The sequence below is a fragment of the Sarcophilus harrisii genome, chromosome 6, assembly GCF_902635505.1.
Source record: "Sarcophilus harrisii chromosome 6, mSarHar1.11, whole genome shotgun sequence".
Classification (NCBI taxonomy): Eukaryota; Metazoa; Chordata; class Mammalia; order Dasyuromorphia; family Dasyuridae; genus Sarcophilus; species Sarcophilus harrisii.
The window spans coordinates 130,553,123-130,669,632 of NC_045431.1; the positions used below are offsets into that span (position 1 = coordinate 130,553,123).

At 35.8% G+C, this 116,510-nt stretch overlaps 2 protein-coding genes and 1 pseudogene across 2 annotated transcripts; all 3 read right to left on the reverse strand.

Annotated features, from left to right (window-relative positions):
- Positions 1 to 1,173: 1,173 nt before the first annotated feature.
- On the reverse strand, positions 1,174 to 44,304 carry HADH (hydroxyacyl-CoA dehydrogenase). The gene is made up of 8 exons (XM_003772914.4): positions 43,972 to 44,304; positions 25,660 to 25,788; positions 24,850 to 25,007; positions 16,898 to 17,024; positions 11,905 to 11,994; positions 9,811 to 9,883; positions 3,735 to 3,851; positions 1,174 to 2,794 (listed from the first exon to the last, which is right to left on the reverse strand). Exons 1-8 carry the CDS (start codon positions 44,110 to 44,112, stop codon positions 2,676 to 2,678), a joined length of 954 nt encoding a protein of 317 aa, XP_003772962.1. The 5' UTR covers positions 44,113 to 44,304; the 3' UTR covers positions 1,174 to 2,675.
- An 11,037-nt stretch (positions 44,305 to 55,341) lies between these two features.
- Positions 55,342 to 97,652, reverse strand: LOC100934899 (cytochrome P450 2U1). The gene is made up of 5 exons (XM_023505738.2): positions 96,685 to 97,652; positions 67,643 to 68,278; positions 66,979 to 67,140; positions 58,776 to 58,943; positions 55,342 to 56,091 (listed from the first exon to the last, which is right to left on the reverse strand). The coding sequence occupies exons 1-5, from the start codon at positions 97,148 to 97,150 to the stop codon at positions 55,913 to 55,915; spliced, it is 1,611 nt and encodes a 536-aa protein (XP_023361506.1). The 5' UTR covers positions 97,151 to 97,652; the 3' UTR covers positions 55,342 to 55,912.
- Positions 61,691 to 63,927, reverse strand: LOC116419707 (annotated as a pseudogene).
- Positions 97,653 to 116,510: the final 18,858 nt, after the last annotated feature.

The following is a 116,510-nucleotide window of genomic DNA, read 5'->3' on the forward strand; positions in this document are numbered from 1 at the left end:
TTGATATTTGATCATGAAGATGACTCATGGGAATCAACTAGATAAATTGTCAGCTAAAAGTGCTCTAGTATCCCGGTGAGAAGAAATAAAGGCCTAAGCTAGGATTGTGGTAGTATGAGTACAAAGGACATATGTGAAAGATACTCTTAGAGTAGAAACAAAAAGATCTGGCGATGAATTGGATGTGGGCTAAGTGAGAGTGCCAGTCAAGGATGACACTGAAATTGTGAGCCTGAGGGACTAGATGGTAGAATTCTTGAAAACGTTAAGCTTGCAAAATTGAGAAAGTTTCAAAGATGATGGATTCTACTTTGGGACATATTGTGGTTGAAATGCCTAAGAGATACCTATTTTAAGAGGTCCAAGAGACAGACAGGGATATCTGACTAAAGTACAAGAGAGAGACAAAGGCTAGATAATACATAACTGGAAATTATCTGAATCACTGAAATCATGGTAGCTGATGAGATCACCAAGTGAGACCTGAGAGTGAAAAGGGTTAAAGACAGAGCCTCAGAGTAGCCCACAAGTATAGTGGGCATGACATGCAAGAGCAGCAAACAAAAATGAGAGGTGACTCAATGGGCAAGAGACCCAGGACACAGAGCAATGACAAAGAAACCTGGAGACAGGAAAGACGTGATTTGTCAAAGGTAGCTTTTTAAAGTCAAAGTTTCATCCTCATCATATATGGATAAGGGTATGAAGGCACATGGTATAAAGAAGTGTGCCATACTAGTAGTTCAAATCCTACCTTTGACATTCTGTTAAGCTTAAACTCTTAAGCCTGTTTCCTCCTCAAATGAGGGTATACTAGATGTCCTCTACATTTTTTATGAATAAAAATAATGCAGATAGGGATTCTGAATTTGATCCTTTCTTGAATCTAGGCCTTGCATTTTTTCTCAGTCAGATGAAAAAATCAGCACATTTCAGGCAGAGTCTGGGTCTACAGAGCTTGGCTCTTAGATTCTTAAGCTGCCCTTTCCTGCCCTTCTGGACTCATGAGGAGCCCTAGGGCAGGGCACCATATCCTTTGGTGACTAAGCTGAGATAGTCAGATCCAGAAGTCCTTCACTAATCACTTTGAAAGGGAGGAAAAAGAACATTCCTCTGCCCAAGGATTGAGCAAAAAGGTCAAGAACCAGCCTGAAATAAAATCAAGAGACCAGAGTTGTTAGACCACATGGTTAACCTTTATTAAATGGAAATAGGGCAGCTATACAGGTACGTAGTTTGTTTTCTTAGGAAACATTTTTTTAAATGTTCAGAAAAGCCGCAATTTCTTTAGACTACACATGTAGAGTACGTATTTGTCAAATGAGATACATATATACCCATACACACTGAAGATTGATATGTGTACATATTATATACATACATAACATTGGCACATATTTTATTTGAAAGAATTCCTTTTTCTACTAATGTGTGATTGGAGAAAAAGTTCCCATTTCCATTTCCCTAGCATTGAAATTTTAACACAATATATAATCCAACAATGACTTTTGGAGGAGGAAGGACTAGGCTTGTGGATTTCTCCTCCTCCCCCTGCCCCGAGTTTCTTCCCAGTATTTTATCTTGTCACCCACCACTGGAGGTATAATTCCCAGCTTGGCTTAATTCATTTAACTTAACTCACTTAACTTCTCTGGGCCCCATTTTCCCCATTAGTAAAATGGCTAAGATATTTTCTAATCCTAATACACCATGAAGATAACTTTTCCAACGATGATTTAAAAAAAAAAAACGGTCTAAATTCCTTTATTCAAAGAAATTGACATCATGATGACTACATCTTAAATAGTCAAAGAACTCTTTTTATACTGCGCCATTACCAGAAATAAAAGAAACCCATGAAAATGATAGCCCCATAAAGATTTAGACTAGAATTATTTCCTACATCAAAATCCCCCATCCTCATGCCATTTCTGGGGGAAGAAATTCAAACACAGGGTCATTACTTAGTAAATTTATTAATTTTTTAAAAGTGGACATTATAATTAAATCCAGTCTATACAGTGGTTTCTAAAAGGGCTGGGAGATAATGTGAATAATTATGAAATTCAGAAAAATGGTACCAATTCTCCACTAAGGGCAATATCACAAGACTGTTTTTCTTCTAAAAAAAAAGCTGAATAAAAATCTGAGTTTATGTTTTTCAGCATCTGGTTGGATTGTTTCAAATATGATGCTATGGACGGGGTGAAACCTCATAAGGCAAGTTAAAGCAAGCACATGGTCTTTTAAGAGGCCAGGTACACATTGCCATCTGCTGGAGGAACGGGAACACAGACACAGATACACACATACACACACCTCATTCCCCCATATTGCCGTTCCACAATAGGAGAGGACATGAAGACGGGTCACATTCTTTATACGCATATAATTTTGCAAGAAAATGAAGAGATTCAAAGGCATCACTTGCTTCAAGGCACAAAGCTTATAGAAAATTAGAAAGAGACAAACTAAAAACAATTAGTTCTCGAATGAAGAAATCTGTCGTTACATATTGAGTGCAAAATAATCCTGAGACGGATGACAATCAAACTGCACAAAGACCAGGGCAGGCCGAACAAGGGAACTTCTGACCAAACAGCATTCCCAACGGGTTCTTGAGACGGCCAACTGGTGCCTGCTGACAGACTTTCTCCCACTCAAGAGACGGAGGATCACTTGTATTTGTAAAATCCGCTTCCTGTCTTCCTGCCAAACTTCTTTTCTTCTACCAATTTATCTAGCACTTGGGAGGGTTGGAATAATGGGTTTTTGGAATCCATTTTATGCCATCCTAATGAGAAAAAGAGAGGAAATAAAAGGTCTACCATTAAAAACTGCTGTTGTCATGACTGTATTTATTCCTAGAGTGCTGGTGAATATCTGAGATTAGGAAGACATGACGCTACTCTTGTCTGACCAGTAAGGACACTTCTTTGAGTCAGAAATTCAAATACTAAGGAGGTGGTTACACAAACGCAATGCTGCATCTTAGATTTTTCATATGAAAATATTACCAGACAAAAAAATTCTACCTACAAATCATTTCTATTCACAAACAATAAAAACAAGTATTAAGCAAAAATTAAATAAACAAAAACAAATAAAACAAACAAAAAAGTCAAGCAGACCTTAACCTTCCCTCTAGAATTTTTCTATTCAGAAGATCTTATTTTCTAATCATTTATTGGATTTAAAATTTTGTTTATTGGGTGGGCTGCCTCATATATTTTTACCTCCAATCTATATATTACAAAGAGTATAGATACAAAACATATCTACACTCTTTGGGTTAAGAAGTCCAGCAAGGAAAGTTTAATTAAAGAGTCTCTTACTAAAGGATATAAATTTTTTTTCATCACATATATTCACACATATATTCAAAGAACTGAATACTGACATGTGCCAGGAAACTCCAAATTTAATATCTAGGCTGTCTCTTCTCCTTCGTTCTCTTTCAGCCCCACCTTGTGGAAGTCAGCAGCAGTAATCTATCTAAACAAGACTATGACAGACCATTTTGCTGGGGTCACTAGATTCACTCCATGGAAAGGAAAAATGATGGATAATCAAAGGAACATTTTCTTTTCTCTTGGCATTTACTAATTTCACTCTCAAGCTGAAACATGATTAAAAACAGGAAATGTACTTCAGTAGTACCGGTCACTCCGTTTTTGAAAGTCTGTTGTTATGGAATTTCCTAGGGAAGGGAAAAGGAAATTAGGACTTCTCACCATCCATGATGAATTTTGTGGTATCCAGACCAACATAGTCCAGAAGTTCAAATGGGCCCATGGGGTAACCAGCTCCCATCTTCATGGCTATATCAATATCTTCTTTTGATGCATCCCCTAGAGAAAAAGGTTCATTCTCAATTACTGTCATCTTTCAATGATTTCTACATTTTTCAACCTTAGTTGGGGGAGGAGAGAGGGAAGCATTTATATTGTCTCTTATGCTAGGCACTGTGCTAAACACTTTACTAAATATTATCTCATTTGATCTTCATAAGAACTCTGCAAGGTAGCATCTACTTCATTTTGTATCCTCATTTTGTATCTAAAGAAACTGAGATTAACTCAAGTTAAGTAACTTGGCCATGGTCAGATAGCTAGTATGCATTCATTTGAACTCAGGTTTTTCCAATCCCAAGTCCAGAACCTTGTGCACTCAGTTGCTGAAATTTTATGCCAGAAGTCAGGAGAGCAAACATCACCAAACACCTCCATTATAGAACCTTTTGATAATTATCAGGCAAAAGACACACTATGATACTAAAACTATTCCAAGATTTAATCCTAGATTTGGTGGTATTTGGTTGGTAACTCATCCATTCCACTTGGGGAAAGCAAAAAGTTGTCTCTTTTTTTGAATAAGAATCAGGAAATCATATTTAAGTATATTACAAAGAGGCAATGTGTGTGATATAGTTGATAGCAAGCCTGCTTCAGACTCCGAGTTCACATTTTGCCTTTGGCTATAGAATCTCTCAGGTATTTCCCTACAGTTCTAAGGCTAAAAATGGCATAAGAGGTAACACCTATAATGGTAAAGAAAGTTTCTTCTTCTGAAGAGTCTTTTTTAAATGAAAGTCCCTATAACCCTATCCTAGTAGCATCTGGCAACCTCTCCCAACTCCATGTCATAAATAATAACGAAAATTTTTTCAGAAAAAAACTAAGATATCTAAGATCTCCTATGTTCCAGACACTGATATCAAATGGGTACCCAAACTGCAAGAGACAAATGCTTACTTTGCAGGATCTGCACATATCAAATGGGTACCCAAACTGCAAGAGACAAATGCATACTTTGCAGGATCTGCACAAGTTTCAAATCAGGCAGTATAGTGCAGAGAAGCTAGCATCATGCTAGACCACAGTAAAATTCTGCTGTCATGGAGGGGTACTCTTTCCCTCTCTTCCACGGCTGGGAAATACGGGCCCACCACAAACATCAAAACTGGCACAATGGCACAATAACAACACCAATAGTAAACGTAAGAATGAGTTTCTGGAAGCACGCCAGTCCACCACTCCTGAGGTAAGTAAGGCAAACATGCTGCCTCCTTAATCTGTACACAGCATGCAGTCTGTCTATACCAGCATCATGGGGGTGGTAAAAACAGCAAGAGACGAGACCAAGTCAGCAGCAGTACAGTAAACTGGGAGGCCAAAGACATAAATTCCTAATATTGACTAGAATAATAACTGGCTGTGCAGGCCTTAGGGAAATGAGGGCTTGGTATTAATTCAGAGGTTTTTAACCTGAAGTCCTCAGATTTAAAAAAAATTTTTTGTAATCCTATGTATTTTATTTTATGCATTTAAAAACATTTTAGTAGAGGTCTATTATAAAAATGCCACAGGGATCCATGAAATATTTTTTAAAAGATTAAAAACCTCTCCACTAAAATGCATTCTATCTGAAAGAGAAAAAAGGACGGGAGGAAGAGGAAGAAGAGAAGATGAAGAAGGAACAAACAAATTCTTATGAAATATATTCAGATATAGCCTCTCTAAAAATGTTTTTAAGTGACAGAATATTGTTGTGAGAATAAAGCTATTAGGATCACCCACATGCTTTATTCAAAAATAGAGTATTTTATTAAAAGAAACTGTCTTTCAAGACAGGGCAAATTGCTTCTCACTCACTTTGAGGAGTAATTAGGTATATTTGTTGATGGATAAACAGAAATGTTAGTTTGATCTTAGAGGGAAAGTGAAGCAATTATTTCCAGAAAACAGGGGAAAAAGTTTTGATATTTAAAAAAAGATTTTCATAAAAGCAAACGTGCTTTAATCTCTCAGGAAATGCCAGTTAGAAATGTTTTGTTCCTAAAGTGACATTCTCAGAAGTAGGAAATTGTGAATGGAGTAATTGAAAACAATTATGCTGCTTTTTATCCAGTTGAATTAAAGCATGTTTGCCTTTGAAGCAGACATGATAGTTATCTTCCCAAAACTGGGGGAAGAGAGGACAAGTAGGAGGAAACATTTAAATTTCACTCTGGGTGATTTCCCCCCAAGCTGTCTATTTCTCAGGTAGGTAAACTAAGGATCTTTCCTAATTTTTTTTTTTGATCTACAAGGAGTATTTCAAAAAGCTTTTCAAGTTCCAATGGGCCTTTTCAAAAGATGATAACATAGCCATGATTTATCAGCAAGGGGCAGACAAAGAGTCCTTAAAATCTCACAGAATGTTGAAGTGGAAATACCCTTCAGTTCAACAAACATTTATTACCTACAATATATTGGGCACTATGATAGACACCATGGATACAAAGACAAATTTAGAAAGCAATTTTCCATGAGTTCAACTGGAAGGACACAGAAAAAACATTAGCAACAGGGGATGGAGGGAGATCAGGAAAAACCTCATGTGGAAGGTAAGATCTGAATGAAGTCTGAAAGGAAGCTAAGGATAATGAGAAGCAGCATTTCTGATATTAGAAACTATCTAATGCAAATGTTGAAAAGTGGGAAATGAAAATAATATCTGATATTTATATAAAACAAAATTGCTTAACTTTTTGTGTTATGGACACTTGGCAGTCTGTTGAAGCCCTTTTCAGAATATTTTTAAATATAAAAATAAATACATAAGATTAAAAGGAAATCAGTTTTATTGAAGTAAAGATGCTAGTTTTCTCCCCCATGTCTAAGTTCATGGATCCTTGAAATCTATCTATGGACTATTTGTTAAGAACCCCCAATAATAGAGCTTTTAAAGGAAGTAAAATGCTTTACATATATCATCTCATCTGATTCTCTAAACTTCGTGGGATATGCTGCATCATCATCATCACCACCATGATCACTGTCATCATTATCATAGCACCATTTTTCAGATGAGAAAACTGCAGCTCAGACAGATTAACTGACTAGTATAATTTAGCAAGTATGTGAGGTGAGATGCAGACTCAAGTCTTCCTAACTCCAACTCCTCTACACCACAAGTGATTACTGTATATGGGAAATAGTTTACTGAAATGAAGGGCTTAATAAGAAAAAAAACTGTATACAGTAGATACTAGCAAAAAGATTATAACATATATCCCAAATATTATCTACTATGTGAGAGGGCATTTAACTATACTAGGTGGGATTTATATCAGGAATATTGGGAAAACTACTAGCATAACTGACCATATCAATACAAATAATAATCATATATCAACAGATGCAGAAAAAATTGACCAAATACAGCACTGATTCCTATTTTAAAACACTAGAAAGAATAGGAAGGAATGGAACCTTTCTTAAAATAAACAGTATCTATCTAAAATGAAAAACAAGAATTTTCTGTATTGGGATAAATTTGAAGTTTTTTCAATAAGCTCAGGAGTGAAACAAGGGTGTCCATTATCACCACCGTTACTCAATACTGTAATAAAAATGCAGCAATGAGACAAGAAAAAGAAATTGAAGCAAAAAAATAAACAATTAAGAAGAAAAATCCTTAGAAAAAACTAGAAAATCAACTTTAAAAAAAAATCAACTTGTGGTTCAATCCACAACTTCAACTAAGTTGCAGGATGTATTAAAAATCTCATATAAATTTATAAATATTTCCAACAGGAAGAGACAGAAAGAGAAATTCCACTTTAAACATAGACAATATAAAATACTTGGGAGTTTACCCGCCAACTCAAACCTAGGGAATATAAGAACACAATTACAAAACAAGTTTTACACAAAAAAATCCAAATGATTGGAGAAATATAAATTATTCATGGATGGACCAAGCCAATATGATAAAAATGACAATTCTAAGTTAATTAATTTATTTATTGCCATGTCAATCAAATTACCAATGAGAAATTTTTCCAGAACTAGAAAGAATAGTAGCAAAATTCACCTGGAAGAATAAAATCAAGAATATCAAGGAAATACCAAGGAGAAAAAATATGAGAGAAGGTGATATATATATTTAAAGCAGTAATTACCAAAACCAATCTGGTACCGACTAAGAAATAGGGTGGTGGATCACTGGAACAGATTAGGTACATAATACACAGTATAAAATAACCATAATGTTTGATAAATCCAAAAACCCATGCTCTGGGGGTAAATGACAAACACTGCTGGGAAAATTGAAAAATAGTTTGGCAGAAACTAGGCATCAACTAACATCTCACATCATATTTCGAGGTAAAGTAAAAAAAAGGATGAAAGATTTGAATATAAAGGAAGCTATCATAAGTAAATTAGGGGAGCATGGAAAAATGTACCTGTCAAATCTATTGATAGGGGAAGAGTTTATGATCAAATAAGATCTTGATTGAGGAACTATAGGAAGTAAAATAGATAACTTTAATTCCATTAAATTAAAGAACTTTTGTACAAACAAAAGTAATGCAGGCCAAATAAGAAGGAAAACAGAAAACTAGGAAAAAATTTGCAATAAGTTTTTCTCATAAAGAATATATATTTTGTTCTCAAATATATATTTAAAAAAACTGAGCTAAATTTATAAAAAAATAAGAGCCATTGCCCATATGATAAATGTCAAATGATAGTTTCTGAAAATAAGTAGTTTCCAGAAGAAGTCAAAGGTATCAGTAGTCACATAAAAAATACTCCAAATCACTACTGATTAAGAGAAATGCAAATTAAAACAACTCTACATCACCTCACACCTATAATATTAATAGAAAAGGAAAAATTCTGGGGGGATTTTGGAAAAACTGGAACACTTAATGCACTGCTGATGAAGCTGTGAACTAGTCCTATTCTTCTGGAGAACAATTTGCAACTTATGTTTGAAGGACTATAAAACTGCATATATTCTTTGATCTAGCCCATTACTAGATCTGTATTCTGAAAACATAAAAGAAAAGGAAAAAGGACTTCCATATACAAAAATATTTAAAGCAGAACTTTTTGTGGTGACAAAGATTTGGAAATGTAGGGGACATAGTATAGAAGTATGTAAATAGTATAGTTGTAATGGAATACTCTAGTACTAAAAGATGAGCAGGATGGTTTCAGAAAACCCTGAGAAAACTTATATGAACTGAAGGAAAGAAGAACTGTAAGAACAGATATAAAAGGGAAAGAATAGAGTTTACAAATGAATAGAAAAAATAGATTTTAGCAGAGGGAAGCAGATTGGAGATGGTGTGGTCAACATGAGAAATCTTGGTATTAATCATTTCCAATGGAGCATTAATGAACTGAATCAGCTACGCCCAGAGAAAGAACTCTGGGAAATGACTAAAAACCATTACATTGAATTCCCAATCCCTATATTTATGCCCACCTGCATTTTTTATTTCCTTCACAAGCTAATTGTACAATATTTCAGAGTCTGATTCTTTTTGTACAGCAAAATAACGGTTTGGTCATGTATACTTATTGTGTATCTAATTTATATTTTAATATATTTAACATCTACTGGTCATCCTGCCATCTTGGGGAGGGGGTAGGGGGTAAGAGGTGAAAAATTGGAACAAGAGGTTTGGCAATTGTTAATGCTGTAAAGTTACCCATGCATATAACCTGTAAATAAAAGGCTATTAAATAAAAAAAAAGAGAAATCTTGGTGTTCTGGTTAATAAAGGTGGGATATTTATGAACACACCAAAACCCTATGTGTAGAAAGAAATGTGGAAAATATGGGAATTTAGAAAGTCATCTAATCCAAACCTCTAGTGTCACAGATGGGGAAATTATAGCTCACCAGCGACTCTTCAATGTATATTGTCTCTAGCCTTCCAAAATAATCACTAAGAATGACTCTGGGAATGCAGTCACGCCTATACTTTGGCAATATTAGTTTTTTGCAAAGTAAAGAGTAGAAAATTACCTCTTTCATGCATCCTGATTGCTTCCATAAGATATGGTACAAGGAGACGGTTTACAATAAATCCAGGGCTATCCTGTTTTATAAGGGGAAAGAAAGAAAAAGCATGTCAGATAATCACAATGCTTTGTTAATAAAAAATTTTTAAGTTCTGATAAAATAATATAAAATTTTGGTTAAAATAAAAGATAATCATATTGCCGTTCTGTTGGGGATGGAAGGGCAGATTATCTGGTTTTTCATCTCACTTCCTATAATATGCTGAAAATTTACTTCAAATTCCACATTATTTAAATGATCTACAGACCCTTTGATTAAATACTACATTGATTTTAAAAAAGCCCAAGACCAATTTACAGGTGATAAATCTTGGTCATAGATGATGTGTGGTTTCATGAAGCTAGAAAATAGACTTGGAATATTCTGATTTCTCAACTGGAAAAACTGCTCACAGGGCCAGTTTTCCCTCCCATCTAGGACTCTTTTCATACATCTTGATGCTTATGCCACAATCTACCCCCTCTCTATCATGGGCAAGGCAAGAAAGAGATACCGAATAAAGTGTTTATTAAAGTCTTTTGTTATGAACTGTTCCCACAAAGTGCAAGAAAACCCTTGTAAAATTCTTTCTCAGAATCTAGCCATGCTGACCACATGCAAGACAGTCTTAGAATTTTGGACCACCAAATATCTCTGAATCCATTCTCCAGAAAACTAGAGGTTAGTAAAGAATCCCTGTCTGCCTTTCTCTAGGGGTTGCAAGGGATAAAGAAGGGGAAGGGGAAAGAGAAGGGGGAGTTGGTCAATTTCTCTTAAACTTTCCATAAGGCTGATTTAAGATGTGGGCTTAACACTGATCCTCTGTGAGTTCAGGTTTCCTCAGCTATATCAAAATATTTCAGAGATACTGTTTCTCAGAGCTAAGGACCAACAAGCAGGCTATGCCTTGAGTTTGGTATAACAATAATCATTTATGTCCTGGAATAATTACTCCCTGGCAAAATATAGCTCCCCTTAGTCACAATCCCTGTTCCTTGCCATTGACAGGTATTACACTCTTGTTCTCATCACGTAAATCTGGTTCTGTGCCTTACAAGATGACCATGACCCCTAAGATTTGAGACAGTGATTTTCCACTGGACTCAAAAAAGATTTGTATTGTCTCAAAAAATGCTAACCATGAGTACTATCTCAAGATCTGAGAATGACTGTGTTGTGGGCTAAGGTACACAAGTACCTTATGTACACAAGTGGTCCCAGCCATAGCAGCATTAAGTCCTCCTTCTTTAGGGGAAAAGGGAGGAGAGACATTCACTTGCAAATGTTTCTTCACTCTTAAGTTAAACTTCTGTTTTTTTCCTAATGCTCCTGTTTCTAGCCTGCTGTGTTTCAGTTCCAGCTACCAATAGGTTAGAGGCTATTTCTGGTCCAGCTGACAACTACAAAATGAGGCTAATATTTACATTATCTACTTCACAAGGTTGCTATAAGGAAAACACACTCACATTTTAAAGTACTGTATAAACATAAAGGGTCTTTTTTTCTTTTCTTTGGAGGGGATTTTGATGGTTTTCTATGATTTGTTCTTTGACCCACTCATTCTTTAGGATTAGATTATTTAGCTTTTATTCTTTGCTTCCACATTAAAATTAAAATGTAATTTTAATTGCATTATGATCTGAAAAGAAAGCATTTAACATTTCCACTTTTTTGCATGTGGTTGTGAAATTTTTGTGCTCTGATCAGGAAAGGGAAGGGGAAAAAAAAGAATAAAAGGAAATATAAAAGAAAGAAAACGTAAAAGGAAGAGTGAAGGAAAGGAAAAAGAAAGAACAGAAAGGAAAAAAGGGAAGAAAATAGAAAAACTGAAGGGAAGGAGAGGAAAAATAAAAGGAAAAGAGGGAAAGAAAAGGGGAAAGAGAAAAAGGGAAGAGGAAAGTGTAGTGGAAGGAGAACGGGAGTATTTTTCTAATCATATTGGCAACTAATAGATCTCTTTTCCAATCCAGAAAATGGCAAATACTCCAAAGGAAGAGAGCTAAACCCCCAAAATTCCAGATTAAAGTCTATCCACTCTCCAAACTACCCCCAGCTTACCTTGCAAGATACTGGATTCTTTCCCAAAGCTTTGCTAAAGTCCATAAGAGATTCAAATGTTTTCTGGCTGGTCATTGGTGTCTTGACGACCTGATAATGCAAAGCATAAGATGGTAACTGCCTGAAAGCTGCCCAAATAGACATATTAATGAGGAAATGATCAATATTAGTGGTCCACAAAACCCTATAAAAACGAAGGCAAAACTAGTCTATATTGCTCATACCCTAAGTTCTCCAAGGAGAAGCATAATAGCATAAACCTAGCATAAAGTAATGAAGTGTAGAAAGAGCCACAGATTTTAGGATAAGAGAATTTGTGTTCAAATCCCACCTGCTAATTATCACCAGTAAGACCTTAACTCACCTAACCTCTTGGATTTGATTTCCCCATCTGTAAAATAAAGAATTCTTATTTGCAATTAAGACCCACTCCTCTTCAGTGTGACATTTTAGACCAGTTCCTCTTTTTTTCATACCCTTCCACCTTTCTTCTCCCTTGGCTTCCATGATATTTCACTCTAATGAGTTTCTACTTAGCTCTCTAATAAATCCTTCCTCATCTCCTTTTCTTCCTAATATCCCCCCTTCCTCCTTAAATAATAGTGCTCTCTCTTCCACCCACTAAAGATTCTATCTTTGGCCAATGTTCTCTTCTCTATATTTTCTCTTTCTTGGTGAGCTCTACTCCTAAAGTGTCAACAAACACCTTTAGGATCAAGACTTGTGAATCTCCATCCCTACCTTCAACTTTGTCCAAAGTTCCAACCCTGTATCTACAAATGCCTGCTCTGGCTGTAGGGAGCTTCAAAACTCAACAAGTACACAGAATTCACCTTTTTCCACAAAATACCCTCCCTTCCTCCTATATTCTTCCTCCACCTCCTATATTCTTTATGCTTAATGCAATCAGAAATTTAAGTGACTTGTCCAAAGTCACATATCTAATAAACAGCAAAGCTGAAAATTGGAATCCAGATTTGTATCTAAATAAGAACTCTTCACTTTAGTCCACAATATCTCTCACCAACTATCCTAATCACTCTTTTCCCACACAAATTCCAGCTGAATTTCCAAAAACTATTGATCCTAAATCCTGAGAGTATCTGCTATATTTTGTTACTTCCTTTTCAATCTTATTATCTAGTCCAGGTTTTTCTTTTTTCTCACTTAAACTGCAGTCTACAATCTTCTGGATTTCAGTTCATTATCACTACTCTAATCCCTATTATACCTTTATTAAAAACAATAATAACAATAACAAAACTTCACCTTCAATGGCTTCCTATGCTCTAGCTAACAAATGGACTAGCTAACAAAAATCTAAAGCCCTGAATCCTGGTTTTCAAATTTCTGTGCAATCTGGCTCTATTCCAACTTTCCATACTCTCTACTGTTTCATATAGTCTATTGGCAAGTCAAAGCAACTCTTCAAGCCTCAGTTTCTCTACCTATAAAATGGGTATAATAGTGCTTGGCACATCTTTTCCTCAGAGGGCTGTTGTATGATTTAATGAGTTAATGTTTGTAAAGGGCTTTGAGATCCCTGGATGAAAGGTGCTATATAAATGTAGAGTATTATTATAAATCATGTTGTAATGTGATCATGGATTAGTTAAAAGCATGGGGTGTGGTAATATGAGTAAAAAAAAAAAGAGTAAAGTACTACCTGGAGGAAGACTGAAAAGAGGGAAGGGGAATTCAGAATTAAAAGTCCATGTTAGAGACAGCAAATTTTGGAAAGAAATCTAAAAAGACTATATTCTAAAAAAACCCAAACAAACAAACAAAAAAACCCCGAAAAACAAATCCTTATCTCAGTCATATCTCATTAAAGAAATGGTTAGGACATTAGCTGGTAGGTGATAACAGATTTGGAATTTATGGAATAATCTTCTCACCCAATTTTTGTTCAAAGACTCAAGAGAGAAGAAATTGATCTGAGGGAGGAAGGTTAAGACTGGAACATAGTGTTTTGTAAATAATCATTCTAGTTTTAGTTGTAAAGGAAAGTTTGGCATAGAAGAAAGGTAAAGAACAGTTCCTCTCATAAAAGAAAAAGAAAATGGCTTTTGAAATGGTCTTCTTAATTTCTATGTTCAGTAGCTAAGGGGAGCTATGTAAAAATGATAACTAAAGTTTGAAACAAGTTTATGTAAATATTAATATGAAATTAATCACTGAAATAACTTGGAGGAAAGAGTTTCTAAACATTTTCAGGATGTCAACTTCAGCCACACAGCTAAACAGGCATTATCTTACTAATGAAAAAAAAAATGAACATTATCGTTGACATTGACATTAACTAAGTTTGGACTGATAATTTATCTATTATACACACGCACACAAACACCTAAATACATGTTTAACATTTTCTCCAATAAAAAATAGAATCAATGGTTCAACATATCAGGAAATGCTCAAGTGTATTTTCAGGAAGAATAATTGTTGAGGCAACTAGGTGTCATAGCAGATAGAGCATCAGACCCACAGTATAGAGGAGCTAAATTTAAATCCAGCCTCAACACCTGACACTTATTGCCTCTGTCCCTGGGAAATCACTTAAGCCTGACTGCCTCATAAAAAATAAAAAATGATTATTTCACAAAATCATAGAATGTGGAACCAGAAAAGGTGATAAAAGCTCAGGAGTTTTTAACCTTTCATATGTCATGGTCCCCTTTAGGCATCAGATAACCCTTTCTTGGAAAAAAAAAGTTTTAAAATAAATGAACTAAAATATATAAGATTTCCAATAAAACCAAATGCATTCAAAAAAATCAGAATGTGAAGGAGTATATGAAGATTTAGTAAAATTGTGAAATTAGAAACAGAGATTCAGGGCAGATTGAACATGAGAAAAGAACAGTGATAATTTAACAAAAACAAAAATCAAAATAAAACCCAACCCCACACACCAATGTTCTTTCTCAGGAAAAGCCTTGTCACAAGTCTCCAGGGCTTTTCTTGGCTTCCATCATTCTGAAAATGGGATGCCTTCCCCCACACTTCGCATGGCAATAACTCCTCATCCATGGAATAAATACTATTTTAATAGCTACTACTCTTTAGACACTGTTATTAGTCCTTGTAAAAGACAAGTTGCTACATTTTTTAGGTGCAAATGGTCTATTGTGAAAGCAACTCCCTTTAAAACAGAGTCTCTAAGCAAATGAACAGAAGCAACACAACAAATGATTAGACATCATTGTAGACATCCCTCCCCGGCCATTTGTTCTCAAACATCTCTGGCCTAGGGTGAGAAAGTTTAAAGCCACAACAGCTATTTTTAATAGTGCTGTTCACAATTATATGAGATCACAGAAAGGATCTTACAGGTCATGAAGTCCAAATCCATCATTGTACAAATGGGAAAACTTAGTTCCAGAGTTTATGTGATTTGTCACACAAATAGTGAGCAGGGCCAAGACTGGAACTTGGGTCCAGTTCACATCTTTTTTGGATTTTTTCATTGGATCATCCATTGGATAATTACATTAATGTGAATTTTTCACACTACAAAAAATCCAAATAAATTCACACAAAGAGTGGTGGGGATGGGGAGTACAAGTTGGTTAACTTCTAAACCAGCCTTGTTCAGTAAGATGTGTTGATCTGAAGGGAACTGATATGTTAAGTAACCCCCCTGGAATATCAGCAAACAAGGGGATTTTTTTTTGTTTACATTTAGTTTTTTTCCTCAATTACATATCAATTAACATTTTTAACATTTAAAAAAAAATTTTGAGTTCCATATTATCTCCCTCCTCTTCCTTTCCCCCTCCTTGAGAAGGCAAGCAATTTGATACAAAATATTTCCATGTTCGCTACAATGTAAAAGAAAACACAAACCAAAAAAAACTTTCTTTGGAGGTGATTTATACTTTCCATCATAAGTCCTTCAGAATCACTGATTTGATGAGAATAGCTAAATCACAATGGTCTCCTGGTTCTGCTTACTTCATTTTGCATCAGTTCACATAAATCTTTCCAGGATTTTCTGAAAGTTCTGCTCATCATTTCTTATAGTACAGTAGTATTTCATCACAATTATATTCAGCCATTTCAAGTGATAGGTAATCCTCAATTGTTGCTATGAAGAGCAGCTATAAATATTTTTGTACATATGAGTCCTTTTATTTTTTATCTGATATCTTTGGGATACAGAACTAAGTATGGTTGGCCAAAAAGCACACTGAGTTTTATATTCCTTTGGGCATAACCCCAAATTTCTCCCTAGAATAACTTGAAACAGTTCGTTAATGTCCCTATTTTTCCACATTCCTTCTAAGATTTGTCATTTTCCCTTTCTGCCATATCAACCATTCAAATAGATAGAAGGTGATATCTCAGAATTCTTTTAATTTGCATTTCTCTAATCAAGAATGATTTGGAGCATTTTTTTCTATCCTTTAACCACTTATTAACCAGGAAATGACTGCATTCATATCAGTTTGACTCAGTACTCTTTATAATTGAGAAATATTGGCCTTTATTAGAGAAACTTGCTATAAAAACTTTCTCCCAGATTCCTATTTATTGGATAAACTGGTTTTACTTACATAAAAACTTTTAAATGTGATATCTATTTTACATACCATAATGTTCTTTATATTGCTTGGTCATGAACTCTTCAAGAGGACTATTTTTCCTAACTGTCTTCTTCAAACTTTAGGTTAGACTATTCCTACACTACTCACAATCTTATAAACAAACATGGTAGCCAATAGTTGACCAGAAGCAAAATCTCCATTTCTGATGTAAGCATAGGATTCAAGAATTAAGGCCTATGGTTCTTTCCCTCCTTCATTCTCTGTCTTATCTATATCTTTCCTTATTCCTCTCTTCTTCCCACTTTTTCCTCTCCCTCTTTTGAAGATAGGTTTTTCAAGAAATGGAAACATCACATCTGAACACAAGCAATTAACCAACACGAGTCAAGAGTAACAACCAAGCAAACATATATACTTATATGTGTTTATATACAAATACAAACCTCTACCAGCTTCATCATGGGCACAGGATTGAAGAAATGGAGCCCCCCAAATCGGTCTTGCCTGGTGGTAGAATTAGCTAAGTCTGTAATTTGCAAAGAGGAAGTATTGCTGGTAAAGATCGTGTGTCTGCAGAGACAAAAAAGCACAGGATATCCAAGTTATTTTTACATCAACAGCAATGACTAAAACTTAGGTCTTAAGTATACCACACCAGGTAGCTACTGACTCTAGGTATCAGCTAATCTGTACCTTTTGGGAAAAGAGGAAGAAAAAAAACATCGTATCCCCCAGAAAAATCATATGATCTTAAATTTGGATTTAAATTAATTCAATCTATGATTTAAAGGAAAGTTTGTCCCCTTATCTCTTTTTCATTTCCTAATTCATATGGAATAAAAGGTAAAAATTTTCTTGTTCTGTGTAAAGTTTAACAAAATAAAATTATAAGGATAAATGAATAGTAATGAAAAAAAGAAAAAAACAGTAAAGCCTTTTAAAAATGCTACATATTAAAAAAAAGAAAAACCTAGAAATTATCAACTAGCATTTATTATTCTGTGTTCCAGAAACCATCCTAAGAGCTGAGAATACAAAGAAATATAAAAATAGTCTGTGATCTCAGCACAAAAACAATTATATACAAACAAGGTAAGCTGAAAATTAATCAACAGAAGTAATGTTCTAGAATTTAGGATTAGCAGGAGATGCAGAAGTAGAATTTAGGGTAAAACTTAAAAGGAAACTAGGAAGCAGAAAGAAAGAGAGGAGAATACTGGGCAGGGGAGACAAGCAGTGAAAATTCACAAGAACATTAAAGCACCAGATCATGAAAAACAGGTAAAAATAAAGGTATAAAACAACTAGAAAGATAGGAGGAACTTGAAAAGTTCATTTAACTAATTAAAACCACTTAGATTCAAAACATCAGAGTCAACATGATAAGGATGTTTGGATCTAACCCCATCTAAACCCCTTATTTTATAGACAAGAAACTGAAGCCTAGGGAGTTACACAACAGTGTAATAGTACCAATGACAGAGCTAAGATTCAGACATCCCCACTGCCAAATCCAGTATCCTTTGGGCTATACATTCAACCTAGAAATTTAATATTTTCATTTTACAAAAGGATTTCTCAGCTATAAAATGACAGTGAGCTTTCCCTAATGTCTTCATTGTTGCTAAGTGGTTTCAGTCCTGCCCAAATATTCATGATCCCACTTGAAGTTTTCTTAGCAAAAGTACTGCAGTAATCTGACATTTCCTTCTCCAGCTCATTTTATAGATGAGGAAATTGAGGTAAACAATATTAAGGGACTTTCCCATAGTCACACAGCTACTGTCTGAAGCCACAACTACCCTCAGCTACTCTCAGGTCTTCCTGACTGTAGGGCCAGTACTCTATCGGTGCCACCCAGCTGCCCCATATCTTCATAGGACTACTTAAAGAGTCTCACCATTAGAAATTAAGACTTTTGTGGCTACAGAAGTCTGATAAAGACAGTCTTATCCCTATATTTAAAACAAACTACTATCTAGGAAACTCTGAAGACAAACATTAAACCAAAGTCTTTTTGTGCCCTTTTTTTCTCCAAATAATTTTTGAATATAAATTATCTCACTTGTTGCAATATATTTCAGAAAAAAATTCCAATTAAATTTTGGGGGAAAGACAGAATAAGATTGTAGCTCAGGATGCACCATTCACATTAATTCTCCTCTTCCACCCAAGATTAATACAAAATGTAACAGTTGATGGCTAATTTTACTAATAGAAAAATGAAAAAAACTTCCTTAAAGAAATTCAAATATAATTGCTTATTCCTACTGTGCCACCTGGTGGAAAACTAGACAATGAGCAGCCTAAAAGAGACAAGTTTGAATACTTCATGAACCCAGGTCATAATTAGTACATGGTCACTGGAAGGAATATAAGAATGATAGGCTTGGCCTCTGCTTAAGGAAGCAACCATGATTTGTCTGAAATATAAGAGGAAAAACAACCCATTCTACTGGCATAAAATCATTCAGTCACTAAAAGAACAATGGGCTAAAAAAAAAATACAATGATGAAGCATATAACTTACTTATACCATAATTTCAAATAAGCTGAAGGTAGATTCTCTCGAACAAGCTCAAATAGCAGAGTTATTCTCAATTTAAAAGCAAGGAAATTTTATTTTGATTTTGGTGAATTGATTTATGTTAGATGATAAGTCATTTAGTTTAGTGACTTTCAATATAACTTCCAATGTCCCAGACAATTCCTATGGATCTACTTATTAAGTCCTAGGGAGGCAAGAGTCTGTACGGTGAAGGGAGGTACCATATAAAGAAAATTAACATTTTTATGCCAGGTTATATTTTAAAGATTTACAAAGTGTTTTCTTCACATCAACCCTGAGTGATAGAAGGGTGATAGTTGTTATATTATCTTTGTTTTAAAAATGAGAAAACCAAGATTCAGAAATAATAATTGTAATTAATATAAATAAGCATAATAAATAATATAAATAATAATATTCACTTTAAGGTTTGCAAAGTAATTTACAAATACCACTTCATTTTATTATTAAACCCATGAGGGTTAGATATTAGTATCCCCATTTTACAGATGAGGAAACTGAGGCTAAAATTAAGTGACTTCCAGGATCATACATCTAACTGTTTAAAGACAAATTTGAATTCAGGTCTTCCCAACTATAGGATCAAAGCTCTATTTACTGTACTACCTGGCTGATTAAATAATTTGCTCAGTATCCACAGATAAAGACTGACTAAGCTGGGTATCACAAAGATCTCTCTCCTGGTTTCATCAACTCTCTGGCCTTAGTCTATATCTTCTGGCCACCAGCTTCCTTACCCTGAAACTGCCTCTATGCTGAAGCTGTTCTCAGGACTGGCCAGTCTCGACCACTGTTTCAGGAAGGGTCCAAGCATGTATATTCCTTCTTTACTTTTGTCACATGGAGCCTTGCCTCTTTGAGGCTCTCCTCTTCTACCTGGTTCTGCCTCAAGTGCAAGCTCCTCCTTATGTGGTTGTCTTCCCCCATGTATGCTCTATAAAGGCTCTCTTATATCTTGCACTTGCAACCCCAAAGCTTATCACAGTTTCCTGCATAATCAGTGCTTATTCAGGCTTATAAGTCCAGCATATTCTTTCACCATGCTGTTGTTCAGTTTTATCCATTGAATTTTCTTGGCAAAGATGCTGGATTGGTGAGCCATTTCTTTCTCCAATGTGTTTTCATTTTACAAATGAGGAACTGAGGCAAATAGAGGTTAAATGACTTGCTCAAGATCACACAGCTAATAAATGTCTGGGGCCTGATGCTCTATCCATTGTGCCACCTAGCTGCCCACTATGCTCCATTTTTGTGCTAAGAATTTTTACTGTGCTAAACATTTTTATACAAATTATCTTATTTGATCCTTGCAACAATCCTCCAAGATAGGTGCTATCTCCATTTTATTTATAGCTGAGAAATCTAGGGACGACTTTTTAAAGGAAAAATGACTTAACTCTTCTCACACAATATTATATCTGAAGTCAGATTTAAACTCTACACCCTGCTAGCAGCTTAGTGCCGCCAAAATCTCTTCCAATGTTTTGCATGACTGCACATGTATAACCTATGTCAAATTGCTTACCAACCTAGGAATTGGGAAGGGAAAAAAGAAAGGGAAAGAATTTGGAAGTCAAAATTAAAAAAACAAAACAAAAATGTGTTTAATTTATTTTTACATGTGATTGGGAAAAAACAAAATTTTATTTGGAAGGAAATATAACTATGTTTCTTTGGATCATCTTAAAAAAATAAAATAAAAAGTTAAGTCTCCTTTAGCACTGATATCTCAAGTTACTGCCACCTTAGGAACTGATGATGTTTGTCAAAACTCACAAACTTTAATGTTAATGCTGAAAATGAGCTCAAGAATCAATCATAAAAAAGCCTAGATTTGGATAGTTTAATTTCTTCATTTTACTGATGAGTCAATAAGGCCCAGAAAATTTAAATGATTCGCCCTAGATCCCTTACTACATGTAGTAAATGATTCTAGGTCTGACTCTTGCTCCAGTGCCAGTCACCCCTATTGATAAGGAACCCATGTTTCAGCAACATGATTTAGTTCTATCATCAGATCATCTCATTGAAGCATAAGGATAGGGCTCTAAGAATAGTTTTACACTTCGTTCTGTTGAGAGTAGGGCTTCTCTAATCATCTTTTCCATCTGTCTTTCCATCTAAATTTGATTTCCTTAGTTTTTGCTTTCTGAAAGCTATTTGAGAGAAACTTTATTTTGTTCACAGTTTCATCCTGCCTCATTCCAGTAAGTGTTCCTAGCCAGGAAAAGTTTTGTTCCTATATATTCTCTGAACTACATAAGGCCAAATAGTAGGTTACTCAAAAACAAATCATATTTAGATATGGCCTCAAGGTCAAAGACCAAGATCTTGGTCTCAAGGCCCAGAAAGCCATCCATAAAGAAGGTAAAGAAAAAGAAAACATAATTGACTAGGATAAGTAACACAACAGTTATTTTTGTGAACTAGTAACATACCCAAATAGCACACTCGTGATTATCCATACCATCAACAACTATCTATGTACTGTAAATTTTATATGATCATAGTCTTCAATTGCCTTAAAGTCTGTGGCTTTCATAGCAAAGCTGCTACTCATAAAATAAAATAATTTTAGAATCACAGAGCTGCAAGGGAACACTTAGAGATCTTCTAGCCCAGTCCCTCTCATTTTGCAGATAAGAGAACTAAAACTGACACTCAGAAATGAAATGCGAGATTACTCAGAAGGATGAAGTAAGAAATATTTTCAATTTGTAAGGGTAATAAAACATTCTAACACTAACTCTACTGGAAGAGACATTACTGCTGATGATGACTTTCTGGCCCAATGTGCTAAAGACGTGTTGATTTTCCTCCTGCTAACATAGGCCTTATTTTCATCTGAAAGATGAACAGAGCTAAACTTTCCATCATGTTCATTATGTAGCTGATCCAAGACAATCAGGGGATAGATACTCATCACTGAATTCCTGTGTGAGGAATCCTCCTCAATCCTCCGCAATCAGTGAAGGATAGCACAATTCATAGGTCACACAAGGATAGTACATGTCAGAGATAGGACTGGAACTGAGGTCTGTCTGGTTTTGAGACCAGACCTCTATCCTCTACAGCCCAGATTCTTAAATTGTGATTCATGATCCCATATGAGGTCTTGTAACTAAATGTGGGGAATTGTAATATTCTTCTCTAAAACAATGTTCTCTGGGAGCAGGTTTCTTGGGAGGCTTCTGGGAGCAGCCTTCATTTCAGTTCAGTGTAATCACCCCAAATGCAGCCAGGAGTTAAAAGTCCAAATCCTTTATTGTCTCCTTCACTTGGGGTTCAGCTAGTTTTTCTGAAGGCCTTCTGTAGTCTTGGTTGTGAGAGCTTAAGCTGCCTTCTCTGGCTTGTGAATCTTCTCAACTGAATCCTGGCTGAGGCTCCGAGAGCTTCTAATGGGCTTGTCCTTTCTGGCACTGAGACCTTCTTCTTATATGTCCCACACTGAGTATATACAAATCATTATATCACTAGGAAACCATTATTTGTTGTAGGATTAAATCAATGCTAAACTAAATTTAACCACTGTCTCCTCAATTCCACTTAGTACCTTGTTTCAAGTTCTGGCCCATAACATCTCCTTGAGGGATAAGATCAATCATACTGAACCATGCTAAATTAGAAATTATTATCTCTATCAATGACTTAGTACCTTGTAAGAATCCTAACAGGGAATGACAGCATTATGATTTATTCTCAGTAAATGTTTAATGTGTATACCTATTTCATATACTTATATATCTGGGGTCACCTAAAAATTTCTTGAGTGAAAAGAGTCACAAGAAGAAAAGGTTTAATAAGCTCTTACTCTACACTATGTTGCTCCTCTAATAATAAAAAACCATACCTAATCCAAAATGATGTCCTTACTCCATGTTTTCTGACTCCTCATTTTGCTTCTTCTAAGAATAACTAACATTCCCATCTGTAAAATCCTATCCATTCTTTAAGGTCCTTTTCTTGCACAAAAACTTTTCAGAAGTAGTATTTCTTTTTCTGTCACCTCTTTCACTGAAGGCTTTCTGATGCCCCATGACTGATGAAGTGAGAGCCCTCTGAACAACTTTAATGGCATATAGTGATAATAATTTGATTTGGAATCAGAAATCCTATGTTTGAATCTGAGTTCTGTCACTTTCTAGGATTAAGACTAGCTCTTTTTGAGTCTCAGTTTTTTCATATTCAAAGTATTATAATATTTGTTTCATCTGTACAAATCACAGGACTAATGGAAAGAAAGTGTTTTATATAATTCTTTAAGGTTTACAGACATGACTATCATTATCAATACTTTGAGAGGAAAATTGTCTTATTCAACTTTGTATCCCCTATGGAAGGAGGAGAGAAGGGGCAGACACAGAATTCCTTGCACACAGAAGAGACTCAATAAATATTGAATATATTCAACAAGTAAGTTAAAGAAGCATTTATTAAACAATATTATGTGTTTATTAAACACCACACTGGACACTGGGGAAACGAAGACAAAAATTAGTCTCTGCCTTCAAGAACCTTCCAATATATTTTAAAACAAAGCAATTTTGTGAGCCAAGAATACTAATAACAGGAAAGTACAGGAAAGACTTCTTGTTGCAGATGGAACATGAGCTAAGTATTGAAGAAAACTCGAATACTAGCTAGCTAAAGAACAGCACTCTACTAAAGGCACAGAGAAGGGTGAGGAAATGCATATATCATAACCATACCAATTTGGCTGGGAAGTAGAATATCCAAGAGGGAATAATAAGCAATGTGCCCAAAAGAGGGGTTAGCATAAGATTTTGAAAGATTTTAGATGCCGGAAGAAGAAATTATATTTTATACTAACAGGGAGACACCCAGGCAAGAAAGTGACTTGTGGATGCCCATCAATTGGAAAATGGTTGGGTAAATTGTGGTATATGAATGTTATGGAATATTATTGTTCTGTAAGAAATGACTAGCAGGATGAATACAGAGAGGCTTGGAGAGACTTACATGAACTGATGCTAAGTAAAATGAGCAGAACCAAGAGATCATTATATATGTCAACAATGATACTGTATGAAGATGTATTCTGATGGAAGTGGATTTCTTTGACAAAGAGACCTAATTCAGTTTCAATTGATCAATGATGGACAGAAGCAGCTACACCCAAAGAAAAAACACTTGGAAATGAATGTAAATTGTTTGCATTTTTGTTTTTCTTCCCGGGTTATTTTTACCTTCTGAATCCAATTCTCCCTGCAACAAGAAAACTGTTTGGTTCTGCACACATATATTGTATCTAGGATATACTATGACATATTCAACATATATAGGACTGCTTGCCATCTAGGGGAGGGGGTAGAGGGAGGGAGGGGAAAAATCAGAACAGAAGTAGGTGCAAGGGATAATGCTGTAAAAAAATTTACCCTGGCATGTGTTCTGTCAATAAAAAGTTATTATAATAAAAAAAAGTGACTTGGTCAGACCTATACTTTAGGAATATCATGTTAGCAGATCTACAGAGTAGATTGGAGATGGGAGGGATTATATACAGATAATAAATTTGTAGGCTGCTCCCATAATCAAAGTGAGAGGTGCTGAGTACCTAAACCTCTAATGGTGACTGGGTTCGTATAGAAATAAAAACAGATAAGGAGAGATGTGAAGACAAACCTGGACTTCGTAACTGACTGGATATAGGGGACTGAGGATAAAGAAAACTGTGGTTGATTACAAAGCAGAGCATCTGATGCTTAGAAAGATAACAGAAAATAAGACAACTGACAGAAGGAAGTTAGGAAAGAGCATAGCTTTTGGAGAGCAAATGAGGACCATATTGGGTGCCTGCATACATACTCTGCTGCAAACTTGTCCAGCCTCTGGAACAGCTCATTTTTCAATTTCAGGTTTTCTACAATGGCCTCTATCACCAAGTCAGTGCTGTGAACCACAGAAGCTGCATCTGTGCTCAAAGATATGTTGCTCATAGTCTTCTTAATAAATTCATCACCAGCCTAATGAGTTTGGAGGAGAGAGGAGAAAAAAGTCACATATTTCATTTAAAAATATTCATAATGTTGCCAAAATAGAGTGAGAAAGATAAAGAAAACAATGTGCCCCAGGAAATAGCGCTTGTGCAGAAAATGAAATTTCAAAGACCTTATTCTATCAGTCTAGTTCTAAATAAAAATTTCCAATTGTTATAATAACAACTGTTTGTCCCAGGTTAAACTACTAAAAAAGCAATGTCAATTCTCAAAATATTCAGTAATACTACATTCTTTAGTATCATTCTTTCTAGCCAATAAGGATATGGGGCAGGATGAGAAAAATGGATAGTCTAGCATAAGTTTTGTCAAATTTAAATGCTTCTTTTATTTTCCATTAATAAAAGTATTGTCTGGTTCTTAACTTATGATAAGGCATTGTTAAGTAAGTATTTATTGCTCAAGAACAAATTAGAGATGTTGAGAGAGTCGAAGGCTATGTTCCCAATTCACTCTTTGGTCCCCTTGAATCATAAAAACATACCTAATGCCCCTCCTCACCATTATGTTTATTCAACAGAAAAATGTTATCTTCTTGCACCCCTTAATAAATGTATCCTATACAAAGAGCACAGTTTCCAAATGGCTTGATCTGAAGGTATCAAGACTAAGATGTTACCTGAGGATTCTCTGCAAATTTCTTTTTGGCCACTCTCTGGAGATTCTCTTGAATTCCTTTTTTGGACTTGGCTAGGATCTCATCTGACTGGTCCACCAACACAACCATGTGTCCAGTTGATGCAGCAACCTGAGACAAAAGAAATACCATTCACAAAAAGTTAACTAGCCAAACAAACACTGGGATTAAAAATTCACTTACAAACAAACCTGAGATGGCTTTTTTTAAAACCAGTATAAACAAGATTCTCTATTATAATTACTGAGGCTAACTCTGGGAATATAAATCACTTAACTCATAAAAATGACTGACATAAAAATGTCAGGAAAACCTAGGTTCAAATCATCTCAAATGTCATTATCACTGTGATCCTGGACAGGTAACATTTCTGTGCCTGAGTATGATATGATGGCTGCTATGGGGGAAAATGAGAGAGGAGAAGGGATAGAGCATTGGGCCTGGCTGGAGTCAGGAAATTAAAATGAGTTCAAATCCAGTCTCAGACACTTATTAGCTATGTAATCTTGGGCAAGTCACTTAACCTGTTTGCCTTAACCTACAGGAAAAGGAAATTGCAAACCACTCAGTAGCTTTGCCAAGAAAACTACATGAACAGTTTTGTATGCTATGGTTCATAGAGTCATAAAGAGTTGGGACAGTTGATTGAACAACAACTAAAAGGGAAAAACTATAAAAACTCAGGTAACATTATAAAAATAACCTCTTATACCTCAGTATCCTTCTAGGCAATTATAAATACATCTGATCTTATGGGAATATAAAGAAAATAAAAAGGAAATTATATATTGCTAAAGTGTGAAAGTTTGGATAAATGTTCAAGCAAGTGCAGCTCTTATTTTTAGTTAAAGGAGCCGCCTAAGCAGATGCTATCCAACAACAGGTGTTTACAATGGATACAAGGTAACAGGAAGTTAGGAAACACTTCATGTAGAAAGTGACAATTGAACTGAGTTTTAAAGGAAATTGTAACCCAACAGAGTGTATTCCAGTGCGACAACTGATAAAAAGCTAGCAACTAGAGATAGAGTACTATGTATGACAAAAAATAAAGAAGTCATTTTAGCAACAAGCATTTATTTATTAAGTACCTACTATGTATCAGGCACTGTGCTTGGAGGGCTACATGAACTGATGCTAAGTGAAATGAACAGAACCAGGAGATCATTATACACAGCAATAACAAGACTATATGATGATCAATTCTGATGGACGTGGCTCTCTTCACCAATGAGATGATTCAAATCAGTTCCATTTGTGCAGTGATGAAGAGAGCCATCTACAGCTAGAGAGAAGACTGTGGGAACAGAGTGTGGACCACAACATAGCATCCTCACTTTCTCTGTTGTTATTTGCTTGCATTGTGTTTTCTTTCTCAGTTTTTCTTTTTCTTCCTTCTTGATCTGATTTTTCTTGTGCAACAAGATAACTGTATAAATATGTATACATATATTGAATCTACCATATATTTGAACATTTGAACCAATACTAGAAAAATTACCCATGCATATGCTTTGTAAATAAAAAGCTTCAATTAAAAAAAAAAGATTCTGGATATCCTTTTGTTGACTTTCTTTTCATAATTTTCTTCTTTTTCTTGGATTGTTCTTATTTTTTTTAATGTCTCCTCAATCTCTCTCATTTGATTTTTTTCAAGTCTTTTTTTTAGTTCCATAAATTCTTTTTGGACAACTGACTACTTAACATTACTCTTTGGGATAGTTCCTTAAGATTCTGGATCTCCTTTTCCAGTTGGTTGACTTTCTTTTCATAAGCTAGTTTTTCTTGAATTGTTTTTACTTTATTTTTTTCCCATTAATTTTATCTCTTGTTTGACTTTTAAAGTCTTTTTCTGGAGTTTTAAGAATTCTTTCGGGACAGATGACCATTTGATGTTATTTTTTGGTGTGGAATCCAGAAGGCTTTTTTGGCATAAGTCTGATCTTCTTTATTTCTATAGTATTTTTTGATGATCCAGTTCTTTTTCTGGCCTGCCCATTTTTTTTTCTATTTAAAAAAAAAACAGGATAGAAAAAAAGACAGAAAAGGAAAATAAAAAAAAACCGAACAGATCATTGTCATGTGCCTAGCAGAACATAAAGGAGGATTGAAATTATATAACAATAAATTACCAGTTCAAGAAAGAATATATAATAAAAGAAGAAAGTCTATTCATGAGTGTCCATTATTATTTTGCTTCCTTATAGGTTGTTTTTTTTAAATTTTCTGCTGCACACTTTGTTTACTTTATTTCCCCCCCTTCATTTTCCTACCACACCTCCCTCAAGCAGACTATGTGCAGAGATATATTTATATTTATATATATACACACACAGACACATATACATTCATACACATACCCAGGCCCACACACATATACATATATCTATATACATACATAAAGCATGCACATATAGAGCAGCATGCATACATATCTACATATATACTATATGCATATATACATACACATATACACATGCATTTGACCATATGTAAACATGATTCTAAAACCACTATTAGTATAGTTGACATATAATGTAGATTTCTCTCTTGATTGAATCTTTTAAGTTTGACTTTGACTACAATCAATGATTACTTGCCATACTTTTTTTTTTCCTAGTAAATTCTACTCCTGATCTTAGTATTAGTATTTATGTATTATCTTTTCTTTCCTATCCCTGCTAACTCTTCTGCTTTAATTCTGCTCCTTAACTTGCCTTGCTATTACTTAACCTCCCCCCATATGTGGATCCCTCCCTTATCTTCTTCTCTGACCTTTTGCTTTCCCCTCCCTCCATCATCCTTCCCTTCTCTTATTTCTTTATAGATTTTGGAGGGTGCTATACCCTTCATGGCATATATGTAGTGCTGCCTATTTAACCTATTCCAGGCTATGAGCAAGTTTTCAGAACTATAAGCCCTCCTTCCTCTCTAATGCTTCTGTGTCTACTCTTCCTCTGCACCTCATTTACATAATATAATTACTATTTTTACCTTTTCTTAGGTGGTTTTTATAGAGTCAAATCATACTTTGAACTACCCAATTACTGATGTCGATCTAGGATACTTTCTATATAAAAAACATAAACAATTTGTCCATGTTAAGTTCCTTGAAAATGATCTTCGATATTGGCTCTTAAATGTTAAATTTTTTATTGAGTTTAGGTTTGGGTGAAAGCAAATCCTGAAAATCTGCAAGTTTGTTGAATATCTATTTTTTTCATTCAATATTATGGCTAATTTTGCTGGATAACACTTTCTAGCCACAAGCCAGGATTTTTTTGATTGCCAATGCATATAATTTCAGGACCTGCAGTCTTTTACTATGGCTGCTGAGGTCATGTACAATTCTAATGTAGCTCCCGCATAATTTGAATTGTTTTTTCCTTGTTTCTTACAAAATTTTCTCTTTGAGATCTGGGGATTTCTAAATTTAGCAACAATAATACTATATGTTTTTTCACAAAGGAGCTCTTTGAGGTGGTGATTGGATTTTTTTCTCTATTTTCCCCTCATGCTCTATCATTCCATGACAATTTTCTTGGATTATTTTTTGCATTATTGTGTCAAGATTTTTTTTTTTGGTCAGTTTTCAAATAGACCAATTATTCTTATATTTTCTCAGTTCTCCAGATATGTTGTTTTTCTTATGTTTTACATTCAGTTCTATATTTTCATTCTTTAAGTGCTGTTTTGTTATTTCTTGGTCTCTTATAGCTTCACTAGCTTCCCCTAGCCCAATTCTAATTTTCAAAGAGTTATTTTCATCTTTAAGACTCTGTATCTAGTTGGTTAACTTTTTTCTCATAATCATATTTTTCTTGAATTTTTTTTTTAGTTTTTCTTCAATGTGTCACTTGACTTTTAAATTCTTTTTTGAGTTCTATAAATTCTCTCAGGGGAAGAAGCCATTTAATGTTACTCTTTGAGGTAAAAGCACTTTCTTTACTTCAGTGTCCTACTCTGAAGATGAACCTCAGTCTTTCCTATTTCCATAGTAAGTTTCTATAGCTGGGTTATTTCTTCTTTGCTGGTTCATTTGTTTAATGAGAAATATTAGTGTAACCACCTCTAATCATGATGGGGGGAAGGGTAGAATGGTGCTTGTAGATTCACTTCAGCTCTCTCCACTGGAACCTCAAACCAAAAGCTTCACCCTCCTGCAAGTGCCAGCCCCACTCACAAAAATAGTGCACCACCAGATGTGCTGGTTCCTTCTCACCCAGGGTTGCATCTCTGTAGCACAGCTAAGCCTAGTGTTCGTAATCAGTCAAGATTCACTCACTCTTCCCCAACTCATTACTGCAACTTCAAATTGTTTCTGGGGAGCTGGCTTGGAGCTAGCACTTACATTGATTAATCCCTGGGGTCTGTTTTTGGATCTTTTTAGTTTGTACCAGCACCTCCTCTGTTCTGTGCAAGTCTTCTTGATTTTTCACCAGTCTATCTTCACCCTGAGGCACAAATTTATTCTTTTTATAGGGGAAATCTGGAGAGCTTGAAATTTATTGATCTATTCTACCATCTTCCCCTCAATTTTTTTTAAATTTATAGCAGCTTTTTATTATATTCACATCTAGTCTTGAGGTATGGGGAGTCATGGGCCTGGTTTCAAGTCCTTTTTACTGTTATTTATTAAGCTTTGTCCTGGGTTCAACCTCTGCATTCCTACCCCTCTCTAAGCCATAGTTAGGACTCCTCTGCACCCTATGCTAAAAATAAATATTCTTTGTTCCCAGAGAACCCTCTAGTGGTTATAATCTTTAGTTCTCCTCTTTGGCCTAAAATCAAAGGGAAGAACTCAGCTCTTCTCAAAGGGCCTCAGCCAGCAATATCCCCACCCTACTGCTTCTGCATTCAGTGATCATGTGCTGATTCTTGTCCAGTGACACATTTCAGGAGCATATTTGAGCTTAACATCTCTTGTCAGCAGAGGTGCCCTCAATCTCCCCCTCATAAGTCCAACTCTCCACTGTCCAAGAGGTGAAAATTCTTGTAGCTGAGCTTAGGATACCTCCCAACACTGCTATCCCCCAGGGCTCACTGCTTGCTATTTCAGCAGAACTAGCCTGAAGGTATTTATAATTAATTTGGGCCATACCTGGTCAGGGATCTTTAGATCTTTTCTGATTCTTCTAAGAAGACCACTGTTCTGCCCCAACTCTTGTTTATTTTGGTTGCTCTATAGGAGCGGTTTTGTCTTGTTTGTGGAGGAAATCTAGAAAGATTAGAATTTTCTGTCCTACTCCACCATTTTCCCAGAATCCTTACTCATTAGGAGTAAGTCCTTTATTTTATCAAATATCCATTTTCCCCAACAAATAATACCCAATTTCATTGAGTAGGTGATTCTTGATTGAAATCCTGGCTCCTTTGTCTTCTAGAATATCATACACCAAGCCCCCTAGTCCATTAATGTAGAAGCTGCTAAATCCTGTATAATTCACAATACTCGAATTGCTTCTTTCTGGCTGCTTGGATCTTTTTTTCCCCTAGGACTGGAAGCTCTGGAATTTTGGCTATAATATTCTTGAATTTCATCTTAAGATCTCCTTTGTGATGTAATCAATAGATTCTTTCAATATTCTGGTTTTAGAATGCAGGAAAAATTTCTTTCATAATTGCTTAATATGATATCCAATTTCTCTCTCTGTATATCTCTGCGTTTCTCTCACTCACTCATCATGGCTTTTAGGTAATTTAATAATTCTTAAATTAACTCTCTTGGATCATTTTTTTTCCTTCTGTATCTTCATTTTCTTCTATTTCTTCTTCTTTTTTTTTTGTTTGAATGATTCTTAATGTCTTATCTAGTTATTAGCTTACACTTGACCAACTAATTTTTAAGAAATTATTTCTATTTTCTTCAGCAAACTTTTTTATCTCCTTTCTGATTTGACCAGTTTTACTTTTTAAGGAGTTGTTTTCTTCAGTGAAGTTTTATATCACTTTTTCCATTATTTATGCTTTCTTTGTTGGCTCCTTTTTCACAATTCTCTTGCATTATTCTCATTTATTTTTACATCTTTTTTTCTATCTGATATTTGATTTTTAAATTCTTTTTAAGAGAGTTCTTTTAGGGCCTGAAATCAATTCACATTGTCTTTGAGGACTTGCATGTAGGGGGCATGTAGGTGGTGTAGTATGTAGAGCACCAGACCTGAAGTCGGGAGGACCTGAGTTCAAATCTGGCTTCAGACACTTAACACTGCCTAGCTGTGTGACTGTGGGCAACTCACTTAACCCCACTTGCCTCAGCAAAAAAACAACAACAAAAAAGATTTGCATGTAACTATTTTGACACTGTTGTTTTTTGAGGTTTTAACTTGAATGTCCCCTTTAACCATAGTAATTTTTTATGTTTAGATTTTTTTTTTTGCTCATATTTTCAGCCTATTTTATTATTTTTCATTTTATGTTAAAGTTGGGTTCTAGAGGGGAGAGGGCACCATCCCAAGCTTCTTATGCTGGGGCTCAGGGCCTTGCTGCTAGTTTGTGCCTCAAATGGGGCCTCATTTTTCTGGCTTGCTCAGAGAGCCAGACCTTTCCTGATGACCCTCCAAACTGTTCTGGGCTAGAAAAGTGCTTCACTGATCTGAAACTAATTTTGAAGAGTTCTTCTAAGGTTGTATGAAGGAGAATTTAGGAAAAGTGGGGCCTGCCTCACTCCACCATCTTGGTTCCATAAGTCTATGTCCTCTTTCTATGTAAACTCCTTTTAACTGCTCTAATAAAGATAAAGTTCTTAGGAATTACACATATCATCTTCCCATATAGGAGTGTAAACAGTTTAACTTTATTGAGTCCCTTATGATTACTCCTTAATGTTTACCTTTTTATGTGTCTTGTATTTGAAAGTCAAATTTTCTATTCAGCTCCGGTCTTTTTTTTTTTAAATCAGGAATACTTAGAAGTTATCTATTTCATTAAATATCCACCTTCTCTTCTGAAAGATTATATTTAATTTTGCTAGCTAAATTCCTTTTTTGCTATTTGCTCATTTTTCCAGACTATTCCTTTACTTAAGACTTTAACATAAAGTTGGGATCTACTTACCTTGGGATGGGCATAGTCCCAAGCTTCAATCTTTTTTGTTCTGAGCCCTGGACCTGGAAGTCTGCAAGTGTTTGTGCTTCCAAGGTGATGTGGAGAAAGGTATGTTTACTGCTCTCTTGGTCTGTGCTCTGGTCTTTACTCAGGAAGGGCCCCTAGTTCCCCTGTAGCTGCAAATGCTAGTGCTCCTCTTTGCCTTGGAATTGCCATCAAGTCTTCTGCTCCCTTATAACTGATCCTATAAGTACTCCTTTCCATCCTGGAACTTCAACCTAGAACTGCATATTGTTAATAAAGTTACCAATCAGCACCAGCTCCACCCAGTGCCTACAAATGTGCCCCATGTAATCTCTCTGATTAGTTGTCTGATCCCCTCTGGGGTGAGAGCTCCTGATGAAATTGCTTCTTACTGAATGCACACACCAGAGAAAATGCTACACCAACAAGAAAACAAAGTAATTAAAAGATTTGCTAGGCAACTGTTTCAAGAGGACAAAAGCATGTGTGTCAAATGACCTTGTGCCAAAGTGATTAAGAGGATAAAATTATGTTTATTTTCCCAGTTCATCTGGGACAAATAAAGCATGACTCAAGTAGAAAGTAAAAAACTTGGGAGGTAAGCTGTTGACTGATCCCACTTAGTTATCACATTTTCATTACAGGTGAAGTGGTGCAAGAAATCATATTTATTAGTGAACTCTTTGATACAGTTTCCATTCCTACCTTAGCCAGGTAATTTTTTTGGCCATTCTTCAAAGACCTAGAGGATCTTACCTGGTCTTTTTAGTCTCATGAAAGGTTAAGACTTAAAGGCTCAGTAGCAGTTTGTACATTTGTTTTTAGAAATTCTATTCCTACTTCTCTTTTCCAGTTTTTCTCTTGGCTGATTGACAGTATATAACATGAGCCATCTAGTAGACATGTAAGAAGGGTGACTCCTATGCAAATTCAAATTTAGACCCAGGAAGGTTATGAGAATAGAAAAACTACTGATGAAGAGGGAGACATTTAATTATCTGTGAACAATAATTATCATTCATTATAGTTCATTAAATTGTTCACAGTACTTTGACAGAAGTACTACCAATGGTATTTTTGATTTTACAGATGAAGAAACTGAAGTTCAGAAAGAGTTGTCTATAATCATAAAGCTAATATGTGTCTGTGCCAGGATATGAGCCCAGGGTCTTCCCTAATTAGCTACGTCATTCGGAGGTTTCTTAAATTTTTTTTCCCATTAGAATCAAGTTCCAAGCTCCAGTTTCCAGCCTTTTTCATAGCAATGCTACCATCGTATACTATGCAGAACACTGCCCCAAGGTAGATGCCAAATTGAAGAAGACAATTTACAAGAGGAATACTACAAACACACACACACACACACACACACACACACACACACACACACACAGCAAGCTATTAATGCAAGCTTCTAGAGAAGACTTGCTGCTTGCCCACAGTCCTATGTCCAATAAGCAGAGAGCTTGGTAATTTGTCAATGCTCATGCTAAGGCAGAAATTCTAATGGAAGACTTTCCACTGAACTATGCAGAAACTTCAACTCAAAAATAGAGTCAAGATTCAGTCACACAGAGTATTTTTAGAGAAGAGTGCTATAAAAATAGCCAAGGTGAACAGGACCTTTGTTAATGGCCCTAAGCACATTGGGCACAAGGTCACACAAACAGACTAAGGAATCAAATGGTGATTTGGGAAGAGGCGATGAATGTAGTTAAATTGGAGAGGAGGAGAATCTACCATCAAACTTGTGGCATACCTGCTATTTTCTAACTTTGGCAATATATATATATATATATATATATATATATATATATATAATCAAATGGTGTGATAACAACTCTCTTTGTTTTTAGGATCATTCCTTTTCTATGACCTAGTTTTGTTCAATTGTGTCCAACTCTTCATTCTCCCACTTGGCATTTTTTTGGCAAAGATCCTGGAGTGGTTTGCTGTTTCTTTCTCCTGCTCATTTTATAGATAAGGAAACTGCAGCAAACAAGATTAAGTGATTTGTCTGGATCACACAGCTCACAAGTGTATGAGGCCAGATTTGAACCCAGGAAAAAAAGCCTTACTGATTCTAGGCTCAGCATGCGACCCACTGTGCCACTTAGCTGCTTACTATTCTAAATAACAATTTACATTTATATATTACCTTGGGCTTTAAAATGTGTTTTCTCCAACTGAAATTTATGTTATTATAATGATCAAACTTCATCCTGAAGATGAAAAAAATCTACCTTCCTCTCTTCTTGTAAGGGAAGGGGCAATGGATATGAAATAATAAACACAAAGTCAGACTTCATTGAGGTGTTGCTTAATATGGCTAAAGTGCTTTCTCTCTTCCTCCTCTTTCTTTCTCTTATATTTTTGTTACTGCAATGAAGATAATGTAAAAATTAAAAGATATCAAAACAAAAACACCACTAATAAAAACAACACTGGGTCATGTGTCCTAAATAAAATAAGGCAAATGTAATTAACAGAATTTGGTTCACTATTACATGTGACTGAGAAAGTCCCAGTCTAATTTGGACTTCTAGCTCCACCAAAAAGTTACCTTCCAAGTGGGAGATAAGGGTCCATTCAATTTTCCCAGTCTCTTAGGGCCAAGAGTAAGTTAGGCCTCCATGAACCTCCACTGACTGGCTCTCATTTTTAATGAGACATTTCCATTCTCTTTTCTCATGCTATGAGCCAAATCATCATGGCTTTGCAATCAATTAACAGAAATATACTATGCCATGAACCATGCCACAAAGGGACACAAATACAAAAACAAACAAAAAGCACTTAATAAATGGAATAATAAATAGAATAAGTAATAACTGACCAGAAAAGAATAGAAATAATAAGTGAATAAACAAATTAATGGAATAATAAAATAAATTGTTGACAGTATAAATTCCTAAAATCAGGGATTGTCTTATTTTTTTCTGGATGATTTGATGCAATGCCTGGCACACTATTAATATTTAATAAACGGATTCTAGGGAAACAAAAAGTTTACTTCTAAGAAATTAGGAAATATATATAAAGTAGATACAAAGGAAAGGAGTTTTCTGGATGGGGTTAAGGGAGACGGAGGTGGAAATGAGAAGGGAACACATTTCAGGCACTCAGCAAAGACATAGTGACAGAAGATAGACACATTTAGATGAAGATGAGCACAAAGAAGTGCAGTATACAGGAAGAAAGGGAGTATTTATTAAACATTTTCTATTGCTAAGTACTTTACAAATATCTTCTCAGTTGATAAGAAGCAGATGAAATTATTAAACAGTTTTACAGTTGAGGAAACAAGCAAGCAGAAGTGAAGTATGACTTTCTCAGGGTCACAAGCTAGGAAGTATCTGAGATTGGATTTTGAACTCTGGTCTTCCTGATCCCAAATCCAGAACTCTATCCATTATGTCACTCCAGGCAAGTCACTTAACCTCTCTCAACTACCTCTAGAGGAAAAAGGAAGAAAAGGTAGGCTGGAGCTAGACTGTGAAAGGCTTTCCAGGGCAGTCCTGGGTTCTCACAGCCAGGCAGATGCTGGACGGCAATGGAATGGCAAAAAGAAATCAGCATAAATTCAAATAAATCAAAAAGGTTCTTCACTTTTTTAAAACCTCCTATCTCTCTATAGGGTTAAACAAATCCTACCCTTCAAACTTGTTCTTACACTTCTCCAACTATTCTACAATCTAAGCATGATGAATTCTTTATCTTCTACCATTTTTATTCTTCCTGCTTCTATGACTTTGCCCATACTGTTGCCCAGGCTAAGAACCTGTCTCACCACCCTTTTATCTGCTGAAATGTTTTCCAAGTCTAGTCAAAAATTAGACTCTTCCATAAAATCTCTTCCCTGACTTCCATGCCCAAGGAAGTGTTGAAGTAGATAGAGCATGAACAGGGAGAACTGATTTCAAACCCAGCCTCAGCTACTTCCCAGGGGTATAATCCTAGGAAAGTCACTCCTCTTGTTTGTCTCACTTTCCTCAACCATAAAATGGGAATAAAAATAGTACCTGCTCTCAAATGAGATAATATCTGTAAAGTGTTTAGCCTAGTGCCTAGGCCATGGTAGATGCTTCAAAAATATTTGTTCCTTCTCTTACCTTCAAAAATGTGAAATTACTTTCTACCATCAGATGTCAAATAGCACTTTTCCTACATCTCCTCCTTGCACATAAATTCCTTTCTGGGGTGTAGATCTCATCCTAAGTTCCCAAAGGCTATTTAGTCTAATATTTTACAATATATGGAAGGATCCACCAAGTAGAAATGAAAAAGCACTTATCATTTACTGTGATTAGCCAAAGACTGTGCTAAAGACTGGAGATACAAATACAAAGTAACAAGACTATTCCTCAGACCTCATTCTGAGAAAAAGAGCAGCTACTGAGGTGGTGGCCCAAGAAGGCACTTTAATTTAAAAAGGAATAGGAAGCTAGTGTTATTAATATTATTCCCAATTTTCAGATGAGGAAAATGAGGCTGAAAGAGGTTAAGTGACTTGCCTGGAATGACAGAGCTAGTAAGTAACTTAAGGTGGGATCTGAACCCAATTCTTCCTGATTCCAAGTCCAGTGCTCTTCCAGTAAGTCCATAATTTAAGATAGAAGTTAGTAGGCACTTAATAAATGCTGGTTGTCTCCCTTTCTTATTTCACTAGAGGAAGACAACTAGCATTTATTAAGTGCCTACTAACTAACTTCTATCTTAAATTAATAAGTTACAAACAATGTCTTTCTCCTTCTTGCTTCCCCTTCCTCACCTCCATGGAGCATGTTAAGTCACCATTCCTGGTGCCAGGTGACCAAATGAGAGCTGAAAAGGAGGGTGGAGGAAGATGCTGCTACCTCCTCATAGGTATAACTTACAACCAATGACTTACTCAATGCACAAAAACCTCTAGTCTTCTCACTCCTCTTCCTCCTAAGAACCATTCTCCAGGTAATGGAAGGAGGAGGTATAATTTTATTTATGAAATATCCCCTTAATGAACAATAAACTCCTTATAGACAGGGTAGTATCTACCCTAAACTTTGTATTCCTCCCACCTCTAGTACCTTCTAGTGTTCTGCAAAAAATACTTTCTTATTAAACACTAGTTTATTACATCGTCCTTATACATTGTAAGAGAGACCAGGTAGATATCAAAGTAAATAGAGTGCTGGATCTGGAGTCAGAAGACTCATCTTTTTGCATTCGAATTTAGTCTTAGGCACTTATTAGCTATATGTGTACACACACACACACACACACACACACACACACACACATACCCCTTACTCCCCACAGCAATCTCTTTCATTATTTCATTTTTTTATTTCATTCCAATCTATTACCCTTATTGCTTGGTTTTTATTTTTAAAGAGGACCAATGACATTACAGGATTAGTGTGAGGTTGAATTGCATAGTCATCAGCTTTACTTTTTTTCCAGGGTCCAGTGGCAGGAGAAGTCAGGACCACTGGCTATGACCCAGAAGGCATCTGATAACCTTGGTGTCTCCAATGTCTAAACAAGCTCCAAGGCTCCACAATGCTGGCTGCAGCTGCTTTCATGGCCTTTGAAACAAAGTGCTCTCATCTGCCCAAGGAAGTCTTCATATCTTTGGGGTAGACACCGCTCTAATTCACTAGCAGATTTGAGCCCTGTTTTCAAGCTGGTTTAAGCTTATCTGTTGAGATAGTTTACTAAGCTGTGTCCACTGCACATTCTACAGCTGTCCACAAGTGAGAGGTGGACACCAAAGGTAGATGAGCAACCCCAAAAAGGGGTCAGCAAGCCCTCATACCTGAGGTACTAGTCTTTCCTTAGCATCCAAACACCTATACATCTAACATCTTATCCAGACCCCAACAATGGTTACCCACTGGATTCTATGTCATTCTTCCTCCTTTCTCAAGAAACTCAGTGCTTTGGCCATTTCCTAACTATTTCAACTTCTGCCTTTCTCCATCAGGAACTTTAATATACTTATTGCTATTCCCTCAAATACCTTAGCCTCCCAATTCAGCAACTTCTTTAACTCCCATGGTTATACACACCTTCACTCCAACTTCAGCCATACATTGGGATCCACAGTCCTGTGATCTTAACATTTCCTAGGTATTCCACTCTATGATCCAGACCTCTAAAATTCCTCTAACCATTCACTTTTCCATGTGCCTCACTCTCCTTATATCTATTTTTCACTCTCACATGACCTCCAGTCTCTCCACCCCTCCTCAGTGCTCTCTTAGACATACATTACTCCTTCTTTGGCCTTGCTTTCCTCCCACTAGAATAACTGGTTCTACTTCATTCTGTCTTTAACCCTGAATCCCCTGTCCCCATAGCTTATCTTTGTCCACACCTGTAAGATTAATTTAGGTTCAAAATTTGCATTCAACAGGCATAGTCTTAAAGAAAGTGGGTATAAGTTTATTACTGCTCAGAAAACTCATATATACAAAAGTAATTCACAAATAACACACACAGTGGCCACTAAACAAACATAGAATATATCTTCACCACTCCAAGGAAACACCAATATCTGAATTCCTTGGCTGGGAGGACATCACAGTTATTCAGAATCTCAAGTGCAAGGGATTGCTAGGCAAGTTTGCACTAGACTACCTAGCCCAAATCCTCAAAGTCCCTTTCCGTTAAGGGGTTTTTATATGCTGAGAACAAAGAAGGAATTATGCTAAGTATTCTCACTTGATAGTGACTCTTAAGAAGTACCAACCTTTCAGGTACAGGATTCTTCATCATAAGTGGCCAGGTAAAGAGAATGTTTGTTCATTCCTTTAGGAGGATTGTGTTTACACAAGGAACTGGACAAATTTCCAGGGTAAACATAGGCCTACAATAAAGGATACTCATTGATTGATGCATAAGAAAAGATGGCCTACTCATGCATTATACATAAAATGTATATTATATACTTTGCTATTTATTTATATGCTTAATATACTTATGTATTTAATATAAATATATATTTATATACTTCACATTTATCCTGTAAAATGAAAAAAGTCAGTATATAGCCTTCTCCTTTAAAATAATATAATGACCTCTACTGTCCAAGGCTTACTTAGTGCCATAAACTTTCATGTCAGCCTTAATATCAGGTGAAAGATGACTTGGCAATCATTTCAAGTCAGAAGACAAAGCATTAGATAAACAAACACATTAAATAAGTTAACTCTATTTAAATATTAACTCAATGACAAAACCTTCCAAGAGGAGTATACTTAAAGTAGGAAAAATATAAGTAAAACATTACCTTCTTGGCGAATAAAGAGGCCCATCTGCTATTTCAATATAAGTAATGAGTCATTTAATTTGTTTGAGAAATTCACATAAATCTCCTACAAATGCATTTATGATCAAATGAACCATAGTACATGTAAAACAACCTTAGAGTTTCTATTTAAAAGAGAAAAAAAGAAAGCCAACAAATTTATATCTTTCTAGTTGTTCATTCAATGAGTTAGAACAATGTTCCATACTTATTGAGCACCTACTGAGTGAGGAGCATAGTGCTAAAGGCTAGGGAAAACAAAGTTATGATGAAAACAGATCTCTATCCTCAAGGAGTTTGGAGGCTAGTAAGTAAAAATGTTAAGTATGAAAGAGTAAAAAAAAAAAAAAAAAAAAAAAGTTCTGAGCTAAAATAATTCTGAATTAAAAGTCTTTTAAAAAAGCCAAAATTAGTCATCTGACCTAAGTAGGTTAGTGGGCATTTGTTTTTTTAAACATTCCTAAAGATTGACAGCAATTCAAAACTTGCCAGAGCCCTATAAAATTAGGTAAAAATTGGTGGGCATATGTTTTGTTCTCTAGTATACCCAATATATGAGTCATGCCTATCAGCACAATAATTATTGTGTTTATTTGTGTCTGACTCTTCACAATCTCATATGAGGTTTTCCTGGCAAAGATAGTGGAATAGTTTGCCATTTCCTTCTCTAGCGGATTAGGCAAGTAGAGGTTAAATGACTTGCCCAAGATCCTACAGCTAGTAAATTTTCTTAATGCATATTGGAACTCAGGTCTTTTAGGCCCTAGGTCCAAGAGCTCAAACCACTGAGCCCACCAAGCAGGGTCCTCCATGATGATTACCCCTTAAGCAACTATCTCTGAATCACAATTAACAGATAGACATAAGGGCAAGAGAAGAAGCTGACAAAGATTAATAAAGGTAGTAGTCAAATTTTTTTCAGTAAACTGAAGGTCACAAGTCATAATCAAGAGAAGGAAGCCTAACCTTGAGAATAGGAATCTGGTCTCTGCCTCTGGAAGACTTGGGTTCAAGTCCTGCTCCAATACAAGATGAGTGAGTGATCCTGGGGAAGTCCCTCTCTCATATACCAGGCAATTTTCTAAACTCTGAACCGGTCCAGAGTGCATAGGCAGAGGGACTTTTCTTACCCTAGAATTTCCTTTAGGAATTTTACCAATGAAGGCACAGATTAGAGTCTAAAACAAAATCCAATTATAAGATTAGTAAACAGAGACCATCTAATCCAAACCTCTTCATTTTACAGAGAAGGAAATTGAAACTGAGAGATGCTAAGTAATTTGGCCAAGATTGCAGAGCCAAGAATGAAACCCAAACCTTCTGGCACCACAACTGGCACTCCTTTCATTGCTCCCAAGCAGCCTTGTAGAGCATCAACCTAACAAACTAGTGTGATAGATGAAAAATACGAGAGACTTGATTTTCTGGGGTAATTAATAATTTTATTAATAATAAAAAGATGGCCATTTGACCTTTTGATACTTATATACTCCAATTAATGAAGGAATAAATACTATAATGAGAGGTAGACCTATTCTACTGAAGAGCTGAGGGACTAACTTTGATTCCTTCAGTTTTCCTCTAACCAAAACACCCCCAACAATATAGACATTCTGTGTTTTCATCACCAGATGAGTTTTTAATACTAAGATGTAGTCACAACATCCAAGTCTTTTATGACTCAAAGTCTAGCACAATTTCCCCTTACACAATCAATAAATATTAATCAAGTACTTAGAATGTGCCAGGCACTTGGTTGGCCCTAGACTATAAAGACAAAAATGCCCATTCTATCAAAAGAGACAACACAGACATAAATAAATAAATAAATGCAAAACAAGATATAAAGTGAAATTAAGTTAACTGTCTGGGAAGGGAAATAAGATGTAAAGGTTTATCCCAATGAATATGTAATCTCAAAATACATCTAATATAGATTACCAATTGCACAATTAACCACAGAACCATAACCTCTCTTCTACAAAAAGAGGTCAGAGTACTACAGATAAGTGATGAGATTAGAAATTCCTTAAGGTCAAAGGCTGCATCTTTTTTTATTCAAGTCATTACCCTCTTTCCCCTTCTTGTGGGAGCCTAATACAATTCAGAGCTTGGGTGCTAAAGAACAGAGATACAAAATGGCCCTGGTGCCCAAGGCAAATACTTTGTACCCTTTCAAATTTAGGGAGAAAGAATCTTCCTTTCCCTTCCCCTCCCCCCCAAGCTGAGAAATGTATGGATGGAAACATAGAAGATTGACCCTGTGATTTCATTAGGAAAGGGAATTTTCTGTGGGAGTAAACTTCCTCTACCCATGCAAGGGTGGCACCTTCTCTGCAAATTATAGTCTTAGAGAGTTCTCAGGGAGGTTAAGTGATTCGGCCAGAATCACAGAGGCAGTATGTGTCTGAATCCAGAATTGAACCCAGATTGAAGTCCAGTTTATTCTATAAACTTGTTTTTTCTGTTGCAGCCAACTTTTCATGACCCCATTTAGGTATCTCTTGGAGACTTTGGAGTAGTTTGCCATTTTCTTTTCCAGCTCATTTTTACAAATAAGGAAACTGAGGCAAACAGGGATAAGTGAATTGCCCAAGGTCACACAGCTAGGAAGAGTCTGAGGCCAAATTTGAACTCAGATGAGTTTTGCTAATTCCAGTACTAGCACTCTATCCACCCCATCACCGAGTAATATATCTCCTGAACTAGAGTAGGAAATGAGGAAGGAATCACTAAGATTCCTTTGTTTAGAGATACACTTATCTTTTCCAGATCAATCAAATATTTAGTAAATGCCTACAATTTGTCAAGCAAGTGCTAAAGTGGAAGTGTTCTCACAATTATCTTTGATAAATTTATTGTATAGCACCAAGCACTTTCTATTGTATCTTTATTGACTCAGAAATCAACCCATGAGATAGGTGGGATATATATGGCAATTCGGGTTAATTGACTTGCCCTAAGTGGTCAAATTGGAACTCAGGTCCTCCTGAGTAATGTAATTTTACAGGTTAAGTGACTTGCTCCAGATCACACAACCAGTAATGCAGTGGAACTGTGCTGGAGTTGAAATCAGAAAAATTGAGGTTTGAATCCCAGCTAGTCTCCCTCCTCATCTGCCTCCTGCCTTCAAGTCTCAATTCAAATCTTACTTTTTCCAAAAGGCCTTCTCCAGTTCTCTTTAAAAATAGAGCATTCCTGATGAGATTACTTCTAATTTACCCCATATTTATCTGAATGCCGTCTCCCTTTTTCTTTGTATTTTCAGCTTTCTGCACAGTTTCTACCTATAGTACTGGTTAATGCTTGTTAAATTGACTACCTATTATGTCAACTATAAATACATAAATACAACGCTCTTTACAAATCTTCAAGTTCTAGATAAATATTAGCTACTATTGTTATTAGGTCACTTCGTCTCCCTGGGCGTCAGATCTTCATCTGTAAAATTAATGAGTCGGATTAGAAGCTTTCTAAGGCCTTAAACCTATGATTTTATGATCCTATTACTTGAAAGAATCCAAATCTTCTGACTGCTATTCCAAAGCAGCTTTTTTATTATACCGCAAAAAGGTTTTCCCCGTCCTCAAAACACTTCCAATTTGGATTAATTTGGAGTTAAGGGATAAAAACTTAAAGACACAAGCAATAACAAGAGTTTTTCGCCACATAAACTCCTGCAGCGTAAAGACCCGATTTTCGGGGGAGTGGCAGCGTGTGCATATTCACACCCTTTCATTCTCACCCAGTCCCAGAGTTCAGATGCCTGCACTGGAACTGCAAGTTAAAAGAAACGGGGTTAAGATGCTCGGAGGACTCTTCTAACCCTTCCCCGCCTCCCTTGTCAGACAGCGGCTAAAGCGGCTAGGACCGCAGAAGGGCGGACGGAAGAGGGCAAAGGCGGGCGCCGAAAGAGACAGGGGAAGGCTCACCTGCGTTACCCCAGCACCCATGAGCCCACCGCCAATGACAGTCACGTGTTTGATGAGGATCTTCTTGGCCGAGGCCGCGGGTCCAGTGGCGGAAGAAGAGGAGGCCATGGAGCGCACGAACTGTCGGGTGACAAAAGCCATGTTCTAGCAGCAGGTGAGCACCACTGGGTCAGCAGAGGCAGCTAGCCCGGCAAACGGACAGGGAAAGAGGGACGGAAGATAGAGGAAAGCTAGAATGTCCAGGGACGTCACAAAAAGGAAAGGAGGCGGAGTAGAAGGAGGTCGCGGAACGTTCGGCCCCAACGTTCTGCACCCCATTGGTCAAGTTCCCCTGCTTCTGGTTTGAAACGTTTTTAGGGCGGCAGCTTTGGGAGCCACGTGGGGGGATAGCTCCGGAATCTCCCCGCCCCTCCAGCCTTAGCCCCGCCCGAGAGAGCTAGCCTTCTCAGCCCATGACTTTTCACCCGCATTTCGGCTTGCTCCTTCCTCCCTTCCTGGGTTGGCTGGGGAGCCCGAACCAGAAGCTTTCAGACATTCCTTTGTTGGGGGAGGGACCCTTTGCGGAAGAGTATTTAGTACCTTGGGGATCGTCTGAGCTTGCTTTTAAAGGAGACCTGTGTTAATGTCCAAGCCAAACAAACTACGCGTACTTTGTACAGTACAAATTCTCCCTGGTATGTTAGTGCCAGAAGCTGTCACTCCTGTACTTTGAGGTTGCCCAAAATAGGTACGCGGAGATTTTCTGAGGTGCCTCACACGTATACAGTGTATCACCAGGGGCTGGTTACTTCGGTTGAGATTACAAAGTTTTATGGAAACCCAATCAAGTTCTAACACATTAACCATTAATATTAAGTTTTAAAAAATATTAATCCTCTGTCCAGGATAATTGCCCCTAAACTAATTGCAACTGGGGGGACAAACTTCGGTATCCTAATAAAAGTATCTAAAACGAGACAAGCTGGGGAGATGCAAAAGCAAAAAGACAGGTCTGGCTTCAAAAAGTCAATTCTATTGAGAAAGCAGTGCTTTTCAGTCAGGAAGGCACAACGTGTGCTAATAATTTATGCCTGAAGGTTGGAGGTGAAACAGTAATACAAGTTGGCTAAAAGGTAAAATTTGTGAAAGGTAGTGTTATGAAATAAATCTGAGAAGACTGGCTCTAGGCTGTGGAGGGCCTTAAATGCTAGGGTGAAGATTTTGTATTTCATTCTATCTACAAGTGATGAGAAGCTGCTGAAAATTTGCGGTCACAGAATGATATGGTCAGACCTATGCCTAACTCAGATATTCAAAGCAATCTGTGATCTGATCATTAGAGATATTGACTCCAAGGATGAAAGTAGTGAACTATGTATTATTCCCATTATACACACACACACACACACACACACACACACACACACACACACACACACATATGGGTATATACCTATTTTGTTCAACTCTAGTCTGACTTTTCATAATTTTGCTGCAGAGGCTCCCCTTCCTTAGTCATTTTTATCTTTTTATTCACAGGGACTAGAGCACAGTGGAGGATACTTTTGAGATATGTAGTGGGGGAAGAGGGGAAGTGCAACTTGCCTAAGTTCCATAACTAAGCGGTCCCCAAAATCTGATGCATTTTCCTCCTTAACCATGTTAAATTTACCAAAAAAGGGCACTATCTCCATAAAATAGAGGGGGACTTTACACTAATGTGGTCCCTTATCAAATGGATGGATTGCAGTTGTAATCAATGCCATGTAGGATTTGATGGTTCATTTTAGTTGGGAACATGATGCTTTCTTTCTTCTTGCCAAGAAGACAAAAGTGCTGGATTGAGGTACGTGGTTGTCACTTGCCATTCCATATGCTTTAAACTTCTAATCACCTTTTATATATTTAACTTCTGCCTTTGCACAAAGCTCTCTTTTATGATCCTTTTTAATTTCTTCTGGGAGAACCCTGTGTGATGGGAAGCAGGTTATATCACCTTTTGGGACTTCATTTGGAGACAATATGCCTTTACTCTCCTTAGGGTTTGAAATCTGTTCTCTTTTGCCAGAAAAGCTGTTTTATGGCATCAAGGGTCCTCTTTACTTTTTTCTCTCTTTTTTTTAAAGTTAAGGTCTGCCTTTAGGGTGGGAGAGGTTTTCTAAGTGGCCATGGCTGTGCTGGGTCAATGGTGATTCATTCCCAGTGCTGGGTGGACATGGCCATGTTTTTGGAGATTCTGGCATTTTGGGGTTCACTAATGACCTTTTGTGTTTATATTGGATGCTTTATAACTTCCCTGCTGATCTACTGGCTTGCAACCAGGGCAGAGTGGCCAACACTCCTGTAGATTCCTCCCTGTACGTTCTCCACCACATGGAGTCCGAACTCCCCTCAGAGACTACACCACCTTGGAATTCTGCACTGTCCATGCTGGCATTTGTACTCTCTTTGGGATATAAGCCCAGTAGTAACACTGCTGAGTCAAAGAGTATGCATAGTTTGATAACTTTTTGAGTATAGTTCCAAATTGCTCTCCAGAATGGTTGGATCCGTTCACAACTCCACCAACAATGCATCAGTGTCCCATTTTCCCCACATCGCCTCCAACATTCATCATCTTTTCCTGTCATCTTAGCCAATCTGAGAGGTGTGTAGTGGTATCTCAGAGTTGTCTTAATTTGCATTTCTCTGATCAATAATGATTTGGGACACCTTTTCATATGACTAAAAACAGTTTCAATTTCTTCATCTGAAAATTGCCTATTCATATCCTTTGACCATTTATCAATTGGAGAATGGCTTAATTTCTTATAAATTAGAGTCAATTCTCTAAATATTTTGGAGATGAAGCCTTTATCAGAACCTTTAGCTGTAAAAATGTTTTCCCAATTTATTGCTTCCCTTCTAATTTTGTCCACATTAGTCTCATTTGTACAAAAGCTTTTTAACTTAACATAATCTATTTTGTGATCAATAATAACCTCTAGTTCTTCTTTTGTTGCAAATTCCTTCCTCCTCCACAGGTCTGGGAGGTAAACTATCCTATGTTCTTCTAATTTATTTATAATGTCATTCTTTATGCCTAGATCATGGACCCATTTGGATCTTATCTTGGTGTATGGTGTTAAGTATGGGTCAATGCCTAGTTTTTGCCATACTAATTTCCAATTTTCCTAGGAGTTTTTGTCAAATAATGAATTCTTATCCCAAAAGCTAGGGTCTTTGGGTTCGTCAAACACTAGATTGCTATACTTATTGACGATTTGTCCTCTAAATCTAACCTACTCCACTGATCAACTAGTCTATTTCTTAGCCAATACCAAATAGTTTTGGTGACCCCTGCTTTATAATATAGTTTTGGATCAGGTACAGCTAAGCTACCTTCATTTGATTTTTTTTCATTAGATTCCCTTGAAATTCTTGACTTTTTGTTCTTCCAGATGAATTTTGTTATTTTTTTCTAGATCATTAAAATAGTTTCTTGGGAGTCTGATTGGTATAGCACTAAATAAATAGATTAGTTAAGGTAGTATTGTCATCTTTATTATATTCACTCGACCTATCCAGGAGCACTTAATATTTTTTTAATTGTTTAGATCAGACCTTATTTGTGTGCGAAGTGTTTTGTAGTTTTACTCATATAGTTATTGACTTTTCCTTGGCAGACAGAATCCCAAATATTTTATACTATCAACAGTTATTTTGAATGGAATTTCTCTTTGTATCCCTTGCTGTTGGATTTTGTTAGTGATGTACAAAAATGCTGAGGATTTATGTAGGTTTATTTTGTATCCTGAAACTTTGCTAAAGTTGTGGATTATTTCTAATAGCTTTTTAGTAGAATCTCTGGGGTTCTCTAAATATACTATCATATCATCTCCAAAGAGTGATAATTTGATTTCCTCATTACCTACTCTAATTCCTTTAATTTCTTTTTCATCTCTTATTGCCAAAGCTAGCATTTCTAACACAATATTGAATAGTAATTGTGATAGTGGGCAGCCTTGTTTCACTCCTAATTTTATTGGGAATAGTTCCAGTTTATCACCATTACATATGATGCTTACTGACGGTTTTAAATAGATGCTACTGACTATTTTAAGGAAAAGTCCATTTGTTCCTATACTCTCTAGTGTTTTTAATAGGAATGAGTGTTGGATTTTATCAAATGCTTTTTTACATCTGTTGAAATGATCATATGGTTTTTGTTAATTTTGTTATTGATATAGTCAGTTACGCTAATAGTTTTCCTAATATTGAACCAGCCCTGCATTCCTGGTATAAATCCTACTTAGTCATGGTGTATTATCCTGGAGATGATTTTCTGTAATCTTTTTGCTAATATTTTATTTAAGATTTTTGCATCGATGTTCATTAGGGAGATTGGTCTATAATTTTCTTTCTCTGTTTTCATCCTACTTGGTTTAGGTGTCAGTACCATGTCTGTGTCATAAAAGGAATTTGGTAGGATTCCTCCATTCCCTATTTTGTCAAATAGTTTATGTAGCAGTGGAGTTAATTGTTCTTTAAACATTTGGTAGAATTCACATATAAATCCATATGGTCCAGGGGATTTTTCTTAGGAAGTTCATTAATAACTTGTTCTATTTCTTTTTCTAAAATGGGACTATTTCGCCAATTTACTTCTTCCTCTGTTAATCTAGGCAACCTATATTTTTGAAGATATTCATTTAAGTTATCAAATTTATTGGCATAAAGTTGTGCAAAGTAACTCCTAATTATTGCTCTAATGTCCTCTTCTTAAGTGGAAATTTCTCCCTTTTCATTTTTAAGACTAACAATTTGATTTTCCTCTTTCCTTTCTCTAATAAAATTTACCAAGGGTTTATCTATTTTGTTTTTTTTTTCATAAAACCAACTCTTCATTTTATTTATTAATTCAATAGTTTTTTTAACTTTCAGTTTTATTGATCTCTCCTTTTATTTTTAAAATTTCAAGTTTAATGTTTGATTGGGGGGGTTTAAATTTCCTCTTTTTCTAGCTTTTTTTGTTGCAAGCCTAATTCATTGATTTTCTCTTTCTCTATTTTATGCAAGTAAGCCTCTAGAGATATAAAATTTTCCCTTATTACTGCCTTGGCTGCATCCCACACATTTTGATATGACGTCTCATTATTGTCATTCTCTTGGGTGAAATTATTGTGTCTATGATTTGCTGGTTCATCCAATCATTCTTTAGGATGAGATTAGTTTCCAATTATTTTTTGGTTTATTTTCCCCTGGCTTTTTGTTGAATGTAATTTTTATTGCATAGTAATCTTAACAGGATGCATTTACTATTTCTGCCTTACTGCATTTGAGTTTGAGGTTTTTATGTCCTAATATGGTCAGTTTTTGTATAGGTTCCATGAACTGCTGAGAAGAAAGTGTACTTCTTTCTGTCTCCATTCAGTTTTCTCCAAAGATCTATCATACCTAATTTTTTAAATGTTCTATTTACCTCTTTAACTCTTATTTTGTGGTTTGATTTATCTAGTTCTGAGAGTGCAAGGTTGACATCTCCCACTATTACAGTTTTGTTGCCTATTTCTTCTTGCAACTCTCTTAATTTCTCCTTTAGGTATTTAGATGCTATATCATTTGGTGCATATGCTTAGTATTGATATTGCTTCATCATCTATGCTACCCTTTAGCAAGATATAATGCCCTTCCTTTTAATTAGATCGATTTTTGCTTTTGCTTGATCTGAGGTCTGGATGGTTATCCTGCTTTTTTTGCTTCACCTGAAGCATAATAGATTGTGCTCCAGCCTTTTACCTTTATTCTGTATGTATTGCCCTACTTCAAGTGTTTCCTGTAAACAACATATTGTAGGATTCTGGCTATTAGTCCAGTCTGCTGTCCACCTCCCCTTTATGGGAGGAGTTTACCCCATTCACATTTATGATTAAAACTACTAATTCTGTATTTCCTGCCATCTTATTATCCCCAAATTGTGCTTTTCTCATTCCTTTCTCCCTTACCCCCTCCCCAGTACTAGACTTATGAGTACCACTGACTTCACACACCTCTCCCTATTTAGGATCCCTCCCTCTCCCTCCCTAGAATCCCTCCCCTTTTCTTAAACCTTTCCCTTACAATTTCTATACTCCCTTCTATTTATCCTATTCCTTCTCTTTTCACTTTCCCCCTCCCATTTTTTAATGAGGTGGGAGAAGTTTCTCTGTAAAATGAATATGTCTAATATTTTCTCTTCGAGTCAATTCTGCTGAGAGTAAGATTCACATTATGTTCATTCCCTCTTCCTTCTTTCCCTCAGATATAATAGGTTTCTTTTGCCTCTTTGTAAAATGTAGTACCTTCTCTTTTCCCTTTTCTGGTACAATTTCCTTTCCACCTCTAGATTCTTTATAACAGTAAAACCAAATTATACATGTACTCTTTATGTATACTCATAACAGAAATATAGTTCCCAAGATTTCTTTTTACCTTTTTTATTTTTCTCTTGCATCCTATATTTTATATTTAGAGGTCAAACTTTTTGTTTAGTTCTGGGTTTTTTGTCAGAAATAGATGGAATTCACTTATTTCATTAATTGTCCATTTTCTTCTCTGGAAGACATTGCTCAGTTTGGGGTTATTCTTGGCTGCATACCAAGTTCGTTTGCCTTTCAGAATATCAGATTCTAGGCTCTTTGATCCTTTAATGTAGATGCTGCTAGATCCTGAGTGATCCTTATTGTGGCTCCTTGATATTTGAATTTTTTTTCTGTCTGCTTATAGTATTTTTTCCTTGCTCTAATAGTTCTGGAATTTAGTTATATTTCTTGAAGTTTTGATTTTGGGATCTCTTTCAGTAAGTGATCGATGAATTCGTTCAAAGGCTATTTTACCTTCAGATTCGATGATATCTGGGTAGTTCTTTGATAATTTCCAGAAAAATAGTGTCTAGGCTCTTTTTTTCATGATGATTTTCAGGGAGTCCAATAATCCTTAGATTATCTCTCCTAGATCTGTTTTCCAGGTCTGTTGTTTTCCCAAGTAGGTATTTAACATTTCTATTTTTTCATTTTTTTGGTTTTGCTTGACTGATTCTTGGTGTCTCCTTGGGTCATTCATTTCCATTTTTTCAAGTCTGATTGTTAATGATTGTCTTCATTTACTTTTTAAATTTCTTTTTGTATTTGTCCAATTGAGTTTTCAAATGAGTTTTGTCCCATGGAATTTTTTTCCATTTTGCCAATGTTTTTAAAAGAATTATTTTCTTTTTCCAATTCACAAATTCTGTTTTCCTTGGAATTGTTTACCTTTTCCAATTCACTAATTCTGTTTTTCAGGAAGCTGATTTCTTTTTCCACTCTATCTTATGAGTTACATGTCTTATCCTGACCTTCTTGCAAAGCTTTCCTTTCCTTTCCCCATTTTTTTTTTCTAGCTCTCTTTTAAGATTCTAATTTCTTCTATGAGAGCCTTATGTGGTGGGGACCAGTCCATATCCATCTTTGGATTTAGAGGCAAAACATTTTTAGTCTCCTCAGGGTTTGAAGTCTGCTCTCAGTATAGAAAGCTATCTATAGTTAGAGCCCAATTAGCTTTTTTGCTCATTTTAAGAAAAGAACAAAGAAAAAAACCTATGATCTGCTTATGGGGGGCAGTAGGGTATGGGATGCCTTTACAGACAATAGGAAGTGGCAGTGAAGTGGCAGTGAAGTGGCAGTGGGACAGCACCCATAGGCTGCGTTGGGATTAGCAGTTGTACTGAAATCAGTGGCAGCAGGAAGGCAGTATCTACACTGGGAGCAGTGACTGCGGATGTACTTGGATCATGCTGAGTCATTCTGTGTTTTGGGTGGATGGTGTGGCCAGGTCCCGAGAGACTGTAGTCTTTTGGGGTTATAGTCTTTATCCCCTGTGTTTATAGCTTCTCTGCTGATCTCTTGGCTTACTGCCAGGACAGAGTAGTTCACATTGTAGTAGAGTTCTCCCCACAGATTTTCTGCCAGCTGAGACCACATCCCACCCCCCTCCATTCTGCTCAGCATGAGCTATTCCCATGCTCTCATTGCCTGCCTGAGTCTGCTCCGGCCTACCCCCACTCCATCCCCATGTGCGAGCAAAAACAGACCTTTTCTGGTGAATTACAAAATTATTTTCAGTTGGTAATGTGTTGTGCTCCCAATAATCATGGGTTCTGACAGTCAAGCACTAATTCCGAGGCTGAATTTCATTAAAATTGATTGAGGGAAAAGGAGAGCCTAGGAAGAGGCATGTGTCCTCTCTGCCATCTTGGCTCTGCCCCAAAGTTATAGTATTTTCAAACAATACAAAGGCCAACCAACTTAATACTTTCCTTCAAATAAAGTTACAACACCCAATGTCACATGTTCCAAGGCACATGCTGTCTTCTCCAGTCTGAATATTTTCCTCATTCACATTATTCTATATATAGAAAAAAACTTAGGAAAGATTGTGAATGCATGAATATAAACTATGTATCTGTAAAAATGTGAACAATTTCTATTTCAAATTTGTTGGTTCCTTAGTTAATTATCAACTCTAGACCTACATCAGCACTTAACACATTTACTGCTACACCCTAAATACTGTGAGACCTTTCCATATGACTTGAAGTTGAAAGTTTCCATATTGGTTGTCTCATTAGCTAATGAGCTTCTCAGATTTTTTTTTTTGATGGCAAAGAATTGGAAATTGAGGGTATACCCATAAATTGGATAATGGATGAACAAGTTGTGATATGTGATATGACAATGAATAGGATGCTATCAGAAAAATATGAAAAGATTTATATCAACTGAGACAAATATGTATAATAGAATGTACATGATCAACTGTGAATGACAGTTATTCTCAGCAATACAATGATCCAAGATAATTCTGAAGTACTTATGATGAAAATTGCTGTTTACCTTCAGAGAAAGTATTGATGAAGTCTGACTACAGATCAAAGCATACTTGTAAAAATTTTCTTTTATTTTTCTTATTACTGCGGTTGGGATTTTTTTGGTCTTTATTTTCTTTCAAAACATGGCTAATATGAAAATATTTTATATAACTTTACATATATAATCTATATCAAATTGCTTACCTTCTCAAGGAAAAGGGAGGAGAAAGAATTTGGAACTCAAATTTCTTTTTAAAAGTATTAAAATCTTTATGTGTAATTAGAAAAAAATATAAAAAAACACTGTTTTAAAAATGTGAGCTTCTCAGAGCAGGAGTTATTTTGTTTCTCTATATGTCTCTCATGCACTTAGCACAATGTTGTATGCATAGTATGTGTTTAATAAATACTTATTCTTTCAGTCATTCCTATTTTCCTAATGGAAAAGGGAAAAATACTTAATCTCTTTTAGCGAAGTGCAGAATATTCTCCAAAAACTTTTTTTTCTCCATAACGAAAAAAAAATAGGAATTTGACTCTACTTACTTATAATGTAGCCTACCACTTAGAATGGCAGACTGGAATAAAACAGTAGCTTTTCCCAAATAGATTCACTGAAAGAAAGAATTTAGAATATTAAATACAAGTTAAGTCCATTGAACTCAAAGTTTCTTAACTTTTTTTTTTAGCGTGATAGTACTATGGTAGCCTATGGACCCCTTCTAAGAAGAAGAATTTTAAGTATCTATGATAAACACATAGGATTCCAAAGGTTAGAGAAAATAAAGATGTAAAGTTTTTTTTTTCTTTGTCATCTAGATTCACAGACCCTGGTTCTAGATTCACAATTCCTAATGTAGGTTCTTTTAAAACATGACTTTTGTTTTTTGAACCAATTACCAGGTTCTGTGTAGGCAAAGAAAGACATGCTTTTGTTGTTGTTTAATTTGGTTTTGACTTATGAAGGTATTTTAAGAATAGGATTGCTGTTTTTGTTTATCCTTCATTCTTGAAGAGAACCATGACATCAAGGAGTGATGCCATAATATGCAATGAATTGAATTTAAGTGAAGCAGAGCTATGCAAAGTCACCAGCTTCACATTTTCTTCAGAGTCCTAGGTTCAGTGGCAAGATATAGATCAGGACACTGGATATATTGGGAGTATTGGGAGACCTTGGCCTTTATAAGCTAAGGGTTTTAACAAGTCTCAGTTTGACTGAGACAATGCCCAATGAGTGATTACACTAGGTAAGACATGAGGCAGAAAATGGCATCTTTTACTTTATCAGATAAACACACACACACACATACACACCAATCTGGGAGGGACTCAGGGTTTCTGACCATAATAGCAACAACTGATATTTACATTCATTCTAAGGGCACAAACTATGACCAATTGAGGCTTGGCCAATCAATAAGAGCCAGAGTGATTTGGGTTTAAGATATGGTCCTAAAGAAAAAATTCTACCCAAGATATCTAGAGAGGTTTTAGCGATCAAAATTTACATTCCTTTGGGCAGAGCAGTATGATATCCTATGTAAACCGAGGAAAAGGAAAAGAAATAAGAAAAGAAAAAAAAAGGAAGGAGCTGTGTTGCCCAATTGGCCAGCTCCATTTGGCTCTCCATTGGGGCAGCTTCTATTTCTAGTTACAGAGGTTATTCATCCTTTGTTCTTGAAGGAAGTGATACCATAACATACAAATGAATTGCATTTAAATGAGGAAGGGATGTGCAAAGTTGACAGCTTCACTTTCTCCTCCAGAGCTATATGGATTCAGTGGCAAAATATAGATCAGGATATTTGGAGATGGTCCTCAGTTGAATTCATTGGAAAGAATCAAAGAGAAAAAGCAAATGGAACAAATATGGTGAAATCTAAAACCAGAACCATTCCCTAGGAAATCTTTATTCTCTTCTGGTCAGTACCATAAAGAAAAAGCCAATCCAAACACTGCAGCTAATAGGTAAATAAGAGGGAAAGCTATATCATGCCAAGTAAAATCTAGAAAGGAAGGAATTCTGTGACATAAACATAGCGTATTTCTTTGGCACTCATCACTCAAGCCACAATGGGCATTTAGTTGTAATTACACAGATTTAAACTATGGCTTTAAGCTAGATTGTAAAAGTTCCTCTTCAACATGGATATGTATGCTTCTCCTGATGGCCACAGAAAAAAGAAAAAGGAAGGAAGGAAGGTGAAGGTGTGTGTGTGTGTGTGTGTGTGTGTGTGTGTGTGTGAGAGAGAGAGAGAGAGAGAGAAAGAAGGAAAGTCTGAGATCCAACCCAATGTAGTTTCAAGTTAAGTATCAACTAAAAATATAAAACAATGGTTTTTAGACTATTATCTAGAAACCTTTAGGAGTTCTCAAGAGCCATTCAAGGGATTTATGAGGTCAAAATTATTTTCATAAATAGAATTAAAATGTTTTAATTTTTATACGATAAATATTGATAGATAAAATCCATATAAACAAAATATCTCTGGGGATTCCTCAATCATTTTTAGTGTAAAAAGGAGCCTAAGACTAAAAAGTTTTATTTTATTTTAAAATATTCGTTTGGCTAACACTTCCATATTTTGTTACCTGTCATAACCAAGCAATAGTCAAGTTAGTCTATCTTCAATTCAAGAAGCTCATTATGCTTTCATAAAAGTTCATTTCAACAAGAACAACAAATTCTTAATCTTTATACATTAGAAATTGTTATTCCCATTTTACATATGGGAAAACTGAGGCACAAGGTGGTAAAAGAATTGACTTATCTTGAACAGGATTAAAATTTGTGTTTTCTGTTTCCCAGTACAGAATTTTGTCCATTATCTACTTAAGTAAATTTACAAAAATGAATGATTGGATTGATGAGATCACAGCACGTTTGGGGTATCTCTATTAGGATTCAAGCATTCTCTTTAAGAGCTAAGTTCCCATTCTTGCATTTTTTTTCTTCCACTTTCCAACGGGGAACTGGAACAAGAAATTTTTAAGCCTCAAGAATGGTTACTTATAAGTGTAGAAGGAAGAACCAGAATTTCAGAAGAATTTCATTTTTTAAATTGGCATTCTATTCCACCATCTCTTCTTGGGTCTTCATCTTTTAGATACAATTACATTAAATGGGTGTGGTGATAAAGTCAAGCCAAATCTTCCAGTCATTATGGGCTTCTCAGAATCCTTAGGTAAGGTAAAGGTGAAGGTCTGCATAAGGCTGACAAACATCAGGAATAATTCCATTTTTGCCAATTGTTCTCCCATACATACACGCTTTCCTAAAAAGATTAAAAACAAATGAGTCAAATCAGTCCCCATCCTGCATCTCCCAATAAAGCCTATATGATTGATGTGAAATTTTTTTTTAATTTTAATTTTTAATTTTGAGGAAGGGTGTTTCCCCATCTCATCCCAGGCTGTTAGGGCCTCAACTTTTCACAGATCTGAAGTCAATATTGATAACCGTGGGAATTTTAATCTGTTCTGATTTTCTGACCTGGGCTGGTTGTCCTCATTAATAGTCTGGTCCTGAAGGCTCACCATCTTAGTGTTAGACTTAAGGCAGTAGAAACTGACAGGCTTTTAAGCTTTCTATCGTTCAGAACTCTTGAATCCAAGGTCAACCTTTCTAGGATCAGGGATTACACGCTTGCTCTCCCATCCCACATGTGGAATTCTATTTATTTTTAAATACAAAAATAGGCTCTGGAGTAGAAACATATACAAGAATATCTATAATATATATCTATGTCTATATATATCTCCACATCAACATTTATTTTTATATCTGTATTTATATCTACATCTATTTCTATATCCATATTTATATGAACTTTTTAATATTTCCCAATTATATTTAATTTTATCTTCCCTATTATATCCATCAATGGATAAGTCCAATTTCAGTTTTCAGTTGTATCCCATTCTTAAGACCTCATTTGAAGTTTTCTTGGCAGAAATACTGGAGTAGTTTGTCATTTCCTTCTCCAAAAGTCCATTAGATATGGATATAAATATATCTATATCTACAGATATGGAAATAGATCTGGACCTGTGATTTGTATAGTTCATGGAACTCTAGATAAATGAGGAAAGTCTACTGATGCAGGTCAATACCATCTAGGCTATCTAAAATTTTAGAGCTGTTTAGAGCAATGGCTCCCTGTGGAAACAAATTGATTTAGAAAACCACAAATTAACAATATCTATGTTGGTTTTTTGTTTCTTTTGTAAATATTTTCCAATTACATTGTAATCTAGTTCTGAAGGTACTTGCAGTGTTGATTTACAATATTTGACACTTCTTAGAACAGAGAGAGACTGGCATATATCTGAGTCACATAGTATGCATGAAAGACCTGGTTTCAAAGTCAGCTTTTTTCTACTATGACATGCCGCCTCTTTGCAGCTTTGTATTAATAAAAACAATATTGCAGGGGAATGCCTTTGTTCCTTAAGATGATGATTTATCTGCCATAGTATTTAGTGATTCAATTATCTATGATAGTAAACATCATAGGGTGGACAAAGTGAAGTGAAAATATTGGATCGAGAATCAATGCTAGGTGACACAGAATAGCTAGGTGGTGCAGTGGACAAAGCATTAGACCTGGAGAAAGGAAGAGCTGATTTCAAAATATTTATTAGTTGTGTGATCCTAGGTAAGTCACTTAACTCTTTTGCCTCAGTTTCCTCATTTGTAAAATGATCTAAAGAAGGAACTGGCCACCCACTCTAGTATCTTTGCCAAGAAAACCCCAAGTGGAGTCATAAGGAATTGGAGATGATTGAAAACAACTGAACAAAGTTCCTGAGTTTTTCCTGCCATGTTAACAGCTAAGCAATTGATTTAATCTTTTTGAGTAGCCATCAGTTACCTCACTAATAAAATGAATGAGGCAAAACTAGATGATCCCCTAATTTCCTTGCAGTTCTAAACCCAAAGATCCAATTTTAATGAGGAGGTATTAATTTGTCTTTATTGCCCATCAGAAAAGTCGGACCAGAAGTAAGCAAGGATTGTATATCCAAAAAAAAAAAAAAAAAAGTGAGCATGAGATAGTCAATGTTACAAAATCAACATAGTGTAAGAACTGGATTCAAGGATGCATTTGCTCTATAGAATTTAAGGTATTGATCCCCAGAAAGTGACACAAAATCAAGACAGAGTCAGAGAACTGACCTGAATTTTCAAAATTCAGCATAAATGAGATCATCTTTGTAAAATGCCTATCACAGTACCTGACAAATAGTAGATGCTTAATAAATACTTGTTTCTTTCTCCCTCCCTCCATATCAGACAGTCTCTATGTTCACCATGTTTCCCATACTTTCTTTCTATTTTGGGACAAGACTTAAACTTTTATTGGTGTACAGCAGAGATATGAAACAAGGAGCCTGAAGTGCTATCCTAACCAGGTTAAAATGTAATTGGAAATAGTTAACAAAATAATACAACAAGACTTAGATAATCTTGTTTTGTGGTTTTCTAATTCAACATGCAGATGGCAGGGATGCTTAAAGGTTAATGACCTACATTTATATTGGACACTACTAATATAGAGAATTACTCTGAGAAAATTTTGACCAGAGCAGAAATTTAGCACTTCTTGTTAATGAATAGTCTTAAGAGAGAAACCTGGGACATTGAGAAATTTGAATGTCTTGCTTAGGATATAAATATTAAGTTTTTGTTATTAGTAAGTTTCCAAGTTGAAAATCCATGCAGATAGGTTTGTTTTTAAGTTAGAGAAGAAAAAAAAAGTTAGAGAAGCATGCCAAAGTTATTATTATAAGTATTACCTGAATTACCCTTCTTGCTAGCTTGGCAATATTGTGGGAACAAAAAGAGCATCTGAGTTTTATTTTGTTTTTTTCTTTAACGTCTTGATAAGAAATGATAAAAGGCTCTTTGGTTCTAATTCCCTTTTGAACAAAGCCAGTTTTCCATTGTGAAGCTTACCAATTCCAAATGGGATAAAGTATTCCTTTTTGATAAGTTCTCCTTCTTTACCAAGAAATCTCTCTGGATAGAAGTTGTTAGGTTTCTCCCATATGGCGGGGTCTCTGTGTACTGACCAGAGGTTGGCTACAATCAGAGTGCCCTTAGGGATTGTGTATCCTTGGAGAACTAGAAAACAAACACACACACACACACACACACACACACACACACAAAACCACACACATACACCATGCCATGATTAGCTCCTCAGTCCTTAAACATCTCCAAATTTCTTAGAATAATCTGCTTAATTTCTTAACCAATATTCTGTTTGCCAAAATGAGGCTCATCAATTCCAGCATAACTTAAGAAAACAAATGCAAGAGATATGTTTGCTTATGTAAGGCATTACAGGTAAATAACCTTTTTTTCTTATACATTAGGTAAAAGGAAAATCTAGGGGAATAAGTGTAGGACCATGTCATGAAATCAGGTAATAAATAATCTTTATATATTAAATTAAATAGTACCTCAGAGGTACCACCTCTCACCTTTCAGAAATGACAAATTCTGGAGAAGATATGGGAAAACAAAGACATTAATGAACTTGTAGTGGAGTTGTCAACTGAACAATTTGGAGCTATGCCCAAAGGGCTATAAAACTATGCCTATAAATTAAAACTGTGCTATAAAACCTCTGCCCCAGTAATTAGGTTGTTGCCACCTCAAATAGATCAAAGAAAAAGGAAAAAGACATACATGTACAAAAATATTCATAACACCTCTTTTTATGGCAAAGAATTGGAAATTAATAAATGCCCATTAATTGGAGAATGACTGAAGAAGTTGTAGTATATGATTGTGATGGAATATTTGTGTGTTATAAAAAATGTGGAGGGGGATAGTTTTAGAAAAACCTAGAAACATGAACTGATGCAGAATAAAGTGAACAGAACTAAAAGAATACTGTATACATTAATAACAACAATATTGTTACTATGATGAACTGTGAAAAACTTAGCTACTTTGATAAATAAAGTGATCCAAGATAGTTCCAAAACACTTATGACGAAAAATACTATCCACTTCCAGAGAGAAAATTGATGAACTTTGAGGACAAATTGTAAGTTTCTCACTTTATTTTTCTGACTTTTTTGGTGACAGGATTAATATGGAAAATATGGAAATATATTTCACATGATATAACATATACGAATGATATATTGCTTGCCTCCTCTGTGGCTGGGGGAGTGATTGTCAAGAGAGAAAACTTTAAATTCAATTTAAAAAAAAAAACTCTAAAAATAAATAATAGAGTTTTGAGAAATAAGACGATAAATCAATAATGCCTCAGAATTACCATACCCTTATCGTATTCCTCAGGGAATGATTTTGGTCCTTTCTATTTATAAGCCTATACTAGATAGTTTATATAATTGCTATCTTATGATATAGTTTTAGATATGGAATTATTAAATCTCTTTCCTTTAATTACTTTTTATTATTTCTTTTGATATCCTTGGATTTTTTTTTCCAAATGAATTGTTATTTTTCCTAATTCGGTAAAAATGTTTTTGGTAATTTGATAGAAATGGTATTGAATATTAGTTTTTAATTATTAATTTAGGTAAAATTGTCATTTTTATTATGTTGGCCCTGCTTGTCCACAAACAATGAACATTTCTCCAAGTATTTAATATGATTTTAATAGTATTTTATTTTTCCAAATATGTGTAAAAATAGTTTTCAACATTCATTTCTTTAAGATTTTGTATTCTAAATTTTTTCTTCCTTCCTCCTAGAAAAATCAGATCTCCAAGAAAAATCAGACCAAAAGGGAAAATAACATGAGAAAAAAAATCAAACAAAAAGATGAAAATATTATGCAGTCTCCTTAGTTCTCTTTCTGGATGCAGATGGCACTTTCCATTCCAAAACTATTGGAATATATTGGATTGTATCATATTAATCATTACATAATCTTATTGCTACTTTGAACAATATTTTCCTGGTTCTGCTCACTTCACTCAGCATCAGTTCACTTAAGTCTTTTCAGACTTTTCTGAAATCAGCCTGTTCATTCTTTATAAAACAGTAACATTCCATTACATCTATATACTACAAACTTATTCAGCCATTTCCCAATTGATGGAAATCCATCCAATTTCCAATTCCTTGCCACTACAAAAAGATGCTACATTTTTCTATATATGGGTCCTTTTCTGTCTTTATGTAAGTTTGATTTTATTTGTATAAAAAGTTTTTTTAATATAATTTTGCTTATATAGTGTCTGAATTTGCTTTGTCAAGAATACTACCAGGTATTTTATATATCTCTCACTATCTCTTCTTATAGGGTTTTGTTTTGATATATATATAGGAATGAAGATTTATGTGGATTTACTTTATCTCCTGCTACTTTGCTAAAAATTATTAATTGCTTCAACTAATTTTTAATTGAGTCTTTGACATTTTCCAAGTATATCATTATATTATCTGGAAAAAGATAGTTTTATTACCTCATTACCTATTCTGATTCCTTCTATTTCCTTTTCTTCTTTTATTTCTATTGCTATGATTTCCAATAACATATTGAATAATTTTGCTGACAGTGGGCACCCTTCTTTCATACCTGATATTACTGCGGAAGCTTCTGGTTTATTCCCATTATAAATAATGTTTACTGATTATTTTAGATAAATTTAAGAAAAATATATTTATATTTTCAAATATTTTAATAGAATTGCTTTATCAATATTCTATTTCCTTTTCTGCTTTTCTACACAATTTATATTTTGTTAAATATTCTTCCATTTCACTTAAATTGTTAAATTTATTGGCATATAAATGAGCAAAATAACTCCTTTTAATTGCTTTAATTTTATCTTCATTAGTGGTATATTCACCCTTTTCATTTTTAATACTAATGATTTGGTTTTCTTCTTTTTTAATAAAACCAAAATAGTTTTATCAATCTAATGCTGCTTTACACTCATTTTTATTAATCTCACCTTTAATTTTTAGGATTTCTAATTGTTTAATTAGGGATTTTTAATTTGTTCTTTTTCTAGTTTTTTAAATTTTATACCCAATTCACTGGTCTTTCTTTATTTTATTGATGTAAGTGTTTAGATACACAAATTTTCCTCTGATCATTGCTTTTGCAGTATTCCATAGGTTTTGATATGTTGTCTTATTATTGTCATTCTCTTCAATGAAATTATTGTTTCTATAATTTGTTCTTTAAAACACTCTAAGATTAGGTTGTTTAATCTACATTTCTTTGGTTCCCTTTTAAAAGATAATTTTATTGCATTGTGATCTGAAAATGATACTTTTAATTTTTCTTTTGACTACAAAAGTTTTATGAACTAATATGTGGTCTGTCTTTGTAAAGGTATCACAAACTGATGTACAATACAACAAGGTGTATTACTTTCTATTTCCATTCAAATCTCTTTCATCTTATTTTCACTCACTGTTGTCCTTCTCACTTTTTCTTTTTGGTCCTTTCTCCATTATCTTCTCTCCTTACTCTCCTATTCCTTATTCTACCCTGCCATCTAATAGTCTCTCCCTTATTGTCTCCCCTCATCTTCCTAAATCTTAATTCATCCTCCTTCTAAAAATTCTTCCCTCCTCCTGTTCTCCAGTTCTCTTACTGATCTACAAGTCCAGCAGACCTTTATACTCTTTCAGAATTCAGATTCATTGAAAATAAGGTTCCAATTTTACCAGCCCTCCACTTCCACCTGCTTCCTCTATCAGTTCTTCCTTTCACATCCTATTTTAATGAGATAATTCCTCCTTTTTACTTATTGCTGCATAATTTTGTTTAAGATTCACCCCATCAGAAATAACTCAGCCTTAACCTTTCTTGTAAACTCCCCTGCTGACAGCTTTAAGAATACTGATAATATTTTCATATATGTAATAAGTTTGATGTTAATAATTCTCTTAAAATTTGTCTTTTTTCCTTTTTGATGGGAGATTGAAGTTTATTTATTAAGTATATGTATGTCATGTGAGACTCAAGTGTCCAAAAGCAAACTACAAGAGTTTGCTCAATACAAGTAATTTTCTGCCATTAAGCATCAAGTTAAAAGAGCCAAATGTTCAAGGTTTTGACTAATTTAGAGAAGTAACCCAAAGATGTAACTAAAGGTAAACTTTTGACAGTGTTATTTCCCAATAGTCAAACAAAATATTTATACACATGGTCATCCATCTGTAGGTAAAGAAGCATTTTTTTCATCACATGTAGCAAGGTGGTTTTGTTCTAAATCACTGCCTGCTTCTTCACCTCCCAGAATCTTCAAATACTGGATTGTTTTGTGGTTCAAAGTTTTCTAGAGATTACCCAGTGAGCCTTTCTATCATATCTGCCATATGTCCTGCTAGTTATGACAATTCCTTATTTTCTTCTTTTAAGTGGGCAATTTCATTGTTCTTCTGTTCACTTTTTTTATATAGTTTCTCATTTTCTTGTTGTACTTCATAAAGAGCTTTCCTCCATTTTTCTGCCACTTCTTTCCAGTACTGAGAAGGAGGATTTTCTTTAATTATGAGATCAAAAGCTTCTTGAGAGACTTCTTCTAAATTTTCATTTTCACTATGCTCTAGATCTAAAGAAACATCTGTGTTAGAAGACTTGGATGCTACTTGGTCATTACAAAGCTTCCTTTTGGATAAAGCCTTGATAGAAGTTGACTCCGCAAATGGCTGAATTATCTTGAGTGTTTGGCTTGGTAAAAGCCTGACATTTGTGTTGTCCAAGAAATATTTCTTTATGGTTCCTTTGGACCCTTTTTTGTCTGCTTCATTCCGGAACTCATCAAAAAGCAGAGAGTAGAGCCGGGTGCCGCTGAGGCACACTCATGTGCACAAAAACGGCGCCCAAAGGAGAGGCCAGGAACGAACCTTAAAATTAGTCTTTAATGGTTTCTTTATATTTCTTCTAGATCTTTTATATTTAATTTTCCATTGAGTTATAGTCTTTTTCTTACATATAAGTGAAAGTCTTTCAATTGGACAAATGTCCATTTTTAAAAATTCAGGATTATGTTCAACTTTGCCATTCTTGGTCACAATCCCTACTCTTTTGCTTCTTGAAATACAATGTTCCAAGACCTATGATCTTTTATTGTAGAAGCTGCTAGATCTTGTGAAATTATGACTGTTTTTTTTACACTATTGAAATTGTTTTTTTCTTGTTGCTTGCAGTATTTTCTTCTCTCTGGAGTTTTGAAACTTAACAATAACATTCCTGTAAAGTTTTCCACTTGAGATCTCTTTCAGGGATGAACAGAAACTTTTTTTTCTATTTCTACTTCACCTACTTGTTCTAGAACTTTTGGGCAATTTTCCTTAATAATTTCTTACAATATTGTATCCAGATTCTTTTTTTGATCATAACTTTTAGGTAGTCAAGTAATTCTTATATTGTCTTTGCTTGATCTGTTCTCCAGTTGTTTTTTAATGAGATGTTTCACATTCTTTTCTAATTTTTCTAGCTTTATTTCTTAATATTTTATAATTAATGTGAAGCTGGAAATTTTACTCAGTTTATCTGATCTCCATTGTCAATAATTCTAATCCATCTATCTAATCTCTCAGAATGTCTTCATTAACATATCTTTGGACAAGTCTGGGACCTGGTCTGTCAGGTAGATTCCACCTGATTCCTTCTTGATTCCTCCCTGGCCTCTCCTTCCATATTCCTTCCCTTACTCCCTAGAATCTGCCATTGCTCCTGCTTTCCCCTAAAGCAGGACTTTAAAGGTTCCTGAACCTAGAAAAACATTGCTTAATCATCTGTGATCCTGCTTTGCTTACTCATATTTGATTGAGCCTATAAGCTACTTCAAATAATAAAAGACAAATCTTTGTGATCTGTGATGAATGCCTGAGGCATGATTTCTACATGTAAACGATTACTCTCCTAATAGTCTAAAACTATGCCTTCTCAATCTCCTATCCCACTTCATTTGGTGCCAAAAAAGAAAAATAGATGGCATCTATCATGAGGATGAAAAACTATATAAAGTAACCCCAATTTTGGGGACACTACTTTTCAATGTAGCAAGGGAGGGGGACAGCTCTGAAAACTCAAACATTTAGGAGATACTCATGGATCAATTAGCATATTATATGGCTGTTAGGTAGACCTTGTTAGGAGATGCCCTGACCAAGGTTGTGTCCTCTGAAGACATTATTGTACTTTTCTCCAGGACGCTGAGATAGTTTGTTTGGGCATTGGCTCTAAGAATAGGATGATTTGGGGACATCTTGCACTCCCCAGAATTACAAAAGGGAACAAAAAGCTGACTTAGCAAACTTTATAAGATCCAAAAAACAACTCACCTCATTCTTGAGTCTTTCAATTATGGATTTAAAATGCATTTTTCTATTTGTGCTTTAAGGTAAGCTCCAGCTCTACTTCCAAAAAAAATTATCCCTCTGGCTTTTAGGCCAGCTAGGAGACAAAAAAGCTTTTAGAAGCTGTACTTAAAGCAGATCCATCATCATAACTAAAGAAGACTACTGTGGTCAGGATCCTCTTTGAGTACAAAGAAAAAGAAAAGGAAAAAAAAGTAAGCCTCCCCAACATTTTAACAGTTTCTGGAGGTTTTGAGATTAATCAATTTAAGGCTTCAGGAAGGAGCACCCTGTCTGAAACATCTGAGGTGTCCCTCTGTAGAGCCCTTTGTGAAACTCTCTTTAGTTTTCCTCCATGGCCTCTCTTTCTTGGGGAGATTTGCAGAGTGTATCCTGGCTAGATCACCTCCTTCCTCAGCATTTCTACTGCCTTTCCAACAGAGTGGAGTAGTCGTGATGGGTTCCTGGAAATGAACACTAGCCAGCCCATCTTTTATAAACCCACATTCTCTCCCCTTCACTAAGCTTAGAGGACATTGGAGCAGCCTACAGTAGCTGCCTGGGTTCCTGAATACAAACAGCTAGGATTCTACTCCTGTGTTTAAGAACTTTATGATGAGTCTCTTTCTCTTCTTCCCCTCCTCCCTTCTTCCCCCATCCTTTCCCTCCTTCTCTGATTGCAGGTATGACAGAAAAACAGATAAAGAAAGTTGCCATTTGTTTAACAGAGTATTTGAAAGTTTGGGAATTTTGAGAAAATAGGAAAGCAGCTTGCTTAAAAAAAAAAAAAACTTTGGGGATTCAGGAAAATGGTTTTGAGTGTCAGATAATTTCAAAGTGAAGCACTTTGAGATTAAACTGGCAATTTAACCCTTTTCCTGAAGCTCTGATATGGGACTTGCTATTTGAAATATCTTTCTCTAGACTGTAATTAATATTGGGAATTTTTTTTGAGTTTTGAACCCACCAATTCCAGAGAAATGCTACCAGTTACTATGTAAGTGAAGTGCATCTAGGCAAAGAGCTGGGAGAACAAATTTTAACCTTTCCTGGGCTCCTTCTGGCTCAGTTTCCCATTTATGTTCTTTTATACAGGAATGTTCCTCACATAATTATCCCTGAGTCTGCCATGTTTGGTTGTCATTTATGACTGATACTTTAAGTGAAACAGAGTTAAGGATGCTTTGTCTCTGCTATAATCATGTCCCTGATTTTTCTTTTTATAGAAAACTTCTACATTCAGAGCAAGTGGTCAGTAGAAGCCATGAGCTTAATCCAAGTATATAAAATTTGGCTATTTTCTATCTCAAATGTGTAGTCATTGGATAAATGATTATTTGCCCTACTTATCTGCCAATTATTAGGGATATATACTAAATATATACCTCTATGAAATTCTTAAATGTTTCAATATGTTAAGAATAACTGGCTATGGATACAACTATTTGTGAGACCCAGCTATTTTATTAATGATTATTGAAACTAAACCTGAAACATCTTCATTGTGACTTAGAGGAGACAATTTTAGTGCAGTTTTTTTTAAGAGGATATATCTTATGGAGTATTTTGTGTTACATCAATGTAATGTAAATTAATTTAATAATTAATAATTAAAGGTCAAAATGGGAATTTTAAACATACCTAATTGTTATATAATATGTTATCAGTATCTTGTCTCATACAAGATATCTAATGGTTGGATCTACCTTAAGGCAGATGGAGTTGATGGCTTATGATTACACAATCACCTACATGATTTGACCACAGTGGAAGAAGCAATCATCCTCAAAATAATTTTTAAAATATACCCATCAACAAATCAACCCATCACGCATAGACTTACTGGTTTTTTCTGAAGTCATATGAGGAATGCCAAAAGGGACTACCACAGACATCCTCTGTATCTCCATGATGGTGGCTTCTGTGTAGGGCATGTGGACCTTGTCAGTAAGGGATGGAGCTCTGTCAGAACCAATGACCTTTTCAATTTCTTTATGGACCTTTTCTATATGAAAAAGAAATGAGGAATGAGAAGATATGAAGGAGACCTAACATGGAGAAGAGTCCCTTTCAATTCTGAAGCTAAGCAGGAAGGAAAGAAGAAAATAAGTATTTATTAAATGCCTACTCTCTGTCAGGTACTATGCTAAACTGTAAAGTATGGGCTAGCTCCCTGGAGGCCTCGGGGTCAGCCAGAGTCAGGATGAATTAAAGTCCTTGGTATTTAGGGGGAGAAGTGAAGGAGGCAGGCAAGCAGAATCCTCAATTCTGTAATCCAGAGTCACCAACCTCTCTCCTCCTCAACCTGCTGCCAAGTGACGCTGGTCTCTCTTCCTCCACCCTCCAATCCTTGCCTATGATTATCTTAACACTAAACATTTAGCAAGCACCAATAGTGAGAAGAGCCATTTATCCAAATATATGCTGGCACATAATAGGTGCTTAATATTTCTTGGCTGATTGATCCTAAATAAAGAACATAGATAACCAAAGCAGCCATTACTTACCTTGTACCTCAGGGTTCAATGCCATGTATAAGAGGCACCATAGCAAAGAGTTGGTTGTAGTATCAGTGCCAGCAATGAAAAGATCTCCAATGATATAAAATAAGTAGTCCTCATTGAAGCTACTATTATTGTTATTCTTCATCTCCTCTTCCATATGGAGAAGGTACATATCTATGAAGTCCTGGGGATTTTCAATATCCAAGGTCTCCCGATGTTCTTTGATGATTCCTTTCAGGAAAACAGTTAAATCTTTTTCAATTTGTCTTAATTCCTTGAAGAGCCCGAAAGGAAGATAATACAGCCAAGAGCATATGTTGATTAGAAGAATCTGGTTGTTTATGCTAATCTCTAATCCTCTGGACATGAGGTTAAGCATTTTCTTAAAGTTACTGTTGTTATATTCAAAGCGCTGGCCAAAGCACATGGAACAGATGATGTTGGAGATGGCATTGCTAATAATGGGGAAAGGACTGAAAGGGTTTCCTCCATGTTTCTGCATTTCCTCCTTCACATATTTAAACTCCTCTATAATTTTTGGCTCTAGGCTGAGTTTCCCCAGACCAAAATGACGAAGTGTTGAGTGGGAGAACTTTCTCTGTTGTCTCCAGATTGGACCATAATGTGCAAACACAATTCCTGGGAAACAAAGAAAAAGGGATGTAATTACACAGGGCATAGCCAACCTTGACTACCTTTTTGTAGAAGGCAGTGTAAACCAGGGATATTACAGGATACAACTTCAAATTCTATCACAGATCCTCTCTCTGTGAGCTAGGACAAGTCCCTTCACCTCTCTGGATATCAGTTTTCTCATCTGTACAATGAGGGACTTTCTGAACTCGTCTATACTGTTTTTCCCTCGTCACTTTCTTTATTGGAAGCTCCTCCATCTCTGAACAATATTAAGGCATGGGAAGGAATTAAAAGGGAGGCCCAACAGTAAATAATACAGCCTCTGCCCTCAGGGAATTTCAAATCTCATACACTTGTAGGACTTGGCCTTCTTAGCTCTGGTTTTATGGCTAATTGTGCAACTGATTGCTTAGTTTAGAAATGTTTAGAGACTATACACATGCACTGGATGATTTAACCCCTCGTAACTTAAGAGTAACTGGAAAGAAGAGCTGGAGGATGTTAAGGACCATGTCTAGGTGAAAGGGCAAGTCAATTCTCTGAGAGCCTCCATAGCTGTGAATCATAACACTTGGAGTTGCAAAGCAGCCTTTGCTGACACAGGTGTTCCTTGTAGATTGGGAATGAAATAAATTGGAGGCAGAGGGAAGAGGAAAGAGATCAGACAACACAACACCTCTCAGTAGAGAGGTCATAGAATAGCAACTGCTTCTCAGTCTCCTTGTATCATTCTCCTCCTCTCACATGACAAGATCCATTCTAAGGTCTGAGTTAGACCTCAGCCATTGGCAGGTGGCTCCATATCATAACAGAGGGGAAAGTGAGGAGAGCTGGGTTCTAATCCCAGCTTTATGACTAAGGAAAAGTCACTTAAAACTTTTTAAATCTCAGATCCCTTACCCATCCAATACAGGCACCCCTTGCCTTGCCTTCCTCATAGCATTATTGCGAGAAAAGGATTTTATACAGAGCTGGATAAATGTGATTTATCTTATAGGATCTTAGTGGCATCTGAGACATAACTCCAAATTTTTAAATCAACATCATATTGGGCCACCAATATGGACTCATTAGTCAGTTAGTCTGACCTCACATGGTAGCTCTTTCTAATACCAGGTTATAGTTGTTCAGTATCAAGCCTTTCACTTATGCTTTCATCACCAGAGCAGTTTTTGTTCTTGATGCTGTATTTAATGACCTGATGCTCAGGAAACAGCACTAAGGGCAACAGCACTGCCTTACTCCCTTTCTCCTCCTCCTGGCAACACTTTCCTACAGTAAAAAGGTTTGCATTTTGATACTTGCTATGCCCAGGCTGTTGTTTAGCTCATGAATTAAATTCCTTTCCAGTTCTAATCCTATGATTTGGTATAGTTCTTTCCACTGAAGAACTTGTATTCAAAGCTTGACTCTACTATTTCTAAACTCTATAATCTTAGGCAAATCAGTTAACATAATAAATTATGAGGGATGCAATATATGATCTTTTTGATCTCTTCCAGCTCGAAGGCTAAAACCTTTTTTCATTTTGAAAGGATGACAGCTAAAGAGAGTGCCTTTATTATTTTTCTTGTCTCTCAACATTTTTATTTTTCTCTACAAACTTATCATGTTGATCTTTGGATAGCTGATATTTCTGCTTCAATTTTCCTCTTTACTTTCTGAACACTTGAAAGGAGAAACAATGCTTCTTCTCTCCCCCTGACATTTGCAATTTAAATTTCATAGAAACCAGAGTGTGATTAAGTCTCCAAAGAGATCAAGAAAAAGGAAACTTAAAAAAAGAAAGGGAACAAAAAAGAAAAAGGATACATTGCTATATATTGTCTCTACTCAGGTCACTGAACATCTAAACCTGTTTTACTCATCTATATAAAAAAGGAACCTTTAGGGTTCCTTCTACACTATGTCCTATGAAGCCTTAACTGAATTCATGAATCATCCATTTTCCACCTCTGAAAAATCTATTTCAGCCATTACCACTGCACAGTATATGTCATGACCTTTCTTCTTTCTTCCACAGAGATCCCATCAGTTCTATTGGCTTACATGCCATTTGGAAAATACATTCAGATTGTTATCTTAAAGAAACAAACCTTATATTTGGAAGTCTACCTGCCAAGACAAAGCAAGGAAATATGTGTACATACACTTTTCATACAAATAAAGTTAGATCTAAACAATTGGAAAAATATCAAATGCTCATGGGCAAACCAAGCTAGTATAATTCTACTGACTATTCTATCTAAATTAATCTACTTAATCAGTGCCATACCAATCAAAGTGCCAAAAAATTACTTTATAGAGCTCAGAAAAAATAACAACAGAATTCATCTGGAAGAGCAAAAGGTCAAGAATTTAAAGGGAATTATGGAAAAAAAAAAACAAAGGACAGTGGCCTAGCTGTACCAGAGCTCAAACTATATTATAAAACAATTGTCATCAAGATCATTTGGTATTGGCTAAGAAATATAGTAGTGGATCAGTGGAATAGGTTAGGTTCACAAGACACAATAGTCAATGAGTCTAGTAATCTAGTATTTGATAAACCCAAAGAATCCTGCTTCTGTTTTAAAATTTCATTATTTGACAAAAATTGCTGGCAAAACTGGAAATTAGTATGGCAGAAACTAAGCATCAACCAATATCTAGCACTCTATACCAAGATAAAGTCGAAATGATTTCACGATTTATCCATAAAGGGTGATACTATGAGAATTAGGAGAACAAAGAATAGTCTGCCTCATAGATCTGTGGAGGAAGAGGAGTTTATAACCAAAGAAGAACTAAAAAGAATTATGAAATACAAAATAATTTTGATTATATTAAATTAAAAAGGTTTTGTACAAACAAAAGCAATGCATCCAAGATTAGAAGAGAAGCAGAAAATTGGAGGAAATATTTTTATCAGTGTTTCTAATAAAGGCCTCATTTCTGTTATTTTTTTAAATAATAGCTTTTTATTTTAAAAATACATGCAATGATAGTTTTCAACATTCACCCTTGCAAAACCTTATGTTCCAATTTTTCTCCCTTCCTTCCTCCAACCATCTTCCATGTGCAATTCTTCTATACATATTTCCACATTTATCATGCTGCACAAGAAGCAGCAGATCAAAAAGGGGGGAAAATGAGGAAGGAAAAAAAGGGTCTAAGTACAAATTCTCCCTCAGATAGTTAACTATGTGATTCTCAACAAGTCACTTAACTTCAGCTTCAGTTGCCCATTCATCAAAGTTTGGATAAGAATAGCAGTACCAGCACACAGGATAGCTAGGAGATAACACATGTGAATAATTAAATTTAGATCAAATCATATAATAATGCAAGTCAAGTACTTTGCAAAATTAAATGGTCTATAAATATTAACTATTATTTTTTAGCAATTTCTCTTCTTTTGATTTGAACTAGGCCATTATTCTCATTTTTTTTCCCTTGTTACTTCCTTCTCCTCAAATAAGTAGATGCTTTTCTGAGAGTTCCTCCACCTTGTCCCTTTTCCTTTTATGTAAATTTTAGATAAAGCTTTTCAAAATATATTCTTTCCTTTCATCAGCTTGCTTATGATTTTTTAATCCCTATCCGACTACCTTAAATAAGAAGAAACTTGGTATGATAGATCAATGAGCAAAGGTCTAAGATTTGAGCCAGACTTGTATTGAATTATACTAGTTATTACATGTAATCAAACTCTGTTATCTATAAAATGAAGATTATATCTATAGCTTACAATGGACCAAATGAGTTAATACACCTTAGAGAGTTATAAATACCAATTATCTAAGTTTATTCTATCACCCTCCCATTCTTTACCCCAGCTCTCCTCCCATATTCTTCCTTCTTCCATATCTCTTCCTGCTCCCTTCTCTGGAGCTCTGGAGACTCTCTTGCCTTTCCTTGGGCAGATGTTGCTTTTTCCTCTTCATTCAATTTAACAGCTAACTTAGATTTGGAACCTTTTTATTATGAAATATCTGTGCTTGGCTTGCCCATATAGTCAATTTCTCAATACACAAATCCCATACTATTTTCAATCTGCAGGAAGCATTCCCTGTATCCTTATTTTCCACAATTAAATCTGTCTTCTGTGCATATAACACTTGAATAATTTCATGAGCTACAAACTGAGAGCTTAAATCTGGCTATTTCCATATTTCCAAAGGCCCTATTCTATTTCTGTACTTAAATGGGAATGACCATTTGACATTTATGGCCTAACATTAGACCATATGAAATGCAGGAGCTTTAGGGAGCTTAGAGATTATTCAGACATTTGAAACTCTAAGGTCAACTGCATTTTGGGTCATCATCAATTGCTGACTTTTGCCTTACCATTGGACTTGGATGACTCTGGAAGAAAGAGCGAGGCTGGTGACTTTTTGCAACTCTGTCTCACTCAAACCCAATTAATGCTTAAGTCAAGACATCACCCTATGATGTCATTGATCCTCTTTGAAAATGAAACATGTTCTTTTTTATTATTATTATAACTTTTTATTTACAAAACATATGCATTGGTAATTTTTCTTTTATTTTAATTATAGCTTTTTATTGACAACATATGCATGGGTAATTTTTACAACATTGTCCCTTGCACTCACTTTTGTTCCAACTTTGCCCTTCCCTCCCTCCACCCCCTCCCCTAGATGGCAGGCAGTCTTATATGTGTTAAACATGTTAAAATATATCCTAGATACAATATATGTGTGCAGATCCGTACAGTTCTCTTATTGTACAAGAAGAACTGGATTCAGAAAGTAAAAATAACCTGGGAAGAAAAACAAAAATGCAAGTAGTCCACATTCATATCCCAATGTTCTTTCTCTAAGTGTAGCTGGTTCTGTCCATCATTGATCAATTGGAACTGAATTAGATCTTCTCATTGCCAAAGATATCCACGTCCATCAGAATATATCCTCATACAGTATTATTGTTGAAGTGTATAATGATCTCCTGGTTCTGCTCATTTCACTCAGCATCAGTTCATGTAAGTCTCTCCAAGCTTCTCTGTATTCATCCTGCTGGTCATCTCTTACAGAACAATAATATTCTGTAACATTCATATACCACAATTTATTCAGCCATTCTCCAATTGATGGGCATCCACTCAATTTCCAGTTTCTAGCCACTACAAACAGGGCTGCCACAAACATTTTGGCACATACAGGTCCGTTTCCCTTCTTTAGTATCTCTTTGGGGTATAAGCCCAGTAGTAACACTGCTGGATCAAAGGGTATGCCCAGTTTGATAACTTTTTGAGCATAGTTTTGTGTGGAATGGAGAGATAAAGTGAAGAATTTATAGGAATGTTTAAATTCTTTTTCTGAATTTTTTATTATTTCTGGCTCTGTGACCTGCATAAGTACGGTGTGTGTAAACCAATATTTGCTTAAAACTTTAGATATATTTACTTAACCAGAAATGATGACATTTATCCTTGTTCAATGTTATCAATATTTAGATTACTAAATGTCATCAGCACAGTAATCTGAAGTTTGAAGGTCTGATTGATGATTCGTCTTGGAATCAGGGAAGCAAAGCATTCTGTTCTGATCTACCTTTAGCACCAATGTTTAACATTCAACTCAGGGAGAGGGAACCTATTTCTCAATGCTCCCCAACCTATGATGAAATCCTTTGTAACCAAACCTATAAAAACTATATATCTTTCCTAAATCTTTAGCCCTTCTACTGCAAGCTTTCTCTCTTTCCCTCCTTGCAGTGGAATTGCTCATTCTCATGAGAATTTATTAATAAATAACTTTTCTGTTTTCTACTGAGTGATCTCTGAGTAGTCAATTTGGGTAAGGGTCTTCTACATCCCCCACAGTTCCAAAATGCTTTCCAGAATGGTTGGATCCATTCACAACTCTACCAACAATGTATCAGTGTCCCAGTTTTCCCACATCCCCTCCAACATTCGTCATTATTTTTTCCTGTCATCTTAGCCAATCTGAGAGGTATGTAGTGGTATCTCAAAGTTGTCTTAATTTGCATTTCTTTGATCAATAATGATTTGGAGCACGTTTTCATATGACTAAAAATAAATGAAACATGTTCTTTAATTTGTAATTAACTTCAAATTAGATAATACTTATGAGTTTATATTTTTTAAATAATATCTGTAAACAAAATACTTTAGCACACTACCTATCTCTACAGCAAGTGATATTAAATGCTCATTCCTTTCCCTTACCCAATCTTTTATTTGGAGTAGTTTTTCATATTCAATTCTTTTCAAAAGTGTATTTATATCTTTGGATCACTCATCTCCTTAGAAATGGCAGTTTTATTAGATAAATATCTGATGCAAATATTTCTCTCCCTCGATCTCCATCCCCAGTTTCTCATACTTTAAAGGCATGGATTTTAGAATTTTTCAGTTTCATGTAAGCATTCCTCCCTGCTTTGTCTTTTGGAATCCATTTTGTCTTTTGTTTTCTTACAATATTTCTCCCTCGTCAAATTTGAGACAATGATCTCTTTCTAGTCTCTGATAATATTTTTCCATGATGCAGTCTTTTATATATAGTCCACATATGGATTTAGAAATTATTGTGAAATATGGTGTAAGATAATAGTTTAAATCTAATTTCTGCTGAATATCTTTATGAATTTCCCAGAAGCTCTTAATTAACTCAGAAATCCTTACCTCAATAACTTATGTCCTGGGATTTCTCAAGCACTGTGCCAACTACTTTTGTGGTTTATTAATTCAGTCTGTTTCACTAATTTAATTTTCTTTTCGTTAAACTAGTGCCTCATAATTTTGATATTTATTGTTTTATATAGTTTGAAGTTTGATCACTATGTTTCCTTCATTCCTTTTTCCATTATGGAGATTTTAGACCTTTTTTTCCTTCATGTGAATGCAATTTTTTTTTTAGTTTTATAAATTATATCCTTGGTCATTCTTATTATACTGGCATAGCCCAACCCTTAAACAATGAATGAATCTCCCTCCCAAATATTTACTTTTTCTTAATTCTATGGAGAAAGAGAGCATATTGTATCTCTCGGGTGCCAGTGTGGTAAACAACTCTCCACAGGTGAAGCAAATTAAAATGTCATTGGGAAATTAACAAACAAATAAAACACAATGTTACGTAACCAGAAATCATGACATTTATCCTTGTTCAATGTTATCAATATTTAGATTATTATGTTAACATTGTTTATATGTTAATATGTGATTGTATAAGTCAACATATGATCCAAAGAGATCCTTATGCATGGTTTAGTGATCCCGCTTTTATTTGACATCACTGGGGTAGTGAAATGAGATCTGGGTTCAAGTCCTGCCTCTGACATATTGGCTTTGTGACTTTTAATAAATCATCCTCTCAGTGGGCCATACAACTTTTTGAGCCCCAAAAATGCAGAGAAGGGAACCAGATTGCACTGATAAAAAAAAAAAACTATAACTAATTCATAGCTCCAACACCTATCCCCATTTTAAATAGAGTATTCTATAATTATGTGAATATGTGTCTAAATGAGTCTAATAATTTCCAGATATTTAATGCATTTTATAGTTGCTTTGAATGGAATTTTTCTTATGATAGTTACTTCCTGTTTTTTGTTAATACTGGGTGGAGGGAGGAGGAGAAGTGAGAGGGACAGTGATATAACCAGCACCTCCCCACCAGCAATCATCCCCTCCTATAACTAGATTGCAAAAGGCACTACTTAAAGCCACAGAGGAAGGGCAGGATTTAGCTGATTTGAGAATAGAAATGTATCCTATGATTCAACAGTTTAACTCTTCAGGTCAAGAAAGTAGAAGATACACTCCTTTTGATCTAGAAATCATCAAAGACCTGAAAAAGGCTTGCACTCTTTATGGGGCTACATGCTTAGAACCTGGACAAAACTTGTGGCTTTCTGAATATAGTGAGCTCTGTAGGATACAAGCCCAACTAAACAGTCAAAGTGGAGTTAATACTCCAATCACCTATGACCAACTAACAAGTGTAGGTTCTTATGCAGACATTTCAGCACAGATTAATTACCTCATAGCAGCATATGAACAAATTGCTTCTGCTGCTATCAAAGCATGGGGTTTTATCCCAGGTAAACAGGACAAAGAAGAAGCCTTCACAAAAATAGCCCAAGGACCAAATGAATTCTTTGCTGATTTTGTGGGACGTCTGCAGACAGCTGTCATACAAACTATTGGTGAAAATGCAGCAACAGAAATTATGATAAGGCAACTTGCTAAAGAAAATGCTAATGAGGTTTGTAGAAGAATTATACTAGGACTACGCAAGGATGCTCCTTTAGAGGAAATCATGACGCTATGCCTCAGTGGGCACAAATACCTTTTATAGCCAGGCTATGATGCAGACTTCCCAAGATCTGAACATGGGAAGACAGGGTCCCTTTGGGCAAGAGACTTCCAGAGAGATTCGTCAGTGCTTTCAATGTGGTAAAGCAGGGCATCTGAAAACTCAATGTTGGCATAGAGACAATGTGAGAAAACGGGGTGGGAGAACAAGACCCAAAATCCCATGTCCAAAATGTAACAGAGGCTTCCATTGGGCATCAGAATGTAGATTGATTCAGGGACACGGGAGGGGATGCCCAGCCCCAGGACCCAAGACAAAAAATACTTGGGGCATGATGGCAGCCAATGCTACACCCAGAGAGCCTTTAGAAGTTCAATACCCAGACATGACCAATCAGCCAGGAAGCAATCTGATGGGAGAAAGGGATTACAATTGGGGAGAATAGAGTTGTATGCAGCTGGGACAACTGAGATACCCCCGGAGAAGTGAAATCTGTTCTTCTCCAGCCTATGGATCCCTTGCCTCCAGGCACAGTAGGCTGGACCATTTCACTTCCTGAAAGTGCTTACAAAACAGTGTATATCCATACACTGATGTGGGAAGCTGGAGAATGTGTAGATAATATCCCAGTCACTAATAGAGATAGACAATGTGTGACTTATCAACCAGGAGAAGTAGTAGCATCAGGTTTACTGAAAGACTCCTAATAGGCAATCTGGTGATAGTTGCCCAGATTCTAACTCCAAGCAACAAAATTCAGGAATATTCTGGACAGCAGCTGTAACAGCTGACTCACCTATGCTCACTCACGATCTATATAAATGGCATACCATTAGAAGGATTGTTAAACACAGGTACAGATCGTACAGTCATTAGAGGTTGTTCACTGGCCAAAGGTGTAGGAGGATCAATAGCAGCTGACGTTAGTGCTACATCTTTAAGATGAACTTTTAAAGGCAAAACAGGAGTTTTTACTCCTTTTATAGTTGAAAAAATCCTCATCAGTCTGTGGGGAAGAGATATTTTACAACAATTAGGATTATAAATGAGTACTTTGGGTTCTTTAGGCAGGGCTGCTGTTGAAGACCTGCCAACACTTTCACCTGTTCCTATCCAATGGAAAACTGATACACCAGTGTGGATAGATAGTGGCCCTTAGCTAGCGATAAAATTCAGGCCTTATTAGATATAGTATAGGAACTACTTGACCAAGGACACTTACAACCTTCTCTAAGTCCTTGGAATTCCCCTGTATTTTTTGTAAGAAAGAAATCTGGAAAACTGAGATATTGACTGATTTAAGAAAAGTAAATAAACAGATGGAAACTATGGGAACTCTTCAGCCTGGACTTCCATCTCCTACTCAATTGCCTAGAGAATGGCCTCTTCGGGTTATAGACATTAAGAATTGTTTCTATTCTATCCTTCTAGATAAGGAGGATATGAAAAGATTTGCCTTTTCAGTGCCCAGCATTAACTTAGCTGAGCCTTATAAAAAATACGAATGGACAGTTTTGCCACAAGGAATGAAAAACAGCTCTACTATGTGTCAAATGTATGTTGCTGCTGCTCTTACTCCAGTAAGAAAATCATTTCCAAAAGTAATGTTATTACATTACATGGATGATATATTGGAATGTGCACCTGAGGAACAAATGTTAGAAGCATGAAGCAACACTAAGGAACTACAAATTTCACATAGCTCCAGAAAAAATTCAAAGACATGCTCCTTTTCAATATTTAGGATATGATGTATACCCTAAGGTGCTTACAGTACAAAGACTTTCCTTAAGAACAGAGAAGCTAAACAACTTAAATGACTTTCAGAAAGTGATAGGAGATATCCAATGGATGTGTCCAGTGTTAAGCTTGACTACCTAGCAATTGCAACCATTATATGACATTATAAGGGGAGACAGTGCTTTAAATTCACCATGCCAGCTTACAAAAGAAGCTCAAGACGCTTTGAGAGAAGCTGAACTGGCTTTATCCAATGTGGCTGAAAGAGTCACTCAAAAACCCTTGGAAATGTCAGTTTTTGCTACATAAGAGGCACCCACAGCAGTCCTTCATCAAGGAGACAGTGTGATAGAGTGAGTGACCTTCCCAGCACAACCAGAATAAAGCATTACTCCTTACCTAGTACTTATGGCTAGAATTTTATTAAAGGCCATTTAGGGAGCAGTACAATTATCTGGGAAAAGATCTGACAAGATCCTTTTATACTAATGCACAAATTAATGTATGCTGTGGAAGCATCCCAGAGTGGAAAATTTTATTGGCCACAGATCCAAATTTTACACACAGGTCTCCATTAAAGATAACCAGGCTATTACATAATTGGCAATGGATTCTTGAAGAAGTAGTTTCTAAAGTTCCTCTTAAAGGACCAATTATCTTTACAGATGCACCAAAACATAATATTTGTGCTGTATATTCTCCTGACTTAATATAAAGAGAGTAGTCAGAACTCCTTTTCTGATCACTCAGCAGAATGAATTATATGCAATCATTCTAGCTCTTACTTATTATCCAGGAGATATAAATATAATATCTGATTTGGCCTATTCACTAGGTGTGGTACAAAGAATTGCCACAGCCCAAATAAAAGTTGTAGCCTCTAATATATATCAGCTCTTTAAGGAACTTCAAGAGCAGGTGAGAAAGCATCCAGGTAAGATTTATATCTTGTATGTCCACTCTTACAGTGGACTTCTAGGTCCTATCTTTGATGGTAAGTCAAAGGCAGATAGCCATCTAACCATGTTGGCCAACACTCATTTATTTCAAGAAGCCCAAGAATCTCATTCTATAAATATCATCAGGCTGCTCGAGCGCGGAAGCTAGGAGCATAGTAAAAGTCTGTACAGCTTGCCTTCCTTTCCACGCTCCTACACTCCCTCCAGGGAAAGAACCTTTGTGGTTTGAGACCCAACAAAATCTGGCAAATGGATGTGACCCATTATAAATCGTTTGGTCGTCTATCTTTTATCCATGTTGTAGTAGACACTTTTTCAGGATTCACTTTTGCAATAACAGCAGCAAAAGAGACAGCCCAAGTGGTCACTGAATTCCTTATAGAAGCTTTTGCAATTATGGGTGTTCCACAAGCAATAAAAACAGATAATGGACCTGCATATACTTCTAAACATTTTGCACACTTTTGTGCACATTATAAGATTTTACACACTATTGGCATACCCTTTTAATCCTCAAGAACAGGCAATAGTAAAGAGGAGAAACAGAGACATTAAGATGCTCCTCCAAAAACAAAAGAAAGGGGGAGCCACAAGTAATCCTAGAGAACTTTTAAATTTAGCTCTTTATTCTACTAACTTCTTGATTTTTGACAAAGATGCACTGGCTCCGGCAGACAGGTTTTATAACCCACTGGAAGGGTAGGGTCCAGTGCGAGCAGCTCCACTATCTTTAGATGATCGCCAGGTGATGTGGAGAGACCCAGAAATTGGTTAATGGAAGGGATCAGATAGGTTAACTGCTTGGGGGAGATTTGCTTGTATCTCTACAGATGGAGAAGGAATCACATGATTGCCAGTGAGCTGTATTCATCTTGTCCACCGGAGGGAGACAGAGCAGACCCTTGAAATGAAGGAGAAGACCCAAGAAACACTGGGTGGTTCCGTTGCTGACTGTGCCCGCCACTGAAAGAGTCTGGCAGTTATGGCAATTGACTCATGGACATCAAAAATTGTTGGACTTTAAAACCCTCAGGAATCATCTGAATCCTTGAGACATGAAAAGATTATTGTAAGACTTGAAAACCCTAAGGCCTCATTGGATTCTCTGAGAAATGATAAGACTGTTGCAGGGTGTTACTACTGGGCTTATATCCCAAAGAGATCATAAAGAAGGTAAAGAGACCTGTATGTGCACGAATGTTTGTGGCAGCCCTCTTTGTAGTGGCCAGAAACTGGAAACTGAGTGGATGCCCACCAGTTGGAGAATGGCTGAATAAATTGTGGTATATGAATATTATGGAATATTATTGTTCTGTAAGAAATGTCCAACAGGATCATTTCAGAAAGGCCTGGAGAGACTTACACGAACTGATGCTGAGTGAAATGAGAAGGACCAGGAGATCATTATATACTTCAACAACAATACTATATGATGACCAGTTCTGATGGACCTGGCCATCCTCAGCAACAAGATCAACCAAATCATTTCCAATGGAGCAGTAATGAACTGAACCAGCTACTCCCAGAGAAAGAACTCTGGGTGATGACTAAAAACCATTACATTGAATTCCCAATCCCTATATTTATGCCCACCTGCATTTTTTATTTCCTTCACAGGCTAATTGTACAATATTTCAGAGTCTGATTCTTTTTGTACAGCAAAATAACGGTTTGGTCATGTTTACTTATTGTGTATCTAATTTATATTTTAATATATTTAACATCTACTGGTCATCCTGCCATCTGAGGGAGGGGGTGGAGGGTAAGAGGTGAAAAATTGGAACAAGAGGTTTGGCAATTGTCAATGCTGTAAAGTTACCCATACATATAACCTGTAAATAAAAGGCTATTAAATAAAAATTAAAAAAAAAAAAAAGACTGTTGCAGGACTTCAAAAACTTGCAGGGCCCTGACACATGAAGTAATGGACAGTAGATTGGTTTTGGATTATCTCTTGACTGCTGAAGAAGGCATATGTGTGACTGTTGTTTACACACCCTCCTTCTAAGATTTCTGGAAATCTTTTACAATACCGTGTTGATTCATATTGTTTGTTATATCACTACTTGCATGTACTATTCATGTTTGTTACACCACATTGAGCCTGCACTGGCTGTGGGGAGAATCACCACTGCTAGCCTATGCTTTATTGCTATGTGCTTGTATAATACCTCCCATGCTGAGGGGTTTGTGCATACCTGTTTCTAGTAAGACCCTTCAGCCCAGAAACCCACTAGCAATATCTGGCTTAATTTCCCACTTCCCTTTGGTATTTTTCATCTCTCTTCCTGAGAAATTAGGGAAGGCGTAATCACCTCCTTTTTGGAGTTCTCACCACCCTGAGAAGTCAGGGATGGTGTGACCACCTGTGTTGTAAAATAAAAGAAAGCAGGAGATATAAAGGGCTGAAGCATGAAAAGGTGTGCTTGAATCAGACAACCCAGCACTTGAGACTAATTACCTACTGGACAATAACTCAATTAGCATATGTTTGGAAAAATGGCCCTTCTCACTATTCTGTGCTGGCTCAATCTTTTGATAATCATAGGATGCAGATAATCATAGGAGGGATTAGAGGGTGAAGTGAGACAAGCCAGACTCGCTTTGCAGCAGCACAAGGAGAAGGGCGGTTGGTGGAGAGCTTGTGGCAGTTTTGTCCATCTCCTTCACTTCTCCCCCTAAAGACCAAGGACTTTTGTTTATCCTGACGCTGGCTGATCCTGAGGTCTACAGGGAGCTAGCCTGGAACTTACAAAAGAGAATTTAAAATAATTAGTCCAGATATGTAAAGAGATATCATCTAGAAGCCAATGAGCAGGTTTTCTCTGGAGATTTTTTTCTTTTTTTCCCTTTCTCTTGAGGCTTAAATTATAGTGAAAAATGCTTAGGTTAGAGAAGTGGAGAGAAATTCCTGACTTCAGTAATCCTTTACATTCATTTAAAAATTCTATGAATAGTGATGGTTTTGGTTTATCCATCTGTATCATCTTGCTCTAATTAAGCTAACAAACATTTATTAAACATCTACAGTGTGTCAGACACCAGACCAAGTATTGGGGAAACAAAGATAAGTCAAAAACATACTCTGCCCTCAAGGAAATCACAAACTCATAAAATAACATGCAAACAACTAAGTACAAAAAATACAATATAAGATAAATAGGAGATCATCAACTGAGGAAAGCCACTAGCATAAAGGATGAAAGCCTTCTTAAAGAGGATGTGACTTTAATAGATACATGAAGCCAAGAAAAAGTGGAGATGAGTTTCAGATATGGAGTTCAGTCAACTGAAAGTGCTTTTAATCAAGGTATGAAGTATCTTATGTGAAAAATAGTAAGGAGGCCAGTGTCATTGGATCACTGAGTATAGGGGAGAGAAAGGTATAAAATGACTGGAAAAGTGAAGTGGAAATATTCTGAAGGGCTTTAAATGCTACCAGAGTAATTCATATTTTATCTTGAAGACTTTTGGCAGCCATTGGAGTTTATTGAATTGGAAGAGGATATAGTTAAACCTGTAGAAAGAGCATTCTAGATCTAATGGACTGGAATGGAGAGAGACTTGAACCAAAGAAGGCTATACAGTACCCTAAGCATGAGGTGATAAGGGCCTATACCAGGGTGGTCATAATGTCAGAAAAGAAAAGGGAGTATATATATTGCAAAGATAAAATTAACAGGAGTTGGCAATAGATTCTATATAAGGAATGAGAGACATTATTTCCCTAGACTGACACCTACATTGAAAACCTGGGTAAATAGGAAGATGATGGCACATTTGACAAAAAATGGAGAATTTAAGAAAAAGGGAAAGTCAAGAGGAAAGATAGATAGTTCAGTTTTGAATATTTGAGTTAAAAGATTCCAAAAAGACATCTAGTTTGAGATTTCTAATAGGTAGCTGGAGATTCAAGAGTAGGAGTCAGAAGTGAGGTTACCATTAGATAAACAAATCTAGGAGTCACTTTCATAGATACAGAATCCATAAGAGATGATGAGATCACCAAATGAAATGAAAAAGGAGGTCCCAAACAAACCCTTCAGAGACACACATTGTCACTGGATATGACCTGGAAGAAGATAAAGCAAAAGTAAAGGAGAAGGATTAATCAGACATGTAGAAGTATAATCAGGAGAAAGTGGTATCACCAAAACCTAGAGAAATGAGAGGATTCAAGGAAAAGATGGTGATCAGCAGCATCCAAAGCTTTAGAGAGATCAAGGATGATGAAGATTTGGGAAAAGGCTATTAGATTTGACAATTCAGAGATCACCAATATCTTTGAAGAGTGCATATTCAATTACAGATGAGTATTTTTACCAGAGGGAGAAACTATAAGTAGATATGGTCCATGAAATCAAAAGAGAAAACTAGATTCAACTATAGATATGTTTTATGAATATTATTGTTTATATAAAATAAATATTTTTAAAAGTAACTATCTGATCTAATGTTGCATGTGCAACTGAATATGGACTTTAATGCTCAATTTTTCTAAATGACTTTTTATTTCCCCATTTTCACTTATGTAACCATCTACCTACTGCTTCCACAGATCCAAAACTATGATGCCTTTCTATACAATTCTTCATGCTTCTCTCCAATCCTTTCAGTGACTTGTAATTTTAATTCTTCAGAGACTATGGTGTTTCCATGGTTCACAGTCTTGCAATACAAACCAAAAAAAATTACTGATGTTAAATAAACCCTTTATTTCTAGGAGAAATTGGGAGTCATAAAAAGCACTGTTAAGTTTGCCAAAGACAATCAGGAATATTTTTTCTCATCCTGCTCAATTGTAGACCAGTTCATTTCTTTTGAAAATCATTTTTCTCTCCTCTTTCTCTGCCCCTCTTTCTTATCTTTTTCCTCTTTCCCTAGCAAACATTTTTTTAAAAATTTAAACATTTTTACCTGATTCCATAACTCTCAGGCCTTTGGCCTTCAAAATGGTATTTTAAAATTACTTTGCACCAAATTCAAATTCTCTAAAAACTGAAAGATAGTGTGGTATAGAGGTTAGACAGCAAGCTTTGGAGTCAGGGACCTGATTTCAGTTCTACCATTGTCACATGCTGCCTTTGAGACCCTGGATAAATCTCAGTATTCTAGGCAATTCTCTAAGATTTGCAGAGAAAATACTGACTTTAATTGTTATTTTCCTCACCTTGGAATTCCCTATACAAATGAAATAATAGGGTTACATTCTATACTATTTGCAAATTATTCTGGCACATTTAATTTAAGCTTTTTTCTTTTGGAGGAAAAAAAACAAAAACTAAATCAACTGAGTTTGGATAAAGAATGGTCCCTGCCCACTCTCCGTGCAAGTCCTGATGTGTTGTATAGGAAATGACGATTTTGGTGGGTGGAGGCAGAGAGAGAGGGAAGAAGACAAGCTGGGGGAGATTGGGCTGGGTTCGAGACTCGGAGCTGCTGGTTGTGTGGCTGCTGGTAGAGCTAGCTTCTTGACTCAGCTGCACACATTGCTCTCGCCGATTCTCTTCCACCTCCGATCCTTCTTCACTGAGAATAAAGACTGACGATTTTCCCCTAACCTGAATTCCTGACTCCTGTTGATTTTTGAAATTCTTCAGTTTCTTTTTATGTATATTTCATAATGGGGATTATTATATGAAGAATTAAGAAGCAATAATAATTAAGGGTTTACAAACAGGGTAGGCACCTTGTCTAAAAGATTAGAACAGATTTATTCCTAGGAAGCCATAAAGTAAGAATCAAAAATCTACCCAGATCTTTTCTAACCATAAATTTCTTCAATTATCTCCCATCTAATGGAACAACAATATTATTAAGCAGTGCTTTCTGGTGAAGTAAAAGAAAAAAGAGAGAGATTTAAATGAGAAACTCCACTGCGTCCTTGATCATTGACATTTTAAAAATCAATAACTTCATGTGTGGTTTTTTTTTTCCTATAGGAGCTTTAAAAAATTTAAATATCAACAAGCTAACCCCAAAATGAAACTAACTTCTAAACAACTTCTGGTATTCAGGACCTTCTGACATTTTCTTTGGTTTTGTTCAGGGCCTGCAAGATCATCAGAGCAGGGTATTTCCTGGAAACTCCTTCCACCCATGCAGATCAGCCACCATAATTTATAATTTTATAATTTATTTGTAGTATATGAATATTAAGGAATATTATTGCTCTGTAAGAAATGACCAACAAGATGATTTCAGAAAGGCTTGGATAGACTTACATGAACTGATGCTAAGTGAAATAAGCAGGACCAGGATATCATTATGTACTTCAACAACAATACTATATGATGATCAATTCTGATGGACGTGGCCATCCTCAGCAATGATCTGAACCAAATCAGTTTCAATGGAGCAGTAATGAACTGAACCAGCTACGCCCAGCGAAAGAACTCTGGAAGATGACTAAGAGCCATTACATTGAATTCCCAATCCCTATATTTTTGCCTGCCTGCATTTTTGATTTCCTTCACAGGCTAATTGTACAATATTTCAGAATCCGATTTTTTTTGTACAGCAAAATAACAGTTTGAACATGTATACTTATTTTGTATTTAATTTATACTATAATATAGTTAACATGTATTGTTCATCCTGCCATCTAGGGGAAGGGGGAGGGGGAAGGAGGGGAAAAATTGGAACAAAAGTTTTGGCAATTGTCAATGCTGTAAAGTTACCTGTGCATATATATAACTTGTAAATGAAAAGCTATTAAAAATTTTTTAAAAAATTTATAATTTATAATTTGAGTGGGCTCTACCTAGGGCACCAAAAGGTCAAATGGCATGGAACCATGGCTACACAGCCAATATGGATCCAATAAAAGGCTCAGACTAAGGCTCAGCTCCATTGCCAGCCCTGACATTTCTGTTAAATTAAAAGTCTGTATTACCTTCTCTACTCCCTACTCTCCCTACCCATCTGAAGTTCTTTTCCTGAGAGGAGACTTCTGTCATGGATGAAAGTGAGGGCAATTACTTAGCTTTACATAATAGCAGTCTATGAAAGTCCAATCCAATTCAACAAATATTTACTGTTGACTAAAGCAATGTGTAGGTGCCAAGAACAATAGAAAGGATGAAATGACAGTTTCTGAGCTCCAAAGTCTTACAAGTAATAGGACAGATGATCTGTATAATAAATAATAGCATTTGTATAACACTTTTAGGTTTGCAAAGTGCTTTATAAAAATTTTCTTATTTTATCTTCACAACAACTCAGAGGTAGATATTATTTTTATCCCTATTTTGCACAAAAAATAAACCCATCCTGATTAAAAAAAAAAAAAAAAAAGCTGGTGGTGTCTTGTATCAGAGCTATATCTTCAAATCTATTTGGTTCTATTTTTGAGCCATGGATATAACAGGTTCAAATCCTGATCTTCCACTTACCTCCTGAGTGACACACATTGGGGAAAAGTTATCCAGCTTCTCTGAGTCCTTGTTTCTGTATCTGTATGCTGAGGAGATTAAACCTCCATGCTTCTCTTCCTTTTCCTTCCTATACCTAAAATCCTACTTCTCCTTACTCTTTCAAGGTAGTCAGTCAAGAATTTGGTCAAACATTTGAATAGTAAGAGAAATGACATCAGTTCCCTTGCTACATAAGCTCAATTGCTACAGCTATTGTTCTTATTTTTGTTCAACCTTTAGTTTTTTCTCAAGAGGATCAACAACACCATGACAATGATCTCCTGAGTTGTGCATGAATTCAGTTTAAGTAAGGGAGAGTTAGTTGTGCAGTCATCATCTTTCTCACTTTCTCAATCATTGACAGCGGCAAGACAAAAATCAAGTTGACTGGTAATGGTTCAAGACACAGGGGACGATCTTGGCAGGCACTATGAAATACTTTTGGTTAGGTAAATGTGGAAGGATGGGGGGGGGTGGGGTTGGAAAAGAATGATTCAGTCTAAGCTTATTCAGTTTTAAAAATCTTTATGAAGTACCTATTCTATATAAGATGAAAAAGTAACAAACTGGAACCATAGAGTTTTTGAACAAAAAGGACCCTTGTGGATATTTTTGTCTAATCTTTTTACAAATAGGTCCAGGGAAGGGAAATTACCCAAAATTGCACAACTGATCTGTTGCGGAATTAACATTCAATTCTTATGTTCATTCCCCTTACAAATAGGTATCATTTACCATAAGAAGGTAGAAAATCTAGAAGTCAGTTGAATGTCACTAGACTTGGATTATGGTTGAATGAAAATTAATAATATTCTGGCATAGCTGGACAGCCAACGGAAACTGCTATTGCAATGTCCTATTCCAAAATCCTACTTTCTCAAATAGAGAAGCTAGATAGTACAGTGGATAGAGCACTGGTCCTGGGGTCTAGAACATTATTATGAGTTCATTGTGTAATTCTGGACAAGTCATGTTTTGTCCAAGATTATAAATTGCATTAGAGAGTTCCTCACCAGGAGTTTCTTATACCACGAAGTCACAAGTCTAGGTCATATCTTTATTTATTGCATGTTAATTACAGACATGTAAAAAGAACATTTTGTGTGACATTTTTGTCAGCAGAGATCATTTTAATTGCAGAGTTCATCTTCCTTTTGGATTAACACAGTAGCTTCTGAGCTTTTTGAGATCAGGGACACTATCTAATAGTTCTTCGAGTCTCCTGCAAACATAGCCAAGGCACTTAAATATTTGTTGCCTAATTCCAGGGATGAAATTTAATACTATCCAGTAACTTGCTTCACTCTTGAAATATTAATTACATTAATATACTTTATTCTTAAAATCATAATTTTATGATTGAGCTCAAAATGTATTCCCTCTTTTCTCCCCAGAGAAGACAAACAATTTGATATCAATTATAAAGATGAAGTCAGGCAAAACACTTCCATATTAAACATGTTGCAAAAGAAAATAGAGAAAAATAAAGCAAGAAAAATTAAGTAAAAAATGTGTTTAAATCTATATTCAGAGTTCATCAGTTCTCTTTCTGGAGGTGGGTAACATTTTTCATCATATGTCCTTTGGAATTATCTCTGGTTGTTGTGTTGATCAAAGAGAGTAGCTAAGGTCTTCATAAGTGATCATCCTTATGCTATTATTGTATATAATGTTCTCCTGGTTCTTCTCACTTTATCTTGTATCAATTCATGTAAGTTTTCTCAGGTTTTTCTGAAATCATCCTGCTCATCATTTCTTATATTTATTTCTTACATATTTCTTATGTATCAATCCTTTACCATAACTTGTTCAATCATTCCCCAATTGATGTGCATCTCCTTGATTTTCAATTCTTTTCCACCATAAAAAGAGCTGTCATATTTTGTTCAAAGAGGTCCTTTTTTCCTTCTCTTTGATCTCTTTAGGATACAGACCTAGTAGCGATATTGCGGGTCAAAGGATATTTATACATGGTTTTATAGCTCTTTGGGCATAGTTCCTATGTTCTCCAAAATGGCTGGACCAGTTCACAATACTACCAACAGTGCATTAGTGTTCCAATTTTTCTACATCCTCTCTAGTAGTCGTCATTTTTCTTTTCAGTCATGACAGCCAATATGAGGCAGGATCTCAGAGCTATTAGAATTTGTATTTCTCCAATCAGTAGTCCTTTGGAGCACTTTGTGTGATTATTAGTATCTTGATTTCTTCTTCTGAAAACTGCATGTTCATATCCTTTGACTACATATTGAGGAATGGCTGTTGTGTTTTTTTTATAAATTTAGCTCAGTTCGATATATATATACTTGAAAAATGAGGTCTTTAATAAGAAACTTGCCATAAATTTATCTCCAATGTATTGTTTTCCTTCTAATTTTGTCTACATTAATATTGTTTGTTAAAAAAGCTCTATGATTTAATTTAATTTAAATTATATTACTTCCTGTGATCTCCTCTATCTCCTATTTGGTCATCTAACTCTTCTTTTATATCTGAACCATTTACCTACTTTGACTTTATTTTGGTATATGGTATGAGATGTTGATTGGTATCTAGTTTTTGCTAAACTGCTTTCCAGTTCTGAATGACGCCCATCAATTGGAGAATGGCTGAATAAATTATGGTATATAAATGTTATGGAATATTATTGTTCTGTAAAAAACGACCAATAGGATGATTTCAGAGAGGTCTGAAGAGACTTACATGAACTGATGTTAAGTGAAATTAGCAGAACCAGAAGATCATTATAAACGGTAACAAGACTATACGATGATCAATTTTGATGGACAAGATCCTCTTCAATAATGAGATGATTCAAACCAGTTCCAATTGTTCAGTGATAAAGAGAGAGAGGGGGCTGTGGGAAGAGTATGGAACTCTGAAATTGAAACAAAGGATTCTTAGAAGGTACTAAGTAGAATTGATGAGACAATGGTTATCTAGTTTAGCATGATGTTTAATAGTTCTCCAAGTTCAGTATGATTGATTTAATCTTACAATAAATAATGGTTTCCTAGTGATATAATGATTGGTTTATACTCAGTGTAGAGGATATAAGCTAGGAGCCTCGGCTGGGATTCATTCAGAGAGAGCTAGAGAAGACAAGCACATTAGAAGCTCTCAGAGCCAAGGAGACAGAAATTCATTTCACCTTCAGTCAGGATCCTGGTGGCTGGCCTGGCCTCTGGCATGTCCCCCACTGAGACCAAGGGTTCTCCAGAAAGCTTCCCAGCCCCAAAAAGGAGATAATACAGGACTGTGGTGATTACTCTAAAACAAAGGCTGCCCCAGAGACCCCAGGAAAACCGAACCAAGAACTTTACAGAACACAACATAGCATCTTCACTTTTTCTGTTGTTGATGTTTGCTTGCATTTTGTTTTCTTTCTCCAGGTTTTTTTTCCTTCTTGCCAATTTTTCTTGTGCAAAATAACTGTATAAATATGTATATAGATTTTGGATTTAATATATATTTAAAAATATTTAACATGTATTAGACTACCTGCCAAGTAGGGGAGGGGATGGGGAGGAGGGGAAAATTTGGAACAGAAAGCTTTGCAAGAGTCAGTGCTGAAAAATTACCCATGCATGTGTTTTGTAAGTAAAAAGCTTTAATAAAATTTTTAAAAACCTGCTTTCCAGTTTACCCAGGAATTTTTGTCAATTGGTGCGTTCTTATCCTCAAAGCTTGAATCTTTGAGTTTTCAAACCCTAAATTTTTATAGTCATTTTGTCACTATATTATATACCTAATCTATTCCACTGATTCACTATTCTATTTCTTAGCAAGTACCAGTTTAGTTTTGGTGATTACTGTTTTGAATATAGTTTGTAATCTGGAACTATTATGCTACCTTTTTTCACATTTTTTTATTAATATTTCCTTGATTTTTTTGGCATTTTATTCTTCCAGATGAATTTTGTTACTCTTTTTTGTAGTTCTATAAAATATTTTATATTGGGGGTTGACATCAAATAAGTAAATTATCATAGGTAGAATTGTCATTTTTGTTATATCAGCTTGGCCAATATATATTGGCAATTAGTACTGCCATGAGCAATTAAGATTTCTCCAACATTTAGATGTGTCTATTTGTGTGAAACATGTTTTGCAATTGTGTTCTTATATTCCTTAGGCTTGTCTTGTAGGTAGACTCCCAATTTATATTACATTATGTGCATTTAAAATGTAATTTCTCTATCTCTTCCTGCTCGATTTTGTTAATAGTATATAGAAATGCTGATGATTTACATGAGTTTATTCTATATTTTGCAACTTTGCTGAAGTTGTTCATTGTTTCAGCTAGTTTTACATGAATTCTCTGAGGTTCTCTAAATATATCTTATCTATAAAGATTAGTAGTTTTATTTTCTTCTTGTCTGTTTTTATTCCTTCAATTTCTTTTTCTTAACTTATTGCTAGAGCTAGCATTTCTTGGTATAATACTGAATAATGATAATAATGGTCATCCTTGCTTCACTTCTGATCTGATTGAGAAGATTTCAAATTTATCCTCATTATAGAAAATTCTTGTTCTTGGTTTCAGATAGATACCATGCATCATTAAAAAAGAATCTCATTATTCCTGGGGTTTTCTAGTGCTTTTTAAAAGAACAGATGTTGCATTTTTGTCAAAAGCTTTTTCTGCATCTGTTAATCATTTTTTTTTCTTGTTTCTATTATTGACATTGTCAGTTATACTGATAGTTTTCCTAGTATTGAAACAGCCTGTATCCCTGGCATGAATCCCACCTGGTCATAGTTCATGACCTTATATAATATAATCTCCTTGCTAGTATTTTATCTAAAATTTTTGTACCAATATTAAGAAAATTGATCTATAGTTTTTTGTCTCTGTTTTCATTCTGTGTAGTTTAGGTTTCAAAACTACATTTTGTATCATAAAAGGAATCTGATAGGATTCCTTTCCCTATTTTTATTTAGTTTATATAATATTGAAATTAATTGTTGCTCAAAGGTCTGGTAGAATTAATTTGTAAATCTATTTGGGTCTAGGCATTTTTTCTTTTGAAGTTCATTGATGCTTGTTCAATTTCTTTCTCTAAAATGAGATTATTTAAATTTTTTTTCTACTTTTAATCTGAGCAGTTTAAATTTTTATAACTATTTCACCTTAGATTGTCAGTTTTACCAGCATATAATTGGGTAAAATAATTCCTAATGATCACTTTAATTTTATCTTAATTGTGGTTCATTCTTTCTTTTCAATTTTAATAATAATTTTGATTTTCTTTCTTTTTATATCAAATTAAGCAAAGGGTTATTCATTTTATTGGCTTTTTCATAAAACTAGCTCTTAGTTTTAGTGGTTGTTTTTACTTTCAAGTTTATTAATATTTCCTTTGATTTTTAGGATTTCTATTTTGGTGTTTAATTGGAGATTTTTAATGTAGTCTTTCCCTATTTGTTTTTTTTTTAATTGAATGCCCAATTAATTGATCTGTTCTTTCTTTTATTGATGTATTTAAGAGATATAAATTTTTCCCTAAGTATAAACCACCTGAGATATCATTTTACACCTGTCAGATTGACTAAAACGATTGAAGAGGAAAATGATAAATGTCAGAAAAAAAGAGTTCTATTCCAGCCTCAAACACTTACTAATTGTCAGTTACTTCCCTCCCTCCCTCAGTTTCCTCAGGCGTAAAATGGGGCAAGCCCTATATAAATCTTATGTGTAAGGACATTTAAGGATAAAACTAGAAATATAATGAGGAACATTTTTTGTTTTATCTTTAAAAGCACTTTATATATATATATATATATATATATAATTTCATAAGTTCATCACAACAATCCTGGAAATTATTATTATCTCCATTATAATAATTATAATAATTATTATTTTCATTTTATTAATGATAAAACTGAAGCAATATATATAATATTTTATAACATACCATCTGTTAAATTGAAGAGGAATTCTAATGTTTCCAAGTATAAAACATTCTCTTCTCTGGATCATGTTGTAGCTTTGCTTCAGTAATATCCATTTATGTTGTTCTTAGTGTCAGGCACATTTGTTGTTGTTCAGTCATTCAGTCATGTCTGACTTTCTGTTACTCTCTGGATGCTATTGTGTGAGAGGCTTTCTTGGCAAAGATACTGGAGCAGCGGTTTGCCATTTCCTTCTCTAGTGGATTATGCTGACAGAGGTTAAATGACTTAGCCAGTTCACATAGCTAGCAAGTGTCTGGGGCTAAATTTGAACTCAGATCTTCCTGATTCCAGACCCAACACTCTATCCACTGAACCATCTAGCTGGCCTGATTGACACATAGTGGGGACTTAAATACTAATTGACTGACTTCATTGAAGTGCAGTGATCAGAACTTACATGAAAGTATGTTATCTTCAGCAAATAGTCTATAAGATTATCTAAATCTCTTTCCTGAGGCAAAATAGCTCAATTGATTTTACTTCTCCCCTAAATATTTTACTTACCTATAAGGAAATTCTGCTTTTTGCCCCTTTCACCCAGCAAGAGATTTTTTTCTCCTACAATTAATTTCACTTTCTAGATCTTAGCATCAGCTGGATACTCGAAAATATCACTGTGCTATTCTTCTAATTTATAGAAATCTTAAATGAGACCAATCTCTATTACAAATAACTGCAAGAAAATGTAACTCAGGTTCCAAAACTGTTTGTTGCTATCTTTTTTCTCTTATTTCTAATTAAATCCTTTACTAAGCAAAATATTCTCCCTAATCTAATATTCCAATTTTTAATAGCCTTTGCTTTCATCACCTTCGATTTAAATTTGTATTCCAGAACTGAATGAATGCCCATCAATTGGAGAATGGCTGAATAAGTTATAGTATTTGAATCTTATGGCATATTATTGTTCTGTAAGAAAGGACTAGCAGGATGATTTCAGAGAGGCCTGGAGAGACTTACATGAACTGATATCAAGTGAAATGAGCAGAACCAGGAGATGATTTTACAAGGCAACAACAAAATTATATGATGATCAGTTCTGATGGATGTGGCTCTCTTCAACAATGAGATGATTCAAACCAGTTCCAATTGTTTAGTGATGAAGAAAGCCATCTACACCCAGAGAGAGAACTGTGGGAACTGAGTGTGGTTCATAATAGCATTTTTCACTCTTGTTTTGGTTCCTTGCATTTTATTTTGCTACTCATTTTTTTCTGGTTTGATTTAATTTTTCTTGTGAAGCAAGATAATTGTATAAATATGTATACCTATATTAGATTTAACATATATTTCTACCATGTTTAACATATATTGAACTACTTGCCATCTAGGGAAGGAGGTAGGGGAAGGGGAGGAGAAATTGGAACAGAAAGTTTTTCAAGGACTAATGTTAAAGAATTGTCCACGCATATGTTTTGGAAAATAAAAAGCTTTAATAAAGAAAAATAATTCCAGGATTTTATAGATCTTTTAATGAATCTTTTGTTTCTTCACTCTCATTATTTAGAACTCCCATTTTCCAATTATCAGTCACAGATTTGAAAGGAATTCCATATCTCCTCTTTTGCTTTCAAGAGCTAAGCAGTATCATTTTCAAATGCCCAATTTGGCTTAACTGGGTGTATATTTTCCCATTCTGAAATAGCCTCAAATTTTCTTAAGTTTATTTTATTTTTTCAATTCATAAAAAATCAATTTTTGAATGAACATTACCAATCTATTGTTAATGGTAATAATAGTAGCTATCATTTATATAACACCTAATTATGTGCCAGGCATATATTTCTATTTCATTTATCCCACAATAATCCTGGGAAGTAGGATGCTATCATCCCCATTTTACAGTTAAGTTAACTGGGGAAAACATAGGTTAATTGATAGTCAATGGAGAACCTGTAACCCTGGTATCTTGCATCTTTGCTTTTCCAGTAAATCAATCAATAAAAAATAATGCTACTGGCCTTTATTTTCTTTCCCAAATTCAAAGGATTCTGAGCTAAAGCTAGAATGTTATCTACTTCATGTCCCTCATTTTATAAATTAGGAAACTAACACCTAGAGAAAATATTATTTGCCCAAGATCAAACAAGTTAAATTAATTCCAGGTCTAGGATACAGATATATTTTCTTTGCCAAACTAACAATCCCCTAAATGAAGTTCATGTTTTAGAAAATCACTCCTTAATCCACCTTAAGCTTTGCTTTCCTTTCCTTACCCCCACACAGCTACTTTTGATTTTCCCAAAGACTTTCAGATAAAGTCTGATTGGGTAGTATTATCCAGGATGAAACATAGATTTTGATACTCACAGGACAAGTTTACTAAACTGAGAGAAATTATAGCCAAATGAAATGGCCAAATGAATGGACAGGAATGCGGCCCTGATTTAACAGTTTTAAAATCTTAAAAGCTAACCTGGACTGAAAATCTAGAGTCAAGAAATCTGCTTTATAAGACTCAGGAAAAGGCAAGGTAGCAGGCAAGAAATAAAGATTTTTAGGGGCAGTGCCTGGCACATAGTAGATGCTTAATTTTTTTTACTAATTAGAAAAAAAAAAAGATGAAACCCATAAAGGAATTTGTGATTAGGAATAAAATTATCTCCTGTAGCACTTTCTATCTAGCCAGCATTATCTCCTGGAAGCCATTTTCTAATGAGTCTAGCAGCTGCTTCAAATCAGTTTTATATTTTTGAACTCCTTAGTGCTTCTAGTTACCTATGGGAATGTATGCAAACTTAATCTGTTAATGCTTTAACAAACAGAAACTGAAAAGAAAGGCTTATAAAATTCACCACTTGTTTCTACAAAGAAACAAGCAGCAGCAGGAAAATAGAATATAAATGTTAACTGTCTAGGGACACCTGTACTCACTAAATGAACATGGCCCATTTGTACTCAAGATTATTTCACATGAACACTTTCTTGCTGCGGTTTTATTGGTATTCTATGCAGATCAACACCTGCTCTACCACTTACCAGCTCATCTAGAGTCACTTGGCCACACACATATCCTGTGACTTCTCCAGAGTCACAAAGACTATTAGAAGACAGACCTGAATCCAGGTCTTCCTGGCTCCAAAGCCAGCTCTCTATATTCACTTTACTAGATTGGCATTCCAGATAAATTTATAAAAATGGCTCAAAATGAAGTTTTTGGGGGAAGGGGGAAGAGGCTGAGGTGTTTTGGTAAATGCCAGTTCTGCAAAATATGAGTGAGAGGAATGTCTTACCCATCACTGTTGGTGCAAGGATTAAATAAGCTTCTTCTACTGCAATTCGACTTTCCAACCAATTTCATTTTACAGACATTTTTAGAGCAGGGGTTTTAACCTAGGTTACTTAAGCTTGTTTTCTTAAATATAAATAGATAATGATATTTCACTATTATTGGTTTCCTTTGTATTGCTACATATTTTATTTTATACATGTAAAAAACATTATCCTGAGGAATCCAAAAGTTCCACCAGACCACCAAAAGGTGTCTGTTATTACATCCAAAAGCCTCTAGTCTAAAGCATCCTCTGAATTGGAAAAACACTTCAACTGCAGTGAAAATTAGGGCTGGGATATAACATTATCAAGAGCTTATTAGTCCAAGAGATTGCAGGGAAGGGAAGGACCACCTCTCCTCATTCCTATGGGAATGAGATTCGGTGTGAAAGAGAAAATGAGTGAGAACGAAGACGTTTTGCAAGCACCCTCCTTCCCTGAAGACTCCAGGAACTAACTACCTATCAGCTTTTCCAGCCTAGATGCCACAGCCGTGCTTCTTGATGTTTTACCAGACAGGCTCACAAGACCACGGAAAAGACCTCTGAGCTCATCTGTAGTTCAACCTCTTCATTTTCCATATAGAGAAGGCGAGGCCCTGCTTAAGGCCACAAAGACAGGATTTTAACTCGGGTCCCTAGACCCCAATACACTGCAGGTGCCACCGGACCCCGCAGTGCCTCTCCAACCCCATCGCCGCTCCTGGCAGTGCCCAGCTGCTTCCTTCCGCGTCCCGTGCCACCGGCGAGGTCCCTGGGCACCCCAGCGCTTACCCTTCTCCTTGGTGACCATGGAGATGAGAGGCACCCGTGGCCGGTCGCTGAAGACCTCGGCTTGCTGCACCAGTGCCTCGCGCACGCTGGGGAAGTCGCAGAGGACCACCACCAGATACGGCCCCAGGTAGATGCTGAAGATGGGGCCATAGAGCCGAGCCATTTGAGCCAGGATTACCTGCGGGCTGGACAATCGGGACTCCCCAGTCCTGGGGGAGCAGCGCAGCAGCGAGAGCAGCGACGAGCTCCACCGCTTGAGCGCCGCAGGCAGCAGCACGAAACCCAGGTTCCCCACCAGCGGCCAGGGCCGGGGTCCGGGGGGCAACCCCTTCTGGCGCCAGAGCAGGAGCCCCCAAGTGAGCAGCAGCAAAGGCAGCAACAGCAACAACAGCGTGCAGCTGAGGTCCAGGAGCTGACGCGGAGAGCCCTTGGGGCCGGGGGTTTGGGCCCCAGCAGCTGCGGACATGCCTGCGGGCTCTAATCCCAATCAAATCTAATATTTATAACCTAGGTCACTGGCTGCGGTCCTCCACCTCGTCCTCCTCTGCTGGTCATTTCTAGGAGCAGAGAGAAGGAAAAGGAAGGAGGAGGGGAGGAGAGCCAGCTTTCGACCGAGCCTTCTGATTGGCTGCTGAGGCCCTCCTTCTTCCCTAGTCTTATCGTGACGCTACAGTTGCACATCATGACGCTACTAGAATGGGGTGGAGGAAGATCCATTCGTTGCACCCACAGCCAATGCTCTTTCGAGCTTAGTTGCCGTCCCTGTTCTGTTCTGCTCTCGATGTCCAGGTCTCAACTCTAACTCACACAAACTTCACCCTTCTACTGCTCTCTCCGGATTCCCGCTATCCTTCATGGCCCTGGGCTCTAGGTCTGCTGGCCGCCGCAGAGGCTTAGTTCTGACTCAGGTTCAGTTAACTGTGAAGTAGCAGGCAGCAAATTCGTATCGCAGCCTAGAAAACCCTGATCCCCTGAAGGAATGGGAGAGTGAGCAAAGAACGCCGCTAATGCCTTAGTTATACTGATGGGCCTTTACATGCGGCTAGAAGATTTAAAAAAAAAAAAAGTATTTGGGGAGAGGGATTGAGAGTCATAGACAGAAGCTGAAGATATTAATGGTCAACTCTTTCAAGCCCTTCATTTTATATAGATGAAGAAACTGAAGCCCAGGGAGGTGGTGCCCAGAATCACAGTGATGTGACTGAAATAAGATTTAAATCCAGGTTTTCCTTTGCACCGGGCTATCTTCCTCGGATCAAAAAGTAAGAAATGACAGGGCTGGTAGGATTTAATCCAAATGTCCCGAATTCAAACTCCATTGGCCCTATAAATTAGATTTTTGGGAGGAAATAAATTATCAAGGTGAGCTGTGGGGCGAAGGATTGACAAAATGACTGATCACAGTATTGGAAGATAGCTTGGTGGTTGTTTGTCCTTTGTTCTTGAAGAGGCCCAGGACATCAGGGAAGTGATGCCAGGACATGAAAGTGAATTGGATTTAAGTAAAGGAGGACTGTGCAAAGTTACCAGCCTCAGTTTCTCCTCTGGAGCCTTCTGGTCCAATGACAAGATATAGATCAGGACTACTGGGGGTGATCCTGGATGCCATGGGAGACCTTGGCTTTCTTAAGCTAAGGTTTTTAACAGATTTTAGTTTGAATGCCCAATCAGTGATTAAGGCTAGGTAAGACATGAGGCAGAGAATGGCCTCCATTACCTACTTTTTTTTTTAAGTTAATGTAGAAGGGTAAGGCCCTCAAAATTTCTGGACAAAATAGAAACAACTGCTATTTATATTCACTCTGAGGAAATGGGGCCCAAATTCTGACCAAGTGTTGGGTTTGTTGTTGGCTGTTGGAATACACGGGAGCCACCTGACAGTGGCTATGATCCACAGCTGTGGAGGCTCTCAGAGAATTGACCTATCTCTTAACAGTTGGCTGATGAACCAGAGTGAGTTGGGTTTAAGGTATTGGTCCTTAAGAAAGAATTCTAGCACATAAATCTCAAGATTTCTAGGGAGGTTTCAGCAATCAAAATTTATATTCTTTTATCCTATGTGCTTGTGTGGGCTGAAGTAAGGGAAGGAAAAGAAGAGAGGGAGGGAGGAAAGAAGAAAGGAAAGAGAAAAATGGTCAAAGGATATGAACAGACAATTCTCAGATGAAGAAATTGAAACTATTTCTAGTCATATGAAAAGATGCTCCAAGTCATTATTAATCAGAGAAATGCAAATTAAGACAATTCTAAGATACCACTACACACCTGTCAGATTGGCTAAGATGACAGGAAAAATAATGATGATTGTGGAGGGGATGTGGGAAAACTGGGACATTGATGCATTGTTGGTGGAGTTGTGAACGAATCCAACCATTTTGGAGAGTAGTTTGGATCTATGCTCAAAAAGTTATCAAGCTGTGCATACCCTTTGATCCAGCAGTGTTACTACTGGGATTATATCCCAAAGAGATTATAAAGAAGGGAAAGGGACCTGTATGTGCACGAATGTTTGTGGCAGCCCTTTTTGTAGTGGCTAGAAACTGGAAACTGAATGGATGTCCATCAGTTGGAGAATGGCTGAATAAATTGTGGTATATGAAAATTATGGAATATTACTGTTCTGTAAGAAATGACCAACAGGATGATTTCAGAAAGGCCTGGAGAGACTTACACGAACTGATGCTGAGTGAAATGAGCAGGACCAGGAGATCATTATATACTTCAACAACAATACTAGATGATGACCAGTCCTGATGGATCAGGCCATCCTCAGCAACGAGATCAACCAAATCATTTCTAATGGAGCAGTAATGAACTGAACTAGCTATGCCCAGAAAAATAACTCTGGGAGATGACTAAAAACCATTACATTAAATTCCCACATGCACACATGCATTTTTGATTTCCTTCACAAGCAAATTGTACAATAATTCAGAGCCTGATTCTTTTTGTACAGCAAAATAATGTTTTGGTCATGTATACTTATTGTGTATCTAAGTTATATTTTAATATATTTAACATCTACTGGTCATCCTGCCATCTAGGGGGGGGGGTAAGAGGTGAAAAATTGGAACAAGAGGTTTGGCAATTGTTAATGCTGTAAAGTTACCCATGTATATATCCTGTAAATAAAAGGCTATTAAATAAAAAAAATAAATAAATAAAAAAAAGAAAGGAAAGAAAAGAGAGGGAGGGGATAAAGGAAGGAGGGAACAAAAGAAGGAAGGAAGGAAAGAAGGGAGGGAGGAAAGAGTTGTTTTGTCCAACTGGAAGAAACCTTAAAGACATGAATAGAATGTCACAGGTGATCATCCAGCCTCTCCTTTGGAAACTTCCAGTGAAAAGGAACTTACCATTTCTTGAGGCACCACATTCTACCTCTGGACAATTTTTTGCATCAAGCTGAAATATACTTTTCTGCAATTTCTAGTCATTGTTCATAGTTGTGCTCTCTTGAGACAAACAGAACAAAGGCATAATCCCTCTTTCACCACATGACCTTCAAATACTTTAAAACAAGTATCATGTATTACTTCCCTCCCCCCAACCCCCACCCCAGTTTTATCTTCTCTAGTCTTTGAATTAATCCTTCAGTGACATAGGCAAGTTGGAAGAAAGTCATCTGAGTGTTTGTCTAGCCCAATCCAAACCTAACAGATTCCCCACCACAACAGACTCAACAAATGATTAAGACCACCAAGGAGGGGGAACCTGCCTTCCAAGGCAGGCCATTCTACTTTCTTCTATGCTGAATCATTTTAGTCATAAATGGCCTTTTTGCAATTTTCTTGGCAAAAATACCGGAGTGGTTTGCTATTACTTTCTCCCACTCATTTTGTAGATGAGGAAACTGAAGTAAACAGGTTTAAGTGACTTGCCTTGTCACACAGATAGGAAGTATCTGAAGCCAGATATCTTCTTCTTTCCTTTCCAAGTCCAGTGCTCACTCTACTGTGCCACCTAGCTGTACCACTTTTGGACATCTCCAAATGTCAAACTGTTCCTAACATCTAGCTTAAATTTGCCTCTTTGCACCTGCCACCTTAGTGTTTCTAGGTCCATCTTCTGTTGAGGAGAAAGACACCCCAACAAGAGTATATAGTCTCTTGGTCAGGGTCATGAATTTGGCCAAAGAATTCACACAAACTAATTCCACTATTCTGGAGAGCAATTTGGAACTATGCCCAAAGAGCTATCAAACTGTGCATATCTTTTGATCCAGCAGTGTTTCTACTGGGTTTATATCCCAAAGAGATCATAAAGGACATAAAGGGAGCCACATGTGCAAAAATGTTTGGGGCAGCCCTTTTTGTAGTGGCAAGAATGGATGCCCATCAGTTGAAGAATGGCTAAATAAATTATGGTATATGAATGTTATGAAATATTATTATTCTATAAGAAATGATCAGCAGGATGATTTCTGAAAGACTGGGGACACATGCACCGATGCCAAGTGAAGTGACTAGAACCAAGAGAACATTGTATGCAACAACGAGATTATTATACAATGGTCAATTCTGATGGACATGACTCTTTTCAATAATGAGATGATTCAAGCCAATTCCAACAATCTTGTGATTAAGAGAGTCATCTACATATGCAGAGAGAACTGTAGGAACTGAGTGTGAATCAAAATATAGCCTTTTCACTCTTTTTGTTATTGTTTGCTTGCATTTTATTTTCTTTCTCCCTTTTTTCCTTTTTGATTTGATTTTTCTTGCTCATAATTGTGAAAATATGTATACATATATTGGTTTAACATTTATTTTAACATATTTAACATATATTGGATAACTTGTCAGCTAGGGAAGAGACAGAGAAGAAGGGAAATTTGGAACACAAAGTTTTGCAAGGATCAATGTTGAAAATTTATTTATGCATATGTTTTGAAAATTTTAAAAAAAATTGTATACTCAGTCTCCAAGTTAAGGGACAAAGATTTATTATGCTACTTCACAGTGGACTAAAGTTCCAAAGGTGTTTAGCAAAGAGGCAAAATCAGGGAGATAATTTTGTAGGAAAGAGAAACAAAGATCAGGTTGACATGCTAATATTGTGGAGTGGTTGGAGTGGGGTTCCTATCATTGAGTTCTATAATTTACTGACAGAATCAATATTGAATTATTGCCATTGGCCAGCATTGTTTGTGGTACTCCCAAGGTCAGCTGGCCTTAAGGTTTCTCAGGCCTGGCCACTTCCTCACACCTCTTCACTTCTATATGACAAATTTTCAAATATACAAGAACTTTTATCATATCTTCTCTGAGTTCTTTTTTCTCTAGGCTAAATACCAAATTCTTTCAATTAATTCTCAGGTAAATGAACTGGAGGTTTTGACCAACCTTCCTTCAAATATTCTCTGGCTTAATAATGTTCTTTTTTTTTTCAGAGGCAATTGGGGTTAAGTGACTTGCCTAGGGTCACACAGCTAGTTAATGATCTTTTTAAAATTGTGATGCACAGAATGGAATATTATATTCTATATCAGGTCTGACTAGGACAACATCACCATCTTATTCCTAGAAATTTTTCATTTCAATGAATTCTAAGACTGAATTAGTTTTTTTGGCTGCCACATCAGACTACTGACTCATATTGAGCTTTCACTTCATTAAAATCCCCAAATCTTTTTGACTTATCCTCTCCATCAAAGAAATTAGACAATATTTTTAGGAAACTGAGTGTTTGATCATAAACAGTCATGACATTACAACAAAACTAGTCAATTAATAAACTTTACAATTCCTGAGTGGACCACTATGCCTGCTTCCACCATTCTGCCTCTCATGCTGTTAGTTTTATGTATTTAGTCATCTCATCATTCTTGTCACTCTTCTCCAGACACAGAGTTTTTTGTTAAATACTCAAGTCCTTAATTGTGGCAGAGAGGATTGCACATAACATTCTAGATGTGGAAAAACCAATGTGGAACTTAGAGCCTTAAATATGGAATTTAATAATAATCAGATTCCTAGCAGCTAACTACAATAAAGCCATATTAGATATTTAACTCATATTATTCAAGTTACTTTAACAAAAAGAACATTTATGAAAGAATAGAAAGACTCCAAGTCATCTTCTGATAAACTTTAAATTTTCCTCATGTCAAGTCACTCTGTTCATTTAGACATATGTACCTAACTAGACCTTTCCAGGTACTGTCTTACTTAGAACGTTTTTTGCACATAGTAAGTACTTAATGCTTTAAATTTTATGATCTTATTACAAAAACCTAATTTAAAAAATAAGAGTTATTCCTCAATAAATGGCAAAAGGATATGATATGCAGTTTTCAGAACAAGAAATCAAAACTAATATCTGTTTGTAGTATGTCCTGTGGCACAATAAGTTTCCATATTTAGATGAGATTGTCCCTAAATCTTAAGATTTGTTTTTTCTAGACTTCGGTCAGTTTACCTTCAAATGATCAGCACTGGACACTTTATCAACCAGTTTCAGGGAACTGACTCAGAACTCACTAGATGCTATTTTGACTGGCTCTTGGCCCTCAAGCTCATTGTGCCTCCAAATTGAGACCCTGTAAGATGGCTCAACTCTACACTCATTCCCAGAAAGTGGTAGCTTTAAAAGAAAAAGAGATCATTACCCCATGCCTTGAAGGACTTTGGGCCCCATTTGTTTGGGGGGAACTGGAACTGATGCAGAATGGACCCCAAATTAGCCAGTGTCTGAATGGGTCCCCAGTAAAAAAAGCAAAGAGCTTTTTGATTTTGTGATGGGAGGCTTATACCGTATTAGTGCTCTTCTCCTCTCAAAATAGCATTTGGGACTAAAGATGGAGTACATCTGATTAAGATTTGGATAAACATCACTGAAGAATTGTACAAAAAATTCGATTTGATTCCTTGATGACTAATTATAGATAACTAAGTAATTATAACAAGTATTTGTGCCCTAATGGAGAAAGAAAATTTTATGGGTCACCTTATCCAATTTGTAATGATCTTTGGTTTACTACAACTTATAAGGAGTTGGAATTTAGTTATTAGAAACCAGAATCAATATCAAAATTGAGTATGTTTAAAGATGTTCAAGTACAGTTGTCAAGAGTTAAAGTACAACCCTACAATCCTGACTATCCAGAATGCAGATTAAAGAGTAAGTCAAACATATGATTCGGGAATAAATGTACCAGGTAAAGATCTCTCAGGAAGATTTTGGAATCCTGGTTTTAAAATCATAGATGAAAATCAAGGATGGCAAACAAGAGAGAGAAAAATAGGATATGGAGACACGTATGTTTGGGGAAAATGGGTAAAGTACTCTGTAAAGAATCTGAACAAAAGCAATTGCTATCTGAACAAAAAGCAAATCCTATGCCACTGGTCAGTCCCATTGTCTAGATAACATGGTTCCTCTTGGGCATAGAAAAACATGAAGGGTGAATTCAAGTGCATCATCCTCCTGTTCCAAAATAATACACCTGGGAAGAATTTCGATGCTTCATCCTACCTATTCCCTTCTGTGAAAAAGGGAAACATCAAACCTTATCCCAACTCTGGAAATCGCTCAGTTTGCCTCTCATGGCAAGGTAAAGGATTCCAAAGCCTAGGGACTATATCAGCCTGTATAAGTCTGTAATATAACTGAGGTTAGCTTTGGCAATTTCTCAGGGATAAGCATAAACCAAGAAAATCTTTATTGGTATTGTGGAGGCAGCATTCTGACTTACTTTGACTGCAACTGGGGCAGGCACTTATGCACTGATCCAGTTGGCTATTCCTTTTAGTCTGACAATCGAAGAAGAAAGTAACATTGAATTTGGAAAAGGTAAACTGAGGGGAATACCTGATGAATTCAAGACTACAGATCAAGTCGCCTCTGGATTTGAAACTTTTCTATTAAAAAAAATGTAAATTGGATAAATTACACCAAAGAGGCAGTGGAGGTAACAGCAGAACAGTTAGAATGGCATGAGAAAATAGAATGGTTTTGTACAGGTTGTTAATAGAAAAAGGAAGGTTATATGTCACTATTGTGGGTGTTTTTGTTCTTTAAAATAATATAATAATGGTTGTCTCTGGGGGAGAGGGTTTCTCCGGGAGGTTTTCTGGAGGCAGCCTTAGTTTCAGTTAATTACTCCAAATACATCCAGGTGCTAAAAAGTTCAGATCTTTTATTGTCTCCAGTAAAGTCCAGTTAGTTTTTCTTAGAGGCCTATCTCTCTGCTTAGTTCCAAGAGCTCTTGCAGCTTGTCCCTTGCTTCTACCTCTGCTCTCTCTCTTTGGTTCTAAGAGTTCTTGCAGCTTTGTCCTTTGCCTCTGCTTTCTTCAGCCTCCAGATGGAATGAATCTACCTTGCCTCCGAGAGAGGGCTTCTGGCTCTCAATCTCCCAGAGTACTGAATCTCCGATCCCTGGGAATGTTCCCAAGTAAAAACTCTCGAGTGGCTCACCGAAGCTGTATTTATGCTGCTTCTCCGAGAGTGGGCTTGTGGGATATCTCCCAGCGTGTTCTCTGGCCCTAAGAATTTCAAGGGAAGTGTGAATTCAGATATCTCATACTAAAACCTGAAATCTCTCAAACTCCAATGAGTACTTAAATACTTAAGAGCTCTCTAAAGGTGTGAACACAAGCATTATTGTCTATCAGTTGTACTTAGTACCTTGTTTCAAGTTCTGGCCTATAACATTCCTCGTAGGATCAGATTAATCATACTGAGCCATGCTAAATTAGACAATTATTATCTCTATCAACTCTAATGACTTAATACTTTGTAAAGATTCCAACAGAAGCAGTTGTACCTTAATTTCTAGTAATACTGCTCCAGATGGGACTATTACCAAAACCCTATAAAATCCAATATTCCTGTCAGAATTAGCAGAGAATTCAGGGATTAACTATCCATTGACTAAATGGTCAGAGTCATGGTTTGGAAAATGGGAAGGAATGCCATTCTCTATCTTGTCCTTCTTAAAGTAGTTGCTGAGATGTTAATGGCTGCAGTAACACAATAGCCTGTGTAAGAACACTTGTGCAGAGGATAATAAATTTACCTAGGAAGGAAAAAACAATGAAGATTTATATGAAGAGAAAAATTAAAAAAAAAAAAAAAGCATTAGCCGAATTTGAGGGGCTAGAAAAGGACATGGAAACTAAATCATTAATAATTTAAAAGGGGGGGGGGGTATGTGAGAATTGGATGAAGGTTTAATTTCCACAGAGTTATGAAACAAATCAGAAAAATGAAATTGAAACCCAAGAAATAGAGATTAGGCGATTTGGAACAAGGAAACAAAAACTAATGGAAAGAAAATGTAACCAGAGGTGGGGATTTAGAATAAGAAACATGTAAAATGTAATTAGAGACAGAGACTCACAAGTGGAAGAGAAGATATAATTAAGGACTTAACACTCACATGGTAGGGAGGGGAAGATGTTATGATGTAATTAGAGGTGAAGACTCACATGAGGGGATAAGACTGTGGAAAAGACCTTTGTAGTATCCAGTCAATTGAGAATCAGGGGAAGGACTGCTCTAAGTCCTGATAAGGTAAACACCAAAGGAAAATGCAAAGGAAAAAAGGAATTATCAGGGATGGAGAGTCATGCTCAAATAGAGGGATCAGGCTCTCCAATAAACTGTAACCTTTCTACCAGGTAGGCTGTAATCCCAGCCAATGGGAGAAACTAGGGAGAGAGTTGTGTTTCTGGATAGGAAGTGAAAGACTGTGCTTTTGCCAGGCATGCCTATTCTATAGGACACCTGCTGCTGCAATTGTGTAACAAAAAGGACTTTTAACTTCATCCCTCCCAAGTCCAATGAAGTTATTTCTCACAATATGTAATTTGATTAGAAAATTGAAAATTAGGTGCATCTTGGTGCTATAGTGGATAGAGCACCAGCATTATATTCAGGAAGATCTGAGTTCAAATATGACCTCAGACATTTGACAATTACTAGCTGTGTGATTCTGGTCAAGTCACTTAACCCTGATTACCTTGCCAAAAACAAACAAACAAAAAAACAAAAAAACCTTTTGCATATTGCAACGACTCTGAGGTATCACCTTCCATCTATCAAATTGGCTAACAATAAAAGAGAAGTAAAATGAGAAATTCTGAAGAAGACATTTGGGGGAAAGTACATTAATGAATTGTTGATGGAGTTGTGAACTGGAGAATAATTTGGAACTATATCCAAAGAGATATAAAACGATGCATCCCCTTTGATTCAACAACATCACTACTTGGTCTATATCCAAAATAGATTTAAAAAAAAAAGGGAACCTATATGTACAAACATTTATAGCAGCTCCTTTGGTGGTAGAAAAAAAATTAGAAATTAAGAGGATAATCATCAATTGAGGAATAGTTAAATAAGTTGTGGTATATGATTGTAATGGAATATTATTGTGCTATAAAAGATGATGCAGGATGGTTTCAGAAAAACTTAACAGGAGTTGATACAAAATAAAGTGAGTAGAACCAGAAGAACACTGTACACAGTAACAGCAGTATTATAAAGATGAATTACTCTTTGTAGATGATATGATGGTATACTTAGTGAACCCTAGAGAATCAAATAAAAACCTACTAGAAACAATTCACAACTTTAGCAAAGTTGCAGGACACAAAATAAATCCACATAAATCATCAGCATTTTCATATATTGCTAACAATGTCCAAAAGCAAAAGATACAAAGAAAAATTCCATTTAAAATAACTGTCAATAATATAAAATATTTGGGAGTCTGCCTGCCAAGGTGACTATTTTGCAATTTTGCCAAGGCAAAGTCAGGAACTATATGAACACAACTACAAAACATTTTCTACACAAATAAAGTTAGATCTAATCAACTGGAAAATATCAAGTGCTCATGGGTAGGCCAAGCGAATATGATAAAAATGACAATGCTATCTAAATTAACTACTGATTCAGTGCCATGCCAATCAAACTCCCAAGAAATTGTTTTATAGATCTAGAAAAAATAACAAAGTTCATCTGGAAGAACAAAAGGTTAAGAATTTCAAGGGAATTAATGAAAAAATGCAAATGAAAGTGGCCTAGCTGTGCCAGACCTAAAACTCTATTACAAAGCAGAAATCATCAAAACAATTTGGTACTGACAGAAGAAATAGAGTCATAGATTAGTGGCATAGTTTAGGTTCACAAGACAAAACAGTCAACGACTATAGCAATCCAGTGTTTGACAAACCCAAAGACCCCAGCTTTTGGGATTAAAAGCTCACTATTTGACAAAAACTGGAAACTAGTTTAGGGAAAATTGGAAATAGTTTGGCAGAGGATAGGCACTGACCCATACCTAACACTGTATATCAAGATAAGGCTGAAATGGGTTCATGATTTAGACATAGAGAGTGATAATATAAGCAAATTAGAAGAACAAAGAATAGTTTACCTCTCAGATCTGTGGAGAAGGAAGGAAATTGTGACCAAAGAACTGGAGTTCATTATTGAACACAAAATAGATCATTTTGATTATATTAAATTAAAAAGGTTTTGTACAAACAAAACTAATATAGACAAAATTAGAAGGGAAGCAATAAACTGGGAAAACATTTTTATATTCAAAAGTTCTGATAAAGGCCTCATTTCTAAAATATATAGAGAACTGACTCAAATTTATAAGAATTCAAGTCATTCTCTAATTAATAAATGGTCAAAGGATATGAACAGACAATTTTCAGATAAAGTCATATGAAAAGTTGCTGTAAATCACTACTGATCAGAGAAATGCAAATTAAGACAACTCTGAGATACCACTACATACCTCTCACATTGGCTAAAATGAAAGGAAAAGATGATGATTAATGTTGGAGAGGATGTGCGAAAGCTGGGACACTGATACATTTTGGTAAAATTGTGAACTGATTCAACCATTAAACAATGTAAAGGAATTTGGAACTCTGCCCAAAGGGCTATCAAAATATGCATACCCTTTGATCCCACAGTGATTCTACTCCAAATGTCCAAAAATGTTTGTGGCAGCCCTTTTTGTAGTGGCAAGAAACTAGAAACTGAGTGGATACCCATTAATTGGAGAATGGCTGAATAAATTGTGGTATATGAATGTTATGGAATATTATTGTTCTATAAGAAATGATCAGCAGGATGATTTCAGAGAGTCCTAGGAAGACTTACACGAACTGATGCTAAGTGAGTAGAACCAGGAGATCATTGTACATACTAACAATAAGATTATAGAATGATCAATTCTGATGGACGTGGCTCTTTTAAAAAATGAGATGATTCAAGCCAGTTCCAATAATCTTGTGATAAAGAGAGCCATCTACACCCAGAGAAAGGACTGTGGGAATTGAGTGTGAATCACAAAATAGCATTTTCACTCTTTTTGGTATTGTTTGCTTGCATTTTATTTTTTCTCATTTTTTCCCTTTTTGATTTTTCTTGTGCAGCAAGATAGTTATATAACTATGTATGCATATATTGGATTTAACATATATTTTTATCATGTTTAACATATATTGGATTATTTGCCATCTAGGGGACAGGGTGGGAGGAAGGGAGGAAAAATTGGAACACGAGGTTTTGTAAGGGTAAATACTGAAAATTTATTCATGCATATGTTTTGAAAATAAAAAGCTTTTAGAAAAAAATTTTAAATATATTATAATGATGACTGGCTATAAAAGACTTAGCTACTCTGACCAATAAAAAAATCCAAGACAATTACATAGGACCTATAAAAAATATTACCCACTTCCAGAAAAAGAACTAATAATCTCTGAATGAAGATTGAAGCATCCTTTTTTTACTTTATGTTTCTTACTTTTTACTGGGTTTTTTTTTTAGCAATGTGGTTAATATGGAAATGTTTTGCCTAATTTTACACATACAATTGATATCCTATTGCTTGTGCTCTCAATGGGGGAAGAGGGGCTGAAAAGGAAAGAATTTAGAATTAAAAATTTTTTGAATAAATGTTTAAAAATTTTTTTCTTCAGGTCTTTATTATCTACTCCTGGATTGTTATAATGGCTTTCTAACTAGACTATCTGCTTCTTCAAATGATACAGTAATAATGGAATAATAATTCTAACATATGACTCTGATTTTATTTTATTTTTTAAATAATATTTTATTTTCCAAATACATTTAAAGGTAGATTTCAACATTCATTTTTCGTAGGACTTTGTGTTCCAAATTTTTCTCCTTCCCTCCTACACCTTTTACTTCCCCAATACAGCAAGTAATATATAGGTTAAATACGTGCAATTCTTTTAAACATATTTCCATATTTGTCATGTGCAAGAAAAATGAGACCAAAAGTAGAAAACCCATGAGAAAGAAAAAAACAATTGTCTCCATAGTTTTCTCTCTGGATGTAGATGGCATTTTCCATCCCAAGTGTATTGGAATTATATGACTCTGATTTAAAGACCTTACTTAGTTTTACATTATCTACAAATGAAGTATAAACTCATAAGACTGGCATTCAAGACCCTTCACAATCTGGCTCTAACCTTCTCAGTCTTCATAGTCCTTCCCTCCCCAAGCCCTGGATTCCAGTCAAATTGAAATACTTCCATCTTGTTCCCATCCTATTTTCCTTCCCCATGCCTTTCCTTACTATTCTTACCACATTCTCCACTCCCACAGAAAAAATTTTCTCTCTTCTCTGAAGAAAGTTCCTTCTCTTTCAGGCAGGCTCAAGTCTAGGACTATTTCTTTTCCATGAAGCTTGCTTACCCCTCTTAACCCTGGGTCAATATCCCCTCCTCAAATTTCTCATAGCCTGCCCTAGACTACTCTTTTGTACTTATCATACTTTTTCTTTTATCCCAATTATTTGTATATATGTTGTTTCCCTCACTCCATTAGTCTAGAAACTCCTATCTAATGTCCATTTTTGTAGCCCTAATATCTTGTGAGGTGGTTCAGAGTGGATAAAGTGCTGGACTTGGAGTCAGAACAACTTGAGTTAGAATTCTGCCTTCAGACACGCTCCTAGCTGTGTAGTCCTGACCAAGTCAATTAACCTCTGTCAGACTCAGATTTTTCATCTGTAAAATGAAGGGGTTGGACCCAATGGCCTCTAAAATTCCTTCAAGCTAAAATCTATGATACTATTGATGCCCTGGCTCTTGTTTATTGAATCGAATTGCATGAAATAAATCAGGAAATGTTAATCTAATGCCAATACTAATAAAATGTAAAGTGTTTAATGCTCTGAATTTCAGCAAAGATGTTTTGTTTTGTTTTTTCTTTTTCACTGAATCAGAAAGATATTTTAAAGCTAACTTTTCAACCAAAATAGCTTTTTGTTAGGCATGGCTATTAGCCAAAAAAGGATTGAAACTGTAGCTCTAGAATGTCTAAGTGCCTATTATATTATTGGAAGTAGTGTTGAATTCCTTCCATCTGGAAAACTAGAATTGTCCAGCTGATTTTTAAATCCCCAAGAGGTAAACACTCTACACTGTATGAAGTCAGTGAACACGAATAGAGGACTTATAATTTAAAGAGACTTTAAAATTCTGATTTAAAAGGAATGTAAATGCTATTTATACTATTTCTGTATATACTGCCATTGGTCAGTCAAAAAAATATCAGTGCATTCTCTTCCTCCAAAATCCCCATTTTTTGTTTCTTCTGGAAAGCCCATCTAGCATATTCCATTTTGGGCTATTGAGAACAATTATGCCAGGCAGTTCTTTAAAGTTTTTTTTTTAAACAAAACCTTTTTTTTTTTTCCAATTACACACAAAAACAATTTTTAACAAAAAAATTGGATTCCAAATTCTTTCCCTCCCTTCCCTCCTGCCTCATTAAAAAGGCAGTTTTATACAAATTATACGTGTGCAGTTATGCAAAATATATTTTAATATGTCATATAAATGACAAAAACCCTCATGGCCAAAAACAAAGCAAAACAAAACAAAATTCAAAAGTAAAAAAATCCAACATCAAAAGCCAAGAAAAATAAAGAAAAAAGTATGGGTCAATCTGTATTCAGACTCCATCAGTTCTTTCTCTGGAGGTGAATAGCATTTTTCATCACAGGTCCTTCAGTTATGTCATAGATCATTAAAACTGAGCAATTCTTAATTTATGCCTTATTGACTCCTCACCCTTTGTGTGCATCCTGGAAGTTATGTTATAATGGAAAGAGAAATAGAGCTGAGTCATAAGAGAAAAATTAGATTTTCTGTATTCTCCCCTTATCACACAACTCTGGACTAGTCTTAATCATTTTGTGGTTCACTTCTGCCTGTGTAAAATTAAGCTAATATACTCCCTACCTACTTTAACCACATTTAAGCAAGCAAGCATTGTTAAGCACTATATATACATGGAACTATGACAGGTATCCATCACCTTGATCCTAGCTCGGACCACTTGCATTATTAGTCTGTTGGTTGGGCTTCCTGTCTCAAATTTTTCCCTGATCTTGCATTTATCTACCAAATTGAGCTTCCTTAAGTATAAAACTGACCATATCATCCCCATTCAAATGAATTTCAATGGCTCCCTGTCACCTCCAGAATCAAAATTTCTGTTCGACATACAAAGCCTTTTATAACCTGAAGCTTCCCATCTTTCCCGTCTCATTCCCATTTACTCTTCCAGGCAGTGATACTGACCTCCCTGCTGTGCTTCACAAGACATTCCATCCCCTGACTCTGGGCATTTTCATAGGTTATTTCTCATACCTGAAATTCTCTCCCTTTTCATCTCATCTTCTACTTGCTCAGTCTTAAAAATAAGTTCTAGCTAAAAGTCTACCTTCTAGTTGCAGCACTTACCAATTCCTCTTAAATGTTAGTACCTTCCCTCTGTTGATTATCTTCAAGTGATCCTGTTTATATCTTGTGTGTACATAGTTCTTTGTATCATCTCCATTAGAGCTCCTTGAGAGCAAGAACTTTCTTTTTGTCTTTCTTTGTATACTTATTGCTTATAATTGTCCCTGGAACATTGTAGGCACTTAATAAAAGCTTGTTAAGTGATTAGATAACCAGTATTAATATTTGTTTCAAATAAAATCAAAAGATACAAGAAAGTTACTTGCAGGGAAATAGTATGGTTCAGTTATTGGAGAGGCAAAATTGGCTATACTTATAGTGAGGAGTATAAACAAAAAGACTAAGAGACTACCATGCAGAAATATGTTCACAGAATAATGAAGTAAACACATTTAATGAAAAACGGATAATACCCTCTGATAACTTGGTAACTTTAAACCAAATATTTGTACAATATAGGGAAAAGAAGAATGTATCTCAGTATAAAAATATCAAAGCTACCAAAGGCTTGTAGCCTAGCTCAAAATATCTTATGTTGTGAATATTTTATTCAAAAAGAGATTTGGAAGATACTGAGGAAAACACTGAATAACTTTATCAAAACAAAAAAAAAAAATTCCAGGAACAGCCTACTTAATAATCAGATAAAGGAAATTACATTTCCCTGGACTATTAAGTTTAATTGATATCAAACAATTGCCAGAATGAGGCAGCCCAAAGAGCCTAGAAATTGCACTTTGCTTAGTGGTGGGTGAAATACAGATGCCAAGAACAGTATCAGTGTATAAATCCCATATTAGCAGTAGGAACTGTGGGGAAGTAGAGTTTTATTTTACCTGGAAGAAAAAACTGAAGGGTAGTCAGAGGCAGGAGCTGGGTAGAAAAGAGAAGGAAGGAATTTTGGAGCTACTTACAAAAGAATTGTTGGAATGAAAAACAAATGCCAGTGATGGGAGCCAATTGAAAGTCAAGGAGATTGACTATAACTTTTGACTATGGTTATAAAGAACTGTAGCCCTAATCTCACTCATTGATATATTTAAGGAATGGTTCTGCCTGAACAAAACTTGTTTGCCTAAATGTTTCTGGCCTTTTTTTTTTTTTTAATAAAACTTTTAAAAATGAAAATTTGCTTTTTCTCTTTCCTACTTTTTTCTTCCTTTGAACCCCGCTCCCAAAAAATCAAGAAAAATGAAACTCTAGTTATGGTCAAAACTAAATAAATTCACACATTGGACATATCTAAAAAGAAGATATGGCTCAAGCTGCACTCTGATTGTAATGGGTGGCAAGTTTCATTATGTGTTCTTTAGAATTGTGGTTGATCCTTGTGATGGTCAGAGTTCCTAAATTTTCCCAAACTTATTTCTTTCCATTATGATTGCTATATATAAATTGTTCTCCTAGTTTTGTTCATTTCACTCAATATCAATTGATATGTCTTTTTAGATTTCTCTGAAACCACATTTTTAAAAATTTCTTATGGAACAATCATATTCTATAATGTCCAGGCTAGCTGGATCAGTCAGAGTCAGGATCAAAGTTCTTGGTCATTTGAGGGAAAAGTGAAGGAAGCAGGCAAGCTGCCATGTGGCTTGCCAAAGATGTATCCTGGATTCTGGAGTCTGGAGTCTCCAGCCTCTCTCCTCCTCATCCTGCAGCCAAGTGACTCTGACTTCTCCCCCTCAGCGCTCCAATCCTTGCCTATGATTACCTCATCACCAAACATTCAACAAGCACCAATGGTGAGGAGAGCCATCATATCACCATCTCATCTAAATATGTTTATAGAGCCATTATTTCACATTGAATAGGCGACTAACCTTAAGTGTTTGGCTGTCTGATTCAAGCACACCTTTTCATCATTTCAGCCCTCTACAATATTCAATGACACAATTCTATTTCCCAATTGATGGGTACCCTGTTTCCAATTCTTTGTCATTACAAAAAGAGATAATTAAATATGTTTCTACCTATATGGCTTTTTTCTCTTTCTTTGAACTATAGATTCCACATATAGATCTATATATAGAATTATAGATCCTATAGAACTATAGGAGTATGGATTTAATAGTGATATGGATTGTGGTATAGAATTAGCACAGTTTAATAAGAGTTTGAATATAGTAACAAATTGTTTTCCAAAATGACTGGACCAGTTCACAGTTTTATCAACAATGCATTAATGGAACCTATTTTACCATAACCTTTCCAGAATTTGTCATTTTCCTTTTTTTGGTCAATTTTGACAAACTGATGACAAACTGGTGATCCTCAAAACTGTTTTAATTGTATGTCTCTGATGGTTAGTAATATACCATTTTGAAATATATTTGCAGAATTCTTGATGTTTACTGATTTCACAAATATTCAGCTATATTCACAAATATAGCTCCCTCAAATGGAGGATAGAGAAGAAGGATAAGAGTGAGCCCATAAGATCTATTGCCCTGTACTTTAAACACAAAAATGGTAAACTTTTATCAAATTTATGGTGACATAAAAAGTGGAGCTTCAATAGATATCTACTTTCAAAATCTTATGAAAGTACTTTGAGATTTAAAATATGGAGTTTTTAGAAAGCTTGATATGAGATTCAATTAAATCAGATCATCCCAAAGACATTTTAAAAGGTCATTTAAATATGAATCTAGGAGGAGAAAAACAAAAAGAGGAAAAATGGAAAAGATATGCTAACATTTCTAGAATATATATTTATTAATGAAAAGTAGAGTCATCATATTTGGATTCTGGCATCTAAGTTCCTGATGAGCAGTAGAAATGGAACTAAAGAAAACCAAGACAGGAAAAGCATCTGGACCAGACCACACATTCACTGGGAAAATCTCCATAAGTGATATGGTTTGAGGGAATGTTCTCAAGATATCTGAATTAGAAAAAAAAAATCACGATTGGAACTATGAACTTTTCAAAAAGGGTGACTGAGAAGCTATCAATAATTACCATCTGATGGATCTACTTTATTCTGCCTTGAAATATTTAGATGAGAGACTACGTTTCTTCTGCACTTTTAGTCAAGAGTGCAGATCCAACAGTAATAGAAGTTTTGAAATAAAGAGAGGCTTGGATTCCTAGTAATTAGAGAGGTAGCTAGATTAGTGAAAGGTAGAGTACTGGGCCTGGAATCAGAAAGATTTATCCTCCTGTATTCTAATCTGGCATTAAGACACCTATTAGCTTAACCTGTTCTCCTCAGTTTCTTCATCTGCCAAAAGAGCTAGAAAAGGAAATGGTAAACCATTCCATTATCTTTGCCAAGAAAACCTCAAATGGGATCATAAACAGTTGGACATGACTCAAATGACCGAACAAGAGGAAATGTAACTGCCATGGCAGGTAAGGGGTTCACCCTTGATAAGTTTTTAAGCAAAGAAGAGACAACCATGTATTTAGAAGGATCAGAGGACAAAATGATTATACATCCAGAGTTGGAAAAGACCTGGGAAGTCACCTAGATCCCCTCCTCCTTTTACAGATAAGGATACAGATAAGTCATTAAGAGGCTTAATGACTTGTCTAATATCGTCATAGCTAATTTTATATTAGATAGAACCCCCAACATGCCAGATACTGGGCTAAGTACTTTACAATTACCTCATTTCAACTTCCTGGAATTTGGTGCTATTATTAATCCCATTTTGCAGATGAGAGAACAGCTGCTTAGTGATTTGCTTAGGGTCATACAGCTAGTAAATGGACTCAGGTCTTCTTGACTTCAGAGCCAGTGCTCTTTTCACTGTGCTACCTGGCAGTCTTGATACCACATCTATTGACTCTAAATTCAGTATTCTTTATAGTATACAACATTGTCTTCATGTTGTAGGTTCTTATTGTTGTAGGTTCTGGTTGGACTAGATGGCTTCTAAAGTCTCTGTGATTCTGTTATTTCTGGAAAGTTATTTAAAGAAGTCAAAGTTAGATTCAGAGACATTTTTGACAGACAGGTATGGAAAAGATACGGTCAGACAATGGAATATGAATAAAATAGTGAGGTCTAATGGGAATACATGCGGAACGCTAATATGAAAATGAACTGCCAAGATAAACTAATGA

Excerpts from the sequence above, each read along its gene's own strand:
- HADH (XM_003772914.4), bottom strand. The coding sequence starts at position 44,112 with ATGGCTTTTGTCACCCGACAGTTCGTGCGCTCCATGGCCTCCTCTTCT. Across the intron at positions 25,789-43,971 it reads TGGGTGCTGGGGTAACGCAG|GTTGCTGCATCAACTGGACA; the intron begins GTGAGCCTTCCC and ends CTTTTGTCTCAG. Across the intron at positions 9,884-11,904 it reads AGAATCCAGTATCTTGCAAG|GATAGCCCTGGATTTATTGT; the intron begins GTAAGCTGGGGG and ends CTTATAAAACAG.
- LOC100934899 (XM_023505738.2), bottom strand. The coding sequence starts at position 97,150 with ATGTCCGCAGCTGCTGGGGCCCAAACCCCCGGCCCCAAGGGCTCTCCG. Across the intron at positions 58,944-66,978 it reads TATGACTTCAGAAAAAACCA|TTCTCCAAGGATACACAATC; the intron begins GTAAGTCTATGC and ends TTTGTTTTCTAG. Across the intron at positions 56,092-58,775 it reads CTTTATCCCATTTGGAATTG|GAAAGCGTGTATGTATGGGA; the intron begins GTAAGCTTCACA and ends TAATCTTTTTAG.